At 41.6% G+C, this 144,179-nt stretch overlaps 7 protein-coding genes across 8 annotated transcripts; 3 read left to right on the top strand and 4 right to left on the bottom strand.

The window, feature by feature from the left end:
* The first annotated feature begins 50,383 nt into the window (after positions 1-50,383).
* On the top strand, positions 50,384-53,784 carry znf703 (zinc finger protein 703). Its single transcript, XM_018669753.2, has 2 exons — positions 50,384-51,066; positions 51,798-53,784. Exons 1-2 carry the CDS (start codon positions 50,800-50,802, stop codon positions 53,304-53,306), a joined length of 1,776 nt encoding a protein of 591 aa, XP_018525269.1. The 5' UTR covers positions 50,384-50,799; the 3' UTR covers positions 53,307-53,784.
* Positions 53,785-71,770: 17,986 nt separating this feature from the next.
* Positions 71,771-87,169, top strand: erlin2 (ER lipid raft associated 2). Of its 2 annotated transcripts, XM_018669055.2 has the most exons (12): positions 71,771-71,883; positions 73,282-73,389; positions 74,077-74,158; positions 74,723-74,769; positions 75,031-75,092; positions 75,338-75,463; positions 77,719-77,792; positions 80,512-80,570; positions 83,160-83,251; positions 83,353-83,442; positions 83,835-83,914; positions 84,009-87,169. In XM_018669055.2, the coding sequence occupies exons 2-12, from the start codon at positions 73,283-73,285 to the stop codon at positions 84,186-84,188; spliced, it is 999 nt and encodes a 332-aa protein (XP_018524571.1). In that variant the 5' UTR covers positions 71,771-71,883; position 73,282; the 3' UTR covers positions 84,189-87,169. The 2 variants fall into 2 exon arrangements, with proteins under 2 accessions (XP_018524571.1, XP_050931290.1); XM_051075333.1 differs by lacking the exons at positions 80,512-80,570; positions 83,160-83,251; positions 83,353-83,442; positions 83,835-83,914; positions 84,009-87,169 and adding an exon at positions 79,164-80,378.
* A 1,157-nt stretch (positions 87,170-88,326) lies between these two features.
* On the top strand, positions 88,327-97,948 carry ch25hl3 (cholesterol 25-hydroxylase like 3). The gene is made up of 3 exons (XM_018669056.2): positions 88,327-89,115; positions 90,023-90,370; positions 97,814-97,948. Exons 1-3 carry the CDS (start codon positions 88,637-88,639, stop codon positions 97,836-97,838), a joined length of 852 nt encoding a protein of 283 aa, XP_018524572.1. The 5' UTR covers positions 88,327-88,636; the 3' UTR covers positions 97,839-97,948.
* bmp10 (bone morphogenetic protein 10) lies at positions 90,487-100,564 on the bottom strand. The gene is made up of 2 exons (XM_018669054.2): positions 97,700-100,564; positions 90,487-97,231 (listed from the first exon to the last, which is right to left on the bottom strand). Exons 1-2 carry the CDS (start codon positions 98,103-98,105, stop codon positions 96,162-96,164), a joined length of 1,476 nt encoding a protein of 491 aa, XP_018524570.1. The 5' UTR covers positions 98,106-100,564; the 3' UTR covers positions 90,487-96,161.
* A 134-nt stretch (positions 100,565-100,698) lies between these two features.
* arhgap25 (Rho GTPase activating protein 25) lies at positions 100,699-112,110 on the bottom strand. Its single transcript, XM_018669052.2, has 11 exons — positions 111,719-112,110; positions 108,871-109,073; positions 107,128-107,215; positions 106,767-106,880; positions 105,507-105,711; positions 104,365-104,497; positions 104,149-104,222; positions 103,799-103,920; positions 103,024-103,178; positions 101,920-102,464; positions 100,699-101,467 (listed from the first exon to the last, which is right to left on the bottom strand). The coding sequence occupies exons 1-11, from the start codon at positions 111,780-111,782 to the stop codon at positions 101,266-101,268; spliced, it is 1,905 nt and encodes a 634-aa protein (XP_018524568.1). The 5' UTR covers positions 111,783-112,110; the 3' UTR covers positions 100,699-101,265.
* Positions 112,111-115,379: 3,269 nt separating this feature from the next.
* cds2 (CDP-diacylglycerol synthase (phosphatidate cytidylyltransferase) 2) lies at positions 115,380-129,226 on the bottom strand. Its single transcript, XM_018669471.2, has 13 exons — positions 128,995-129,226; positions 124,263-124,405; positions 123,459-123,555; positions 122,880-122,977; positions 121,604-121,743; positions 120,282-120,340; positions 119,480-119,562; positions 119,133-119,220; positions 118,741-118,809; positions 118,056-118,208; positions 117,479-117,598; positions 116,649-116,752; positions 115,380-116,289 (listed from the first exon to the last, which is right to left on the bottom strand). The coding sequence occupies exons 1-13, from the start codon at positions 129,064-129,066 to the stop codon at positions 116,154-116,156; spliced, it is 1,362 nt and encodes a 453-aa protein (XP_018524987.1). The 5' UTR covers positions 129,067-129,226; the 3' UTR covers positions 115,380-116,153.
* A 7,559-nt stretch (positions 129,227-136,785) lies between these two features.
* On the bottom strand, positions 136,786-143,714 carry zgc:65851 (uncharacterized protein LOC321113 homolog). The gene is made up of 4 exons (XM_018669624.2): positions 142,818-143,714; positions 140,646-140,963; positions 139,603-139,727; positions 136,786-138,947 (listed from the first exon to the last, which is right to left on the bottom strand). The coding sequence occupies exons 1-4, from the start codon at positions 143,562-143,564 to the stop codon at positions 138,563-138,565; spliced, it is 1,575 nt and encodes a 524-aa protein (XP_018525140.1). The 5' UTR covers positions 143,565-143,714; the 3' UTR covers positions 136,786-138,562.
* Between the last annotated feature and the right edge of the window lie 465 nt (positions 143,715-144,179).

The following is a 144,179-nucleotide window of genomic DNA, read 5'->3' as shown; positions in this document are numbered from 1 at the left end:
TCAGTGGCATTAAATATATGTGCTTCTGTCCTTCCAGTTGTACCTTTCCTCATAAAAATAAACCCCATACATATACATTTACATAGTTGTACATGCTGCAACGGTTCAGTGGTTATGATCTTCTGTATATCTCAATAAAATCACTGTGCTCCTTAACTGTTGATGAACCTTAAATGCCCCCACAGGAAACACACTCTGAGAGCCAGACAACTTAATTGGTTTGGCTGCATGTAATTTTAATAGCTCTTGTAATTAGGTTGCTTATTATAAAGAATCTAGTCATAAATCATATGAAACAGAGTTACATATACATTTCCTGTCATTACAAAATATTCTTCCAGTGCTGCAAGTGTGCCACTAAGAGTCACATAAAGGAAATCCGATCTGAGCGTCCTGTTGTTCAAGACTGGTCTGAAAAGAGACAAAAGAAAACAGGGAGGGAGAAAACAGAAGTAAAGACTCTGATGTTAATGATGTCTGACATTTTTATTATCATTATTAATTAGTGCTTTTCGAGCAACACACTTAAATCAATATGAAGGAGTGAAACAAATTTCAGCGACTATTCGGATCAATCTGGGGGAGTTTTTTTAATCTACATTAATGTCAGTAAATTCAACTCATTACCACGGACCTGGCAGCCTGGAAGATTGGTGGGATTTCTAATTAGAAGGACATGAACTGACTAACCATTAGTCTTCTCTCATCTGCAGTCCAAACACATCTGTGATTAATGTTTTTTCCTCTTAAGTTTCTTTTTACTCTTTGTTGATGAGACTCTATCTTGCAAGCATTCCCTCCTCAACACTATGCAGCACATATCAGTCATGCTTCACATCTGTGCACATAAAAAAATTACTGTTATGAGACCTCAAAACATGCAGTTAACCACAAGCAAAACCCATGTGCTTACATGGACATATATACACATAAAAATATGCACACACCCCTGCTGTGTGTGCCCTTTTCTCCACAGTTGTCACCCTTGGTGCAGCGTTGCCATCTCCCCACAACCACCAGTCAGTTTGGAATCTCCGTGCAACCCTCATCTCTGTCCCCCCAAATTAACTGCTGTGACAACTGTTCCACCCAGCACCCCATAGGAGCAGAAAGAGAAAGTATATGTGTGTGCGATTGTGTGGAGGTTGGGGGTGGGGATCTAGCCAGCAGCGATGAACGCCTGCTTTGTCCTTTAGAATAATAGGCCAGGGCTATATTTTTTTAAAGCATAGCATGGCCCTCATTAATTTTAATATCTGATGATGAGTTAATTTATCAAAGACTTTTCAGCAGGGCACGTGGAGCAAGTGCAGTGGAACTCCTGTTTGGTCACTTACCACCTCAGTGGGGTAGAAGAACATAGAGTGGAGCACGCAGATATAAAGGTACTGTATATATACTGCAGTGAGGGTAATAATCTACAAACTTTGAGCTGTAGGTGAAGCTGTGCACACATTTATAATGTGAATTGTTCAAATAAAAAAAGAAAGAGAAAAAAAGAAAAAGTACATTTCTACTTTATAGAAACATCTTGTTGCCTTAATTAATTCTTCCATCAATCAATCCCTTTATGGTCGTCTGTCTGGGTAAAAAGGACTGCACTTACATAGCACTTCTCAACCTGGGCATAGGGCAGCAAACTTCACAATGGGCTTCAGTGTCTTGCAAAAGAACACAGGAAGAGATCAAAAGAGAGGTGTCCCGGAGGCTTGATCAGATCCTATCACCAAACAGTGTGTTGACATTGGACTAATGTCCAAAACCCCAGATTGCATCAGTGTTATTCACTGAATAGTGTCATTCAGATTTCTTTCTACAAAGCCTGCATATGGTCAATGTTAGGCAAATTAAAACATTTGGTTAAGGTTAGGGAAAGATCATGGTTAGGATTTAACAAATAGAGTCAGGAGGTTAGCATTGGGTTACAGTAGACTTAGACTTAGACTTAGACTTGACTTTATTGATCCCTTTGGGATGACTCCCTCAGAGAAATTAAATTTCCAGCAGCACACAGGACAGTTTGCAAACAACTGCTTGCAAACAGGTATAAAAAATAGGATAAAAAAATAAACAATAAACAGTAAACTCTTAATAGGATAAATAATAAACAGTAAACTCTTAGCTAAATATGCAAAATATAGATAGAATAAAATAAGGATGAAATAAGATAAATAATGAGAACTGAAATGGCCCTGTGGTTAAATTGAATTATTGCACTGTGGCGGTGGATGAGGTTATTGCACACAAAAGAAGAGTGTCCAGGTCTGTGTGTGAATGAATGAGTTATTGCACATGTAAGAGGCTACCACTCCTTCCCTTCTGTCCTCTGTACCCTATCTCCTTCTCCCCCCAAGTGAGGAGTTGTAGAGCATGATGGCATGATGGACAAAGGAGTTCTTAAGCCTGTTGGTCCTACACTAGGGAAGGATCAGTCTTTCACTGAACAGGCTCCTCCGGTTGCTGATGACGGTGTGCAGAGGCTGGCATTGTCTATAATGTCCAGCAGTTTTTCCAATGTCCTCATCTCTGCCACCGTCACCAGAGAGTCCAGCTTCATGAGCCGGCCCGCCCGATCAGTTTATCCAGTCTGATAGTAGGAGTCACCACCAGCAGGATATTTAGAGTCACCAATTAACTAGCATGCATGTCTTTGGACTGTGAGAGGAAGTTGGAGTACCTGGAGGGAACGGATGCATGTACAGAGAGAGCATGCAAACTCCACACAGAAAAGCCCCAGGTAAACCACAGTTCAAACCTGGAACCTTCTTGCTTTTGAGGCGACAGTGCTAACCACTGCACCACTGTTCCACCCAATCAATTATACCTTAAACTGGAAATTTCTTTAGGTTCATAAGTTAAACCAAATAAAACCCAAATAAATCATTATTTTAAATAATTAGTTATCTTTAAATTATTTGCATAAAAACGTCAACCCTTCAGCTTGAATTTCATTAGCCAAATCTGCTGAATAGGGTGGTTGGGGAGCAATGGCTGCGTTGCTATGGTGTGATGTTGGTCTCTGAGTCGTGGCCGTAGACCAAATTCTCGTCACTGGTGATAATCCTCAATATGAAGGTTGGGTCACGTTGACAGAGATCCTCACTGCTTTTTGCTCCATAGTGAAATCATAGTCACGTACCTGCAAATGGTCACAAAAACACATGTAATGCAGGTTCAGATTTAACCCAACGAAACACGGGACTCACAAAAGTTATTGCTTGCACCTGCTGCATGCACATTATCATGCTGAGCTCAGTTTGTTAGCAACAAGAACAGTCTCTGAACTTTTTGATCGCACCTTGTAGGATTGTGGGTGAAAAGAAAAACCCTTCTATTTCCCCTTATGTCAGCTAGCCAACTACACTTATCTTCTGGTCTAGTTCTTTCTGTGTTTTATAAATGTTGTAAGTTATTTTTTCCTGCATTATTACTTACCCTCAGGTACAATAACAAAGTTGACTGAATTTTACCTTAACCTGTATTTTAAGTATTCAACCATGTCTTCATCAGTGAGCAGGAAGATTAATGTTTTTCACTACACCTGCAAAACTCAACTTATTCAAGGTGATGTAAACATGGCCAATAGTTACTTCATACATGTAAACATAGCCTCCACATTCTGCAGGTGTTTGAATGTTGACTGTGCATGAATCTGTGTATGTGTGTAAAGACTGATCTTTCTGCCATAGCAAGCCACAGTATGATTAGTGTATGTGTATGTATACAGAGCAGTTGTGTTTCCCTTGCCGTTGGTGGTGGGGTTTATTTTGCTTACTGTGTAGATTTTTTATGCTATCAGAGGGATGCTGCACAATTTTATGGGAGAGACGGATACGTCAGACGTGTGTTGGAAAAGCAGCATGTCTCTGTCCCTGTCTGTGTGTCTGAACAGGCGGAGAATGAGAATGAGAGCAAACAGCAGTGTGCAGTCAAGAGTAGCACAGCCACTCCATCACTGTGATAGGCCTTGTCATCTCTCCCTCTCTCCTTCCCCCTCTCTCCTACTCCTGCACTCTCTGTCTCCCTCCCTTCTACTCCCAGTGGTAAGGATGGGGTGTAAAGTTCACTCCTGCCTAATTTATCAACCACCCTCCCTCCACAGGGCTGTACAGTCATTAGCTACACACACTGACACAGCACCCCGGCCCACACCCTACCCTCATTTATTGTCTTTTTACAGCAAGGGAGCAGCATCAATTAATTAAAGGCTAAATTGCTCTGTGTCCCCAAGAGTGGAGGGGGGCTGGGTTGATCTGGGTGGGGTTATGAGGTTAGGTGTCTAGGTACTTGAAAGAAGTTGTATGACATTTTGCAGTTGGATTGTCAGACTGTTTTGAAGGTAGTCTGGCTCCGCATTTTTAAAGACTTACTTAAGATCAGCTGAAATTTTTGCTGACCTCCAGTGGTTTAATTTCTTACCATGCTGCAGAGATGAAGAAGGGTTCTCTGGGGTGTGTCAGTACACCATTCAATTCAATTCAATTTTGTTTATATAGCAACAATTTAAGTAGTAATTACAATAATACTAGCAGTAATACTAGAAGCAGTACCAGTAATTTCTAAATATAGCAGCAGGTGTTGAGCAGGGTTGTAGGAGCAGCAGGAGACTTGTCATCACAGATCAGACTCTACAGCTCCAGAGGCAGAAATACCTGCAGAAAGAGACAGAAGAGGAGAGAGAGATGGAAGAGCACAAAACATCGGAAAAGGGAAGATATCAAGTTAGTAACATGTATTTATGGGATATGAATCCGTACTGAACGAGAGAGAGACAGAGACAGACAGAGAGAGAGAGAGAGAGAGAGAGAGAAGCTCAGTGCATCATAGAAAATCCTAGGCCTATAGCAGCATAACTAAGGGATGGTTCAAGCCTCAGCCAACCCTAACTATAAGCTTTATCAAAAAGCAAAGTTTTAAGCCTACTCTTAAAGGTACAGAGGGTGTCTGCCTCCCGAACTGAAACTGGGAGAAGGTTCCACAGTAGAGGAGCCTGATAACTGAAAGCTCTACCTCCCATTCTACTCCTGGAAACTCTGGGAACCACCAGTAAACCAGCATTCTGGGAAGGTAATGTTCTAATAGGATTGTAGGGAACTATAAGATCTTTAAGACAGAATGGTATCTGACCATTAAAGGTTTTGTAGGTGAGGAGGAGAACTTTAAATTCTATTCTGGATTTCACCAGGAGCAGGTGTAAAGAAGCTAACACAGGAGAAATATGATTTCTTTTTCTAGCTACTGTCAGTAAATGTGCTGCAGCATTTTGGATCAGCTGCAGAATCTTTAGAGACTTGTTCAGGCAGTCATCAACTGCTTAAAGTGGTTACTGACAGAGCACACTTCTCATCACATCCAAATACACAGCAGCGATGCCGTGGTAGGGTGCAACAGACAAACTTTCAACCAGGGAGAGGAGTGAAATACAACTTTTTTGGTGTTAATTTACACCATATCTACACAGGAGGCATAGCAGAGCAGCAGCAGCAGCAGCTCTGGTGCTCTGCGCGTGACTACGCAGAATGTGTTCAAAAACAGTATTGAGTTGTGGGTCATCCATGTTTTACCAACACTCAGAGCCCAATACACAGTTGCTGTGGCTATGTGCGTAATTGGAGGAAAATAGACCTGGAGTGTAAAAATACACCTCTGGTCATGTTGTATGTAGCACAAGTAAACTGCTGTCTGTGTAGATAGTATAGACAGCTGGATTGATTAAAATAAGAACTTATCTGCTCTGTCAGATGTGCTTGAGAAAGGATGACTGAAAAACATTGTTGAAACACTACACTACATCCTTCTACTTCTTCTTTAAAATGACATCACCCAAAAGACTGCAGTATAATGTACTGATACACATATGTTCATATTCAACTAATTTTCATGGTATTATCAGTCCATGAACGTTGTGCATAGTGCTAGTACAACCTGTAGAACAAAAGGTGACAAAAGGTTAATGGAACACTTGTCTTTTAACATGAATTGATGATGATGCTTTTAAACTGTAAAAACTGTATGTAAAAAAAAAAGTAACTATTATCAGGATGATTTTTATCTTAGTTCCTGAAAAGTTGTTGTTTTGGAGAAGCAAGTTTTTTTTTTTTTTTTTTACAATGATGGGATATCAAGATGGGAGTCTAAAAGTTGCTTGTCAAAAATTCTACCTGCATGACAAATGCAGAAAAAAAGAGCAGAAGACAATAGGAAGAGTTAATAAAAAGCCAGTATATTTTTGACCTAAATGTTAACTAATTATTTCTGAGCTCATGTTTTAATGTTACATCGCAGGCCAGGTGACCAATACACCCTCAGCGTGTCCTAACAGGTGCTTCAGGCTCAGTGCCCTTGTAAGGGCACACTCTGCAGTGCACTGCTCTGCTGTTTACTCTCTCAGTCAACCAGCTGCACTGCACGTTTATAATACTCTCATAAGTACGCTACAGATGGATATGGGTCCCCTCGCCGCCGCTCCCTGGCTTATGATTAATGAGTAGCACTTGGAGCCGCATGTGTTGCTGCCTCGCAGCTCCGACATGTCTTTCCGGACCCGACATTTTGTATCCTCTGTGAAAAATGAGCTCCTTGGTGTTGTTCATTACACTGTTTCACTGCCAGAAGTCTCCAATGCATATTCCTGTTCACTAAGCCTTGTGCCATGCTTGTTCTGTGTGTGGGTGTCCATGTCACTTTGCATCTAACTCACTTATCGAGACAGCTATCCAGTGAAATGCGCGCCAGGGGAATGACTTGACTGTAATTTGGGACTGTTACAAAGGAAGACAAGTCAAGACCTGACAGCCAAAGAAGGAAGGATTTCAGGGCTCTTGTAGAGGACACGGTGCGCAAGAAGTCCTGGCACAGCAGGAAAGAAGCCACTTTTCTGCTGTGCAGGCACCCTGATATGACAATGGCCTAGTAATCATTGTTCCTCCTCTGAAGTTATAGCTGTAATTTGGTCTGTCGGAGAATGGAGTCCATTTGTCTGATAGTGCTATCCACAGTCAGTCAACAGACACACTCATGCAGTAGCACACACATATGAAGAAGTACCACAACCTACACAGATACACAACAAACTCCCATACGCCTTCATAGAAACACACACAGCCCTGTCACACACTGTCGCACACACAGATAAACACACTCCCTACTACTCAGCACTCTCTCAAGGGCACGTTCCAATAAAGCAGCATTGGAAAACAGCCATCTGATGGATTGGGCTTGGAGACGGCAGCACAGGCAAATCCCCTAATGTGGCATAAATAAGGCTGCCGTGCTCCGATCGCTCTCTACAGACAATGTAAATTATATTGTCAGGCGCAGTCACTTCCCCACTCGCTGTGCAACTAACAAGAGTCACCCGCCAAATCTCGACAAGGAGAGGTGGAGTTACCGGTGGGAAGGGATAGGGGAATTAATTAAAGTGGCAACCCACCGACACCACACACACAAGCAGATACAAGCATGCACACACATATAAACAGATGTATTCACACACAGAGCCACACATATAGGTAGTGTATATAGTTTGATTTATTTCCCTTGCTCCAGTGTGCTCCCCTCCCTCTCCTGTGGCTCTCAGTGAAGGTCGATGCGACAGCTTTGCTGAGGCACAGAGGTGATGCTGCTCAGCCATTTTGGAGCTAAGCTCCCTGCATGTCTGCCTGAGGCCTGCAGATTCTCAGGGGGCTGACAAACTCAACACAGAGGTCTGTGAATAATGTCAAGTGTGATTCACTGACTTCCATCAGTTCAGAATTCCTAACAGCCGCCTCAGACTGATTAAATGCAGAGCCGAGGATGAGAGATTTAGCGTCAGTATTAACCTTCGTGGGATGCTCCTTGTCTTCCTCCTCTCTTCTCTTCACACGGTCTTTTACCAAAATTGTCCTTCCTGTCTCTTGCTCTCCATGCAGCTGTTTTTTGTCAGGTTGGATCCAAGACTGTCAGACCACAGCTGTTTTATCCTCACTAAATTTGTGTCTTCACAACAAGGCTTTGTTTCTATGGAAGAAATCAATAAGACTTGTCAAATACTTCTGCTTGGATATTCTGCCACTCTTTGTAAAATGTAGTGAAGATGCCATGATATACTATTGACAAGCTTCTTGTCAATGGCACATCACAGGCATTACAGACATTATAGCCTTCATTGACAAAAAGTTAAGTAGAGCATGCAGCACATGTAAATGTTTCTCAAAAACTGGGAGCCTAAAGCTACAGTAGACTGTGCAGCCCTCGCAATTATGGCGCCATAAGTGGGCACATTCATAAGATGAGAAATGCTTAAAACAAACAGCATCTTTCACACTCTCATATTCCCACAAACACTGAAACCCACAAGTGCTCCTTCCTTGCAAGCTACCATGCATAGAAACAGCTTTGCCCTCTCTCTGTCAAACATTTCCTCCCATAGCCAGCTAAAAAAGTGTTTCCCAACGCTGACAGGGAGAATGGATGGCCTCCATTACGCCTGGCTACAAACACATTCCGCCAGGATGAAGGGGCCGTAAATTATCCTGCGAGTGAGCAGCCCAGGCCACAGCCGAGCCAACCCACCCCCCCAACACACACACACACACACATACACACACACACACACACACACCCTTGCTTCTAATGGGGTCGGCCCATCCACAGCCTGCACCGCACTGAATCACATACCCTATACCCAAACATACACTGTCACCTGTGTGTATATACAGTATGTTTATGCGTGTTGCTAAAATGGAGGGGCTTGTTGAATCAAATCACACCGGGGAAGAAATTCTTGAACCCATCATCTGAATAAGTTTTATCCAACAAAGACATGGTCTGTAATAAAGAGCAGCATGGTTGGAATCTCACTCATGATGGAGTACAACAGACTTGTGCTAAATTACAGCCTGATAACTGTGCGATGTGCTGCACACTGACAGGTCTAATGCTGTAAAGCTGGAGGGCGTCACTGTAGAAACATCAGCAGTATGTCAGGTCAAATTCAGTTCACATGACACAAGTGTTGCTGGCAGCTGGAAAGCCATCAAATAGGCCGAGACATTGCCCCATGGCATGGTTAAATGCTAAGTGTGTGTGTGTAAATCATTACATGCAAATAGTAAAATGTCAGGCAACATTGTGTTCCCACTAGGTAAAGCTTGTTCTTCTCATGTGACTGTCCCCTCCCATTCTCACCCTGCAGAACTGATAGGAATCTAGGTCCTCCTTTTTGGCAGTTGACAACAAAAGCACCAGAGGAGACATCTTCCCACTGTAACTACCTCTCTGTCTAGAACGAGTGTGTTTGTCCTTTTAAGTTTCTTTTATCTGCAGATTTTACACAATTTACACAAAATTCCATTCACCTGAATTTTAGAGTAAAGACACAAATAAAAAAAAAAACTGCATCAGCACAATGAACTCTTACCTGAACCACACAACCTGGCAGAATGAGCCCCCTCCTCTCTGCTTAGGACCTCACCACGGGGAGGCCAGCTGCAGGGTCCTGCCTGAGGTGGAATGGGCCTTGGTGACAGGTCACATTATACCTGGGTGCTGACAGGGGGAAAGGGGTCAGCCCTGCTGTCAGGGCCGAGAGGGAGCAGAGGAGGTGACGGGAGTGGGAGGAGGAGTAGTGAGGAGGAATGGAGCTCCATTCATCGGGCCCTTTCTTGAGTGACAGGCAGCACAGCTGTGACAGTGATGGTGCATACCAGCACACGTGGGCTTGAGTCCACACAGACAGAGGCGGAAAGAGTACCACAGGAATGTGGTGGAGGGGAGACCCAGCACCCAGAACTCTGTTTACCCATCATTTAAATTGCAGAATAGGTTTTACCACCTTGTAAAACTGACATAAATCTTAATGACACAAAATTCTAGCTATGCATAATCATGAGGTTAAAAGTGTTCAGTCATGAAAATAGGATCTTTCACAAGAAAAAGCATAAATTAAATTATGTTTAATTCCATGGTACACACTGTATGACTTGTATTAAGTAGTCTAATTACAATGACTGACTGTTGAAATATTAAATTAATGTAAAAATGAGTTTTGTAGCTTATAAAAACCAAACCAAACCATGTAACTGAGAACAGTTAAACTTGCTAGGAAAAGTACAGTATATTTACATTATACTATATACTACTTTTTTGCTAGGCTGTTAGCCACCCAACTAGCTAGCAAGAAATGTAGCAGAGCAACAACTGTGCGAAACTCAAGTTGGTAGCTTTCTCACTATCTCTAAACACATTTAACAATTAATAAATAGATCCTAAGATGCTTTGTTAAGTTGTAAACTGGCATTTTGAACTGTTTTGTGGTGAACTACAACAGTTATCTGATATTGTCAACAGTTGAGCCTATGTTGCTGGACTATGTTTTTTCCCCACTAATAAACACTACATCCTGCAAATAAAACTTAATGATCAAGGCCTGAAAGTCATAGATGACACTAGAGGAAGTTTGAAAAAGTCAGCTCACGCTCTTAGCAATTCCTCTCAACCACATGCATCTACTGGGTCATGTGGATAGGAAGTCAAACAAGTTCTTGTCTCTCAGTGAGTCAGGAACGCAGGAAACTGAGATGGGCCTCTACCAGTAATATTTCCAGCAATGTGCTTCTCGTGGCCATCCTTAAATCTACATCCTATTCCCTTTGGGAAAACAGGAGGAGGTTTGGGGACATTTGAGTGAACACAGTTTGGCCATCTGGGCAGTTTTTGTTTCAGTCAACTGGTCAACATGTCACCTACGTGCAGATAGGCCTTGTGTGTGAGATAAGTTCCCATCTGACTCAACTCAACAACTGTTATTAATAACATTTCTGAATTATAACTTAATAACTTGGATATATGTAAAGAACTAAAGAAAATAATCTTGAGGATCAGATATGATCTTCTTCAAAATGTTCTTGAGAATAGTTATAGCAATGGTACAGCGATGCTTAACCTCTACTTGACCTCACTCCCCAGATACTCTATAGAATGGTGACAAATGAAGGGAAAAACCAGAGAGAAAGAAAAAGAAGTGATAGAAGCAAAGCAAGAGTTAACATTGGCTTTACTTCCAACTACTGGAGAAAGCTTTTGGCAAGTAAAGGAAGGATGTTTGATGCTGGCAACGTTTCTCATAAACTGCTTAGTAAACAGGCACGGTGCAGTGATTAGCGCTGTCGCCTCACAGCAAGAAGGTTCCGGGTTTGAGCCCTGGTTTGAGCCTGGGTCTTTTCTTTGTCCTCCCTGTGCCTCCGTGGGTTCTCTCCAGCTGCCAAAGACATGCACATTAGGTTAATTGGTGACTCTAAATTGGTGTGAATGGCGTGTGAGGTGAGTGTGTCGTTTGTCTGTATATGTTGGCCCTGCCATGCACTGATGATCCATACAGGGTGTACCCTGCCTCTCGCCCAATGACAGCTGTGATAGGCTCCAGCCACCCCGCGACCCTTAACAGATAAGTGGTATAGATAATGGATGGAAGGATGGATGGATGGTTAGTAAACAACTGTTAATGCTAATGTTGGCTATGTGGTGATAGCAAAAACTTATATATAGCACCTTTAATGAGTCTAAACTACTCTTGAGTAATTGATTCAATTTGCCAGCATTTCATTTTCATATTTCCATCAGGTCAAATGGGATTATTTTTTTTATTTCCACATGAATTCAAATGACAAAATCAAAAGAGATCTGACTCTGAAGATTTTGTAATTTATTATTTTAGTAGTAGTATTTTGCAAGAATGAATATGTAAATTCTCAAATTGTTATTGTTATTTCATGTCTAATTTTAATACTCATATGCGTGTGTGTGTGTGTGTGTGTGTTTGTGTGTATCAGGCTGTCTGCCTCAGTGTTCTCTGTGTCCTCTCCTTACCTCCCTTGGCTATGGAGTAGAGACTGGCCACCACAGTCATCCCTTTCCTGTCAGCACCGTCGGCCCGTTTACCCTGCACCCATTCATCAGCCTGTAAATGAAGTAGCAGGTTTATTAGGCTGCGGTAAAACAATCCACCCTCCCACTGTCCAAAGCCAGCATGCAGAGACAGCCAGCTCCCTGCTGGTTGCTGACAAAGCTAGTGTGCCTCTTTGTATGAGACTGCACCAGGTGAGCAAACCATGATGACCAGTTGGCAATCATCCTAAAGCAAACAAGCTCCAGTACAAGCAAAAATCAGTTAATTTATTCTTGATCCTCTCTTATGATGTGTATTATGAACAGTGCACATAATATTTCATATAAAATGACATCTGATTCTCTGTTGTTACACACGTACATATGCCATTTTTGTATTAGATTGTGGACTGTGTATATAAATACACACCAAATCATCTGAGAGGGTGTGTGTGTTACTGTGTGTGGGAGGTGTCCTGTAGCAGGGTGTCAAGCAGTGAGGTGTTGATGGTGATTCTTGGTGACCAGCCCGTCTCCACTGGAGCCGCTCTGCTGCCTCTGCACAGACCTCAGTATGATCTGAGCCATGCCTGCTGGATAGATGCTTGTGATAAACAAATGATTCTGACAGCAGAAATGATAACCAGGGCGCAGGTCTCTGCTGCCTCTGCTGACCTCTTCTAGTCTTTTAATTTCTTTCTTTCTCTCCCTCTCTCTCTCATTCTTTCTCAACACACTACCACCATTTGACATGTTCACCAGGATGACAGGCTAGTCAACATCCCCCTGCTCATATGACATTTGCACAGTCTCATCTTGCTGGTCTTGTTGTGCCATCACTAATGACCACACATACACACACACACATAAACACACACACACTAAGAGGGATAGAAATCGCTGAGCTATTTGGGTACGTCAGTCCGATGTGCAGAGCAGTTTGTTGGCTTGCCAGGCAGGATTACATCAAACAGACAGGCCTCTTCTATGGAGGTCTGGCCCCTCTCTCTCTCACACACACACATACACATACACACTCTGTCCTGCAGGTAATTAGAAGCTGGAGGTCTTCCATCAAACACAAACTCACCCTCTTGACTCCACAAATATTGATAAAGAGTCTGTCCACAGTGATTCAAGAGCAACCACGCAGAAAAAACTGTCTCCATCAAGGTGTCGTTAGCCTGTTTTCATACAGTACACACACAGCCATGAATACACAGTCCCAATTGTGTGTGTTCATAGGTAGATAAAGGCCTGAAGGTACAGTACATCTGTGAATGAGGACAGATTCGTACACAAACGTACGTGTGACACACAAATGCACACACACCAAGTGGGTTCAAAACACAGGCAGCCAAGTATTAGGGTGAAGCCAAGCGTGAGGCATGAGTGTCAGTCAGGGCAGATCACCCTATCTTCTTTGTCTGCCTGTCTGTCTGTCTCTCTGTCTGTTCACCTGTGTATGTGTGTGTGTGTGTGTGTGTGTGTGAGAGAGAGAGAGAGAGAGAGAGAGTCTGGCTGGCTGTCTGTAGCTCAGCCTGGAGTCTATCCAGGCCATCACTCACACTTTACCCAAGGAGAGGGCGTCGGACAGGTTTTATTAAAACTCTGTCAGAGGGTGTGTGTGTGTGTGTGTGTGTGTGTGTGTGTGTGCGTGTGTGTGTGTGTGTGTGTGCGTGCATGCATCTGCCTCAGGCTCAGAAGAGATATCATCTCTCCTTTGACATGTTCTTTCATCTTGCCTTTTTTCTTCTTGACAGACACCATTTTGGTTGCCAGTCATTTTTTTTAACTCAGGCCTTTCCACAAGGCTGATTTAATCCATTGTATTGTGTGCGGCAGCGCCTGGATTACTCTCTGTGTAATGCCATCTCAGTCACATCATCAGCAAAACGAATATTCAAACACAATGCTGGTGAATCAGAAAATCAGGATGTTAAAGAATAAGTTCCGTTTTTTTTTTTAGTAGCTTAATATAATACCCACATGTACTGAATACTGAAAAAAATATTAGGCACTGTAATAATCCCTCCTGTCCATACTAGCCTTGAAATGATCCCTGCCAATCACCGTGTTGTAAAAGATGTGAGACAAAATCTTGTAATTCTGTGCAAAAATACATTCTGAAGTTCAGCTTAAGCTAAAATGATTCTTTCACAGTCTTAGTCAAATCAGGTTGGTATTTTGTTTCTTTAGAACAAAATTCCTTGTACTATGCACATAGAGTTTGTTAGCATTAACTGTACTGTGAGCTGTACAGCCTACAAACAGTCAAATCTGACAGGATGGAAATTTACATTTCAACAATGTTAATTTTGAGCACACCTGGACTATTAAGTCAGCTCCTTCATCTGAAAACACCTAGCTAGCTAGTTGGCTAGCTTAGTTCAGGTAAACTCAACAAGAGACACTGTTCAGAGAATCACAGGGGACCTACCTTACTCGAAAGCTTGCTTAATTCTAGCTAGTAAATAACAAACTTTGACTGTGTTTTGGGGGGACAAATGAATAAACTGTAACTTTTTACCTGAGTCTGCTCATATTAGCTTTGACCTTCAGAATGGATTTTTGCACAGTAGAACTGTTTATTTTGTAGCTGCACTAGAAGCCATGTCCATTATTGATGGGGGAAAATATTATAAAAACCAATAACTCTCTCAATGTACGCATATATGGACAAGTGAGTAATGTATCAAGATAGACCTGAAAAAAATCAAACACATCCTTAAAATGGCGAAAACAGCACAGAAAGACAAAGTAGTGTGATAAAGGTACATCCAGTGATGGTTTTTGTTTTCACCTGGATGTAGGGAGCTATGAGATACAAAGTTGTAGTGCTGAACATCATAAAAATAACACAGCAGTTGTAAGAGGTGTCACAGATGTTCTTTCTCAACAAATGAATTACTTCTTATTGCTACATGAAGATGAGGAGAGAAAGCCACACACGCAGCAGGCACAGTAATTAAAATGCTGAGAAAAGGGCTTTGCCTGTACGATAGTCTCTCTCCCCCAACTCCCACCCTCCCTCTTGAGCTGCTCGCTCCCATCAACAGGCCGTAAGTTTTTAATCATGTTGAAATGATTTATTTAAACGTCAGGCAATGTGTCACCTCTCTTCCTTTCATTTTTCAAAATGTTTGTGTTCTTTGCTGGATGATAAATTTATCTTCAGACAACCTCAATATGACTAATTAACTCTGAAATATCAGAACCAGATGTCGAGCTGAAGGAAGTTCTTAACAGGCAGCCAAGAGAGTCGGCTCACCTCCTGCCTTCCTCCTCCAGAAACAACCCTCCTCCCCTTTTGCTTCCCCCTTCCTCCTCTCCTTAAACAACACCAGCCTCCTCCAACCTGTTCCTGCCCTCCGCCATGGTCTTGGCCACATTTTTTTTTTTTTTTTTACACACACCTTCCTTAGAAGTCAGAGCTGTCCTGTTGAGAACCAACAAGTTGCAGAAGGTCATAAATCTGGCAGTGTGAAGTTAACCTGCACATGCCCTGTGTTTACCTCCTCCTCCTCTTTCCCTCTGTGTCACTCAGCACCTCCACTTAATTTATTCTCCTCCCTCCCTATTGGCTCACTTTTCTCACTCAAGCTCCAAACATTCAGGTTTTAGTGAAATATTGAGCTTGTGCCCAGAAAGTGTAACCAGACCCCAAGTTGGTAAATTTATGCTCTCAGACCCTCAAAAAAGTCCAGATACTACTTTTAAACTTATTCTCCCCTTTTTTTCCCCTTTTTTTTGCAGCTAATCTCAGACGAATGTACTTTTTCATGATTTATGTCACTCTTTATTTCCGCCTAATGTCAAAAATGTTTGGATCAGGAGACTTAAGTGGGATATGAATTCTGTTCTTCCGTATTCTGGCTCACACAGCGATAATGTTTTGAGTTGGAGCAGTGGTGAAAAATCTTCTGTCCCTGCAGAAATGCCTAGAAAAAGCAAAGGGCCCCTGCAGGAACATTGCAGCACTGACACTTTGACAGTTTGCCATGAGTGACGTCTGATCTGTACAAATTTCAGGACTAATAAATCTACCTGTCAGAGCTTGGGACTTGAAAGGGCCGCAGCCCTGCGGCACAGCTTTAACACAACTTGTGTTGATGAAATTCTGTAGGCTGGAGAATTATAGCTGTCAGAAAAACGCCCACATCAAACCTGAAGCCTTGGCGTTCTTTCTTTTTTTCCCCTCCGCTCTCTCAACACTCATATATTGCTCATTCACCTCCCTCCCTCCCTCCCTCCCTCCCTGCTGCCTCTCCCTTCCAGACATCTCTCTTTTCCTTCCTCCTGTTCTTTCTCACTGCTTGGAAAATGAAACATAGGCGTCCTTTCATGGCTTAGTGACCATCATTACATCATTTTGACACCCCGAGGACCCCCCACCCCCACTCCACCTCCAACACACACATACTTCATCTTAGTTTTTTTAATCACTTGCTCTACCAATACAAAAAGTTTGCTTACAGACAATAAATTGTCAGGGGTGACGGGCGTGTCTTGTCGGCTATCATGCTCTCAGTTCTCTCCTGGCATCTGGCCATAATGGAGAACAAGAAGGCGAGGCAGTTCCACTGGCCGGCTTGAGTTAAAAATGTGGCTCCGACATTGCAGTATCAGAGTCACCAGCCGGGGGTTAAACGGGTTGAAAGGTGGGAACGCGGCACATGATTTCACAAGAAGGGGTGTTGTATGTGGGTGATTTAAACACCAAAAGGCCCATAAATCAACTAGCCACCACTCCCCTCTTGCCACCTCCTCCCATTTCCACATCCTTCCAGGCCCTTTGCCCACTCCTCTCCCTCCCTTTTTCACTGGATTTATTCCTGTTTATCTTTGATCCCGGACCGGTTTGCTCCTCGTGTCCTTTCAACCTGAGCCGATGTATCCTGTGGGTGATTAATCATCTGCGAATGTTTAGATACTTTGCTGCCGCTGCTGATTTTCCTGTAAACGCTTTGAGAGGGGTGGATCATATTTGCATTCTACAAAGCGCCGTTGTCAGTGTTAAAAGTTCACTGAAGTCCTGGGGACGAATAGCAGCCTGAGCTTATTGATTTAAATGTCAAAAGGTGTGCCTTTTGCATAAGGTTGGGACCCTCCTGGTGCAGTGTGATCATTCATCGACAGTTGGGTCAAAGAGCCTGTGAAGGTGCTCGGCTTTATCATTGAAATGATTCAGTCAACTGTGTGAGCTAGGTAGCATTTTACCTATGGCCATGCACTGTGGAATGAATATGAAATCACATTTCTTAAGGCTGTCACATAGCCAAAAGTTCACACACTGAGTCCCCGCAACAGCCACTTTGTGCCTGTCATGCATGAGTCACTCTTTTCACAGTGTCATTTTAAATACCTAAATTGCAAATCAGATTCCATTCCACAACTTTAATTCACTTTGATCACCTAAGCTATTTTTCATCAGTCATATCACATAAAAGAGTGACAATAAAAATATCTTTGTTCATTAGCCCCATGCTGAAACAGCAGCAGTCATTTACACTACACACAAAGCCACCGCAGCAATCTGTCAGTCCATGTGCTTGTCAATCACTCTGTGTCTCTGTGGGAAGCCGGCTCAGACTGACAGCCCGTGTGATCTCTCCCAAGGGCTGGCAGGAAGGCAACAAAAGGCCCGGTTACAGTAATTGGCAAGATAAAGACGTCCCACCAAAGCAGCACTGTCACTCATTTGGTTCCAGAGCGATGAATCAACACGAAACACGCCACACCAGTTAACCAAGGGGAAAGTATGCTTGTTGCCTAACTGGTAACCAATCAGGAGGCCAGCTCGGGGTCAATTCCCCTGGCGACTGGCTGAGAGGTGACCTGTTTAAACTAACACACCACAGCCCCCCATACCCCCCCACCCCCCCAGATTCACCTCTCTAACCTTCTCACCTCCACTCTCCCCTCCTGTGTACACCCTGACCTCTGACTGACCTGCCGGCCCTTTGCTTAGGTCAGTTTACAACATAAACGCCCTCCCTCCCCTCTGTCTGCTCGATCTTACCTCTATCCCTCACACACCTGGTTCTCATTTCTCACATTTCACTTTCCATCAGTGCTGCGGGAGGGATGCCATCTGTCTGTCTGTCTGTCGGTGTGGAGGGTGGAGAGCGTTTAGCTGCCAACGTGAAATAAACAATTACTGACTGAGAACATTTAGTGTAAGAATGAGTCAGATTTAAAATGTAGATAAGGTATTCTTTGACAGGGAAAGCTCTTTGTGTAAGAGATAGTCTGGCCTAGATAAGGGCTAAAATGTCACGAGTCAGATCAAACATGGCAAATTACCCTGTGGAGGTATTTTAGCTCAAACTGAGTTTTGCAGACTCCCAGAATTAAGTAAGAAAAACAGCCCTTTGCTGATGTCACAGTCCACTCAGAAAGGTCATATGGGTATCTGTGACTTCTAAAGAGGTCCTGTCACAGAGTGTGTGGGTTACTGAGTGTGTCTCCTGATGCCCTGTGTCTGACCTCCCTCTCTGTCCTCTCTCAATCACCCCTGTCTCCTCAGACACCTCTCCTCCTCCTCCTCCTCTTCTTCTTCTGCTGCAACAGGAGAGCAGACCAAGCAGGGGGGCCCCCTCTCATTGAGAGCCTCCAAAGAGGGACCCCCTGCGCAGCATGTAAAAGCCCTTTCTCATACATATACACACACACATACATGGGGATCCCGTGTCGGCCTGCCTGACTCTTCACAGGGTAGTCATTAGTCATCAGGCAGATCAAAGGACAACCACAGGAAGTGAAAGGACCCTGACAAGGAGGAGTCCATCTGGCTGGCAGGCCATCGCTCATCCTCAGCTGACAGGGAGCTACACTCTCCATCTGACTGCTGTTTCTGAAACGTGGCTCATTTCTAATATAGCTAATACAGCTGATTTAACTTCACTGTGAGAAGATGTGGACTTCTGTCCACTTCTCTGGGCAACTGCTTCTACAAAGGTATCACCATGATATGGAATAATTCATAATCCTCCCCAGTGTATCGTAATATATAGTAATTCAATAGATAGTTATACTAGGATGTGAGAAAAGATGATAGACACAGAACCTGTCTTTTAAAGGAATAGTTCAATCTCAGTTTGAGTTTCATGATATAACTATTTCATGATGAACTTGATCAGCTTCTCAGAGTCTCAAAATGCCTTTTAGAGGTGTTAGTAAGCGTGTTTTTTTTTTTCAAACTTTGTACAGAGCCAGGCTAGCTGTTCCCCCTGCTTTAGTCTTTATGCTAAGATAAGTTAATCACATCTTACTCTAGCTCCCTTCTTAACACACAGACATGAGGGTGGTGTCAGTCTTCTCATCTAATTTGTATTGTGAATAAGTGTATATTCCAAAAATGCTGAGCTGTTCCTTTTGTGGTTTTAGTACAGAGGCAAGATCCATAACAGGTCAGAGAGCTGATGTTATCCCTCTCTGTTTTTTCATGCACTTAAAAGGAAATGTTTCAACAGGTGTTCTACCACTGAAGAGCTTAGTGAGGCTAAAAAAATCAACATAAGCAACAACCTGTGTGTTCCATCATCAGTCAGCAGTAATGTGGTTACTGGATTTGTCACAGAAAAACTGAACTGACCAGCCAGTTGCAAATGATGCACATTACACATTACTTACCCAAAAAACTGCTCCCAACCACCACCCTGTTCAGTTTCTCCACCTCAAACATCTTGACTCAAACATAATCATCTGTCCAAATCAGAATGCCACAGCTGCCTCCACGCTGTCTGATTTATTTTCACTTTAACACACAAAAACTCTGCAACACGCCATAAAAATAATATTATAGGTATATAACATCTAAATCCATAAAAAAATCAATAATATGTTAATTTTAATAATAAGATACACTGTATTTTGGCTATAACAACAGTTATTAGTTATTAGTCAATGCAGCATAAATCAAGCTATTTTCATCATCATCAAGCTAAGTCAGTGACCTTTTAAATTTGTACAAAGCTAATTTGGAGCACATCAGGCAGGTTCCTATTGGCTGTTTCCAAAGACTAGATTACATACTACTCAAATCTGCTCTATCACAGCCTCAGACTTTGGAATGAATCATATTGAAAGTTTTTTAGAAGCATATTTTTAAAAAAGTAAGAGTGTATATAAGAGTGTTATTACTACATGATAAGATTTATACAACAGGTTTAAGCATCAGCAACAAAAAGTTACCATGGTGGTTTTACAATAAGTGACCAATATAAGAGCTGATGCCCCATTTACCTCCACCGTCATTCCTCTCAAGCTCCCACCCACCACCACCCACCCTGGCCTGTCTGCAGGGTGACCCTATCCTTTCGCTGCGTGACTGAGTGCCTCTCCTGCCGCACAGGAGGCATCAATTACAGGCCCCGGCCGTCCTGGTGTCACTGCTCTGTAATTAATGGGCTCTCCCGGCGCTGCGCCATGGGGCCTGGCCTCACCGTGAACTCCACAGGAATTCAGAGACAAACACACACGCACACACACTCAAAGTTGTACACACACACAACAACAAAGCATGCACACACGTTGTGAGCAAGTAACATGTTACTTGTGAATCACTGGCTACCACCTTTTTATGTGATTTTTAAATGTGCACTTAAACATGTTCAAAAATGCTGGTTAAACATGTACATAAGCATTAACACATACATAGGTGCATACATATGTACTTAAGAACTCACACGTAATAATTCAGAAATACCTGAGCCTGTTCCATAGAAATACCTTCCTGTTCATACAGACAAAAGCAACTGAGAAAAAGTCATACACACACTCACACACACACACACACATGCTCATACACACACATACAGAGGCCCAGCCCCCCTGCTGCCTGCCCCTTCATTTGTCAATCAGCCAGACAAACAGAAGCACAAGGTCCCCCAGGTCATAGGGTCATGGGATCCTGTGATTCCACTGCTACCCTAGATCTCAACACACACACACACACACACACACACACACACAAACAACTCCTCAACTCCTTTTTTCAACACCTTGACTCCTGCTGAATCAGTTTCTCCATTTTTGTTGTTGAGTGGGAGATTCTTCCTGTGGCAGACATGCTTGCAATACTTCCCTGAATTTTCCCTCTCCCCTTCAGTTCCTGCTTTCATTCCCCCTCCCTCCCTTCCTCTTTCTTTCTTTCTTTCTTTCTTTCTTCCTCCTCGCTCTCTCCTTTAAACATCACGCCTGGAGCTGACACTGAGTGTGACCCTGCCTTTATTGTTGCAGCAGGGCAGAGGCGCAAACACAGGGCAGAGACTGTCACCCCAGTGATTAAAGAGTGCATGTTTTCAGTCAAACGCCTCAGAGGGGAGTGATCCCAGAGAGAGAGGGAAGGAGGGGAGAGGGTGGGGGTGGGTTTGGGGCTCAGAGTTGAGCGGGGAGATAAAGGGCTTCTAAGATTTTCACAGATGGAGAATAAAAGCATGTTAGAAACTCAAACAGCACAAAAAAGTGACATTTACAAAGAGATTTGGCTACATTGTGATGATAGTAGCATTTTATTAATAAGAGTTTTATATGATAAAGGGGTCTGTTTAACAGCTTTCAGAGGTGACAGCTTGAAAAACATGCCCTGAACTTTGTGTCACCATGCCTTAAGGAGCTGTTAACCCAATGAAAAGATTCAATTAGTATGGAATTTTAACATCACATGATGGTCTTAGAGCTGTTCCAGAAGGCTCGTTTGCTCTAAGCCTGTGATATTTATGGATGTCAATAGGCAAAAATATATAATGGCATTGTCATCTAACCTCCATAAACCCTAATTTGGACCACCACATGTGTCTAGGCAGGACCAACAAAGTGCAGCAATAGGGAGATTTGTCCTTGGCGACTCAGAATGAAGCAAATAAAAGAGCGGCTTGTTGAGTTATGGCTGTGGGTAGGAAAAAGAGAGAGTCATAGATGTGACATTTTGACCATTAGACCTCGCTCTGCAAAATATTATTTTTATTAATGTGAACAGGAATCGGTTTCTCCTACAACACTCGCGAGGATTAAAACAAATAGGGCCATGAAAGCGCCAGGCAAGGAAAGAAATAAATAAATAGCACAGCTGCCTCCATATTTCATATAACAGTCACCTCCAAGAGCTGTGGGCCTCTGTGTTAGGCGTCCAAGCTAAACACTTGGAAGTTTGCTCAGTCATAAATTAACGACTTGACAGTCAAAAGTGTTCAAACTAATTTGTCAAATCTCGCTTGCTTTTTTTCCACCATTTAAATTCATTACAGCAGTTTTTCTTTCTTTCCACAAGGCTTCCAGAAATATGTTTCCCAGTACCTTGCAGCACTCTGAAAAGATAATTCTGGAAACTAAAATCCTTCGACTGTACATCACATGTGCTCAGACCAAAATACATCAATTTCCCTGCACAGAAATAGGCTTGAATTAATTCCCACACAAGTACAATTTATCTCCACGGGTTGCTGTCAAGGGATTGGGCTCTGAGGAACCTCCAGGCATCAGATCAACATTCATGGCTCATCAGCTCAACAACTTGTATTTTTGTTAATTCAGCAGTCGTGTTCTGCTAAAGTGGGATAATTGCTATTGACAAGTTTTTGCCAAACATGCCAGCACAGAGTAAACACAGATGATGCCTTTGGCTCAGAGTGTCAGACAAACAAATGTCATGCAGGCCAGACAGAGAGAACACTGCAGCATGAAGGCTGTGCAGTAGAGTACCCATTGTGCACTATAACTTTTCCTGCAACTGATTCCCTTTGACAGCATGCACAGTGTAAACAGAGACCCTCTTTCTTTGCTCTCGTCCTCACACACGTCCTAATGCAATGATTCCCAACCAGGAGCATGCACAGCCCAGGTGGTTATGAGGCGGGCTAACTGTTTCCCTCTGCTTCCAGGCTTTATGCTAAGCTATGCTATCTGTCTCCTGGCTGTAGCTTCATTTTTTATGGACAGATATAAGAGTGGTATTGATTTTCTCATTTAACTCTCAGTAAGAAAGCAAATAAGCCTATTTCCCAAAACCCTGAACTATTCCTTTAACTATGCTTGATTAGTCACTTTAACAAACAAATACTTTTTAATTGAAAAACAAGTTTTCAACTGCTTCAAGATAAAACAGAAACACATTATTACTATGAAGCCAATGGCAAGTCTTCATTATCTCCACAGCCTATAGGCACAGCCCCTGCCATGGTCCTTGTTCAAACCTCCCCTCCCTGTGCTCTCATCCAGTGACACATGTCAGCTCTCATCTCTCATCATCACTTTTAGAGTCACATACAGATCCATTTTCCCTCCCCACTCCCTTATGTGTGTGTGTGTGTGTGGTCTGTGTGATCGTGAATGCATACGTGCGTGTGTGTGTGTGTGTGCGTTGTACCAAAAGAGACAGACAGGCACACGAGCATGAAATCCACCAAACCTCCTCTAATTCCCCCTGTAATTTATGGCTCTCAGATACATGTCATGCTTAGGCTAAACAAACGGTCCTTTGTCACTGACAGCAGCCTTTGATCAGGATGAATCGGATTCGCTGTCTTGCTGCTGCACCGGATCTGCCCCACACTGCTGCTGCTGCCACGGCCGCCACAAGGATTTCCATTCGCACACACATGTACAAGCCTAATGGTGCTGAAAGTTTTCCACTCACACCTCTGCACACACACGTTCTTCCTAAACTCAAAGCACGACTCCCCTCATCAGTTTGCTCTGAACTTGTGACCCTGGCTAACACCCCCCTTCCTCCTCCCACATACCCAGTCACTCTGCAGGCTGTCTTTACAGCAGGCCCCACTGTGTGATTGACAGTCGTGGGGGAATTATTGAGCCATGGGAGGAGAGAGAAGAAGGTGAGGTTCTGGGGTCAAGCAACAGCAAGCAGAAGAGAGTTCAACATCTGTAAAGTCACACAGGCTGACATGACCCTGTGCAAACTGCCAGGGCTTCTACCAGGCCAGCTCACACACACACAGACGCACACCGATATACACACTCTCACCTGTCGGCAGCCATGTTGGAAGCCACTCGCTGCGGATTCCATCCAAATGAAAACATAAGGTTTTGGCTGGGATGTTTTGAAATGTGTGGCGTGGTGGGATTCTATTTAAGCTGTCAGCTGGAGGGACATGCGAATTTGTGTGTGTGTGTGGAGTAGCGGTGTAGAGTGATTAAGAACGTCAGTGCTGGCCTGTGGGATTGACAGTAACGCCGGCTGACTTGGGCACACAAGGGGGAGAAAGACTGGGGGCACTTGTGTAACAGAGACACACAGGCAGGTACTGTTCTCCCGCCGAGCTCGAAACAAACCGCTGTTGACATCCCTGTCACCAACACTCATTTCTAGCGCTCAACGAGATTAGACTCAACTGGCGGCGGTAGAGACAGAGGCATCAAATTAAGCGAAAGCGGCTGACAGCAAGCATGTTCAGCGCGCTGGCTTTCTGCAGGCTGTTTTCTTCCGCTTTGCTTCGCATGAAATGTTATCTTTCAGCCTGCATTCCAAGAGGAGGGATCAAAGATTAAATTCGGGGTAGATTTGGGGAGTCGTTTGAAGAGCGAGCACACGAAAAGGAAAAGTGTGGGTTCAAAAAAGGTGAACTTTGAGGCAGAGATGCATTCAAGACATGCCTGGTAGACAGATTTCATCATTTGGCTTCAACTTTTGCACTTTGTTGTCATGACATGGGCATAAATCATTGCTCTGTCTCACATGCAGATATCATGTTCCCCACCCATTCACTCACCCACCCACATACACTTTGAGACATTTTATCCCTCACACACACACACTCACAAACAAACACACTATCCCCACCCGCCTACCTACCCATATGCTCACACGTAGGCTTTTTGACAGAGTGAAGTTGTCAGGGAAATGGAGAGGAAATGACACAGGGCATATTTTCACAAATCTCCCCTGTTGGCATACTCCGCTCTGGCACAGGGCCTGTCAGCGGCCTGTCTCCTCAGTTTAGCCATCAGACACAGTCAGAGTGCCAAACACAGTGGGACACGCTTGTCCTTAGACAGGAGGGAAGACAGAGAGAAATGTCAACGGAGAGAAACAGAGAGGTGTGTGTGTGTGTGTGTGTAGAGGTTTGAGAAAAAGACATTGATGAGGAGACAGAAGCTGAGCTGGAGAAGGAAAATGTAAACTGAGAGAGGCAGAGAAAAAGAGATGCACAGTTAAAGGAAAAAGTCAAAAGAGAACGTTTGCAGCAGTGAAGAAATTTCACATCCTCAGGAAAATGTTAAGTCCAGCACACTACCCCTGCCCCTCCAACCGCTCCTCCCCCTGTAACAGAAATGTCAAATGCCAGGCCATTATCCCTTTTACCGGTACTGTAACATAAACCGAGGGGCTCGGGGCGGCGTGCGTCACCGCGACTTTGGGAAAGTGACTTTGACAAGGTGGCGGCCGGCCAAGGCAGGCGGTCCGCACATCTACCTGCTTCACTGGAGGCACTGCATTGGCCCTGATGGCTGTCTCCCACAACCCCCTGCTCTGCTGTCTGCTGCTGCTTCCCTAAACACACGCAATCCCCAGCTACGTACGCCATCCAACGGCTGCAACAGACACTCCGCTGTTCTGCTGCGTACCTCAGGGCTAACACAGCCTCCTGTCACATAGCCCAACTAATTATCTTGGCATTTAGAGGAAAAACACCAACAGGAGATGTTGCACATATTTTAAACAAATGTTGAGACCATGTATCCTGGATGACAGGCATAGCACAGGCCACGGTTCAGGCTATTGCACCAGTTACATTAAAGCAGGTGTCTCAAACTACAGACCCAGGGGCAAGATTTGGGCTGTTAAGCAATTTCATAAGGCTCCACACTAAACCGATAACCGGTAAATCTGTATTTTTTCTATTCTGATTTTCCCCAATCCCACAGTTTATTTTAGAATAGTCATTTATTCTTTCACTGTAGCAATGCTGCTAGCAAATCAGCAAATAAATTGGCAAGCTGCACAATTTATCAACATGAACACTCAACAGCACACTGATTTAAGATGGTGGTCCTGACACCTGAAACCAAAATGTGTTTTTCTAAGCTAAAAGGAAGTTTGACCTGAAGCACAGGAAGTAAAAGTCTGGTTCAACCTCTGCATAGACAATATTAGGGGACTTGTAGTTGGAGTCAAAGCTTAAATGGGCATGAAAATCTGTGAGTGCAAAAACTTCTGCACATTTTGGAATTAATTCATCTGCAGTATGAATTTATTTTGAGTTCTGGGTTAGTTTTAGATGAGTTCAGTAACTATGGGAAGGTATTTTGCTTCCAACTGCAATGACAAATTTGATAGGACTTTGATTTCCACCTCCAACTAGCCTCATCTCACAGTCTGAAGTGTCAGTATATTGTGTCCAAGATTTGTTTCTATAAAGGAATGCAGCAATAGGAATTTATGGTTCAGTGTCGCAAGCAGTGGTTCCTTCCATGTTGTAACTCTACACTGTAACTGAGTGATTCCGTCATCAGTCATGTTTCAAGCATGTCAGAGTTTTCAAAAGGTAGGAGCTCCACAGTAGTTGGTGACATTCATGTTGAAGGGTAAACAGCTGAAGGAGAGTGGAGGTCAGCGTGCTGCTGTCGGGCTGTGTGGAAGCCTCGTGGGAAAGTCCTGGGGCCAGAGCCACCTTTCACCACCACCATGTCTGCAACAGGGACAGCACCAGGAGTACAAACAAGGACACGTATGTCCGCTGCTGATTCCTCTGTGTGTGTGCGTATGTGTGTTTGTTTACATCATTCTGTTGGTTTCCGCCAAGGGACTTTTGATTATCCTGTCCTGAGGGAGCTGTCTCCCTGGGGAGTGTGGGTGATTAGCTCGTGGCTATAGCCTGTCACCGTTTCCCCCGACATCACTGCACACACACTCACACTCACACACACATACACACACACACACACACATATTGTGCACACTGGGAGGGAGAGATACGGTTAACATGTACTCCCTAGGCACTGTGAGGTCACCCAGTTCTCTATTTCAAAGGAGACAGGGTCGCCGCCGAGCCAGCCGAGGCCCTGTGGAAGCAACCAGTCATGTGTGATTTTCCAGTCCAGTGCTCCGTGATGAGCAGGTCTGGCCATGGCTCAGCCCCCAGGGCCCTGCCTGCAGAGAGACTGGCGGGATTGGAGCTTGTCCACCTTGTGCTCCGGCCTTGTCGTATCATTGGGAATGAAGGCTCATCATCGCCTGCCAACCGGCGCTGCAGTCATCATTCTCCTCCGCTCTCTCTGCTTCACTGGGGCCCCAGCCCTGGTAAATTATGCTTACCCACACCATTATTAGACTCATTATAGACCCATCTGAGTGGCTTTCAGCCTGTCACAGGCGCTCAACTATGTCTTCAGCTTGACTTGATTTCCTCTGACAGGCTTTTCTTAAACTAAAAGGCTGGGGAGGGGAGTTGGTGAGATGGGAGACTGGAGAAAAAGAGGAAAATGCATCTTGAAGGAGTCAAGCAAGGGGTTTGGAGGCTGATGTAGAACATTCATTTGCTTTTATGATGAGGCACATATTGCAGGTTTTGGCATGGCCCACCATATCTAAAAAAAATTTTTACATTTCATTTGGAGGCACACAGATATTAATGGTTTGAGGGGCAAGAAAACTGGCAGGTTGAGTCCATCTTGCCGGTTGTTGACACATTTTTAAACACAGTTGAGAAATGACCTTCATTTCTGGAAACCTAAGGCCTTTCAATTTTACTGTGCTTGGCAAACTGATGCAGCTCACTTGGATTCCCAATTGCCTGTCAACTGCTGGGTCTGCCATCCATTCATTTCCCAAGTTGTGTCCCCACTAAGCCCTTCGCTACATCTTTCATTCTGTCATCGCTAACATGATAGGGAATTCCCCGGGAGAAAGGGAAACTTCATTGGGAAAGGCTTGGAGAAGTGTGCACCAGCTCCCCTCCATGCTGAACTTGAACAGAGCCAAGATCTCTCAATCTGTGATGGCTCATTTGGAAATGTGGCCCTGGGCTCTTGTTCCCTTGCGCCCTTGCCAAACACAATAATTCTTTTTCATTTCTCCAGCTCAATTTTAGAATTTTGTGATTTTTCACTGTCAGCTACGGTCTTTTGAAGTACTTTATTGAATTTCCTGCTGGACTCAGCTCCAAAGTCCTTTTTACGTTTTGTCCCAGCATAGCTCCCTACTGCTGTTTCACTTTTCTCTCTCTGACAGTCTTTTGCAACATGGTCAATCTCTAAAGCCTTTCCAGTTCACTTTCCAGTCTTAAACCCACTTAAAAAAAACTCCTACTGCATCAGTTGCAATCATTATTTCTTCATCTGGATTTCACATTATTTTCACTGATATTTCTTTGCATTTCACCTCTCGACTCTGTCAAGAGTAGCTGTGGGTGATATCACTGTCATGTCACTGCTCATTTACATCACTTGGATTGACAGGAGGGCCCAGGCCAGCTCTGCTTCTGATAATGGCTGATCTAATCCATACCACTGTGTACTTTCTCCCACTCAGCTCCTCTGTTCTTGGCATCGATGCTTTTAAACCCAAAAAGCCTCTCTCTCCCCCCCCCTACATGTGTTTGCAATTCCCCTCCAGGGGGTTATGATTCAACAGCGGCATCATCTCAATTCGTCTCAAAGCATGAAGCATTGCAAGAGAAACTAAAGTGGGAGACAAGACGGCCCTCTCTGCCCCCCTTTTAGAGGCAAGAGCCTGAGTGTGTTTGGCGGAGTTGGACGTGAGGCTCGCTCTTTGGGATGTGGGAGTTTAAGAAGAGAGTGCCACGCTGGCCTAATCACATTACGGGTGCCATATTATGTGTCAAGCTGTCACTTTCAATTTGAGCCACCGCACTGCAGCAGCGGGCCCTGGCTTTTCTTCATATTTCTGTTTTGATTGGGGCTTGATAGTGACTAGGCTGGAACTGGGTGTACACAGCAAGCAGGGGAGATGCCACGCCGAAGAGCGCAGATCATATGTTTACAATTAGTGTTGGTTGGGGTGTGGATGGAGGTTATGTGTGTGTCTATGGGGGCTGGGGCAATCGCTTCCACTGACCTCTTCACACTGAATCACATGTCTAATCTTATTCTTGTCTCCTGTTTGAACTGATGTCATGTGTCTCATCGTCCAATCTGTCACACTGGTTGACGTGGAGACCGTGTCAAAAGGCTAGGGGTGGGGGTGAGGGGTTTGTGCAGGAAAAGTCTGTGTAGTCGCTCAACTCCATGAGCAGGGTAAATTGAGGAGATACAGACTGACAAGAGGGAAAGAGGGGGTAGAAGGGCTTATGGGATGGGGGGAGCAGGGCGTGAGTTCAGTCAAAGCCAATTGTCCTCCAATTGAGTGGAATGACTCAGAGGAATTGGTAGAAGTTGGGTCTTTTGTGTGCAGGCGGCTGAAACATTTGAGCGATCGAGTTGAAATCCCCCCAGTTTTTCTTCTCCGGAGAGTCTGTTTTTACAGCTATTCAGATCCAGCCTCCCCTGAGCAATCACTGTCCTCCCTTTCTCTCTCCCTCTTTACCTCCCTCCAGATCTCTTGCTTCATCTCTCCATCTGTCTCTGTCCGATAGATCATCGGCTTGGAGATAAAGCCCAGCAACCTGTCAAGGCTGAGGGCTTCGAGCTGCTCTTTCAGACAAATCTTCAGTATCAGTCGACAGAAGAAACAAAAATAAGAGGAGATGAGAGACAGAGGGAGAGGAGGAGGGGTAGGGAGAGGGAAAGTGAAGGGAGAAGTTGGGCCTTGGTGGCCATGCTGACATCCTGAGATATTCAACTGGGTATCTGTCATTTCTAATGGGTTTTCATCTCAATCTTCTCTGTAAATGCTAAATATTCCCTGCTATTAGATTGAGTTTTGTAGCAATAGATGACCCACAGACAAAATCTCATTCTTGTCATAGCCACGTTTTTTTTGAGTAGTTGATGACCTTTGAGGCAAAGTATCACTAATATCATTATAGTTCAGGATTGTAATATGGCTGTAGCCAGAGAGATGCAGTGTTCAAGGAATGGAGATATCTGTGTTAGCTGGAAGTTGGAGTTGATGAAAATGCAAATGTACTTATATAGTAACTAGGACAAAGTGGAATGATAAGGATTTTGTTATCTTTTGGTGAGTCTTGACAATATGAGTCAACTTACCATAAATACAATAGTGTTGCTTTATTGGCTGTGTAAGTAGCTAAATGCTGCTGTTAGCTGTGACACTGCCTCAAGAGAGATACACTCCAGATTGTTTAGCTCAACACTGTACACACATGTAGCAAGTTGTGACTTAATGAAATGCTTCTAAGACATGTTAATGTAATGCGTTTTATGGTACTAGATTGGTCATATTAAATAGAATAATGCATAATGCATGCCTTGGCAAGCTAGCTAGCTCACTAGTCATTATGCAAAAATCATTTTTTGCAGTGTGTTTGGTCTTAGCTGACCTAGGGAAGTTCACATGTATGACTATCCAGTGCACACAGTTGTTAACTAAACAATACATACTTAAAGAAAGCCTCCTGTCCATTACTCTTTTACACAACTCAACACCATGCAGAGACAAGGGGTTGCTTAACTAACCAGCTACAAAGGTGTCTGACAGGCAGCCTTAATTACCAGCGAAACTTAAAATGATGAGGTGTAGCTGTAACTTGCAGTTATGAAAAATCAGGACATGCACGTACCTAACATGTCAAAGCAAAGCTGCCAGGTAAGTGCATAACAATGTGACAGTTCAGTCTTAAATTACTCATTATATACTCATTAAAGACTTAAGATCCTGTAGAGTAATGTAGCTCTCTGTGTCAGCACATAGGTAAAAGACACCATAATGCCAGAGGCAGGGTTTCCATTTCTTATATAGCTGAGTGTTATGGATGAAGCACAGCAGTCACATTGACAAGCTACGTGTTTTCGTCCTCATCTTCAACAAATCCTGTATGTCTCATGCTTCTGTAAGGCACTTTGAACAATTTATTTCTGTCACTTTGTTGTTAATGCAAGACTAATCCTTTGAAGGGCAATACATCCATCGGTCGTCAACATTATTCATGCTTATTTCCAATACGATGCTGGCCAAATTACAAAGGACAAATGATACAGCACAAGGACCTGATTATCCAAATGCAGTTACCAAGGCATCCATATAAGTGCAAGTAACTTGTCATGCTCTGAGTGTTTCATCTGACTTGATTTATTATGCCTCATTTACATTCCAGTTTCTCATGGAGCTAATGGTCCATAAATCCTGTGTAGATAATGTCCATAGATTAAAGAGAAATAACAGGCATTATCAATCAATCCTAGAACAGAGGGATCTGTTGTTTCAATAATGTGCCCCATTAGTTTGAAAAGCAGACCTCTGACACACACGCATTCACAACACTTTATTCCTCTCTCTCAGGCTCTTTTTCTCTCTATAAATCCTTTCACACATGAAAGATGGTACATTTCTGGTTAAATGAAATGTAAATCTCAGTTTTTTGGTATTCACACTTCAGCCTCTTATATGAACAATTTAATTTGGAGCCTATTCATCCATGACATGACTGATCTGGATAAATTATCGATTTTACTTTCTTATAATCATGGCTGAACAGTTGTATAACAGTGAGTTGAAAAATAATGGTACCAAGGAGAAGGTATTCCCATTTCATAGACTACCTCAAAGATCGATGTTAAAATAAATGTATTTTTCAGTTACATGAATGTTTACCCCCTTGCTTGACTACTAAACCCACTTTGGTCATTCCTCTGGTTTTTGTCAAAAAGACTATCGTTCACAGTCATTTACAGTTTTATTTAGAACTGAGCTGTAGAAGAAAAGGTTCACACATTTTACTAGGAGCTGAGTAGGAAGATTGGCAGAGCTGATTATACAGAAATCAGTCATTTGCAAACATATGGTGTAAATTTCAGCCTCAAAAATTTGGGTTAGATTAGAGGAGTGAAAAGGGTTATCTGCCTTTTGACCCTTTTCAAAATAATTCAGGATGTAATGATGTAAGTGGCAACCACTTCTTGCTTACTGTGTGAATGTTGAGCACAAGTTATAGCCGTGTGAAGTTGGTGTTCACAAGTTAGCAACTTTCATTACTACTTTTTTAGTACTTCTAGAGCACAAATGTTTGATCTGTTTTCAATCAAATTGATTAAGGTATTATCATCATGTTGTAGATGTAAAGAACCAATGCAAAAAGCAGACTGAAAACTGTTCTGCCCCACTCAGATAGTTCTTGAAGCTTTGGAAAGTACTACTCACAGAACAGGGACCTTTTTTGACACCAGGAACTATTACAGAGGTTTGTTTTGGTTTCTCCTGTTGAAATGCAGGTTTAGTGTTTGAGTTCCTCCAGAGGTTCTTGACGCATTGGAAAGTTACATTAACTACTGATACTAGGGTCATTAATTGTGTCCTTCATGTGTAAATGAATGTTAAGCACAAGTTTTAGAAGCCTGAGGTATATGTTTCCCAACTCAGTGGTGTTCAGCATCTCAAATCTTCAGAAAACTTAAACGCTCTGTCTTCAAGTCAGAACAGGTCAAGTTCTTAGGTTCCTGTCAGAAAACTCATATATGCACTCATGGTCATGATATTTGTCATACATATTTGCCTGAACACTCCTGACCCATAGAAACAGAACAGTTACGCTCACATAATCACAAACGCACGTACACACAAACAAGCCTACTGACAAACATATTTACTCTAGTATCTAAGAGGGGACTGAAAAAACAGCGTGCTTGCTGGTTTATGAACATACTCAGCAATTCCCAGCACAAGTAGAGGTTTAATTTTTTACGAGGGAGCAAAGTTATGGACTCTAATAAATATGCACACATGTGCTGCTTGTGCAGAGTTATTGGCACTGGCAGGCCACATTAATATGTCACATTAAAGTAGACCGCCTGTTGACAAGCCCTGTTTGACCCTGTCAGTGTGCACGCACCACACACACTCACACATATGTGTTATTACATCCATGGTGCCATTGCCTGCCTTCAGTGATCTGTATTTTAAAGCATTGTTATGCAGTTGTATCCTAAAACTTGTGGCAGAATACATTTTTCTCCCAAGGTTCAAACTGAATAATGCAATGCAGATCTTGATATGTGTCAACCACCAATGAGAGGAAGTAGCAGCACTGAGAGACTGAGAGAAATAAGAGTAAGAAAGAAATTTAGAGAGACAGAGGGAGAGAGACATCAAAGGCCAAGTGTTTTCCATACAAGAGGGCGAGCAGGGCTTTAGATCAGACAAGCTCTTCTGTAAACAGCCTCCTCAGATCCTGCCAGCAGGAGGTTCCCCTTCAGCATGCTGCTTTGTCTATCAAAGTGCTCCCATGGTATTGAGGGGGCACTGGAGCATTGCTCCTCTCCACTTCCCTCCCTCCCTGCTCATATAAGAAAGCCGGGCTGCTACACCCCCCGAACACTGAATCACAAAATCAAGGTGATTTTCTCCTCCCACCCCCACCGGCACTTCCACCTCCTCTCCCCTTTTCCTACCTTCAGCTCCTCATTCTCTGTGTTCTCCTTCATGTGCTTCAAAGGTTCCTCTTTTAAAACTTCCTGTTTCACCCCATCTCCTCCTGCTTCTCCTCCTCCTCTTGCCTACTCTGCCACCTTTCAAAGAGTTGTTTTGTTCTTGGTTAAAAACACTTTTCGCTAAAGGTATACTTTCACTAAATGTTGTCTGTTGGTCTTAGTGTGTTTTCATGTGAATAGGGCAACTACAGAGACAAAAAAGAGGGCACCCAGCAAGAAAAGTGCAACCATGAAGGCCAAAAAAGAACAATGTCCATGCCATACTTATTAACAAGAATACTGTTTCTCCTCTGAGCCTGAGTGGAAAGTAATTGTGGGGCTGATTTTCTTCTTCTTCTTCTCTCCACTCTTTTCAATGGGCTTCAGGAGCCAGCTTTACAAGCTCTTCCCTGCTCTCATCCTCCACTGATCAAAGCCCGCTCACACAGATATATTTCCCTTCACAGACAATGCCTCTTCTCAAGGTGCTGTCAGGTTCCCTTCTTTGCTTTAATTTCATCTCTTAAACTTTTTTTTAATCCCCGTACCCCCTGCCTCCCTTCCCTCTCCTTCTTTTGTGAGGGCTGTCAGCCGTGACAGTTTGTTGCCAGGAGGGACTTGTGGGATGAGAAGGTAGGTGCACTTTTACAAAGAGCCGCCGCCTGGCTGCACCTCACTCACACTGTCACTCAAAACAGCCTGACTCGCACTCACTCACACACACACACACGTGCGCACACACAGGCAAGGTGACACACTTGGCTTTCACACACGAGCACCAGCAACAATGCGACTCTTGCACATTTACACTCAAACCCAGGCGGTGAAACATGACAGACACCTTGACCTTGTGTTTGTTGTGTCACGTAAGGTATCGCCACTGAGGAGAAGGGGCCGGGGAGGTGGTGAGTCGGGGCTGTGAAGCCAGTTGTTCTGTCTGGGTGTCTCAGATCATGAGCCAGAAGGAAACTCAGAGCGACAGAGCCGTGATGGAGCACTGGCAGAGCCGGCGCTGACAGGGCTTAGATGACAGACAGAGGCTGACAGACGCTGACATCTTCCTGTCGCCTCAGGGAGACACGCGGCCCTGAGTGAAACCTGAGGAGTTCTCCCCGCGGCCATAACTAGCAGCTAGCTCTCGCAAGACTAATCCCTAAAGTTCACACAAAGACGCTACGGTGACAGAAGGGCAGGAGCAAAAAGGAAGACAAGAGGAGTATCATTTAATTTTCTGAAAGAGAGAGATGATGAGGGGAGACTTTGCCTTAAGGGAAAGAACTGAGTTTGTGAAACATTAATTACACCTTTTCCCACCCCCACCCCCACCCATCACCACTCCCTGCCTATCTGTCTTCATTTTGGCAGTGCTGGGGCAGCTCAGAGCAGGTGAATAGCTTCATCTGTTCTTGTAAAGGCAGTTATAGGCAAGCTGAGGAATTATTCTGATGTTTTGTCAAGACTCTTTCGTCTAAGCTTCAGCCAGTATAATGTTAACAGAAGATGCCAAAAGCGAATGTTTTGTGGTAGTACCCAGCATTGCAGCTCTGTCTGTAGCAAAATATTCCAGTGAACCACCTCTTTGATATTAAATATCTCCCTCCTCCCACTCCAGGTACATGAAGCTAAATCTGAAATCTTTCTTTTAGGCCCTCCTCGCGCTATTAACAGTCTCATCTCGAATCTGGGATGCCTTTCTGCTGATGTTAAGTCTGCTGCCCATGGTTTAGCTGTCACTTGTGATTTTGACCTTTCCTTTGATGGTCATGTAACAAAGGTTGTGCAATCATGTTTTGTTCACTACAGCAGAAGAATTCCCTTTACAGAAGAAAAAAGCTTGTGTTTCCAGGTTGATTTGGAAGGAACTCAGTTAAACATCTTCCTCTCTCAGAAAGACAGACCACTAATAAATGTGTTACAACCATTATCAGGGAAAAATGGACACACACACAGCCCAGTTATTGGTTTAACTTATGTTCTCTATTCTCTATTCTTAAACAGACAGTTGTCTGTCTCTGTTGTCAGACACCTAGAGGAGTATCAAAAAGTGATTTAATTGTAGTTCATACTGTAAATACTACCTTTCAATCAAGGTGTACAATAACTCATTCATGCCTAAACTAAGATGTCAATCAAATCTGTCTAACCTGTCTGATAGTATAAACCAGTGTTTTCCTGACAGAGACACAGCTTTACCACGCCCGCCACAGAATCCTCAATAATAAAACATCTGTCATCAAGTGTTAAATTGATGATGAAGTTAAATGTAGGCTGGATCTCCTTAAGACCTTTTGGTTTTTTCCTTTGTATGTACATGTACTTTCAGTTAGGACTATGGTTCAGTCAGTCAGTCAGCAGCATTTGGGTAGTTAAAGGCCTTTGAAATGCCAAGAAAAATATATTAGAATGGCTATTATTAGGCCATTCTCAGCACCATGTCACGAAATGGAGCCTGCTCATTAATTTCAGTGAGGCAATTGCATTGGCACAGTGGGGATCTGAATATTTGTTATTTTTTTGTGCCACAACAGAAGTCAGTATCATCCAGCAAGGCACTGCACTGGCCAGTAACATCTATTCAAGTGCCCATTTCTCGTAGATTATGAGGTTCAACGTTTGGGGACAATTTTGCAGACAGTCTCATCAGTCAGCTTTTGGAAAAAAAATCTGAAAGCATGCATATGGCTAGAGAAAACACAAGGTGTCTACACATTTTGGTATCTGCAGATTTATTTGCAGATATTGCTTCTAGAGAGTTTCCTCACCTCCTGGACCCCCTCTGTCAGTCCTCCTGAAAAGGCAGCCAGCTGTGTACTATAAAATCACCTCAAGCACTCAGTAACCTTCAGTGCTGAGTGTCATGACTTAAGAGATGATTGTGCTGTCTTTGATGAGCGAAAGTGCCTCATCTCACACCTCCCTTTAAAACTTCAAGAGACGACCACTCAGCTCCCAGGAATGAGGATATTAGCTTGTCAGCAGGGTGACAAGTTTAGCACAATAGGGGCGTTTGGCTGGAGTGGATATATTGGGCGAGTCAAAGGGTTGGGGAGAACCAGTCACATGCTATTAGGCTCATGCTGGTTAATTTTACAAAGGAAACAGAGGACAACCTGTTTTTGTGGGTTCAAAGCATGTTAGTGTCTTCACTTCAGCCTTACTATCTGAAACGAAACAATTTGGATGCGAAACGGAACGCTGTGTCTGCACATCCAATTGGTTGTTTACAGTTCCAGTTTGGTTTTTTCAAAGGCCTTGGCTTGCACACAGACAAAACTTTGACAAAAAAATGAACTGTCTCCACATGCTTATGGAAAGTTGGCATCAAGGGCTTTTTTTTAATTATTTATTATCTTTTATTTCTCCCAAAGGCAAGCAACACAGGTTAAAATGGAGCTGCAGTGTTTCAGATCATATGTGTGACATTTGAGACTGGAAGACTTGTACACTTGTGCATCTATTTTGCCACCTACAGAGTTATCACTTGTGATCTCAGGTGTGAATGTTGAGTGAGTATTTATAAGACATAATGTATTCTTCACACTTAAAACTCTCTCTTCTTTTCCCTGCCTCCGTCTCGCTCCCAGTTCCTCCAGTGGCAAACAACACATTACTTTGACTGACAGCTCCAATCATTCTACTGTGTTTGCTTGGCAAGTTCAAAATGTGACTGACACTCAGCTCATTGGATAGAGGGGGTGTCAGGAAGAGAGGGAAGGGGGCAAGAAATTAAACAGAAAACAAAATCCTCCCTGCATGACAACTCCCCCCTCCCTCTGCCATCTTCAATCCCCCCCGCCTCCACTCCTTCTCTTCCTCTTCTCCATCCTTTTCCATCATCTTTCCATTCCTGTCATTCCTTTTTTCCGCAAAATCCGTTTTGATAGCAAATCACCACGGGCCTGCCAAATGACAGATAATCCTTCACAGTTTTATCACTAAACCCTCTTCTTCTTATTTTGTCTCGCAGCATGTACAGTACGTACAGCTGCCGTGTTTGCTGATACAATCTGCCAGCTAACGCCAGCCCTGGCAGATCACACAGAAGAATAGAGGAAGCTTGCCTCCACAGCCGCAGATAAATCATAGTAATATTCCCTATTTTTTTTTATTTAAAATGGAAGAGGCATTTACATGAGTTTAAGAACTGGTGTTCACAGGCTTCCAGTTTTCTTTATGTATCCAACCTCCCACCTCATCCATCCTGACTCCCACTTAAATTTAACAGATACATAAATAGGTTGATACAGGACATATTACCTTTGTATAACCATAAATTATTAAAGATTATATAATGTTGTATTGTTATGTAAATTGTAATTTGCTCCTGCAGTCATGAAATAATTTCCCTCATATTCTGTCATAAAATCTTACACAGAGTAAGTAAAAAGCTATTTTTTCAAAGTAAGGTAGAGCTTTACATTACATGTTCAAATTGAACTGAATTTGGAGTCTTCCGCACTTTTTGTGTAAGGAACTGTAGACTATGATGACACACTGTATGGTCACTGCTATCACTTGTTGCCAGCGAAATTAACTGTCTTAAGAACATTCAGCACGTAGGAGGACCCATCATGGTTTTGTTTTCCACTTGAGAAGTGAAAACTAGCAAACTACACTAATTACAACAATTAGACAATTACACTCAGAAAATCAAATTCAGTTAGCCTAGCTTGCTAATGTTAATGCTAACTCCCACCAGATTTTACTTTTTCTTCAAATTGTTTCAACATCTGCTGAAGTCCAGGTGCTGCACTCTATGTTGTGTTTGTTGTTATTGTTGAAGGAGGTCTATCTAGCCTTAGCCGTTTAGTTGTGGTAATGACAAATGAAAAGAGTCACAGCTGCAGGTAGTCATGTAATCTCAGTACTTGTCAACACTTCTGAGTTACTATGATTTGAATCACAACACAGACTAATGTCAGAGTAATAAAGGTTGTAAGGTGGCAGTAAGTAATGCCTAGAGGCCAATTCCTGTGTGGCCATGAGCATATGCATGATGTAAACTGCATCATCTGCGTACAGCCCAAAATTTTGTGAACGTACAGACTGTCTGCACTACAAGTACACTGTGCATTTGCTAGAAAAGTAAATTGAACTCTTGTTTTGTGTACAGTCTGTTTGTACTGTATTCCACAGCCTTGACCCTGACAGCACATATACTTTTATTTTATCATTTTTCATGTTACTCAGTAAAAAATATAGCAAATGAAGGAGTTCTTCTTCCTGCTGTCTGGAGGTCTTCATTATGTTTTTTAATGCGCGTGTGTGGAGCATGCCTGCTCATGCATACCCCTGATTTGTAGTATGTATAGGGGCGTGTGCAAGTCCATGTGCAACTCTACAACTGTCACATCCATCCTGGGGTATTATCAAGGCTTAACAATGACAAAACCCAGCCGGTTAACTGCCTGTACTGTGGTCTGTATTCTCATTGGAATTAAAGTGATACAACTATTTGTTTGCTACCTGCCTTTTTGTGCCTGCTCACATAGGTATTGTACCAATAAAATTAGCAGTACTAACATTGTCACTCTGAACCAAAAACTTCCATCTCCAGAGAACACAAAAACATTGGAGATTTGAATTCATTTATTTACGTATTTTTACAAAAAAAGTACACAGGGCAGACACTTAGGATATATTAATTTATTTCTGAGCAAAAATGATCTGAACTGAATCCAGTAGGACTTTAATATTCCTCAAATGAATGTAACTACTTTCAAACAAGTGAATCTTTTTCCAACCCACTGGCAGTTTTCTTTCATGTTAAGGAAGTAAGATTAATGTATGTCTAAATAAAAGATTTAGTGACTTGTTAAAAGAGGGTGCTGAAATGACTCACAACAAAAACACAATAGAAGCTACTGTGAAAACTGCCAACGACCTCAAACAGGCATTGACAGTAATGACAGCATGTGAACTGCCCCTATAATTTACCTGCTACAAGTCAATTATCTCTATTAAAAATGTGGAACATGTTTTGTACCATATCTACATAACAACTGATCATGAGCAACTATAATTTATTGTTGTCAGTCTCACAACAAGTCGGCCTGGCTGCCTCATCAAAGGGAGCAACGCCTCAAAGCGACGGTGATGACAAATACGGGCGGTGAGAAAGTAAGGCGAGGAATTAAGCAGATGATTTACACCGGAAAGCTCTGCCTCCAATAATGGGTTGGCCCGAGGGATGACTCTGATCCAGCAGAAAGACAGAAAGAATGAGAATAAAGACAGTTGAGAGCCTCGATTCCTCTTCATTGTTTAGAACATTTACCCTCCAATGTTAAAATCCTCATCTGATGAAGAGGTAAATCCTGCCAGTCTTTTATTCAGAGCTCAGTATAAAGGGTGAGCCTGAGAAATCATTCATACACCTGCACAGGGCGTAATATCACCGTCCTCCTTTCTCCCTTAGGGTCAAACAGGCAGTAAATCTCTTTACAAAATAACTTCCTTTCAGCAGCCTTATAGCAGATGTGCTACTATACTTCTCACACAGATACAGATGGCGTCCTCAGAGACAATGTCAAAAAGCACTAAACAATAAAGGAGGAGGCAAAGTAGGAGCACAGAGAGGATCGATGTAGAGAAATGTAAAAGCAGAGGAGGCTGGAAGCAAAGTTGAGAACATGAAAGGAGGATTTTAGATGTGGTTTCATGTTGGTATTACTGAGAGCAAAGTGAAAGGTTGTGTAATATGTAAGATGTGATGAAAAGGATCCACCTTTGGAAAAAATGCTGTTAAAAAAACAATTGTAGAACTGAATTCTCACAGCATCAGAGAGGTATTAAATAATGAGCTTAAGGCCTTTTTCCCCAAACACAGATAGAGGGATATTTGTGCGCACGTTTGTTTGATCTGTGTGGCACAGTGAGTGTAAGTACAGTATACTCTGTGAGAGTAGAGAGTGAGTGTTGTGTTGGATTTGCAGGGAAACGTAATTTATGTTGTGGAACTTTGATCTTCTAAAAGGCTTTGGGATTTTATACAACAATAATTCTTCTTGGCCTCAGCTTAAATAAATGATGTGCCTATGGCGAGTGTCCAGAATAGGTTTTAATAGACTGATCGGTGTTGGACACAGACACAGAGGTGGGGGAGAGAAAGGCTGTGGCTACACTTGACATTCCTGCAGGTTTTTGGAGACCTCATTTCAAAGATGGGATGTTATGAGATTGTGTTACTTCATGTCAAAACAAGGTCTATAAAAGGTGGATGCACTTCTTCTGAGGCTTCATTTATTGGAAGTAATAATGCATTTTTAAATAAATACATCTGCTACTGTCTACTAGGACAAACTAATACAACGCTCATGATGGTTCTCAAATTTACAAAGTTTACATTCACAGCAGCAGCAGCACCAATGACCACACAACACCAAAAACCTGTCTGCACAACTGCTCTTCTTCACACAGCAGTCTATAAAAGCAGCCTATATCCTTTATACTAAAGGATAAACTGACTGTTCACCAAGTCCCAAGCCCCTTAGTTACTGTTGCTATACCTGTTGTACTTTGCATCCTCACATACATTTGGATACATTTCTAGTCTACAACCATCAGTTTGTTAGCATATTATCATCATCACTGGTTCTGTGAGTTGACTGAAAACTTGGTGTCCGGGCAACTCATTTTGAAACAAGTGTGTGATGAAAGAGTCTTCCACCTGATGGCTACATATCCTGCCCCCAAATGGGCTTGTGTTTATCCTGGTCACAAGAGGAAGTCCATTTGAGCCCTCTTGTGACATTCACAACCTCTGAGTTTTCAGAATTTTCAGAAGTGGTGGAGACCACAGACGTTCACTTTTCGTTGGATGGTAATATATTGTTATTTTAGTTTAGAGTTTTTTCTCTGTGGCACCAACAGTAAAGTTAATATTAGCATCAGCTGATCCACGTAGAAGAAATGAACAGGATTGTTTTTGTACTATAGGTTAGAGCCAGTTATAGTATTCCATACAGTACAGTATGATAAGGGAACATTTTATGATCAGAGGTCTTTTTTTTCTCACTGACTTAACCCTGTTTGGAATTCAACAAGTAATACAGAGGTTATGATGGTTACATTATGAGTTACTGCTCTTACTACAGCACCCACACATCTTTAATATGCAGTATGAAGAAATCACAAGAAAGAGGCCAGAAAATCTGAAAAATCTAAAACTACGTCAGAACACACACATACAGCTGGCTAACAGCTGAACTGTGCTTCTTTTCTATTTGCTTGCCCCCAGTGCTGAGAAGGTCAGAGGTCATTCAGTCACAGAGCAGCAGCCCTGAAGCTGGGAGGGACTCTGTGCCTTTGCTCTGGGGCACTTCAACAAGAGCGTATGTTTGCTGACTCCAGGGGCCTTGACCTTGGGTCCTCCTGTTGAAGGGCAGATTCTCCCTACTCACTATGGATAAACAGATACAATACACCAACTCACCACCACAAAATAAGAAACACAATGTTAAGCCTCATCTCTGTTGGAAAAGAGTGTGTTTACAGAAAAATGCCTTAAATGATTTCCAGAGAAGTGGGATTTCTGCTTGTGTGTGAGAGAATGAGGTCTGTGTTTCTCATTATGTTTTGTGTAATAAGCAGTGATTAAATTACTGCTGCCTGCTGACTGCTCTCCAGGTGTGTGCATGTACACACACTCACCAATACACACTTTTACAGCTGTGTTATAGGATGAGGTCACCGTAAAATGAGCATGCACTCTCATAATATACCTTATAAGGTCAACACTGCTGACAGAAATTAAAGTCAGATTACTTAAATGGAACGTTGATGAGACATGAAATATGGGCTAAAACACCGAAACAAGCATGGTCCTGTCCAGTTCATACACAAACACACACACACACACACACACACACACACACACACATACACTGTATATTCTGTAGTACATACATACATATATGAACACATGCTTGGGGTCTGAGGTACCCACCATAACACCTTGTTTTCTGTCAAACTACTGTTTGAGCACCATCAATTCTTCCTCCTGTTTCACTCAATTTGTAGGTTATCATGTAAAATTACACTACATTACTTTCTGGAAGCATAACTATAAATCTGATGCAAAGACAGGTTGATATATACACATGTACACACTTTAATTTTCTCCTGTCTCCTGTCATTTTCCTCTTTTCTTAAGGAACAGGCAGTTTGTCAGGAGAAGAATTCCTCCCTGCAGGACATCTGAAATGAAAGACCTTGGCCAGGCCATGGATTTGGTTTTAATAGCAGCTCGCACAAACACTGTAAATTTACAGCTGGGAACCGCTCACTGAAAAGAACTTCAAATTTGCCAAAGCCATAAGTCCAGTCAGCAGTCTCTTACTCTAACCGTGTCTCCGTCCTGTTCTTTCACACTCCTTAGTAGATCAGTGACTTTCTTTCTTTCTGGCTTACAAAAGCATTCAACCTGCATATGACCATTCATACTAGACTGGTCTGACTGAGGCTGCTTAACAGGGCTAAACGTGATTACTAGAAAGCAGTTTGCAGCCACACCTGGTTTTAGTCCAGACTGAATGATTGTAATCCACTGGAAAGGGTTGCCATGTAATTTTTTTAGATATTCACGGTCCCCATAAGATGAATCCTACTGCCTGCTGACTGATCCCCTGAGGATGCATTAATTCTTGAAGCACTAATGAGTAAATAGTACACTAAGATACTGACCATGGTAAAATTATACTCGCTAAACATTGTGTTAGCTGTCAGTTAACATTGTCCTTGTGTCCCTGTTAGCATGCTGTCATTAGCACTTAGCTCAAACCACTGCTGAGCATAACTACTGCCCAGCGGAGCTGCTAGCTTGGCAGTAGCCTTGTTACACTCGAAATGGCAGATGATGTATATGATCTTGTGTTACTTATCTTTATCTAGTGTTTGTATGAAAGTTTAGAGCAAAACAGTTTATGACGAACAGAAAATAAAATGGTGGAAGTAGCTTCTAGTATCTATGATAGGAGTGTTTTTGTATTTATAGCGTCCTCAAATGTAGTATCCCATGCACAAACTTACACCAACCGTTCCCACGACAAGAGAGCTCTTTGTATTGCCCCTAACTAGCTAACTGGCAACAGATGGAATAAAAGTAATCCAACTGCAAAATAAATTTTAAATTCCTCATCATTTGAACAGCCTCTTAGAGTTCACAATGCTTCTTCTTGACAATTTCTTGTAGCTGTTCTCCTAAATTATAACCACCAATGAATATCATATTTTATGATTAAAAAAAACAAACAAACAAACCAAAAAAAAAAAAAAAAAACTTAAAGCAAGATTTTTTTCCATATAGAGAACCTATGTGTGAACCGCAAAACCCATGACTTTACTCAACAAGACCAGGCTACATTTTGGGCTCCATGTGTTAAAGGAGTTTCTCTGTCTTTCCTCATTGCTGGCAGCTGGAGGTACTCAGCACTGACTCTAACATAGAGCTTTGAAATAGCAATCAATGCCTTTATACTGCAGGGAGGGCTCGTAAAAGTGTCGTTGGGAGGAATATATGATGTCGTATTTCACCCTCCCCTCCCTATTTTTAAACACTGAGTTATGGCTGCAGAAATGTGTACCCATTAAAGGTGATATGATGTATTTTCTGCCTTGTTCAGAAACTCATTCATCACCATGGACCAAAAAGAAAACTGCACTTACTCTTTCAACCCCTCTCTTTCCTCTCCCATCTTTCCTCCCCCTCTCACCCCGACACTCCCCCACCCCGTTCTTGTACGCTGCTTCGAGTAATTTACAGTACACCGGTAGTGCAACCTTCTGGCAGGAGCTCCTAGAGCAGCTTGCTCTCTCTCCTGGCAACTAAATAACCTTTTATAAAAGACCAAACTTGGCCAAGTCATCTGCTGCTGCACATTAAGACAGAGCAAAGCTGGACACACTGCAGCAACATGCAGGAAGAAGAAGAAGGGTGAAGAGGTGGCACTGTGATGACTGATGTGGATCTTTAACACTGTTCTTCATTGTTAGGGCACTGTATAATGGTAGCAAACAAGGGCAATAATATTTTGACTTTGATGAAATTTCACATTAATGTTTTCAGTTGTTGTACAACTGTACTACTTGTTTTGCCCTCATTTGAACTCTGACTGAAAATTCAAGTGTGTAGGGTTTTCAGTCTTTTACCTGAACTTCTTATTCTTGGATCACATGACTGAATGTGTAACCTGACAGAACAGAGGTCTGATCACTTCCATGCAGGCTCGACTGATTGCCCTTGATAGCCCAAAGGTTAAAGTTTGAACTTTCATCTTGAATTTGGTGTCTGAATTTCACACTCTGTGTGTGTGTGTGTGTGTGTGTGTGTGCGCGCACCCTAAAAACTCATTACTTTATTGTAGCATTGTTCACTTAAAGACCTGTGGTGACGCAGTAATATTGGTGATTACTATACTTACTTTGTTCATTGGCAAAAAATCATATTCAAGCATGGCAACGGAAAGATATTTATTTGATGATTAAATGTTATACTTTTTTTTTCAACAACCATGTCCTGCACTGTGTATTCTAAAGGTTTAATGATTTACTATCACTTTGAATTCACTTTGAAGAATTCACATAGGCACACAGCAGAGAGACAGGAGAGGCAGGCAAAGGGCTACTGCAGTAAGTATTTTATGAAAATCCAGCACCATCAAATTTGTTACAAGTTTCTAAAATTACATTAAAGAAACACATCAGCATATTAGCAGACTTCCGAGCTTGCATTTGTGCAGTGTGAGTAAAATATTCAAAATGGAAGATGAAACAACTTAATTTTTTGGTGCAATCAACTTAAAATTCTGTGTTGTTATTGATACTCAATAGTATTCCTGAATGCAGAGGAAAAGCTTATTTGCCTTACTTAAAGGTGCAGTAAGTTTTTGCTACATAGCCAATGTTAGCATTAACAGCTGTTTACTTACCAAGAGCTTCAGGCATTGTTGTGTTTACAAAACGAGATGTTAGAATACACCCTCTAGACAGCAAGACTTCTTACCACACTACCACTATAGTGGTATTACAAGATGGGATGGGATGGAGCTAGCTGGTTAGCATACTAACTTCAGTAGAAGAAGTGATATAAATAGAAGCAAAACAAAACATTGTGTTGGCATTGCATTACGTTTCCTCTAGTCTCATAAGTAAAGCTAACACTGGCTATGTAGCAAACACTTACATACAGCTCCAGTTGGTTCAACATAATTTCACCAGTAGTTGTCTCAGAACTCAGAAAGCTTAATGCAAACTGTTAAGATTTGTTTTATTCGTGCACGCGCGTGTGTGTGTGCGCTGATGCAGTCTGCTCCCAGAGTCTGCCGACAGAGGATTAATCTTCCCAGCTGAGGCAGTAGCTAAGGTCAGCAAGGGAAATATTTCATAAGTGTCAGCTTGGCCCGTAGCCCTCAGCACAGAGTTCGAAATGAGAATGCACAGTCGCATAACAAACAGCCGTGTGACTTTGCGCAGCTCACATGGAGCACATGGGGGTGAAGGTGTGTGTGCGTGTGTGTATGTGTGTGCGTGGGGGGTGGGGTGGTGGGCACATGAAATATGGCAGTGCTTCACTTTCATGTATTCATCTGAGTTGGTGAATTACTGCCAGGGACAAGCACAGTGCTTTGTCACCACAAGGACCCAGTTGAGACAAATATTTTGGCCACACCAGGTCTGTGTCTGGAATGCCTTTTCCATTACTGCCTGTTCTTTTTTTTTTTTTTCTTTTTTTTTATTTAAGGAGAATTCATAAAAGTAAATACCAACTTCCTTTAGTTCAACTCAATAAAGCAGCATAGTTTAAAAAAAATCCACTCCATGTGTTGTTTTCCATCAGGCCTAAAAATGGTTTTATAAATTGACTTTGTCATATTCCTTGTATTTAATACTCTCTCACTGTTGCAGGTTTTTCTGATCCTGTGGTGACCAAGGGCTGGCAAGCACATCCAGAAAGATTAATGACATGGGCGGGCCGCTTCAATAACCGTTTGTTTGATGTGTCAAGCCTGAAAGACGCTGATTTACTTACACATTGATAGGCTTTTAATTGAGCGATGCCATCCCCTGTCACATCAAAGCCGTGGCAGCTGACGTGACTGGCTCACTGCGGGTTGTGATGATTGACATGTACTGCTGAGCCCCGCCCGTCCCGCCCCTCATCATCATTTCCAGTTATGTTTGGCTGGAACTTTGCAGCTACTGTAACCTCCAAAAATTTCTGTTGTTTATCAGGTCATGAATGCAATCTTCATTCCCTTAAATAGACTAGTGGCGATAAGTCTGAGAAGCTAGATTGTGAAACTTCCTTGTCCAAAACGTATTTGTCCGGATGAGAAAATGTGTTGTGGTTTTCATTTAATGACAAAATATGAGTGGTTTCGAAGAGAGAAAGACACAATCTCTGTTCCCAGCAGCGTCCTCCTAACAAAGGTTGGATGATGAAGACACAGAGGCGGTGACAGTGAGTGGAGGAAGCAGCACTGACTTTAACAAGCGTGAGGAATGTGCTGGGGAGATTTCCTTTGCACGGCCTGTTGTTGTTCCTTCAACCAGACCTGTCACGGGTCCAGCTTGTGAATACCTTGATTGTGCTTCTATCAAAATGACCCCCCTCCGTTTTCAGACCAATGGAAAATAAAACATCTTTTGATGTCATCTGAAATTTCACACAACAATGCAGGACGATCTGATTTGAGTCAGACGCTGTCTGGCAGTGCAAGCCCGTCCTTCCCTCATCTCCTCCGCCTCTCTCCGTGCTCTTGATAACTTCTCCGTGTGGAGGACAATAGCAGCTTTTGTTTCCCAGCGTAGAGAGGACTTGAGGTTGCACGGGCGTGGGCGGCGTGCATCCTACATGCCTGTCTGTGAATGCGTTTCAGGTGTAGCGAGTATGACAAGGCGGAACTCTGCACGGTGTAGGATTCAGAAATAAAAGTGCCAATCTGCGAACACAGAGGGAAACCTATTATCCCGGTGTGATTATAATGCAGACAGATAGACGACAGGTAGGCAGAGTGGATAAGAGCGTTAGCTTGTGAAACGCGATGAGCTGACAAGAGAGACAATCTCCCTCCTAAACTGGAGAGATAAGGTTGTCAGCCACAGCTCTGACTATGTCACACACACAGAGATAGTATGTAGGCAGTCAGATAGATGATACTGTATAAGAACTACAAAAACACACTTTTAAGATGGTATCATGTACAGTGTGGCCTGTCTGTTTGTGTTTGTGTGCACCGGCTACATTTTCACGTGCGAGCACATTTAACTGTGAAAGGATTAGTACGTGTATGTCAAAGACAGAGGGAGAGGCAACCACAGAAAGATAAACGAGGAAGTGTGAATACATTAAGTACACTGTGTAGATATTGTTTGTGGACCTTTCAGCTCAAGGAAATCCTTGTTTCAACATTCTGTCCTGGCTGGAATGTTGCCTGTGAGGCTCTTTTTAAGTGTTTGGGTCTAAATGCCATGTCTGCTACACCCCATGAAACTGTCTTAATCCACTTTTTTTTTTCTTGTGGTTTTATTACTGCTGGAGAACACACTAGGGGTAGAGCAGAGCCCCAGCCTCAGGCCTCTATTCCCATTCCACACACCCCATAAGTCAGTCACAGATAATTAAATAGGAGTTATTTACACTCGTTTTCCCTCCTCTGCCTCTCTGGCGTTTTTATCATTTCTCTCTCCTTCTCTTTGTACAGTACTACACGCAGCCAGACCTTGTCAAAGTCTGGCTGACACCAGCAAAGGCCTGTAGAAGTATAATAACTTGAAAAGGGGAAAAAAAACGAGACAGTTATGAGCTCACATCAATGTCAGACCCTCATTAAACAATCACACAGAGCATCTACACAGCACTAATCCCCGTGTGCGCCACAAAATGCCTCAGCACTTCCAAACACAGAGCAAAAGACAAACGAGCAGATGAGGATTTGCCTGAGCCAGGTTTGAAGAATTCAGCTGCCTAATGTCAGCATTATATATTTACTCTGGAGTCAGGCAAACAGCAGCTTTTCAACACGGGGATGAATTAGACCCCGCCGCAGAGCTATGGCGTCTATTACAGGCCTCAGAGGCTCTATAAATCACAGGATCACAGGGGCATGTGGGGTCCGCTCCTCCTCACTCCTCCTCAGCCCCTATCAACCCCATCCTGGAGGTTTTGTTTGGCTGCTGTTCCAGCCAAACCCACTGCTTTGATACAGCCATGGAGAGGCATGGAAATGCCCCCAGGGCCAGTGGGACCTGGACATGCTGAGAAGCCTCTTTAACGGGAAAGCTGTCCCCTTAAAATATCCACAACAGGAAACAGCCATCAGTCATCGACACGCCAAAACAGCTGTTACCAGCCTACATCAAGGGGACACATGAAAGGAGCTGCTCCCTGTTGTTTGAGCCCTCCCTTGTTTCATTCTCTCGCTGCCTTTGTCTGGCTTTTCCCAGTGCCCTCCTCTTTGGTCTCCTTTTAAACGCCCCCCTTCCTTATGCAACCCCACCCACACTGCAGCAACTTACCCACTCACCCTTTTAACAAGTGGATGACTGTGTGATAAACAAGAGCACAATCGGAAACCTCACAACTTAACTGGCAGTCTGCACTGTTAAAAATGTCTGCGATCCCCTTTAAGCTCTCAGCGTTATACCTTTAAATCTCCCAGTGAGAAAGCAGTTGTTATGCGTCACCTGTTTATGTGTCTCGTCCCGAGGTGGCGACAGACAGTTTTAAACAAGCAGACGGATTCAAAAGAAGATTGTACAGCACTTAGCCCGGCGGCGCGCACGTTTGTGTTCACATATTCTTGGATCTCTGCAGGTCATTGAAGCGTGAGTGGCAGTGTGTGGGTGATGAGTGACGACTAAGCCTAATGATGACAGATCAAACAGTGACTGTGTTGAGTGAGGCTGAAGTGACTTCATCCTCATCATGCTGCCTTTCCTCTCAGCTGCAGATAAATGGGAGCAGCCATTATAATCAAGAAGCAGGCTGATGGCAGTACAGTTTGATAAGGCCAGCCTGTGTTGGGAAATGTCAAACAAGTTTACCTATTAAATCTCAGAAAAAAGGCTTACTCTGGTTTTCTTTAGCCACTAATCAATGATCTGTGACGCTTATTTAAACAGATTAAATACAACCGTTCTGTAATATCTTGGATTATGGATCAGATAGTTCAAACCAAGCGACCAGATTCGTTGAAGAGGCGTTCCAAGGATGGAAATCCCCATAAAGCATAGCCTGTTTTTTTTTTTGTTTTTTTTTAAATGGAAAATGAAATTAAGTTACTGGGCTTATGCTAATGTGGCAACCAAGGAGAAATGCCATTGTTTTTTTCTTCTTCTCTGTTTTACGCTAATGTAGCCTATGCTCTGAGAGAAAACTTTTAAAGTAGTGTGGTTGGAAATGTTAAAAAATACGAAAAATAAAACATATCATTGGAGTTGTCTTGGAGTGTGTGACAGTAAATGTAAAAACTGAAGATATCATTTACAGCAAAATACATAATGACTGAATCATGTGAATTTACTTTATGCTGGAAAAATTTAATTAAGACTAGCGGCAGTGCTATTTTGGTCGCTATTAATACAATAAAGCCATTAACATACCAGCAATGCCCACAGACAATCAGTTATTATTTTAAATTAAATGCATGTTTACAAGATCAAGTAGATACATAGTAGAAAACTATGCAGTCACATTGACCATTGCTAGGAATATTAGTGTTTTGTCTCATAGTGTATAAAACTTACCCTTAATTTCCCTGTTTAAACTGTTGTCAAATCTGTGTTACAGAGTTTATATCTTTTATGTGTAGTTTGCATGTGCTTTATGGAGGTCACTGACACAGATTTCCACGCATAGGGCCTACATTACAGCCCGGGTATGAGGGTGAGGCCAGGAGATAGACCGCGCCCCCTCCCCTTGTCCCGCCTCTCCTTATGAGTGCGGGCACTTGTGATTGGATAGCGGCTCATCGCTTTGAAATCCCTCCCCTCACGTCGCTTGTATGTGGAGGAAGTGAGGTAGTGTGAGGCTGCTGCAGAGGGAGAGCGATACACACACCGGAGGACCATCACACACATCATCTTCTGCGGGGATATTCCTTCACTTGCCCCGTATTTTTGATGAGCAGTGACTGCTAATGGTGCTTTGGTTTTTGACTTCTCTTTTTTCAACTCTGGCTAAAGGAATATTTAGGAGTAATTAGCGGGTGATATTGAAGAGCCCGATAAAGGATGACATTTCGGCGATTTGTTCTTCTTTAGAGACAGTTTGGGTCGGACACGGAGGACGCGCACTGCGCTCATGCTCCTTTTGGATTACGGCACTCTCTACTGTTGAATCTAACATCATGAAACGTGCTGGTAAATGAATCTCAATTCTGCGTCCACTCGTTACACGCCGTCGTCCCTTCTCGCGTCCCGATCCAGATGAGAGATCCCCCCGGTGGACCTGAACCGCTTTTACGCAGCCAGTCCCCGGAGCGCAGCGCCGCCGACGCTAGCGGCTACCCACACCGTTCAGGAGCGGAGAGACCGTCCGTTTCCACACCCACGTCTTGTCCCTCTCCCTCGGATCCCTCGCGTCAGGCTAAAAGGCTTCCCATCCGGATCGTAAAGATGTTGACGGCGCACAGCGGCCACTTGCTGCACCCGGAGTATCTCCAGCCCCTCACATCCGCGCCAGTCAGCATTGAAGTAAGTGAAAACAACAAAAATTACATTTTATCCAACATCTGTTGGAATCACCATATGACATTATCTTTCCTCTGTTAACCAGGTAATATATAGCACATCGCGATGGTTGCTGTTGGTGTTATTCTGACAAAAATGTCAGCACATGCGCCATTTTACGCACAGCGATTTATTGGGAAGTTTGCAAGATACCAGAGTTGCAAGAAACCAGAAATGTAAAATTATTGTAGCGAACGTACTGCTTTAGGAGTAATATAATCAGTTTATTTTTGGGTATATAATTAAATGTTCGCTGTATTAAATCTTTAAATTGGCTCTTTATTTCTTCAATTTAATTCAGTTCAGTTTTATTTATTTAGCGCCAAATCACAACAAAAGTCATCTCAAGGCACTTTTCATAAAGAGCAGGTCTAGACCATACTCTTTGAAATATAGTATTTATGGAGAGAGACCCAACAGTTCCCATCATCCTTCTTTTCTTTCTTTTTGTTTCTCTTAAAATTTTCACTTTTCATCCTCTGACTTTCCATAGTCATGTCAAATATAAAGAAACAAAGTAGGGTTGATGTGGACATGACTAGATTAAGTGTATTATTTGCTCATGTAATTGTCGCACATTGTAATTATATATAACTGTGTGTTTGATAGTTTCAGTATGTCCTCTAATGCCATTATTGAATTACCTTAAAAAACAAACAGTTTGTTCACCTTCTTGCTCTCTTTTTCCTGCTCAGCTGGATGCCAAGAAGAGTCCTTTGGCTCTGCTGGCTCAGACCTGCTCTCAAATTGGCAAACCAGACCCCCCCTCTTCTTCCAAGTTGGCCTCCCTCTCCTCTGGCAGTCTGGGAGACAAGGAGTCCTCCAGCCGGTCATCCAAGCCTGGAGAGCAGCACCAGTCGTTGGAGGACAAATCCAGTTTCAAGCCTTACTCCAAGTCATCAGGTGACTGTCGTAAGGACGTTCTAGTGACAAAGGGGCCTTCAGATAAAGCAGCTTTCAGGGTGCCAAATGGAAGCTCCAGCGGTGGCAGTGCTTCGTGTCCATCCTTTCCTCCTCATTCCCAGTCTCCCAGCTCCAGCTCTCCTCCACTGCACACTCCAAGCCAGCCCCACAGACAAAGCCATTCCCCCTCCACGCAGCCCCCCCCACACTCTCAGGCCCCGCACATGGACAACAAACCTGGGAGCTCAGAGCAGGCCAGCTCGGACACTAACAGCAACAGTGCTGGCAAGAAAGACTCCGACGCAGCTAAATCAGGGATGGATGGGGCTCAGTTAGCCAATTCCAGCCACATACGGGCCAGCGCCAACTCCAGCAATGCCAGCTCCGCCAGCAGCCCGCGGCCGGAGAGCAAGGCTGACCCACAGGCCTCTTCACAGCCTGGCTTGGGCTCTGGGCACATCGCCCCCGTCTCCCCTTTTAAGCCAGGACATTCTGTCTTCCCCTTGCCTCCTGCTACCATGGGCTACCATGGCTCCATTGTGGGGGCCTACGCTGGCTATCCCTCCCAGTTTGTTCATGGTTTGGATCCTACCAAGTCTAGTTTGGGGTTGGGAATTCCAGGGAAGCACCCCAGCTCCAGCCCACTCACTGGAGCCTCTCCTCCATCTCTGATGCAGGGCTTATGTCGGGACCCGTACTGTCTGACTTACCCCAATTCACCTCACCTGGGAGGCAGTAACTGCTCCACCTGTGTCCATGACCCCTCAAGCCTCAAGTCTGGTTTCCCCCTGGTTTATCCCTCACATCATCTCCACTCCTTGCACTCCAGCTCCTTGTCCTCCAGCACCACCCCGTCCTTGTCTCACCCTCTCTACACTTATGGTTTCATGCTTCCCAATGAACCACTGCCCCACGCCTGTAACTGGGTGTCTGTTGGAGGTCCCTGTGACAAGCGTTTTGCCACATCAGAGGAGCTCTTAGCCCACTTGCGTACCCACACAGCCCTGCCTGGGATGGTTGACAGTAAGCTGTTGTCAGCCTACCCATCATCAGTTTCATCAACAGCCTCCTGCCACCTCCACCTTCCCCCACCCAGCAGCCCAGGCACTCTGCCCAGCTCCTTCTCCCTCCGAGGCTCCCCTGGGTTGGGCCTAGCCCGCTACCATCCCTACAGCAAATCCCACCTGCCTGGAGCCCCAGGACTTCCCATGCCATCCATCCCGTCCTCTTCAGCCTATTACTCCCCCTATGCCCTCTACAGTCAGAGACTGGGCTCAGCCTCAGCCCTTGGATACCAGTGATACCAGAAATAGCGTTGACGCCCACAGATTGTAGGCACCAGCTTGGACTCTTCAGAGCAGCCCTGAAGATGGATTCTTGAGACTGGGGTCATCACCAGTACAGGGCTTCACGCCTGCCAGGACTAGCACCTGTTAGCCTCAGGATTGTGACTGGTGCTGTGATGGATTGTCAGCAGCACAGAACCAACAGACTTTAGTGATTAAAGATGGTGGAAAGCAGAGCTTGAAAATTATGAACTTGTGGGATTATTTCAGCAGTTTTGATTTTGGTTTTTCGATTTGTTCTTCTCTATATCTGTCTCCCAGAACTGAACATCTGTATTTATTTTTCACTCAAGCGCTTGGTATTCAACTCTGGGGGGGGGGGTTTTGCTGTCAAAATAAATTGTTCTTAAGTATTCTAACTGAAAAAGAATGATTTAAGTATAGTACCATTATGCCTATCATACACTCTAAAAATAAAAATCTTGCACCACGATGAAGATGGACTTTGAGGCTTTATTCTGGGGACCTCTTTTTATCTCCTTTCCTCTCTGCTGATGTTTTTTTCCCCTCTTATTCTACCGCATATTCAAATTCTGGAGAGTTGCATGTCCATGAGAATTATCTTGAACAATGCCATTATTTTTATTTGTAAATAGGCTAAGATGTAATATTTTTTCAAGCTTACTTGGGATCAGCAGGTTGGGGCCATGGATGCAAATGGTACAAAGATAACGTAAATAAAAACAATTACTGATGGCTGTGCTGTCCAACCAACAGGAAAAGGTCTTATTTTGTTAAATAAATGATTCGTGATTTTGACTTGTTTTTTCCTCGTTGATTACTATATATAGTACCATCCTTTGTCACAAATGATGCAGTAAATCTTGCCTGGCTGCTGCACTCCACTTATCTTGGCCTATCTATCATTACGGCTGTTACAACCACGCTATATGTGGCTTTGTGTAATATTTCATGGCTCATATCAGTTGACAGGGCTGTCCCGAGGAGGGCAGGCTGGGTCACATTAGCCCTGTTAGCTAGTCTCTGAGGATTTTCATCCCTCCTCTCTCCATCACCCACATTGCTTTTGTTGTTGCGAGTGCAGCTTTTAATTGCTGATTCTTGTTTGCAAGACCTGAAAATAGCCTCCTCAGCAGAGTGGATGGCTGTGTGGAGGGGTTGCTGGGTCACTGGGACTTCAATAATGACCTAAGGGAGATGTCGACCCAGGATCTCCTCACGGTCTGACGGATTGGCCTGCAACACAAAGGCCAGAGCTGACAATGGGAGGCGGTTAATAGAGAAATATTCATCACAGTCCTGACACCTCCCCTGAGGAGAGCGGGCTCTCTTACAGGAACTACAAACACAGAGGCCTACGTCCTGATGTGAAGAGCCATTTTCTTGCTGCTCTCTGCTGCCCTGTGGTTTACTGAAGTCAGCATTCTCGACTCAGAGCTGTTAGAAACTAATTCGAAGAGAAGGAGTTGGTCTATCTTAAAGCCGCACCAGTGCCATTAGAGTGTTTCGGCCCTGATAATGTGTCTGTGTCTCCACTCTATTTGGCTGACAGGGTGTAGGTGGCACAGAGCGAAGAGGCTGTAGTCTCGGAGGCGGCTATTGACCCCGACTCCCAGACTCCTCTACTCTCGCGGTTCATTAGCACTCCAGACAGGGGAAAGGCGAGCACAGGTGTCACTTGACAGGACCATTAACAAAATGGATGACCCTCCCAAACCACATCCAGCCCCTGCCACACCAGCAAGGTCACGGCGCCCTGATCACCGCTCTGGGTAGCTCTCTGGGACACAGCACTTATTTTTCTTACTTAGAAACTGGAGCTATGCATGCACCTCTCTGGAACAGGACAGATTTACTTTCATGTTGCTACTTTTTCAATAGAGTTTATAAAATAGTTGAAACAAAATGGGTCAAGGATTTTCTGGTTTTAATGCTCCATTGTACATATGTATTTGGTGCAGCATATTTCTTTGTAGCTTGCAGCTGTGCTACAAGACATACACTGGATTGTGTTGCCCCCTAAAGTTGTGTTGATGAAGTACAGGTGAAATCTGTAGGAGGGCAGGTACGTCCCTCACACAAGAAATATACATCTACAGCGTTATCTTGCTTTTGATATGTATGAATGTGGATTTTGGGATGCTGTTTGACAGACTGTAGAAAGAGAATTGGGTACATTGGCTTGAATCTGAAAATGATTCACATTGGAGGTCACACAGAGGGGAGAACTTTCAATCTTGTCGGGGAGGTGGAATTAATTCCACTGCTGCCAGTTTACACTCGTTCATCAAATGCCTCACTATTCTCCCTATCCCTGCGCTCATCAATCTCCTCCATCTATCTTTTCCCCACCCCCCCACACTCTCGCAGCTGAGTCAACACCCACACACTCCATTTATGTCGCCTGTGTGTGTGTGTGTGTGTGTGTGTGTAAGTATGTGTATTCAGCCCCAATCCTTTGTCCACAGAGGGTGACACATGTGAGGCCTCTGTGGGGACACATGTTATTTTGTCTAAAAATGCTGATGTTATGTTGGAGCAGTGTGCAGAATCTTCTAGTTTTAACTTTTAAGTCTAGTCACACTAAAAAACAAAGTTTAACTCTGGGCCAAACCATAGCCACATTTTTGGAGACTTAGAGACTAAAGTTGTCATCAGTTTGTTAAGAAGAAGGAGATAACATTACCATTCCTCAACATTTTTAAGCCACTACTTCACTCTGGTTTGGGTTTATATTGGTAGTGATATCCCACTGCAAAAATACCAAACTTCCCAAGTAATTTAATATTATATTATGCTGTTTTTTAAACAATTAGAAATATATTCCAGTAACACAAAATCACTCTGTTTTGCAGTGCTGTTTAGTTTTTTTTTTTTTTTTTTTTGGAAGGGTTTCACTGAAACACATGACAATATCTAGAAACAGAGCAGGATCTTATCGCCATTAAAGAAGATTGATACCTCCTTCCATATATGTTTGATAAACGTGAAGCTACAGCCTGTTAGCTTAGCTTAGCATCATGATTGGAAACAGGAGTCAACAGCTTACAGCTTATCCAAAGGTAACAAAATCCACCCAGCAGCACCTCTTAAAATCACCAATTAACATGTAATATCTAATTTAACTGAAAAACCTGAATATAAAAAAAACAGTGGTTCCAATAGTAACAGTAGCAGTACTAGAATGATAGCAGCAATCAAAGAAGTAGTATCAGCAGAGGTGGTGATGGTGACGAAGGGGACTAATATTTTCCTCTCTGTGCGTCAGTGTGGAGACGGTGCAGAGTGCCACTGTGAGGTCCTGAGCAGCGGCTGACAGGCCTGGTGATTAATGACGACAGGGTGTGGAGCTGCTCTTCAATTAGACGCCAGCTCTACCCTGGCTCACCATCGCTGCTGACAGCTAGGACAGAGGGAGAGAGAAAGAAAGAGAGAGAGGGTAAGAGAGAGTGGAGGGTAATATCTCTCTCTCTCTCTGTCTCCAGAACAAAACATTAACCTCAACTCCATGACTACCACCTCTGTGTTTAACATCAGGACACAATACAGAGCCCTCGGCATCCAACAGTGACCGCAGTGTTAAAGCAACCCAGATGGCGTGAACACATCCCTCATCAGGGCTTGTCATACAATCTCTGCTTTATTTCTCCACATAAACCCTGTGACTGACTCTTTAACATTCCTGTTTCAACTCCCCTCTCATTCACGTCTGCAGTCAGGCATGCTGTAATGCTTGCTGTGAAACAATAACAGCCACATTTAAGTCTTCCAGGTTGTTGAGCAGGTTGTGCGCTGGTTGGAGCAACTTCCTCCCACAATTCCAAGTACAGTAATGTTTGCTTGGTCAGAGTAATAAGAAGGTCATGGAAATGTAACTTCCCTGTCAGAGTGTTCCAGACATGTTCCATTTGGTTTTTGAAACTTGTAAATGTTACTACAAAGTGTTAGTTACTGAGGTGGAATTAAATGACTGTGGATAACATTACCCTGGGCTGGTAGAATGAAATCATTGGTGACTCGGTCTATAAATACAGCATATATTCAGATAGATATGAAGATAATTCTAAAGATTAAGGCATATTAGTTTGCATTTTTTCTCAAAAAGTAATGTTAACACTTTAACAAAGCAAACTAAAAGACACTAGAGTTGATGAACAATTTTCTAAATGGGCAATTCTGCATCATAATGGTTTGTTATATTGTTGCCCAATAGCATGCTAATGACAGTTAGATGTCCTGGGTTACAGATTTTCCCACTGACACCTGAAAGCATTATAATACTATAGGTCTAAAAGTGACAGAAACTACCTTTGAACTTCCCACATCAACTGTCTTTTTGTAATTTGTACCAATCTCACTCTCAGCAAGATACTTGATATTAGAATAAGCTGATGATAGTGAAGTTGAGTTAATGTGTTACTAAGTTTTACAGTCAGCAAATGAGCCAGTGCTGCCTTTTCTTTCGTCTCAAAACTCTTTGCTTTGGGCAAGTGGGCAAGTTAAATTTCCTTACATGAAAAATCTCTGTGACTTTATCTCATCTAAATATGTTTATCTAAAAAAAAAGACTGAACTCACCTTTAGTCATCAGACATACAGTCTGCTCTCTGTAATATTAATGGTGCAATATTTTGCTTATTTTCACATGTGCAATATCTTGTGAATTGGACAGACGTTATAGGAAAACTAGGTTTAACATTGACAGGCCATTTGATTTATAGAGGGGCCTTTGTTCAGGTTTGGGAATCAAAAGCAACCTTATTGGACAGGTGAGCTAACATTACTGCAAAGTGAAATCTATTATGATAGTTCTCTAACATTAGCTTGCATATTAATGAGGACAAATTTGTATCAAACTACTGTGTTGAGTAGATAAGGTGTGCTTATTCATTCAAACTCCCAGGCTCATCTTGCTGGTAAATTGACAGGCTTGCCGTCTGATTATTACTTCGCTGGCTTACAAACCAGTGCTGGATCCCAGCAGTTTATCTAAGCCACGCCACCTGGCTAACCTTTGTTTGTTTGCTCTGTAATGTTTTTGCCATGGTCGGATGATGTGCACCCAGCAAGCACACAGTGAGGGCTGGTAAAGACACTGACAGGGTTGGTAAGAACTTTGCACAACTTTGAACTTTGAACTTTGAACCTGGCACATCTTCATGTCCGCCTATTTATGGAGTGCAAGCGTGCATGATGTGAACGCAAGCTACAGGACGCCAACTACAGTTCATCTAACGGCCACAGGTGTCAGCAATAACAAGGATTTTTCCACACAGAACCTTTCACTTCATTTTTACTGTTAGCACGTCCTTCAGAACTAATTTCTGTGGTTATTTTAGCACTCATTTCAACCAGAAAGAGTTCCAGGTCCAGGTTCCAGTACCTGCAGTAAGCCTCAAAAAGAGGCTTTTTAAACATACAATCCTCAAAGCTAAGTTAGCATCCCTCCTTTTTAATTGGGCCTTGAATGAGTTTATAAAAACAATTCATTAGTACTGACTCCTAAAATCCTATAGATATTTTATAAATATCAGTCAGTAAAAGTCATACTTACATGCATGTCTAAATAAGTCTAACAAATTATAGTGCGACTAAAAATGTACTTAAAATCTGCTCGTATAATTCCTTTTGAGGTTGATTAATTTATAGATTAGTGACAAAGGGGGGCTGTCAGCTGAGTTGTAGTTTCAGATAGAGAAATAGTGCTTTTAATTTAATTTTCAGCCAGCCCTGACCTTGGCAAACCTCACTTGGCCTCGACATGGAAAGCTGCCCAGAGCTGCTGCGGTCTCTCCAAAGTTCCAGTGGTGTGAGCGAGCACCGTTAATAGACATACCCTCCCTAACCACCAGTGGAGAAATGAACGTTTCAATTACAGTACGGTGCACTGCTAATAGCACTTGGACCGTGTGCCCAGCTGGATTCCATTTGTTGCCGTGCTGGGAGATCGCGGCAAAGATGTCACGAGCGTTCGGAGATGTACGTGCCTTGGCGAAGAACAAGCGGCAGTGCTGACGGTCGTGATTCATGCTCTGATTGACAACATGTTTTTTTCTTTCACTTTGGGACAGCCTGTGGTCATAATGTACTCACTTTAAGTATCATAGGCCTTATGTCTGTTTTATGTCTCCTCTGGATGGACATCCAGACTCAGAGACTGTCATTATGATGATTGCACTCATCTTATCCACTGCACTGCAGGCCAGGATACACAGTTTATACCCACTTTATATTAGCTGCCTAACTTTCTTTGCTAGATTATTGCTGCCACGTTTACAGCAGATTGCCTCTTTCTTACTATATTTATATATATATCTAAAGTATATACAGGATAATAAACGACATAGAGTGACAGGAAAGATGACTGACAGGGAGGATGAAATGTAACAAGGGCCCCAACTTGTGAATGAACATGTTGAAACAGGGATGAACATGCTGATTAGATGAACTAATTAGATGAATAAATTACCCTTAAAATGTTTACAACTGCAAATGTGAGTGTGATGTAATATAAATTTCTTTATACCCTTCTTTATAAAATCATAGACCTGACACTACCTCTCACTTTACACACCCAAGATGTTTGGTTGCTAACTGACTGTTGAGTGTGACTTCAGCTGCCAAGACCAGAGTTCAGTGTGTCTTTGTGCCACCATCACTCAGCTGTGTGGTATTCAGACATAAGTGTCTCACAACTGTTCAAACAGATACATCATTCCACATGTCAACATTGTGTGAGAGCCCAGCCAATACACATCTGTATACATTACACATTGACTCAATAATACATGTGCACTGTGTTCTCAGCATATGTAACGGTGCATTAAAGCTATGAAAAACTGGGTATATTGACACTTCCATTAAATGTCTCCGTAAGCCACGCCAGTGAACTAGCATGTGTAATACCAGGACCTGACACTGGCTCCCCTAAATGGAACACATCTGCAACATTGACATTCTTGATCAGTAATAGCTATGTGCCTACCTGTGTTTTTCCTGCTATGATAAGCCATCGTGTCTTCCACGACACAGGTATATTTCCTGGCAAATTAGTTTGAAATCCAGTAGTTCCCTGTAGCTCAGTGGAGCATTTTAACATCTTTCAGCTCATTGTTTTTGATTAACAGCCCACAACTTTACTGTTTTTAGGTTCAGGTGGTTCAGTCATACTGCTGTCATGGCACTGTTTTCAGCACAAAAGTATTGATATCCCCAGCACCAACTAACTGACAACTAAACAACCAGCAACTAGCTCATGAACATAGTGGAGCATTTAGCAGCTGAAGGGCCAGCTATTTCTCAGGAGACAGGGGTTGGTGGAGACCAAAAACTGAGTTGAAAGAAGAGTGCATATCGAATTTTCATTTGCCAGGTTAACTGACACACAACTTTAAATAAATGCTAATGTGCTTGTATAAAGAATGTATAAAAGACTGACAAATGTTTGTTTCACAAGTTCACATCTTGTTTCTCTTGCCCCCTAGTGGCCAAAACAAGCAGCAGCTCCTTCTATAATGCCAGTTCAAGGTGAAAATGTTGTGTTGTTATTCTGCGTCGTCGTTCTGTATATAAGATACAAAGGCAGAAGCATTGTTACCCCATTTTTAAGCCAGTGGAGTGGAGGTAGTCACAGAGCTGGATTGATGCCCAGACACCAACTAATGCAGAGGCCGCTGTGTTACACATCACACCTCTGATTCTGCAGGCATGCTATCTAAATGACACACACCTGGGCAGTATTACGCCATCCTTGTTTGGTTTACTACATAAATTGTTTTCTAATCCTTCCCATTTGCTAATCTGTAACTCAGAGAAGGGGCTGTTTAAACTGAGGAGATTTTCAATACCTTTCTCTCTCTTTCAGCTCTACTTCCCATGTCTCCCTAAGGCGCTGCACTGACAGCTCCAGATTCCCCAGACACTGCTGGTCTAGAGCGACACAGTGGCCTGATTCCTTCACCATGAACGTAAAAGCTGTACTGTCCTGCAGATGCTCACACAGACAGATGGCAAATTGGAAAGAAGTCATTTTATCCATCATGTTAAAAGTGCATTATGATGTTGAATACCTCTTTCAATAACCATTTCACAAGTTGGAGTTCACAGTAAAGCACAACAAGTTTTATAATGTCACCTTTTCAAAGTCTATTTTAGAAAATTAAAAATAAACTCACATTTTTTTGTTTTAAATAAACTTGTGGCTTTGCAAAGTCAGATCTGCTGATTGCAACATAGTCAGATCCACTATTATCCTCATCACACATTTTGCATCAAATTTTCACATTACAAGGTCAATTTATGTGTCTGTTCCTGACAAGATTTACACATGAAGGCATTTATGGTTCATGGTACTACACCATCCATGAGTTTTCTGTGTTTGATTTAGCAGGGCTGTGTCAGTGTGAGAGAGCGTGCTCACATACATAATTTTATATTAGCAGAGGCCTTGTGGTTTGTTGAATGAGGGTAAAAAAAATACTTTTTTCCACAAGCAGCGTGAATATTTTTGCTTTTTCGAAGAACCCTTTTAGACATTGACAAACCCCTCCGTCACCTCTACAGTCCCTCCTCCACCCTCTCCTCCCCTAATGGTGAGTTACCAACATGCCTATAATGGCGCTTGGGGCAAAAAAAAAAAAAAAAAGAGAAGAAAATGAGTAGGGGATAGGAGGGGGAGCCACGGAGAGCCAGGGAGAGGGCGGGAAGGGAAACAGAGCTGATTATCCAAATACAGTCATTAAAGGGGAAATGTGTTTTTCAAGCTGTCAAGATGATTAATGGGCGAGAGCAAATCCTCACAAATGCTCTTGTTTAGTCTAACTGGCAGACACGATCCTGCCCATTGATTTATGGCAGGCCTGCTGTGTGAGACCATAGTGAGGTTAGAGGGTGTGTGTGTGTGTGTGTTTGTGTGCGTTAAGTTAAAGGTATGTGTTCATGTCAAACTGTGTGGGTTTGTGTGCACACGCATGTATGCATGTGTGTCATGGCGTAGAGGGAGAGAGCAGTGTGTTGGTCCACATGAGCACAGAGGAGAGCAGTGAGTAAATTCTCCTCATCAGTTTTCACCCTCTGCTCTGACAAATCAGCAACACAAACCAGAGGTTAGCTGAGCTCTTTTTTTATTTTATGGCTCCGTGATTGAACATCAACAACAGGATCGATGTTACATCCACAATGAATCAAACAGCTGTCCAGAAGTACTTAGGCTTTCATCTGTCACTTGCCAATATCCCTCCTCACAGATGAGATTGGAACAGAATAAACCATATTTCTCTCATTGCTCAGCTGTAACTGATGTTTATCTGGCCTGTATCGTGGATAACATTACCTAACAATACCGCTTTATGGGGCAAGGCAATACTCAGTCAGAAGCTAATAAACAGCACAGTGTCATGACATGTTTTTAAATGTCCTAGAGGAATTGTTTGGTATTTTAGCAAATACATGTTTTATTCCCGAGAGGTAGATTGATTAAATTGATACAATATCTGTGAGATAAACATGAAGCTGGAGCCAGCACCCAGCTAGCTTAGTTTAACTCAGTCACATGAACAGGGTTAGCTAACAGGTTTTGACAAGTGAGGGGACTTTTGTTAAGGTTAGAGTGAATGTTGGAATTATTATTAAAGGAACTATTTGTAAGTTTTGCTGTTGCTACATAGCCAATTTTTAAAGCATTAACAGCTGTTTACTTAACAATCTGGAGGAAATGTGAGTTCAGCATCAGACTTTATTCCTTTATTTGCCAAGAGCTGTCTCCAGAAGTGGAAAGCAATGCCAGTGTTTTGCTTAGAGTTCTATTACTTCTTTTTTCCTCTGAAGTTAGCATGCTAACCAGCTAGCCCTGGCCTGGCCAGTCCATCTTGTCGCTTATCCATCACATCTCACTGAAACATCCAGACTGCCATGAAGAGGTAGTGCTGCTCAGAAGGTGTATTCTAAACTCTTGCATTGTAAACGAAATGATAGCTGAAGCTGTTCACACCATCACCACCACCACCACCCAGGAGAAAATTTAAAGTAGCCCCTTTAAAGAACAGGAGTTTCCACAGAAATGAAAATTCTGCTCAGTCTAAAGTATATACTGGAAACTATGTCCATAAAGCTGTAATCCTGTTTCTATGTCAAACTACTGCCTGTGACTTTCAAGGTAGGAAACATTTGCATGTATTGAGAAAGTTATTTAAAAATGAAAGGAGTAGGTAACATTTTGTTAACTGAGCTTACATCTATGCTGTAAATATGAGGCTACTGCCAGGAGACAATTAGCTTAGTTTAAAGATTGGAAATGGGAGGAAACAGCTAGCCTATCCAAAGTCAGTAAATCCTCCTACCAGCACCTCTTAATATTTATTGTGCAGAACTTAGATTTTGTCATCCAACTCTCAGCAAAAGAACAAATGAGCATATTTTCAAAAATGTCATACAATGAATTCAAATTGCAAATAACTTGCTCTGTATGTACAAAATGAGAGGAACATTTTCATCATCTGTGAGTAATTTCCTCTACTTTGACGACAACCAAAAACATTCCCTCTAAACGAAAAAAAGTTCCTTCACTTCCTCTGAAACCTGTTGGCTAATTTTTTTAACGTGACAAACAAGTGAAAATGACATGTCTAACTGCTTCTGCAAAATCAGTTTGCTGGTGGAGGTACATAATGTATAATATAGCATATATTCTGTGTTTCAGAGTGAATATTTCTTTCACAAACATTTGAGAGACTATGTGGCAGTATGTTGGTACATTTTCTTGCCCTTAATCTTGTGCTGTCCTGGAAGATCTCTACGGTTTCTGCTCAGTTTAGATGAAACTGTATTCTGCACAAGGCTTATAGTACTTAAAAAAAACATTTTGACATATAGTACATGCGTTTTCACCCTCTGTATCAGACACATCCGTGTGCATTTGCTGTTGGGTAAAAATCTACAGCATATTACTGATTCATTTTTGACAGCGAAATCTCTTTTCTAGGAATCATTTAAATGAATTTCTGGGAACAATTATGTGACTGAGAGAGCCACAGACAAAGAAATGAGCACCACCTCCTGAAACAGACAGAGACATCATCAACCAAAAAAAAAAAATAAATAAATAAATCTGGGAAATACACACCACTGGATCTCTCACAGTTGTTTGTCTGACAGGTGATCTCTGTGAAAATGAAAAACAATGAGCAACAGAGATTACACAACTACAAAAAAATATCACTGTGAATTCACTTTCCTAGATGCTGAACGGAGCCAGCCTTTTACTGCCAACTGATAATCTGTGGAGAAATTGTGTGATGAAAAATACATTTCATCAAACATGGTACATAGATAGATAAAATGATATGATATGAAATCCATACTTTTATCTTGTTTGTTATTCTCTTACTAGTTGATGCTGAAGCAATCCAGATTCTCCTGTCGTAACTGAAGTTTCATCTTATTGTATCTGAATAAACTGGGCCTTCAAGGGATTTTAAAATAAACTCCATGAATTTATTGTAAATATTTACTGACCCTGCTCTGACAGAAAGTCTCAGTGCACTCATCCCCTGGAGGTGGATACGTCACTGCTAGGCGGTCCAGTCCAGCTCTCTAGGCTGGTCCAGATGGATGACTAGCAGCTGTTGGCCCTACAACCTCTTCCCTCAGCACGACCATTAGGCCTATCTGTCTGCAATTTCCTCATTCTTCGTCAGCTCCCTCTGAAGTCCACTGTGATCGCTTTCCCACACCCCCACAGCCGAGCGCAGCACCACACTGTATGTACACTGCAGCATCGTTTGGCCTGAGCAGACCCAAGCACATTCACTGGACCAATTACCCTGTCCACCCACACATGCATACACACGCAGGCACGCATACACATAATCTCTCTCTCACACACACATACACGTCCTCTGATAAATCTTACCATGAAGCAAAAGCAGGCAGACACCCATGAGGAAGACGTTAAAGGGAGATTTCTGCAGCCAGGGGAAGATTAATGTAGCTCTGCAGAGAGAGGCTAGTTGTGTAACTTTGTGCCTGGACCTCCTCTGGGACTCTGCAGCACTGTGAAAAGCAGGACATCCTAAACCCTCAAATACTAATATTAACAGATGATACTGAGAAAGGAGGAGAAGCGGAGAGGAGGGTTAGGGTTAGGATGAGAGGGGACATCCAAACCTCTAAAGTTAAACTGTGATTTATTGGTGCCATGACATTCATGTTGGTCTCTAAGTAGAGCCAACAGGATGCAACAGACTAGATGAATTTCTCACTTTATTTTAAAGCTACTTTGAGCAATATTTCTATGTGAACAATACAAACATATAGAAATTATAAACTGACTCTGTAGCTCCCCTCAGCTCTGAGGAGTCTTTTTGTGTCTTTCAACTAATTGTTTTGGTTTCCTGGCAACAACTTAAGAGTTGCTGGAGACAAAAACAGAGGAATATTTAACTAACATTTGTCAGGTGGCCAAAAACATGACTCAGAATTAATGCTTATGTTTGTCTGTGTCTGTTGAATGTGTACCTAATCCTGCTTTAAAAAACTTTTTGCTAGAATTTAGAGTCAAGCTTCGTGCAGCATTTAGCTAGCTGAAACATATACAATAATCACACTGAATAAATCATTAATAACTGCCATCAACATTTCTCCAACATAAGCCGACCCTGAATCTGTTAGATCAGCTGAGTCTTGTTGGGTTTGGGTACAAATATGAAGCCCTACAATGAAGGAAGAGCATGGGAGCTTGGAAGGGGAGTTTAAAGGGGAGTCTACAAATACTGTATATACTCACTTACTCTGTGTATACATGTTCAGTTTATTCCAGCTGCTAGCTCTCTGCACCAATATTCCCAACCAAGCTTCACAGCTACATCTGTGTGTGGAGAAATATATAGGCATGTGTGTCCATGTGTCAACGACTAATGATTAATGACCCACAGCCTTGCTTTCTTCTACTTCCTTCCTCTCCGGTCATGTCACACACATCATCACGCATCACTGTAATGGCTGCCGGCAGACAGCTATAGCAGCTCCTGCTTGGCCTCATGGATACAAGCAGACCAAAACATCCTCCACATGCAAATACACTCCTACATTTACATTGAAAGCTGCACTGGGACACTTTGCATGTCAGTAGCTCCACAATGTGACATCAGTAAACTATGTCCTCCTCTGACCTCAAGTGGAGGTCAGCTTTATGATGCTCCAGGTTTTTTTTATGGAGTCACTGGCTGCTATTTTAAGAGGCCTTTTTATGTTCCACTTCAAAGTTATGAATTTGGCAAGTCTCTTGTTAAAGTGCTCAGGTGTTCAGTCTTATCCATACCTGAGGCAAACGAGTTTCATAAAGATAAATTAAGTGGAGCTACACCAGCATCTGAAAGGAATAGCTTGACATTTTGGGAAATAATGAAAATGTCTTAGTTCTTTTTTCATCTGTCAGACAACTTAACACCATGGGAGCTAAAGATGAGTTTTTATTCAATTTTTTATTCAATTTTTTCAATTCCTCAACTATGGCAAGCAACACGACAGAAAACAGGGGGAAACAGCTAACCTGGCTCTGTTTAATGTGCTAAAGCTCACTAATGAACACATTAAACACATTTTTGTTTCTAGTTTGTATAAAAACAGAAGTGTAAAAATGGCAAGTTGCAGTTTTATGATTGTTTTGTGTTGGACTTTTTTCTTGGTCAGGATCAAGCTTCTGGTATTTATGCTAAGCTAGGCTAGTCAGCTGCTGAAATCTCCCTATTGACATATTTGGCAATATGAGAGAGGAATAGGTTTTCTGGCCTTTTGGCAAAAGCGCGGTTGCATCTTATTTCCCAGAAGGTCAAATATTTCTTTAAAAAGAGAACAAGGCTTGCCAATTTGTAATTTGAGCTGATGTGAAAACAATATGTACATATCTTGTAAAATCTTAACTAGTCCAGCTTTAACAACAAAGTATTTTATTAGGCTCTTACAATGCTGTTACCCACTGATAGTTACCCATTGATAATTTAACAGAAGTGTACATTTAAATATGTCCAACTGTTATCACACAGCAAGGGTCAAACCTACTTTATCTACTAGATAATCATAAATGGAACAATATATCCGCACAATGGCCATGTGTGCTTGAGAAATGTCAAAACCAAGAGCACACATGCACACACAGACACATCTCATCCATCAAAGAATCATAGATTTTTCCAAACTCGTTCTGTCAAAAACACTTAACCACAGGATGCAAAAAAAAGTGCTGCAAGTGTGTTCTTGTGAGCACATGTGTCCCAAGCTGTCTGCTGATATGCTGCAATCTGCTGCAAGTGTGTGTGACAGACAGGGAGAAAGGGAGATAAAAGAGTAAAAGAGAAAGAAAGGGAGTGGTACTGACAGAGAAGAAACAGAGAGAATGGAAGATAATGAAGGAAAGAGAATGAGCAGTGGAAAAAGAGGCAGAGAAGAGAAAGAAAAGGGAACAGCAGAGAGACAGAAAGCAAGCAAGTCTTGCATGTGTGTTGGTTCCCAGCCCTGTCAGGGCCCTGTCAGACTGTGATTTATGGCACCGAGACTGGGAGCAGTCTTCGCTGCCAGCTCAGTATTGTTACAACTGACAGCTAATGAGGCCGGACGGGCTTTCAAGAACAGCACTTAACAGAGGCCTCCATCTTCACAAGTCACGAGCTCTCCTCTCTCTTTTCTCCCCTCTCTTTCTCTCTCCCATTTATTTCTTCTTCCAGGGTGGCAGCAGTGTGGCGAGCTAACACAAGATTTCTGGGGGTGCAGAGAGAAAATAAGGCAGGCCGACAGAGATATATGGGCGACACTCTGTTACTGCTGCACTACCACTCTCTTCTTCCTGCATGCTATTAAGCCAGAGGCTCAGCTCATATAAATGTGGGAGAGAGGATGAGATACACAAACAGAGAGATCTAGCCTCTACACTGCACTATACTTCTCTTAAACCAAAATATTCCACTCTTTCTGCAATTACCCTGTCATGTTTTCAAAGCCTGGAGTTACATGTCTGTCTTCTCAGTGTGATGTGTGTGAGAGTACCTGAACTTTATAGCCTTAGCTGTGGTGTCTTTTACCTTCAACACCCCTGGCCCGGGCTGCTTGGACCCCATTCTATAATCACTACCAGAGTCTTTGGCAGAGCTGCCCTCCCTCCCCTCCACCTCCTCCCTCGGCCCCTGGTTTCTTGTCAGTCGTGATTAATGGCACTAGGGCCCCGGTGCGGCTTACGCTGCCAGTTCCAGCGATGTTCCCTTGATACTTAATGAACTCTGACAAACTTCTTTTCCCTTGCTCTGTTGTTCCCTTTCCCCTCCACCACCCCGCCCCTCCCTGTTTAAAATGCACGGCACAGAGCTGCCACTGCAGCACCTAGGGGTTAGCTCTGGTCCTTTGTAAATTTCTCAAGAGGCCAGTGTCTAAAAATAAAGTGCACAGCCATTTTAGTGTCAAGACCCTTAGTTGTGTATCAGCTAGAGGCTTGTTGCTGATTGAAGATGAAATAAATCAACTCTTTGAGTTTTGCACTTCTTAATTGGTAGATTATAGCATCATTTTCTCTGATAAATGCAAAACTGTCTGTTAGTTTCTTGTGCTGGCAGCTAACCTTATCCAGTGCAAAAATGATAAATGATGGTTAAAAACGATTAAAAGAAATACCTGCTGCAATCTAACAGTGAAAACCTGTTAAATTTTAAATGTTGAAATAACGGCAGACTGGAGTAGTGTGGTCCTCTGAGCCTCACAATACATTTCTCATGGAGACTAGGCACCATGTGTTATCTGGTCTCTAGTGCCATCTGCTGTTCACATTAGTTGAAAGTTGATGAAATAACTTTCCTCATCAAAATTAATGACATTTAGATCAAGGACATGCAGAAGAAATACATACATACATATACATGTAAACGGTCTAATTATTGCTAGTTTTAACAACTAAAACTTCTTCAGTGTATAAGTAGTGGGCACGTTGCCTACACAGTATAGATACAGTTTATATACAGTATTATACAATAATAATAACACTTTATCCTCAACAGTTTCGGTACTGTATTCCTTAATATATCAGTAAGGGCATTCCCAGTAATTCCTCTCCATTCCTACTGTCAGAAAAACAATAGCGAAGAGAGCATTTATGTTTAAGCCTCCCTCAGACTGGAACTTACCTTCAGAAGTATGAACCTTGTCATCATTTCACATATTTAAAAATGGTTTGTCTCTTATTTTGAGATAAATTGCATATGTTTCCTGTGATGCCACACCTATATACAATATACAATACACTATGTATTCTATATACTTCCCTCTCTATTAGATTACTACTTTGTTCACTGCCTCCATGTGGCCACCTAGTGGTTATGCTCACTGATGCACTCATCTCTCTGATGTTTGTGTGTGGATTGTTATAGTTGTTGTGTTTATTGAATTGTTGATTTTTGTTTCATTTTTGCCTTTCCTATTACTTTGATGTCTTTCCTTTATTTTTTCTTTGCTTTGTTTGAACTGTGTCTTAGGACCCTCACAAAAACAAGATGGTTCACCTCAAGAGGTTTAACATAATGAATAATAATGCAGTGGTCTCCAACCGAGGAGTCTCACCCCTCCAGACATTAACAGTAATGAGTACAATACCTCAAAACCTCAGTACTGTATGTGGTTACTGTCCTCCACTGAACAGAAGAAGCTATATAAAGTCATGGAGCACTTTAGGAACACCATACTAATACTGATACTGGGCAGGGCCTCCATTTGCTTTCAAAACACATCTTTGCTGATGGATTCAAGATATTGGAAACACTCCTCTGAGATCCTGGTCCATGTTGACATGATCACATCACTTTATTCCTGCATCATTTGTGAGCTGCACGTTCATGCTGCCAAGCTGACGTTCTACCACGTCCCAGATGTGTCCTATTAGGTTCAGATCTGGTGACTGGGGAGGTCACTAAAGTTCACTGAACTCATTGTCACATTCATGAAACCATCCATCCATACTTATCCATTAAGGGTCACGGGGGGGGGGCTGGAGCCTATCCCTAACCCTGACACTGGGCGAGAGGCGGGGTACAGTCCATCGCAGGGCCAAGACAAACAACCATTCACACTCACATTCACACCAATTAACCTAAGTTACATGTCTTTGGACTGTGGGAGGAAGCTGTAGTACCCGTAGAGAACCCACACAGACACAGGGAGAACATGCAAACTCCACACTTGGAACCTTCTTGCTGTGAGGCGACAGTGCTAACCACTGTACCACCGTGCCCTCATGAAACCAGTCAGAGACTTTTGCTTTGTAACATGGTGCATTATCATGCTGGAATTAACCATTAGAAGATGGTGAATCGTGCCAATAAAGGAATGCATATGGGTCAGCAACAATACTAACAGGCTGTGGCAGTCAAACAATGATTGCTTGGTATTAAGCAGCCCAAAGTGTGCCAAGAAAACATTTCCCACACCATTACACCACAACGCCTAGACTGTTGACAGGCAGATTGGATCCATGAATTCATGCTGTTAATGCGATCTGCATGCCTCAGCAGAAATCAATATTCATCAGATCAGACTATGTTATCCCAGTCTTCACCTGTCCACTTTTAGTGAGCCTGTGCCCACTGCAGCCTCAGATTTCTGTTCATGGCTGACAGGAGTGCAGCCTCACCACAGTTGTTAAAAGTGCTTATCTGAGTTACTGTGGCCTTTATGTCAGCTCCAACCAGTGTGTTTCCCACTGACCTCTCTTGCACAATTTTCTTCTTATTTGAAATGCAAAAACAGTAAAAAAAAAAAAAAAAAAAACATATTGATTAAATTATGAAAGAAGATTAGAGGGAAACATTTGTAATATTCCTTTCTGCTGACTTGTGGCCTTAACCAGCTGCTTAGTTTGCTTATGCCTTGGGCCAGCACTATTATGTCTCTTAGTTTCTTTATATTTGTTTTTAGCCTATTCACTGTTGAATCAAGCTTCCTTTCTCTCTATCTGCAGCAGGCAGTACAGTACTGTCACAGTGAAATGGCTCAGAGCAATTAGCTCTCCTTATGTTGCTGTAGGTTCTCCTGTGCACTTTGGGTCCCTCTCATATTCCAGACATATTGGTTAAGTGAATTGTTCCTTTTATTTTTCAAGTGTTGTAATAAACAAGTGTATCATATCTGCATCTGTCTGTTTTCTTTCATAAAAATATAGTAAAATTATACGCACCCCATGGCTGTCTTAATAGTGTCACTCATCTTGCTGGCAGGCACAGACTAGAATACTTGCACTTAAAATGATGAAACGAGAGAATGAGATAAGAAGTCATACAGCAATCCAGCTCAAGGTGCTGCTTGGATTCCCAGGACCACCAGGGGCCCCAAACGAGCAAATTTAGAAAAACCTGGCGCATACAGCAACCACCACCACAATTCTTGTGAAAGACAGAAGCTGTTTGCTGGCTGCCCGCCAGAGGGTGCTAACACGACGATCTGGATGCTGAACAGTAAAGATTCAAACGTAGAAGAAGAAGGTAGCTGGGTCCCTCAGGTACCTGCTTCTTATCTGTTGTCGGTGTCATCTCGGTCCAAATTACAGGTAAGACCTGTCGACCCACAAGAACACGTGTTACTGGTTATTTAACCTAAGTATTTTGCACCACCGGTATAGTTTGATATGACAGTAGCACGTCAAAAGGGAGATGAGACGTGCTAGGATTATTTTGCTAACTTGTAATTAAGGTTAATCAATATCTGGCCTTGTGTTGTGCTTTAACAGTGACACTAAAGTAAACGTTGAGACACCTAAGTAACGTAAATTCTATCTACACGGACCTGCCATAGGAAGAGGCTCCTGTATTTCAGGCAACAGTAACATAGTAACTTGTGTTCTGCTAATGCTTTTAGCCCCGAAGCCATCGAGACCAAATTCCCTTCAAATGTTTGGATGTTTTAAGTTGACGTCCTAATAACTATTAAATACGTGTCATAATTTAATTACTTAAGACTGTATACATATTTTTTAGATTCAACCCCTCTATTCGGCATATACGTATTATCTAAGATTTCGTTTGTTTTGATAGTGTTACTACTACTGTTTTGCTGTAAGCTGTAGTCGTTTCCATGAAGCAGGGGAAACTGTCCGTCACTTTTCGGAGGCTTAAGATTTTATCAGACAGGTTCATTAATATGTTGAAATTGCCAGAAGACCTTTCTATTGGTGCAAGATGTTAAACATTGAACCGCTAATAAACCTCTGTTAAGACACCGTTACTAGCTATCTAAATGCTTCCTTCCGCTCTGCCCATACCGGATGTCAGTAAGTGCATGCTAAACAGTTGTTGCTGTGTTTTCAGTTTCCCACAAACTTTCAAATCAAATGCACATTGAAGAAAGGTGTATATTCAATACATGTATATTTAGAAGGATTCAACACATAAACAGAAGATGAAAAATCTTCAGTATAAACATTTGGAGTTGGAGACATGTCTTGTGTTGAGCCAGCAGGGTCACCAGATTGTAGCTCTGCAAATCCTCTCTATCCAGGGCTGAGACAACTCCTCATCCAACCCCTTTAGCTCAAATTAGCTACATGAAAATGTGATTTATGAAGGAATGAATATATTGTTTCAAGATTGCAGATAGAGATTTATTGCACGCATGACGAGGGAGGTTACAATGTTTTCGCACTTTAGCCTCAATCTTCTTAAAGTGTGACAAGGTCACTGAGTCCCAGCTGATGCGTGGCTTTAAGCCTGAGCTGAGAGGAGATAAACCAGTGAGCAAGAAGCCAGCTCCAAGTGTTACTACTGCTCTAAACAAGCTGCAGAGTGAGTGCAGGTCATGTTGACTGGATGGATAGGCAGTTTAGCAGTCACTTCTATTTGAGAGAGAGTGCCTGAACATTTGATTTTGCTTGAGACAGAGCATTGTGAAAAGGGAAACTCTGCTCGCATCTGTTCATTTTCACATGCTGTCTCCCCTGTTTCCTTGCCAGGATGGCACAGTGGGGTGCCATATTCTCAATAATTGTGGCGCTTGGAGGAGCAGCACTTTTAGCCTCAGTACACAAGATTGATGAAGGACACATTGGAGTTTACTACAGGTGAGGCTGCAGCACACATTGTTTTTGTTGTTGTTTTTTGTGCTTAAGACGTTAGACTATAAAGTAGAGAGCATCTGCTTCAGATGTGTTTGCCTTTAACAACTTAACAGTTAAACAGCGGGTTTGGTAAATACCTGAGCGTGAAGGTTGCCAAAAATGTCAGCTGTGATCCTGTGCCTCTGTACCCTCTAAGGTGCAGGGTAGTTTGAGTCGTGTTACTTGCACAGACATGCTTTGTTTGAGTGGGGCTCCTAAAACAAAACACAGTGTTGATAATGACTGATACTGATACTGATGACTCATGGTAGTGTAGCTCAAGAGCAAAGTTTTATTCTTTTTCATGGAAACATTCATCTGGGAAAATTCTTAAACTGGTTAACCAGTAACGTGGGATTGTAAGTGTTAAATATGTGTGCTTGCTTTCAGCAGCAGAATAAAGGACAATGGAAGCATTGTCCTGCTGCTAACATTGGCTGCAAAAATGAAACCATACCTGAATATGCCGACCTCAATATCATCATTTGAACTTAGACCCACATCTTTAATTGTTCGTACCACAAATAAGCAGAATGTTTTCTTTTTCTTTTTCATGAAAACTCAGATTCCCTCAGGAGATAGTTTTACTCTGTTCTGAAGCCTATCCAAAGATATAATGATCAGCTGTATTTCTGTCTGTGTGTAACACAGGGGAGGGGCTCTCCTGACCACCACCAGTGGCCCTGGTTTCCATCTTATGCTTCCATTCATCACCACCTATAAGTCTGTTCAGGTGAGTCAAATCAAGTCAGTTTTATTTACGTAGCCCAAATCTCTCATATTCTGTACAGTATATAACACCCTCTGACCTTACATCCTCAGCTCATACACAGACACAATCTAGTTATAGATAATAATAATAATAATAGAATTAAAGTGATGGGCCGCATCATGACTCTAGATGGTCTTATTTGTACCTTAGATATGTTAGCCTAAATGCATTCTGTTAATTCCAAAATGTAAAATATCTTTTAATTAATGGACAGATCAAGCAGAGAAGTGTCACAAAGTAGAAAAAAATGCAACACAACAACCCAGTCCTGTAATATGAACTACCTTTGTGAAAATAATCATTTTCAGGATGTGCAGACACATTGTCACAGACATGTATACTCTGTATGCACAACTGAAATCCAGCTTTCTTCAGTTTAAGATGTTGACTGATCTGATTTCATACATATGTGTTGATAGATTTACTCTCAGCCCCGGTGTTGTTCATCTGGTATTTTTATAATGATCTCAGAGAAATCTGGAATGTCAGAAAGTGATAAGTTAATAAATCTATTTTGCGTTGCAGACAACGCTGCAGACAGATGAGGTGAAGAATGTTCCGTGTGGCACAAGGTGGGTTTGCTGTTTTGACCGGCTTAAGTTGTATTAGGAGTTGTCGTGATGTATTACACACAATTTATCTTGTACCCCACACACGCCCACGCAGTCCACTGGGTATTAAACCTCTGACTATGACAGTGTTTATCAGTACATGTCTGAACCACTGGTATCATCCAGACTGAAAATACAATCCCTGTTATCGCATAGCAGTGATTTAGATAAACATGTCCGTGAAATAGTGAGTGTTATGTTACTATTTTCTATGTTTTTCAGTGGAGGAGTGATGATTTATTTTGATCGCATAGAAGTGGTGAACTATCTCATTCCATCAGCAGGTAAACTCACCAGTCTACAACAAGCCAAAAACATGTAAAACAATATATTTATCCTGAACTCCCATGGTATTTCTTTACGATTCTGAAACACATCTGAAGATCACTTCTTTGGCACTGACAAACACATTATATTTTATTTTGTTGCAGCTGTTTGTAGCTGGTCTCAGTAGAACATAATATATCTCTTGTGCTCTGTGTTTGCTGTCATCTCTGGCTTGATTGAGCACTTGTTTTCCTCTCTGCAGTGTACGACATAGTGAGGAACTTCACAGCGGACTACGATAAAGCTTTAATATTCAACAAGGTTCACCATGAGCTAAACCAGTTCTGCAGTGTTCACTCGCTGCAAGAGGTTTACATCGGCTTGTTTGGTAAGTGTGGTGGGTGTAAACTCACTCAGTAATTTGAAACACCTCCTCTTCGATTTTAATGGTACATAAAAAGGATTCTTCATAAACAGCATGTAGTCAGCCTACAGCGTAGGGTTCAAAAGACCATGAATTTATGATTTGTCTTTGACACACAACAGCTGCTATACACATGGACTCTGTGTTTGTTGTATTTTCATCCACTTGTGAGCCCACTCACCAACAAACCTACCCACCTAACCACAGTCCACAGAATGTAGACTCAACAATTTGTGTAATTACACAAAACTTACTTATGGATCATTTATCAGATGAGTGAACATGTAGGGAACAATTTTACTTACTTGATCTCAAGACTAATGACATATTTTTCCTGCCTTACAATGACGAAGGCTGAATAAGCAACCAAGCCACTTTCCTGTTGTCAGGATGTCAGTCTTACTTGAACATACTTAGTAACATTTCTTAAACATTTTAAACATGCCACAAGTCTGAATTAACTGCTGTCAGATTGATGTAAAGACCATAGCAATAAAAAGCTAAATAAACAGAGAGAGATTAAAAATTAATTGAACTCAACCTTCATTTGATCTCAACTATACACCTGTAAAGTTTTGTGAATGTATCTTGCACAAATGGGATGCTACTATGGCAGTACTGTTGACAGTGTCAAGAAAAAGTAAATGAACCCTTTGGAATTACCTGCATTTATGTATAAATTAGTCTTATGATATGGTCAGATCTTCATCTAACTTGCAATAATGAACAAAATAAAAAAAGATCACTGTTAACCTGAAGTTTTCCAGTAGGTATCTTGACACTGCTTGACACTGCTCACGAAAATGTTGCAGAAGTGATGAAACTAAGGTTGAATTGTTAGGGAAGAAGACACAGCACTGCATATGGTGTGAAAGAGAACTACATAACAACATGAAAATATCATCCCAAAGATGAAGTTCAGTGGACTGGGAGATCAGTGAGAATCATGATTTTGGGCTGATCTGCTGCCTCTGGGCCTGAACAGCATCATACATCATAAAAAGGAAAATGAATTCCTAAGTTTATCAGGATAATTTCAGGGTTGTTGTTCATCAGCTCTCATTTGCTCCAGCTTCTGCTAAGCTGAAGCTGAAGCTTAGTAGAAGCTGGGTGATGAGGCAAAACAATTACCCTAAACATCAAAGTAAATTTACTACAGAATGACAGAGTCAGAGCCCAGACCTTAACCCAACAGAGATGCTGTGGACTGAGCTCACTGAGCCGTTCACACCAGACATCCTCAGGATACAGCTGAGCTGACTCAGTTCTGTGTGGAAGAATGGTCCAGAATTCCTCCTGAACATTGAGCAGGTCTGAGCTGCAGTTATTAAATCCAAGGGTTCAGCTACTTTTTCCACTATGATCTTAAGCACATTTTGTTTGTTTATACTTGTGACTTACATGAGGATCAGATCACACTTAATGAGCAAGTAATTCAGAAAGACGGGTATTTACAAAGGGTTCACATTGTTTTTCTTGCCACTGTATGAACACCTGCCAAATTACATTTTACCATGATGACACACACACATACTCACAGACTCACACTGTCACAGCTGGTAATCATTCTAATAAACTGCAAATGAAAGAGTCATTCTTAAGTTTCTGAGGAGCCTCCTCTCATGTCAGACGTCGTTTTTTCTTTTCCTTCTTCATCATCTTGCAGTTTGGGCCAAAATAGGTTACAAAAGAAAAAAAAGTCCTCTTACAGCCAACAATAACAATAACTGATGAATAACAAACTAAATTAACTAATAAATAATAACTAATATCAAGTAAAATCCTTTAGATACAGTTTGTAAGCAAATATGAATTGATGTGAATCCCAACTTATCATCTGAAATCAATGAGACTGTGTATCAGGGGATTCACTGTGAGAAGTGGTGGTGAGTGTCCCTTCTCAATGGTCATTAAGATTTTTAGAGAAAGATATGAGGCAAGTTCTGTGCAAGAACAGAGAACTTCTGTCTTCCTTCACACCACTCACTTTTGTGCAGCACATACCAAACACAGTGTGAGCATCGCGGCTCTTTCTGTCAGGGTTCTGTCATGTCTGAATGAAGCTGTAAGGAACGTTTAAAATTACAGACACTTGTGTCCGTGTTACAAAGAAAAACAGCACACCATCCCATTTTGAGTTTTAAATCAAAGAGACAGTTTCTACTGAAGTTATACACTCATCAGCTCGACCACCCTCCTCTTGTACTTTTCCCCTACAGACCAAATTGATGAAAACCTGAAGCTGACACTACAGGAGGACCTGACATCCATGGCACCTGGACTTATCATACAGGTACAGTGAGACTACCAGATGGGCTGCATTAAAGACAAAGTCAGACAGCTTGTTATCAAAACTGTCTTAAGCCCAGTTTGGATAACACCATAGTCACCAAGGTTTTGTTGATAAGATCATGTGATTAGTGCATTTTACTTAATAATAATTAATAATAATAATTTCAGCAGGGATCAGCCCTAAATCTGTCAGCTTTATCAAAGGAGCTATTGGTCGTGTACTTTGTATTAGTCAGACTGTTTTGAACTTTGTATGTGTTTTGGAGTGTATTTATGCTTTTACTACAGTGTTGACATTAGAGAGATCACAGGAAATGAGGGAAGAGCAAGACTGGGAATAACATGAAACATAGTTGGCTGGCCAGACTGCTATCTTTGTGTTCTGTAGCAACATTTGACTTATGTACTACATATACTAACAGCACGCTGATTGAAAGCAATAGGTGTACGCACATTCTCTGTGCATTGTTGTATTCTGGGAAATGTAGTTAATCACAAACTAAAGGAGGCAACTCAATGAAAAAGGGGGGAACTATTTCAAGAATGCACAGAACATGTACTGTCTCTGTTTAGAAGGATACATTAAAAACCAATAAAAGGCATCTGAACTCACACAGGACTGCAGAACAGAACCACAGTATTGAAGTTATAAATGGAAATGCCAGCCTAATGAAGCACTGTCCACTGAGTCCTTTGCAGTAAAAGTCTTCTCACAGTCTGTAGCATTCAATCAAGTTTCACAGCCTCTATAAAACCCCTTTACTGGGACCTTTATCATAATAACGCAGTACATTGTTTTTGTTTGAGGAAGGTTTAGTAAAGAACAAGTGACTGAATGAGAGCCTGAATGGTTTTCCCCCCTAATGAACCTGCCCCCGACAGAGATATATACAGTCATGGAAAAAATTATTAGACCACCCTTGTTTTCTTCAATTTCTTGTTCATTTTAATGCCTGGTACCATTAAAGGTATATTTGTTTGGACAAATATAATGATAACAACAAAAATAGCTCATAAGAGTTTCATTTAAGAGCTGATATCTAGCCATTTTCCATGGTTTTCTTGATAATAACCAAAATCACTTAAGTTCTTACATCAATAGCTATGGCATTGTACTGCCAAAAACAGTGCTTTTAGGCATTCCATGTTTTCTTTTCTGTGTCTTTTAGTCACATGATACACACAGGAGTTAGTACTTGATTGCATAACCATTGTTTTTGATGACTGCAGCCATGCGTCTTGGCATGCTCTCCACCAGCTTCTGACATTGTTCTGCTGTCACAGCAGCCCATTCCTGTTGCACAAATTCAAACAAATTTGCTTTGTTTTTGGGCTTGTGGTTCTCCATTTTGAGTTTGGTGATTTTCCACAGGTTTTCCATTGGATCTAGATCTGGTGATTGAGCAGGCCAAGGCATGGTTTGAATGTTCTGGTTCTCCGTCCAGGCTTTAACTGACCTTGCCGTGTGGCAAGGGGCATTGTCTTGTTGGAAAATCCAGTCATTCGAGGCAGGAAAGAGTTTTCCAGCTGATGGAAGAAGACTGTTTTCAAGAGTAGCCCTGTACATGACCTGGTTCATTCGCCCTTCACACAATTGCATTTGCTCTGTTCCACCCATACTGAAACAACCCCAGATCATCACTGATCCACCCCCATGTTTTACTGTAGGGGCAAGACAGTCTGGTTTGTAGGCTTATCCAGGCTTCCTCCTAACCAGTAAGTTGGCTGGAGTGGGCATCAACTCAAAATTGGATTCATCACTGAAGAGAACCTTAGCCCAATCATCAACAGTCCAATCCTTGTGATCCCTAGCAAAGAGTAACCGGGCCTTCCGCTGCCTTTCGTTGATGAAGGGCTTCTTCCGTGCCCTGTGTGACTTCAGATCAGCTTCAAGAAGTCGGTTTTGAACTGTCCTTGCCAAACAAGTCACATTTCTCGACAGTGCCCACTCATTTTTAAGGTCCCTGGAGGTCTGACGGTGATTCCTGACACAGGAACGGATGAGTGCATGGTCATCTCGTGGGGTAGAAAGACGTTTCCTGCCTCGACCAGCTAGCAATTTGGTAGTACCATGTTCGGCTTGTTTTTTCTTGGTGTAATGAACAGCTGTCTTGGAGATCTTCAGTTTTTTGGCTACCTGTCTCTCACGCATGCCACTTTCCAGCAGTGCCAAGATGGCTGCCTTTGTGGCTTCACATAATTCTTTTGTTTTAGGCATTATGTGAGAGCTGACAACTTCTGAGTTGTGCTACGGCTTGAATGTAAGCAGGAAACCACTCCAGGCCTTGCATGTGCAGTGCTGCTTATGACATGAAATGGCCTCTTGTATACCCTGGGAATACAATTCAGCTTAAGCATGTCAAATAGGACATAAAGTATTATGTACTCAGCTGCATTTTTTGTTGTGTTCATTGTATTCTTCAGGTAATATACCTTTAGTGGTACCAGGCATTAAAATGAACAAGAAATTGAAGAAAACAAGGATGGTCTAATAATTTTTTCCATGACTGTATATATGTCTGTTGTGAGTATGAATTCTCCACTGGGCTTTAATCCTCTAGCCTCATGTTTCCTGTAAATTTCCAGAAACAACTGACAATCAAGTTTCTTCTTGGTCTTGGAACAAGGACTCTTTGTTTCAGCGCTCCTTTCCAACTGTGTTTATTTATCTACTTCACAGAGGTTCTCTGTCTTTATTTGTCTGTCTCACTGGTCAACAGGCAGTCCGTGTGACAAAACCCAACATCCCAGAGAGCATTCGCCGGAACTACGAGCTCATGTGAGTTTTATGTTTTTGTGTACTAACAGGGAATGTTCCCTGACTCCTGCACTGTATATTTATTTTCCCTCCCAAATGGATGGACCTGATGTTCATCCAGCTCCCACTGCCTAGTCCTGTAGACAAGGAAGACTCTGCTTGTTCATGTCAGCTTGTGATCATCTTACTTTGGTATCATGAATCAACAGTTAGTCACAGTTATTGTGATCAGAGGAAGAAACTGGGGACTTACAGTAAGCTATAGTCAGACCACTGTCAGGCATCAGGCTTGTGGTGAGTGGAAGACTTCAAGTCAGACACATTTAATATAAATGTGTCTGACTTGAAGTACTGGACAAAATTTTAATCTTTGTTAACATAACATACATGTCCCAGCTGGTCTACTTTGTTACCAGCAGGCCTATTTATTTTATGCTTATCCTCGTAGTGTTGTACACAGTTCCCAGGAATGTCTTTCAGCTCTTTATTGTGAAACCTCAGCATAAAGTCTGCTTAACTGTGGAGAAACAAAGCTTTCATAGAGTCCGTCTTACATAATGACTCCCTGTGCCTTACCAGGGAAATGTCCAGAATGAAAGTGAAAGTGTACAAATTCTATATTAAAACCTGTTCTCTTGTAAAAATATATTTGCTACACTTTAAGAGGCACAAGAAAAATAGGAAATGTAACACTGCAAATGTTAAGGTGCTATTTTTCAAAATTAGATTCTCATAGGATTTTGGATACTTTAGTGCAACAATAGATACAACTACATAATTCAAATAGACACCAATACCAGCTGAGGGTCGCAAGTTGCCATGGTAGCAAAGTCTGATGTTTGCCCAGTCATTTACTGTCACCCATTTCACAGTAAAAGGTGAATGCAAATGTCTAGAAATGCACTCACCTTCTCCCAGCACATTCTGTCCTCATGTTGAGATGCTGTCAGTGTTACTGTTGAATCAGACAGAGGTCAAGGTTGAGTGATGAACTGAGAAAAAAGGATATATAAATAACCTGCAGCAGTCTTGAGTTTACTTTTCCTCAATCATCACTTCCTGTAAATGTGTCCGTAATCACTTATTTTCCCAAAATATTTTTCTTTTTTTTGCCACTGTACTGTAGGTAATGAATCAGTGCACTCAAACCCAGTTAGTACAGTTATACAGATCAAAAGCACACCATTTAAATAGTTATTATATGAATGTTTGTGGCAGCTGCCCTTCCTACGTGTGCAACAGTGTTGCAACAAAACACAGATGAGCTAAAACCAAGATTGGTGAGTGTTTAAGTTTGTTGGAAGTTTTATCAGACAAGAATTTGCCAGGACCACATGCCTTAAAACATCCACACAAATGTTTGGGATAAAAGACTCATGTGTTTCAAATGTCTGTTTCATTCTGACTCACTGACTGTGAGGTAAACTTCTTTTAAAAACTGCAGGATGATAACTCAACTTCTGCAGTAGTTATCAAATGCAATTTTGATATGCAGTAAAGTAAAAGTAGACTTTGGATGAGCATACTTTTACTTTCACATCCACATTCAGATTGAGTTGAAGCTCAGTTTTGTTTTTACAGCCTGTGTCACATTCCAGGCACAGTGTTATTTTACCCTGGACTATTCTAGACTGAAAATGAAACTCGCATTGTAAAAGAGATGTGGTTTTCCTTTAAATTAGCAGATTGTGTTAATTCAGGGGGTCAGACAGATTAACAGCCCAGAGACCCCAATTGAAATTGTTCAGTTAATAACAGAATGCCATTCAATGAGGCAGAGGCTTGTATAAATAAATAAAATCACAGATTTATTTGGTAAGCAATCCATGTGTCCATTATGGCATGGTTTCCGATGGTGGACGGGGAGTTTAGAGCTGGAAGTTTTGAGGTTTTAGGCTCAGTCCCAGTGTCTGCCCCTTACAGACTTGGATGTGCATTCCCAAAGGTCTGACAGAGCTCAGGACTCTCTGAATGTGAAACTGGCCAGTGCAAGAGTTGGTGCTGGGAATTTCCCACAATTCATTACTTTAGTACTGAAAATAATGACAAAAACCAAAAATGGTGAAAAAATAAAAGAGCTGCCATGAACAAGTTTACATATTATATGAAATTCTGATCATTGTCAAAGAAATACCTCTGTCTAAATCATCCCTGTGATGTTATTTAGGTCTGTGAGGGAGCAGTGCTCATGGCTTATTCTGAATTCATTTCATATAGTACTTACTGTAATTACTAGTTTCTGACCACACCATAGATAAGCATCATTCATGTAGAAAACCCAAATCATAATTGCTCTGAAAATTCCAGTATATTCAGCTTGGTGTTTAATTTTAACAAGTGCCTGAAAAGGCAAACAGACATGGATGCCTCATGTCAGTCAAAATCCACTGTCGGAGGTAATTAAACCTAAAATGAAGGTTTGGGATATACTGTCTAATTACACCTCCGCACATGTTAAAGTTGGGAGGCATTCTTTTTGGAATAATGTCACAAAATTCAGCACACCGAATAAGAAACATAAAGGTGAACATTGTCCTGTCCTGTGATGGTGGAAAACTCCGTGTGGATGTGTAGGGCCTGTAATGGTAAAGTGTGCATTAATATTTTCAGGGAGAGTGAGAAGACGAAGCTGCTGATCTCTCAACAGACACAGAAGGTTGTGGAGAAGGAGGCAGAGACAGAGAGGATCAAAGCTGTGATCGGTGAGAAAGAAGAAGGAAAGCAATGATGGTTACAGTTTGTTCAGGGAAAAGGTGCATTAAATTGTGGGATTACAGTTTAATTACGATTCTTTGTTTTGTAGAGGCTGAGAAAGTGGCACAAGTGGCAGAGATCAAGTTTGGACAGAAAGTCATGGAGAAGGAAACAGAAAAAAAGATATCTGAAATTGAAGGTTTGTATGTAGTGGTGGAGGAAGTATCCAGATCCTTTGATTAAAGAGCAGCTTCACTGACATTACACCTGAGTCCTGTGTGAGCCTTTTGTGGCTCCGTGAGTAGCTGTGTTAAATCTGATAAATGTCCTCAAGGGATGTCACTGGAGTCAGCATCAGTTGGGTCTGAAATGGAGTAAAATAGAGGTTTAAAGTGGTGTAAATTGGAAAGTAAGTGCAGATACCTCAAAATTGTACAGTTCTTAAGTAAAGAACCTTGTTCCTCTATCAGTGTTTGTATCCTGCACTTTGATTTAGATTTAGATTTCTATATATATACATATCTATGTGTGTGTGTGTATGTGTATAAACCACCCTCCTGCTGTTGACTCTTGACTGTTTGTGGTTTATAGACAGTGCTTTCCTGGCCCGGCAGAGAGCCAAGGCAGATGCAGAGTTCTATACAGCACAGAGAGCTGCTGAGGCCAACAAGGTAAAGAGATGACCCAAACACACATCCTGGCTTAGCTGGGACAAAATTGTCAGACTGTGTTTTTGTAATCTGAATTCTGTTGCCCCTCTTGCAGCTGAAATTAACACCAGAGTACCTGCAGCTAATGAAGTACAAGGCCATCGCAGCCAACAGTAAAATCTACTTTGGGAACGATATACCCCAGATGTTTGTGGACTCTGGCTCTGCAGGGAGCTCCATCAAGGCATCTGCAGCCATGGACATTGTGGGTGAGCACATCCTGGACCTGGATTAAGTAGTGGGACCCACAGAACCTCCCAGGGGTGGAGGACTATCTGCTGAAGGGCAGTAGTCTGGACCACAGGCAGGTAGGCTGCAGGTTCTCCCTCAGGCCCAGAGAGACTCTGCTGACCAGGGCCTGTATTTCTCAAACATCTCAGAATCACTGCTAGAAATCACACTGAAAGTTTGACTAGGAAGTAAAATTCTTCTACCTCAGAGCAGAGGGCCTTCATTTTTGAAACTTCCTATGCTTCTGCTTGTCCTGACAGAGAATGCCATCGTCTAGACTCAGAACCATAAATTAGCTGGAGCAAAAACTAGATTAACCTGTGGGTATATGATAAGCTCCTTTAAAACTGACATTTAGCCCAAACAGTAATTTAAAGGACCTGGTCCTGCAGCTGCTCAGCTTTTACAGTCTGTGTGACAAGTGTTCCCAGTCACAACATCACAAATCACAAATCCATCACTACCCATGTTTATTCTGTGTAATCCCTTTGTGTGACATGTGTTTCAATTTAGCATTTGAAGCTGTGATATTTGAATGAAATCCAAAAATATTAATAAAGTTCAGTGACAGGGTAAATAATCAATATTAATTAATTAAGCTCTTGCAATGAATTTGGTCACAATCCAAATCACAGTTGTTTTAGTTGCATTGTCCTTGTTAAATGAATTGACTTCGCTAGGCCTCATGCCTCGAAGTTACAGCTGCTATAAGCTTTCAGTTGTTGCACAACTCAGCAGTTTACAGTCACTGAAATTCTGAAAGTAATTTTCTAAACAGTGACTCCTCGATTTCAGACAGATGAAGATAAAAGCAGGCTTCTCATTTCCAGCCTGCAGCCAGTGATTTAGCTGGCTGAAATGGCCACTTTGACATATTTCTGTAGCTGTAGCTAGCAGATTAAGCTAACGTTAGCTGTCTGAGTTGGTTGAAACATTGTCTATGGTTAACTTTTTAAGTTCATATTCAAATGAGAATGGAGCATGATGGCTGCATACATTATTTCATGCTAACAGACTGAGGCTAATTTTTGCAGCAGAACATTGCTATCAGTTGAATATTCCTGTTCAAAACATGACAATAAAAAACACCATTGTTCTTGTATCGCAGTTTAGAGCTTGTTAGTGTTATTAGCACTATGTGAAAAAATATGAGATCATTCTTTTTTAGTCTTTCATCTGAACCCTGTTTTGCTACTTAACTTAAATACTCATATTTTCAGACATGTTTTCACTCAAATGTTAAAAAGAAAAAAAATGGATGAGAGATGATTATTAACCAGGGCAAATGCAACACTAATGAGTTTAACTTACAAGTTTTTTTAATTGTAACTTGTAACCTTATACAGTAATGTATTTAGTTAATAATTCACTAACTCTTTACTCTGTAGGTAAAGTGAAGTTACCACCATAGTTACAGAGCTTGTTAGCCACACATGCTAACAATTGCATTTTACTGTCGAGCAGATGAACACAGTTAGGTTAGATTCAAATCACTGTTTACCAGAGGGGTTTAGTGAACAATTACTTGCAGCTCCTTAAAGCTTCGTAAATGGAGGAGAAAACTTTTATTCCACTAAATCTCTTTGTGGAAACTATGTTATTTTCAATGATACAGTTGGTTCTACATTCTCACACAAGGTCAAGGACAAAGCAGCTCTGCAGCTCCTAAACCCTTGAGGACACAGAATGACTTAACAAGATCAATAATGAAATGCTGATACTCTGCCAAAAAGAGGGACCAAATATATGTGTGGTGGGCTGTGATTTCTTACTCTGAGCAGCTTGAAAAATACTGGCCCTGACCAGATATATCACTGTAAGCAAATCACAGAGATGATGAATGTACTGTGTGTATGTCAGATATAACGTCACCACTCCATTTGTGTGTTTCTGTATGTTTTTGTAAAATTTCTTTTCAGCACAGAGGACTTGTTGAATATTGTGCAGCTGCATGAAGTTGTACTACATTTGGCTGTATATGTATGAAGGACTTTGTTTCTCACACTGTACATGTAGTAGAGGCTTTATTTGTGCAACTGTTTGTTTTTTCTGTTTTGCATTAGGATTTTTATTCAAACTTGAAAATATCATGTTGTGATGAAAAGCAGCTATTGTACACCGGTTTAATAACCAAACTACAGACACATGACATCAGCTACATTCAGCCATTTTTAAAATTCATTTAATAAAACCTTTTCATGTACTTTCTGTCCTGTAAGAACCTTCACAGGATACGTACAGTAGTGAATTGCCTTTGAGCCTTTGGTAATATGACCCATCGCCCCAGAGGAGGAAGACATGTACTAACGGACTGAATCACTGCAGCTTTGCCTGCGTCAGTCATCCGTAGGAGTCGGTTTTTCACTGTGGACACCTCAAAACCTGTTTTATAGAAATCTTGACAAGAGCAGGACCAAAATATGTAGTCCATTTTAGCAGGACATTTGTCCAAGTGAACTATTTGGTTTGTTTTTCAGCGCTTGACAAAGTTTGTGCAGTTGTTGTGGCACTGAACAGAATGAATTAGAATGAGTTGGTGACCATATGATGTGTTTTCCAAAGAACCACTCTGCAATACTCTGACTCACTTCACAGCTCATGGTGTAGAGGAAAGGTAGCTCCAAATTTGGTGTGGGGCATGCTTAGGCATTGATTCAGGGAACAGCGTATGTTTTTGTTTTTTGTTGTTTTTTTCCCACAGTGAGAAAATATTTTCTGAGTTAAATGGCATTTGGCTTGAATTCACTGTAATCTTATACAACTTTCATTTATCTTGTACTAACAGTTAACCCTGAGCTAGTCACGCCACTCTCTGTTGTTTTAAGAAGTTGGTCCTCAAAGTTGTCATTTTAATTCTAATTTCTCTGGTTAATTGAGATTTGCAGTGACTTGAAAGGCACTTTTTTTGCACTGATTTCAATTGTGAATGTGCAATTAAGATTTTGTCATTTGACAATAAAGTCCTATGGGTTTGTCTTTAAGAAATCATTGGCAATATTAAGATTTTTTTCAATTTACAATGAAATTGCAGTGTGATTATAGGATGTTTCTAATTAATAAAACTGTATAAAAGTGTGTTTCAAACACAAAAAACTTACAGTATCTAAACAGCTGTTATAATCTTATACTTACTGGATTATTTGAAATGTTGAAAAAGTACTTTTGAGTAATAATTCATTACAGATCCATTTAAAAGACTTTAAAAGCATTACAGTATAATTACAAAACACGGCACAGTGTGTAGTGTAATATTTCAGCTGTTTGACTAAGGAGCTGAACATGTTGACTCATCTTTCACTCACGTTGACATCATGGCTGCATTAACTTGTCAGGGTGACTCGCTTTGTTATAAAGGTCTGTTTTGTCATTAGAGATTTCTTTTTTATGTTCCCAAGAAAAAAATGTGTGTGTGTTTCATAGGGAAAATCTAAAACCAAGTTTGGAGACAGTGAATTTGATTAGTTTAATTACCTGAGTTTAGTTGCTAATTTCCAGAGGGAAACATTTTACAGTAAGATACATAAAATCCTGAGCAGTTATTAAGAACTGAGTAATGAACAAATCACAACTGACTTGACCATTGATAAAATGCTGGCTCTTGTCCAGGGGCATTGCCCGGCATAAATCTCTACTGCCAAGACAATGGTAGGTAACACTGCTGGAGTTGTGTCATGATCCTTCATTCACCAGATTTTTATGCCCCCCACCTTATTGTTTTACTCTGGACATTGTATTCCTCATAGGCTATATGTCAAACTATGTTTGCCTACACAAACATGGAATTTGTCTACAGGTATTGTAGTCAGTCTTCTTTTCTTTCTCTCTTTTTTTAATCAAGACAAGTACAAAGAAAAGAAAATTCAATGAGAAGTAAAAGGTTTCAGTTTATATTTTCCCTGAATCATTCATCATATGTTTTGGCTCATATTCTGCCAGTCTTTAACTGACCTCGCTCTGTCATAACTGAAGATGTCCCCGAACTGATAAAACAGTATCAAACTCTTAGCTGGCTCTACCTGCATCAGTATCAGACCATATCGGCTCTCAGAAACTTGTTTTCTTAATTACAGGCTCATTTCCTAGAAATCCCCTATACTTCCAGCGACATGAGTAGGTGGTACCTTTCGTACAACTAAAAGGTGGCATGGACCCCCCTGTACAGTCACTCAGTGCCCGAGTGAAAAGAAATAGGAGGGAAAGAGACTTTTAATTGGCTTTATATTCATAATATCGGTCCAGAGCCCCTCCTACCACAGAGTGGAGAGAAAAATTATCCAGGGTTTGGACTCTCCTGCAGGAAGGAGTGGAGCAGCAGCCGGGGAAAGTTTTGGATGAGTGTAAGAAAAATGTAACATATGACGTATAGTTTATGTGACGATATTATCTTTGAAGGGAAATAAGAACCGAAAAAGTCATTATTTGTAAGAAGCGGAGATTGAACAGGAGGTTCACATGAGAGAAGATGTCCTCGATGAAGATGTGAAAGTCGTCATGAATGTACAGTCAGCAGATTATGGAGAGACATGCGTGCTCATCCTACAGGAGCTGTGGGAGCACGTGAGAGCAGGGCAGGAGGAGATCCTGCTCTCTCCTTACCTGCCTGCGTCCTACGCCTTCCTGGCGCACGTCTTGTTCTGTGCGCCCTTCCTCGCGCTGGACGCGCTGGGCAGCGTCTGTCAGAAGGTACGATCGTGGAGGATCGCCGCAGGCTCCGGTCCGCCGCCCTCTCTCCGGCAATGGTTGGGGTGTTTTTGGAGGGTGTGGTACAGATACGTGACCGTCGTCCTTCCCGTCACCGCTATGTATCAGACCCTGCGGCGGCCCACGTTACCCGTGCTGGCTCCGTCCTGCTGGAAGCTCTTTGTGGAGGTCTTCGCATGTTTTCTGCTTTTTGACATGCTCTTCTTTATATGGCATTGCTCTATGCACAGGTGAGCAGTATATACCTGTTTTTGTATGCACGTGAGCGAAATATCAGCTGTTGGCAACTTTGATCCTGAAGTATTAATACTCCCTTCATTGTCCCCATCAATCCACAGGCCTTACTGAGCAATAGAGGAAAGTAATGAAGTACATTTACTCAAGTACTGCACTTCGTCATTTCCAATTCTGAGGAAAATGTACTTTACTGAAGTATTTACATTTTCTGCTGCTCTGCATCCAAGAGGGACATGTTGCGTTTTTTTCCTCCTCTACTTTTATCTGACGGTGATCTTAGAGAACACAGAGCAGCATCATACAGAAAATAAAAGCACCTTGTTCCACCAGCCACACTATTAAAATCATGCCTCCACATTATTGCATCAGTAATAATAATACACACTAATACTCATAGTGGACACGTTTACTTTTATTAAATTTATAGAATGCAGGATTTTGCAAGAAAAGAATCTATAAAGAAAACAAATACGGTATTTAATATGCACATTTATTTTCAAAGGCTACATTTCCCACAATAGATTCATAAACATTTTTTCTTTAGACGTTCACTGAGTGGTAAATGATTGCATTTTAAATAACACAGGCTATTTAAAATGTCTCGTCTCAAGTCCAGTCTGACATTAAACTGTTGACATCACCATGACATCATCAAGGAAGAGTTAGCCAGTGTTCATGTGTAAAATTAGTGGAGTGCCCCTTTAATTTGAACTTGTGTGTTTTGAAAGTTGTCTTCTGTTTGTTTTACTGCTGACAAGTACAAGTAGAGGCAGCGAAACTGAATTTCCTTTCAGTTAATGACTACAGACAGTGACTGTGCACCATTCTGGGAATATTCCAGTGATTTTCCATTATGGTAACTGTATAAATAGAGACAGCTGTTTCTGTGTTCATCATCAGGGTTCCATGGCTCTATCGAAACATCCACCAGCTGCACCACCAGCACCACTCGCCCTTCGCTCTGGCAGCCCAGGATGCCAGCTCAGCTGAGCTGCTGTCTCTGCTGCTGCTGGCTCTGAGCTGCGGCTGGGTGGTGGGTTGCCACCCTCTGAGTGAAATCGTTTTTCACCTTCTCAACAGCTGGATGGCAGTGGAAGACCACTGTGGCTACAATCTGCCCTGGGCTCTGCACAGACTGCTGCCCTGTCTGGGAGGAGCTCCCTTTCACCAAGCCCACCACAGCCTACACAGTGGCAACTACGCCCCCTACTTTACCCACTGGGACCACTTCTTTGGCACATACAATGCGTGAGTGCTGTATTCACATCCAGAGTGATGATTCGCACATGTAGCAATCCGGGAGTGTTTACACATTCAGCTTGCATAACTGAAGGATGTTTCTGCAGATTTTTGCTTACACCTGATCAGCTTTTCATATGCACATTTAGTAAGGGATAGGTAAGCTTACAAGTTTGACATTTCAGTATCATGAGTTAGTACCATATGATAAAACTACTATCAAAACTAAAAAAGTGATAAAACTGTCTGTGTTTGAAACAAATATTATGAATCATTGCCTAAACAAGATCACATACAGTATGTTTCCTTTCAGTTTCACCAGGTTTGTGGACAAATCTCAAGTAGCATTTGGTGCTTTGTACAATGTGAATTTAGACAGTTGTATTTGGAAGATCATGTCTGTGGCTTGTTATATTGCAACTTGAGATGAGATGAGCACATGGATAACATAATAAAAAAAACACATTGAAGCAGTGAAAAAAAAAATCTAGAGCTAATGTGCAACTGGAAAACTAAACTAAGAGGATTTCAGAGTCTAGATATATGTTTATTTGCTTTCTTGTCAAGAGTTAGATGAGAGGACCGATACCACTGTCATGTCTGTGCGGTAAATTAGAAGCTACAGCCAGCAGCTAACTAGCTTAGCTTAGCACAATGACTGGAAACAGGGGAAAACAGGTAGCTTGAGTCAGTGGACACCACCACACCTGGCCAGGAAACAGTGTTAACATGAAACAAGCTGTAAAGCCACACAGTTTTGTACAGATTAAACAAAGATAATTGTTATATATGTTATATGTATAGAGTATGTTATATAATAAGATTGATTATCACCATTTTCGCCTATATTACGATTATTACATTATTGTTTATTACAGACTTTTTTTTTCTAATGCTGACTGCTGCACTTTAACTTTAACTTTGTTACTTTACTATGTTACTTTGTACTTCTGTGCCTTCTTATATTATATTTTTTATTTTTATTTTTTTTCTATCTTGGTCACCCTTGTTTCTTGCTGCTGTAACATGTGAATTTCACAGCAGTGGGATAAATAAAGCTCCAAGCTCTATGTTCTGGTTGGCAGATCTAAACTGACTATCGGTTGTAGCTTCATATTTAGTGTACAGACATGAGAGTGGTATCAATCTTCTCATCTAACTCTTGGTAAGTAAGCAAATAAGCATATTTCCCAAAATGCTATTCTTGCAATGTCATTAAATGATTGGATGTCAGTCCTTCATTTATTATGAGTAAAGTCTTATTTGCTGCCATGTAATTTACAACAGGCATCTTTGTGTCAAAGCTGTATAATGTGTAATTTGTGCCATTGTTTTCTTGGGAAGTTTTTGTAAAGATTCTGTAATTCAGTGGAATATTTGGTCATTTGATCTTGATTGTAATTTTTTTTTTCATGACACACCTTTTCTTAACAAAAGGCCTTACAATTACTGTGCTTGATAAGTGTGAGGAAATATATGGAAGCAGGGCGCAGTGTGGTATTTTGTTGTTCATCTCAGGTCCAGACTTGTGCTTCTGCAGTTAGTGATCTGTATGTCCTGGGCCCCCCAGCTGTCTACATTTGTGATTCCACAGGGATTAGATTAAGTAATCAGAACCATGTGTGTTTTTTAAGAAATGCAAAGCCTTGTAGCAACTTTTTGGAATTCTTATATTTTTTATTTTTACAGTAGAGGCACTGTTATCAACACTCTTTAAATCAAGTAATAACACCATCCCAAGTGTATTTTCTACAGAATTCAGCCAGGATCATGCCAGAGGATTTATTGCAACCTTTTCATAAAAGAAGCAGAGCAAAAAACTTGAGATTGCTCAATCCTCCTGCACTTCATCACAGTGAGATGAAGTGTATACGACTCTCAATGGCCAAATGCAATCCTTGTAGAGTGATAATTAGTTTTTACATCAGTCCCTCACTTAAAAAATTGTCTTTCTGAGCATGATTTTGCAACAGATTAAACTTTTTGTACTTTCGTATTTAATAGCTAGTGATTTATTTTTTGAGCATCTGGTGAGTTAAAGTCATTACTGTTAATGAAAAATGACAGTTTAAAGCTCATTTGGTCCTGACTTAACTTGTTTTGCTGAGAAATCACTTTGGGGGTAATATTACTTGGCCTGCACGAGCATGTGAACTATACTGAACATCTGCTTTTCATTACCGACTCTGAATGGGTTTTTTGAAGTTACGCAACATCAGAGTTGAATGTAAATTGTTAAAAGGTGTTTGTACATTTGGAGATTCTTTTGCATACGAGCACCAAGTAATGGTTGTGCAAACTGCTTTTCCTGGGAAATGAGGAGACTCGAGGAGAGAACAAGAGATGAGAACTGGGTGGTGGTATTGCAAAGAGATGGAATGATAAACATGTGACCCAAAACGGAAACAATCAGGCCTTATTACAGACCCCACGTCAGAGTCAGGGCGAGTCATGCAGCTCTGCATGACACACCAAAACACACGTTCACAGCAAGATGCACGTCGACGTCCTGCAGCCGACGTCATGATGTCAGTCAGTGGAGCATTACAGGATTTTGAAGATCTTTGAACTGTCTGTACATTGGGAACTGTCCAGTTTGTTTACTAATCGTTAGGTGTGCTCCTGAATTAATCACGTAGGCTGAAACCTTCACAAACTGCAGCATAACAACCAGCAGTGAGATTAAAAGTGTTTTGACAGATGAAGCTATGTCAAAACAAGAGAGAGGAAAAAGCACAGAACACTCTGCAGCAGTGCTTATCAACTGAGCCAATACTAAAGACTTCCCATTTCATCATATTTCCTGAATGTTTGCCATTCAGTGACAAAGGCCAGATTCATATTTCTTCCACCATTCTGTAAATATTCAATTAGTGAGCTTTACATAGCAGAGGCCGCCTGTTGTCACAGTATTTGGCTGAGGTTCTTGCCCTCTGGTCTGTGACCATTTTTAGACGACCTCTGCTCTCATCTTACATGGGAGGTCAGTCAGTGTCCGGCTTGTTTGCTTTCTGAAAGTGCACTTGTCATTAGTGAGCTGCAGCCAAAGACTTTTTTGGGTTTTGAGGAAGCTTTAGGCAGAAAACATTATTGCAATAGGATCCTAGAACTGCAACATCAGTTGTGACACACATTGTTTGGCTGCTTAAAGATGAGAAATCAGCATTTGTACAGCACATTCAGTGGCATGTAAGAATTTTACTGTATGGTGATACCCAAAGCTAAAATAAGAGGAGGTAGCAGAGACATCACACATTATTCTGTAACAGTGTGGCAATGGTATTACTATTGCATAAGTTATATTCATCTGAGACATACCAGTCACTGGTGTTCTTGTAAGCTGTTACTGTTGCAAAAAATCTGAAATGCTTATAGTATTAGCTGTCTTGCCAAGAGTCATATGAGAAAATTGATACCACACTCATGTTTGTCAGCAAAGTCTGAAGCTACAGCTAGGGAACAGTAGCTTAACTTAACATAAAGACATCTAATGAGCTAGAGTCTAGAAATGTATACAGTTTATAAAGTAGTGTGGCAGGAGTCAGTGTTAGCTCACTGCAGACATTCAATAACATTTGTATCTCCAGTATACACACCATGCTTTCTTCTAGATCTGCTTTCTTCTACTTGAGCACTTCAGCATTATACTCAGTCCTCCTACAATCTAAATCAAAGACAAACACACAGGCAGACTTATGAAAACACACAAAGACATATGAAAACATGCATAGGTGTGTTTTCATACGTGTGTCTGTGTCTTAGAGTCTGATTTTCATCCTTGACCTCGACTCTTAACTCTGCTGCTGTAACACAGGAATTTGCTGAAACAGAGCCCAGACGTCTCACCTTTCATAAAACAATAGTCTGACACACCTTCCCAACAACAAATAAACAATAGAAGGTGTCACATCTCAGAGCATGAATCTGATCTGTATCCTTTATTTACATCTTCAGTGTGCGCTGGTACATGGATAGAACAACATAATGCTCTTGCGATCTGGTTTAACATTCATAGAAAATGTAGAGACAACAGAAAAAGAGCTACACATCCAAATCTTTGTCTTTTGCTAACATTTTCTCTTCACTAACAGGTTTTCCATCATAGCTGCCTGTATCTGCTCGCTGTCAGTGTGAGCACAGGGCCATCCATTTTCTTCATTAGCAGACCATCCACTCAGTTTCCCATGGTTCTTTGTTTGTGTGACATGTATGAACTATGACCTGCGGGCTGATACTGTCAGACTGAATGATCAGAATGTGAGAAGTGCATTTATATCACTAGTTTAGCAGCTTCTTCCTAAAACATGGAGAAGAAAGCTGACAGACCAAGATACTTTGATTGATAATTGTAATGTGGAAAATAGATCATGTACAATTAACTGTTAAAAACACTGTCAGTATGGTATTTAAGCTCAAAATATTTACATTCATCTTGATATGAGATAATCTTAATGACATTTTGAAGAACATGGTGTGTAAACTTTCTGAAAAAGTAAGGATCCGTTATTAAGTCATAGTTAAGGCAACTTTTCATTTGCGATTTATAAGTAATCATTCTTTATTGTTTCAGAAATTGTTACCATTTATCTTCCCAACAAAATTCATTTTGTGCTGCAAATGCATTGTCATGGTTACAGAACCTGCTCTACACTAACAAATGTACATATATATCTACTCTGTTTTAAAAATTAATAAATTAGAACAATAAATAGTCTTTTAATTGACACAAGCAGCAGAGGTATCAAAAGGCTTATAACAAAAGAAAATAAATGTATTTCCTTTGTGGATCCATAAAGGGAATGTGACAAGGTGCCCCCTTTTCCACTTTTGATTTTAGCTTACAGTTCCAAAAAGGCCATTTTTAACATAAAAATGATGGATGACTCAACTGAGGAGTTGGAGATATGTTGAGGGTACATGGTGCTGGGTCAGTGAGTTGAACCAGTTAAGATTGTTTGTTGCCTGGGAATGTGGGAACCTCTGCACCCTTGTCCTGTCCCACTCCCCCCGTTCCACCACCTCAAAAGATGCCTAGAATGGCGTCCAGTTCTCCAAGCCTGACTGGTGGCATACATGTTTCTCAACCTCCAACACCTTGCTATCGCTGTAGCTTGGGGGAGTGGAAAAGAGGCATGTGAAGTGGGAAACAGGGTTGGAATAGATAACCCTGCCGTCAGGATCCCTGCATAGCACCTACGTATCAGGAGGTTGCAGGAGGCAGGAGGTGGGCCTACAGAGTTCATGTCTTGTCAGGTTGCCTGAGGGAGGTCATTTCACTGCACCAGGACACAAGAAGTGCTGATTAGTGTTTGCAACGAGTGAGGGGGGGGAGATAAGTGGAAAGGAAGACTGATGTCAAGGGGAAGTAGAGGGAGGGGGGGCATCTGGCCCACTAGTTCCCACCAGGCCTCACACACCGTTGGATGTGCTTGGTTTGGTCCTTTAGAAAATCTTGTGACTTTTTATTCTTGTTGGTATCATGCTGACTGAAAATCTGCAGCACATCATCTCTCCACTATCTAAATGATAGCGACTGATAATCATGTCTTTGGCTGTGTAAGATGAAGTACTTGTTGCTTTTTGCCATTTGAAACTTGTTCAATTGGAGCTCACATAGTTTCATGAATAGTGAATGTCACTTCCAGTCTCACTGAATAACCCTTACAGAGATTCCAACGGTTGTCCTTTTGTTGAAGACATTCTTGGCTTATCTCATTTTCCATCTCATAGTTAGTTCAGTGCTTTTCCTCATCTCCTACCGTAAGACTTTACACAGAGTTGAACTCTCTCAAAGCATGGACTATCTGCAGCCACACTCAGCCACCACCATGCCTTCAAACTTGTACTTGTAGGTGACCACGCCTGTATCGTCCAGATACAGCAGGGAAATGGGGTCCAGCTTGGTGGGGACGCAACAAGCTCTTGCCGCCTTCTGAGGACTGTTGATGTTGACCAATGTCTGGACAATGGCATGCTTGGTGGGTGTGACATGTTTTGTCAGTGGGAATGAGCAAATGCCAGTGCACTCAAAGGCATCATAACCAGTGGGTGCGAGAATCCAACTGTCCCATCCAATATCTTTGAACTCTACATAGAGAGATTGTTTCTTGCAGTGATTGCCTTTGGCATTGCGACGAATGCGTGATGCTGTGTCATAGATCAGATTGGAGCGCATTTGGATGAGGTCCTCTTCATCTGGCTCAGCTTCTTCATCTCCATCTTCCCTGTCCCTCCCCAGCTCACCCCACAGGCCCGTCCCTAAATCATTCTGCAGAACCATGTTAGAGGTTTCATGGTCAATCATTTCATTCAGCTCACGCTTGTCATCACGATGATCACTGCTTTGGTCATCGGAGAAAACAATCAACAGAGGTTTGTGTTTTTCCTCAGGACTGGTGTCAATCTTCATGTCTCCTTCAGGTGGATTCCTGTCTTTGTTGTCTTCTGTCATACCTTGAATATTATCATCAGCCATACTGGCAATGTGCACTTCCAACCGATGTGTGGTGCCATGGTCAGATTTGCGCCAGCGTTGAACAGCAGCAGTGAGGTCAAAGGCCTCCCAGCCATTATCAGTGCCATAGACCTGGCGTGAAGCCAACTCCACCAGCTCTATCCGCTCTCCTCCCCCTCTGAATGCATCTCCTCTCGCAGTGTTCTCATCAGTCGTGTTGTCATAAGAGTCATGTGATTCCAGTTCATAGACTGTGACCTTGCGGTTGACACCAGCGTAGAGGTGGCGGTCAGTCTCAATAAGGGTGTAGAGGCGAAGCTCAGCTGCTGTGATACGTTCATGATGGGGGACTGACACGTTGAAGAGGAGAGGGTGACGTCTCACTCCTCCAACACCCACAACACTGGGAGATGAATCTGGAGAAGATAAATAAGTAGTCAAAGTTAAACTTCTGTACATTCGTCTTTTTAATAATGTCTTAAAATGAGTTCTGCAATGTATCCTAACCCTATTCAAACTTAACCCTATTAAGGATTTCATCCTAATTTCATTCTTAGTTGGGAAACAATTAGCTATTATCATAATTTAATTGCAAGCTGTACTATTTAAGAATAGAATACCATATGATCATTACTTTGCAAAGAGAAGTAACATGATCATGATTAAAGCATGGATTTTATCAACTAAAATTTGGTTTGAATATGCTTGAAGTTAGTCTACTTACAAAGTGTATATATATATATATATATATATAAATACAAATAATATTTAAAAATGAAAACATAATGAAATTAACAAGGCAGCAAACATGAAGTAAAAAGTAGCTCTCATTTTTTATCTTTATTATTAAGAAGGTTATCATCATAAAAGCAGAGAAGTTATACCTTCATTTTTGAAGCTGCGGATGATGTTGGCAGAGGGCATGGCAGAGTGGTCATTAGCAAAGCGGTTGTAGAGCTCCATCATGTACTCAGGCGGCTCTTCTCGTGTGCTTCCAGGAGGCAGTGGAGGACCCCAGCCTGACAAGTTGAAAGTCCGCAGAAACTGTTCTTTCAGGCTCTCCAGCAGGCTCTGCATATCCATGTTGCTGTCCTGCTCCAACAGTGATGGATCCACCACCCCTCCATGCCCGTCTCCCAGCCCTGGAGAGGGGCGATGCCTCTGATGGGTGCTGGAGATGGGGCTGCTCTCACCACAGAGAGGCCCCTGAAGCAGCAAAATTGAAAACAGCAAGAGCGAAGTCTTGGAGCTGCAGATAGTTCCCAGTTGACAGACCCAAACGCTCGCCATGGGAAAAACAATCTGCAGCTTTCTATTTTATGCCCTCTGTTGTCTATGGATGAGCTGATACAATAGTAAGACAAAATGATAGCAGTCTCTAGAGCCCTTAATCCACAGGTAAATTGAAATTATGCTCAGTTCATCTGTAGCCTATGAAAGTTCTGGTTCCTTGGCAGTAGTCAGTAGTGTTGTTGACCCTTGCACTGATCAGTGTGAGCCTCGCTGCAGGAGTGTGTATTCCTGATGCTCTCTTCCAGATCTCACAGCATTTATTCTCAGGCACAACTTTTGATGTCCTTTGTGACAGGGCTGCAGTTCCGGTGACAGGGTGGCCGAGGCTTGTCTTTGTCTGCCCGACTCATCTCTGTTGTGCCCTCTCCTCTGTCAGTCTCTCTCTGTGCTCTGCTCTCTTCTTCCCAGCTCTTTCTTTCTGTCCCTTATCTATGATATGGTGGACTCTGCATTGCTCAGTGCTTATGGTCTCTTTGCTGGTGTGTGTGTGTGTGTGTGTGTGTGTGTGTGTGTGTGTGTGTGTGTGCGTGCATGCCTTCAACTTTGTGTGATGGACATGAGCATGTGTTATCTCACAACTTCCTTAATGAGGATTTTGTAAACACTGTCCTGTAGCCTCTTCCTTGTGGAAGCGCTATTTTGTTTGGGTGGGTGCTCCAGAGTTGATATTCTTCATTTGTTTATTTGCTTTGTAAATGGTGGAGTTCTGTGAGCTGCTGTCTAGGCTCCATTGACCATTTCTTTTTGACAAAATACTCCAAGGGTCTGTTGATGCTGTTGAATGTAACAGGATATATCTATTAGACAAAGCTTGTCCCAATGAAATTGAAATGCAATGAGGTGTGAGGCCTTAATGTTGGAGAATGACAGATAATGGGCTCACAGTGAGTCTAGAGAATATTTCAAGTAGCTTGTGAGGATGACAGAGTTGTACAAAATAATCATTCATGTTCATTCAACAAAGTAACAATGATATGTAATGTCTACTGAAATGTTCTGTGTGTACTTCCTCCTCTGGTAAGTGGACACACTGTCTGAAATGGGTTCTCTATGCACAAGAGGCTGCTTGGGGAATGCTAGAGCAAGTATGATGAGGGACATTCATAAGATTTCATGAGGGGGCGACAGCAACATGTAAAATGTGATGTTTATGGAAACTGGGTGAATCGTGGAGAAAAACTTAAACCATTCAACAAGTCATTACTGCATGTATGGATATACTGCACATGGTGCACCAGACTAACACTGCCAATGACTTTGAGTCAATAGGTCGCTCAGCTGTTTTCTGATGAGAATATCAACAGCTCACACTGCTTCCTTGATAGATTTGAATAACTGACCGATTTGTCATCTGAACCCTCGTCCCACTCGGCAACTGTCCGTCATTCCTGAGCTTCTTTGCGTGACCTGCAGATACACTCCTGATTGTGGCGTTTCGCAGAGATGGGAAGGAATGAACTTTTTCCTGCCTCTGCCACTCATCTGCCAGGATGAGAGTTGACAGACATGCTGTTATCTGTTCTCTGTTAAACTGCTGCCACAACAGACTATCACATCTTCCTGGTGGCTGTAAGAAGGCTTGATAGTGGCAATGTCCTATTGCACACACACTCAGGCCCCTCCATATGGTCTCAATTAGGGACCTCAGGATGTAACAAATGTGGATTTATGATGGCAGGGGTTGCTATTTTTGGACTGAACCTTCCAACAGACAATAGTTTCTTATGGTATCCAATATCCAGATTTTCATCTGCATTTCTTTCATAAGCTTAAGTTTTTTTTGTTTTTGTTTTTTTGGGGGGGTGAAAAGAGTGTTGAAAACAAACACATTCCCAGATTATATGCTAATACAATACTAATAAGATTGAGACAGATTAAGATCTTTTTAGGAAACCAATGTTTTACTGCTCAGTTTTAAAAAACTGGGTGTACTTAAAATAGTATTTGACTGCAGTGGAACAACACTGATATCTTAGCATCATTTAAAGTCATTATTATGAATATGTCCAGCAGACATGGAACATTGTTAGCATTCATTTGGAGAAGATTGTGGTTGTCCAAAAAAATGTACCCTCCTTTAAACTCTGATTTGGTCACCAAGTCCCGAGGGAAAAATCTAATATACTCCTGAATATAGTGAAGCTAAATGCTAGCAGCCAGCTAGCTGCTGATTTTGTCAGTCTGCTGATTTGGTGAGCAAGTAGCACACAGTTTTGTTTTCTTGTTTTTTTCCTGAAATAGCTGCTTGCTGTGTCTGGAAACGAGTTCACTGGGAGTGAATCCAAACAGTAAGGCTGTAAAACTAATAGTGAGCTGCAGTACCTCATAGCTCCAAGCTGAGGGGAACTGCAGCGCAAGGTGATAGCTGCTGTGGGTCCATCACTGCAAGCCATACCTTTATTCATGTCCCTGACAGAACAGTGTTTCATTGTTTCCCTTTTTTCTCCTATTATCTTGTTTTTTTTTCTTGAGTAAGGCAGTTGTCAGTGATTGCAATGATGTTAAAAAAGTAACACTAAGGTATGCTGATTTGTTGGTATAGAAAATAATGTATGTGGCGTAAGATTATTTTATGCATCAACAAAAACACTTAAATTTGTGCAGCTTTATTAATTTACCATAAAATGACACAAGAAATGATGAACTTTTCACTCTGTATGACACATGATATTTGTAATGTTCACCATTAATATTATACAGTTCAGACGTCCTCTGATCAAAGAGTGTAATCTAAACTGATGTTGTCCAGCCTTGCATTTCCATGGAAACTCATTTCTTCCTTTTCCGAGTTGCCAAATGACATTAAATCTATAGAAATAATCTTCCAAGTGTGCTGCTGCCTTTTCTGTCACCATCTGGTGTAAGTTCATAATCAGTGACATCACCTCTCCAGTGGGGAGAACAAACTTGTGTTGCATTTGAAGTCTGTGAATAGTGATATTAAAACCTATTCAAATTTCTTCTTAACAGACTTTCCTCACAGACAAGTGAGGAGCTAATAATTTATCTTCAGGACCAAACAGAGCTCAAATGGAAACAATCCAGTGTCAACCCACTAGAGGATGATGATATTTTCCATAATCAGCCCCTGTGAAATTAGTTCTGTTGAGGTTAATGGGGTGATAAATCCTTATACTAGTGAATCTGAAAATGACTGTTAGGTGGGAGCTTGTGGTTCTCTCGTGAGGAATTGCTGAATGTCTCTTCGCAGCTCTTCGTTACGTTTCTGGGCCTCGTCTCGGCTGCGCTCAGCATTTCTCAGGCATATCTCCAGAGCGGCCACACGGCGGCGCTCTGCCTCCAAAGCAGACTGGAGCTCTGCCACTGTGGCCTTCAGCTCCTTGTTCTCCTGTTGAAGACTGAAAGACACAAGATAGATAGTAAAAAGGCCAAGAGGAAACTCAGTATGTTCTGGACACAGTTTATGTCCTGGTATTCATCACTGAAAAGCAAATGAATCCATTCCAAAAGCATGTCAAAACTTGTCATGATACATGCCACATTTGTTTTTTCCACATAAGTGGATGTTGAAGGCTGAGTATGAAACCACGTGACTCATTTACACACACCTTATGTTATGTAAGACTGACCCGAAGTTCCTGAAGATTAACTTTTCAATTGTTTCACTCCAGTTTTGGTGATTTCCATGTTTGTTCCTTAAGTTATCATTTAGAAGTTACGTTTTGTTAAAATGTTGATTTTATAGTTTCGTATTAGCTTATAGCTTAGCTTAAGTTATATTGGGTTGGTGAGGGTCTGTCTGATGTGTAGTGAGTTAATGTTAAGGTCATGACTCCTCAGCTGAACTCACCTGTCTACAAGCTGCTGATTGTCTTTCTTCAGCTCAGACTTGCTGTTGACCTCCTGACTCAAACCACCCACTGTCAGGGTTTCTGCACTCTTCTGATGGGACAGAATCCGGGCAGGCCGGGGCTCACTGTCAGGTTTTTGGGAGCCAGCTGTTGAGGAACCTGTGTTATCACTTCCTCTTCGGGACGTGAGCCTGTGCTCTCCCTCCTTGTTACTCGTCGAAGACCCCCCGAATAATGATCCTGAACTCCGCATGTCCAGGATCTTAAAAATGTCCTCTGACAATGTCCCACCCTTCTCCTCTGTGCTCTCCTGGATGCGACTCCACCGGTTGAGAGCGTCAGCCTTAGCTGCCATGCCGGTGAGGGGGCAGTTGAAGGTGGGCAGGGTCTGGGTGCGTTTGCGGGGACTTCCAAACCAGTCATCTGCGGAAGGTGTGAGAGGCTCTGGAGGGAGGGTTTGTGGGCTGCTGTTTCCTCTATCTGGACCTAGACTGTCTGTGTCCTCTTCTTCTTCTGGAGACTCAGACAGAGATGCATCACCCATCTGAGATAAACACATAATGGAAGATCACAGATCACAGATAAACATACTAGAGATGTATTTGTGTGCAAAGGTAGTGTAAAGGTAGTTTCTCTGTTAGCTGCATGTCTTTTAACTGTAGTTAGTGAGCTGCACTGCACAGAAAACAAACAAAACTCCTGGATTAAAGTGTCAGTATGAGGAAAGTTATGTATTTCTGAGAAGTTGAGACTGAGGTCAAATAGTGAAAAAACACCAAAACATTAGGATGTGATGATGGTATATTCACACAAATTTGTATTTTATGTGGTACCCAGATTACCCAGGTACTACTACTACTTATGTCAGAGGGAAGTAATAGTGCAGCAGACTCTATATGGACCCATGATGGACTTTCATACTGAATACATAGCAACTTCTTTCTACCAACACAAATTCTTTTGGATATTCTGGTATGTGTCCTTCTTTTCACTGGCCACTGCCTGAACCTGTTTTTTTTTGACATGCTCTAATGTTATGCTTGTGTAACACCAGAACAAGCCCTAAAAACACTGATGCTTTTCATTAGAGAGGCTTAATATACCTCTGCAGACTCCCAACCCACAAAACTTCGGGGCGTGTTCTTCTGGCTCTCTGCCTTTTTTGAGGGAGGGGAGGGAAGTACGTCTTTGGAGAGAGGAAACAGAGTCTCATGCTGTCTGATCATCACTGTCATCAGCTTTTGGATCTGAGGAGTCGCTGTGAAAAAAACAAAACAAACACAAATATGAAAAGATTATGATCAAAATGGCTTAACTTTAGCTTCTTATGCTAATTCCTGATTCATTTTTCTTCAATACTTAATTTCCATATATATATCATTTATCAGTAATAGTCTAAAAGGATTAGCAGCAGCATTACTGAGATAGTAGGTGAAGTTTGTGGAATTGATAAAGTAGTTAGTACATGTTTTTATCTACTTAGTATCACAAATTACCAGGGTATCTAAATGAGCTCTTGTTTGTTAAAACTGTTTTGTTTTGTTTTTTCGCTAAACATAGTCTCTAAAAAAGAGAAGGATGTAGTCATGGTGCAGTATTGCTACATGTCATTGCTTAATAAAATTGTGGTCACATCTCATTTGGATTCAGGTTGTTTCCCAGATGCTGAGCAATTCCGTTTTCACAGAAAGAAGAAATACAGTCTCTAATTAGGCTGTTTAGCACCAACATATCAGACTCGTCTTAATAATGTCAAGGTCATAAGTTAACACGTTTCATCACTTTGATATCTTCTCAGCTCCCCGTAGTGCTCTGTAGGGATCAGCATGTTTGCTACATGTTTGTTGTGTTTGTTCAGAATACATGATGTGTTCTCACCTTTCATCACAGTGATGGGGTCTTCTATCTGAGGTTTGAGCAAGTTGATCCCCATCACTGTAGCCAAGTTCTCCACATTCATCTTATTCACCTTGGAGTGCTGCTGCACCTCAAACAAAAACCTGAAAACAAGAAGACACGAAAATAAGAATTAATTAACAGATACAGCAGAGTATGTGTCAGGACTAGAAACTGATCTCAGAACAGTATTTGGTCAATGTTTTTAACCAGAAGGACTCTGTGAGATTTGGTGCATGTACAGTAAAGTGTCTTGCTCAAAGGCATCTTAGTGAACAATAAGTGAGATGCTCCCTATAATCAGGGTGACGTCTTCAGAAGCTTCCACTCACCGGCACACATAACTGAGAAGGTTATAGTTGATTCTAGGGAGAAGAGCTATTTGCTTCTCCAATTTTTCCCAACCCTGAAAGGACACAGGAGCAACAGATTAAAGGACACACACACTCTAAATATCACAGGTCCTCAGCTTTGTGTACACACTCAGACATGTTTGCACACATATTGTTTGTTTGTACATATTGTAGTCTTTTTGTGAATAAGCATACCTCTGTTGTGAAGCTATCCATCAGGTTGGTGCAGTCTAGGAAATCTTGGTACTGAGTCCAGGGCACAACGGGCTCTGGCAGCTCCCGCAGGTAGAGCTTAAGCAGCGACGCCACTGTGTGGACATCTGTGTCACTGCAGGCAATGACACATATCCACTGAAAACTCACTTAAAATATAACTAACATTTATACCTTAAATACCCCCAGTGACCTGGCTTAAATCTATTATAGTTAAGTTAACTCAACCCTACACACACACACACACACACACGTGTGTGTGTGTGTGTGTGTATTTGCCAATGTGAGCTTGGAGTTTAATCAAGGTTTTTTTTCCATCATAACAAACAAGACCTGTGTAAATATTTTACTGGATTCATAAAAAGTATTTACATGGTGGGCTGTAGGTGTAAACAAAGTTCTTTTTTTTTACATTCTCATATCCACAAAGTTGTCTTGGAATTCACTGTTTGGGCCTCTGGGCCTAGTTTTGTATATTCAGCCGAGCTCTTGTATTCTATCTTTTATTTTTGGCCTGGAATATGACATAGAAAATCTTTCAGTAGCCCCGCTGGCTGTAACCGTGTGCTCCTTGACTGATAGATTACAAACAATCTTGTTACATGAATGTTATAATCAACAGTGCTCTGTCAGAGGAGCTTGTGATGTTGAGTAATACAGACATCCTCCTGTGTGCCTGCCAGAACAGGATGTGGTGTCGCCCTCAGCTCTGAGCAGACAGAAATCTATCAGCCTCTCTGAATCTCTGTCATCTCTCCCTACTTTCTCAGAAAAAAAAGCTGATGCTGCTGATTGATTGAGGTTAGGACATTTCCACCTTATATAGCAGTGACCTTCTTAAGTTCATACATTTACCAACCAGTTTGTGACTCTGTTGGCATGAAAATAAACCACTTTATAGTATTTCAGTAATGAGAATAACCTACTTTAGATACAAGATATGCTCCATACCACTACCACTTCTATTCATGCATACATTCAAAATGTAGCCTTCGAATCAGTTCAAGTTAAAGGTTTCCAACAAAATACAGGTGTAATATTGAGGTAGACTGAAATCATGACTGTTTTTAATCAAATCATTCATATAGCTCTAGTCTGTGCAGAGAGAAGCATGAGTGTATTACCTGGGGAAGGAGGGCCTCTCTCCTGCATCAAAGGCGTCTCTGAACTGTTTGACAGCGTTGTCCTGGCCCGGCAGGCGGAAGATGCCCTCTTCATCCAGTCCATGTTCTTTAATGAACTCCACACACTTCTGCACCAAGATTGGTACCATGTGAGGCCCGAAACGTTGCTCATATGTTACGGTGTCCATGAGACTCTTTCCAAACACTACAGAGATGCAGAAAAGTTCTACATGACATTTTTGTATAGTATGATCAGAAAAAATACATATTCAAGACAACACAATTTTATTTCTTTAACGTGGTGTTTATGCCAGTTGTAGGGTTGTGCTCTGGTAAAGCAATGTACGACATTTATTTGCTTTCATGCTCAGAGTGAGATGAGAAGATACCATACCATAGATACAGAAACAGACATGATACCTATCATGTATGTATGTAAATATGAGCTGAGCTTAGCTTGAAGAGTGCATACAGGAGAAATCAACTAGTTTCTGACTATGTTTTAGACAAGAACAGAACTTTTGCTGTCAGCATTAGGTTGCTAGGCAACCAGCAAAGACTCCAGGAAGTTACTGCTCCAGACTGAGAGATAGTCTGTCACACAATCCTCTGGAAAAACAGAACAGTTTTTGTACTGATTAAACAAATAAGATACAGTATGTTAATCAGTGAGCTTTAGAGGTGCTGATAGGTGGATTTTGTTCTCTTTGGACAGAGTCAGGCTTGCTGATTCCCCCCATTTCCAGTCTTTATGCTAAGCTAAGCTAACCGTCTCATGATTGTGGCTTCATATTTAACAGATAAATATCAGAGCAGCATCAATCTTGGTATCTAACATTCTTGACAAAAAAGTGAATGAATTAATTTCCCAAAAAACTTTGAACAATTTCAACACTTGTCTTAAAGATAATTTGATATATTCTACCTGAAGGGATTTTCATGCTGAATCATCATGTAGCTGCCAATTACAGGTGATGGATGTACATAGACTATATGTATAATATCACTACGCTATATCAACTGACAAAGACATTTCTTATTTGTAAGCTAAGAATGAACAGTAATTCAGCATTCAGTATTACAGACAGGATAGCTATTGTCACATATAATCTCAGTTTCCATAATAAGTTTTTTGTGAAATTATTTCTGTTTTGGGAATTGACAGGCATGGAAACATATAACATGACACAACTGCACTAAAGAGAATGATGGGGGGAAAAGATAGAAACAGTTTTCATAACATTTTAAGATTTACTGAACCTCCACTTGTTGGCACTCCAATGACTCTGCGTAGAGTACGGACCCACTCCTCCATGTCACTCTGGGAGTTTGCCATGAACACATATGGACATCGCTCTCTGTCTCCAGTCGTACCTGTGAAACGTGTATTATTGAAAAATAGCATCTTAGTACAAGAAAACCTTGACATGCAGCTGTCAGAAAATGTCTGAAAAATCTACAAGATTTCCTGAGTAGGCCAGAGTAGATTGCTATCATTTCTTGGTAGTTTCTAATTTCCTACCATACAGATAAGTTCTGGCCCATACAGACAGATACCAGAGAGGGACATGCAACCCAACGAGAACAGGTATCACTTTTTAAAGGTCGATCATATGCTTACGTGGTATGATCTCGAAGAGGTACTTCCCAGGGTCATCTGAGTTTGGAGGGAGTTCATTAACTTTACTGAAACGTAGCTGGATAACTCCCTGGAGACACACACACACACACAGAGAGAGAGAGAGAGAGAGAGAGAGAGAGAGAGAAGAAATGTAATGTAATGCATAAACCAGAGGCCTTTCATGTCGAGAACCAACCACTGGTATTTTTCACCAATGTTTATATTCACACATAGACCACCATATGCTACTATTAATATCAGCAGTACATGTAGTCTGTGTCTTGTATGACGCAGGTGTTTTCACTGTAGGTGTAGCACAGATTCTTTCATCGAGGCAGAGCTGTGTCACAGGGGCTTTTACAGATAAACAACACACTGAAAAGGTCAAGAAAATACTCCCTGGTCATTATTATCATTTGTTTCAGGGTCTACTCATGTTCACTGTTTACTTTACAGCATGTACTGTACAGTCTACTTCCTACAACAGTGTGCAGCCCACTTCTTCTATCTCCAATATTCATCCACAGTCCCTCTCCTTTATTACAGTTTTACACCAAGGTCAAAAGTGACGATGACTCTTAGACTTTTGGAGAAATTCCTGATTATTCTGTGGCTTCTGGAGCTTATCCATCCAGCAGAGGATGTAGGGAGCATGTGTCTGCTCTTGTTCAATGCTGAATGAAATTATGGTTACTTGGTTGTTTTACATTTTCATGAACGCTCCTCTTCCTTCCTGTTTCACTACCTCTCATTTCTTAACAGGAAGTACATCAGAAAGAGGGCAGAAAAATGAAGACATATAAGGGAAGTGAATAGAAACTAAATTTGGCACCTTGAAGTGACCGTATCACATTTTATACTTAAAGAAAAAACACCAAAGTTTTTAGTCCACAGTCACTGCACCATTTCTCTATTTTTTATGGTCTGACCACACGCTCTACATAGATGGTGATAACACCATCACCATCTATGCACATACAGCCACCCCTGAAACTCTAGCTAGTAAAAACACCATGGGAGTGTTATAGTCTCATAGTCTCTACACTGCCTTTTTGGAAGTTTGCCCACACCTTGCACAACATGTAAAGAGAGGCTCAACGCCTTGTATTCATCCCACACAGACAGATCTATAGCCTGACAACAAAGAGCATAAGATCTTGTCTGGATAGTTGATGAATGTTACAGCAATGCGTGTAAACCAGCAGATTAGAACAGATGCAACAAAAAAGACTTTAAGTGACAGGAGACCTCTTTTGAGTGGCTTCAAGCATCATTTATATTGTTTACAGGAAGTGTGCAAAGTTAGCCACACAGCTAGCAAAGTGTTTGTGGTGTTGATTGGAAATGATAAATGACCCAATTCATAGTAAACTGATGATTATGTAGATATACCAGATATTCAATACTAAAAATACTGACCATTTATTACTGTGTTGTACTTCGTAGTAATAAAAGCAAACCAGCATTATCAGAATACCACTTTATGTTAAAAAAGTAAAATGTCAATATGTAATGGAGACATAGAAATGTATTGTATTGTAATGAATTTCCACACATGTAGGTAACTGCATGTGCTAAATTCAAAAGGTCATTGTAGCCTTTGAATTTTGGAATATGTGGCATTTGTATGAATTCCTTTGGAAAAAAATGTGCATGTGTTTTATTCAAACAAAGAAATAAAAACAATCAGAATAGAAATGACACCAATAAGGACTAAAATAAATCATATTCCCAGTGTCTCACCTGGACAGTGGTCTCCTTGTCATCTTTGTGGTAGGTCAGCGTGCTTCCTCTCAGCACAAAGTAACGCTGTTGCCAGTTCTTGACTAACGACCTCTGTTGTTTCTTGAGCCAGCCGGCCTTTAGCGGCCTCTCCATGGACCTGGAGGAGCGCGGCGAGCCCGGGCCAGGGCCTCCCTCTCCAGGTATCACACTCTTGGATCGTGCTGCCAAACACCAGAACAAAACAGTTGGAAACGTTTCAAGATCCCCAACGTGCTGTGTCACATTCAGAACAGTGAAACATTACCAAAACATCAGTGCTGTTCAACTGCTGCAAAGTACTTCCCCTTTTTGATATGAATATGCATCAGCCTATCAAGGTTGAGAGACCTGCTCAACACAGGCTATTTTTGTTCACCACATTCAGGCTGAAAGGAAACTGCTGGTCAGAGCTGACCAGTTTCCTGTGGAAGGTGCACTGAATGCAGCTGTGATTCTTCTATGCAAATAACACAGCAGTCTGCAACAGCTTGACCATCAAACAATAAACTCGAAAGGTCAGTGATTAAGTTCAGTGTAGACTGAACTTGAACTGAAACCAACACAAATAAATGTCATCCTCTTTTGAACTTCTTCTAAGAATGTCACCCCTGACTGATACTTGTCACCCTTGACAAGTGTCTATGACTGTGACAGGCCATGATGAGGAGGTTTAATGCTGTGATGAAAGGACAGAGGCAGAGGTGTACGTGGCCCAGAGAAAACACAGTCAGACAGAGACACTCTGAGTAACACGCAGGGTGGTAGGACTGCAGAGATAGCCTGATTGCTCAGATTGCTCAGTTGTTCTTAAATTCACTTTGTCTTCTTAAGCAAGATGATAGAGGAGAAGAGAAGAAAAAGGGCCACACTGGGATAAACAGGAAGCTGCAACATAATTGCCGGAGGGCCGGCGACACTTTGAAGGTCTCCACCTAGAAGCTAGAGAGTTCTTTGGTCTAATATCTAACATCGCCCTCCCTTGATTAGTGGAAAGTTAAAGTGCTGTTGAGGAACCTTGAGCCCACACACAGAGGCAGATGTCACACCACACCCTCAGCTGACAAACACAAATTTCCTTTATGGCCTCAATTCATGATGAGCCAAGAGTTCTTCAGCGTGTCAGAAATGTGTTCAATACCCACCATCAAAAGGAGTTTAATTTATAAGTGCAACACTTGTCAAGAGGCGTCCAGTGGAGAATGATATTCACAGTTTCCCACAGTGTGCTGTGGTTTTTATATAGATATTAGAACTACTAGTTGAAATATTTATCATTTCCATTAAATATTCCCCTAAAGAAAGATCAATTAGAGTCTCAATGATTCTGCACAGTATGTAATTGATGACAAGATGAAGATTTCTTTGTACTTCCTGTTGCATCATGATTAGACAGCATTCAGACATGACTGGATTAATGGTTTCATAAGAGAAGTTCAACATTTCTCATCCAATGATCGACGAAAAGTAAAATGAGAATATTTCCTAAAATATCAAACTATTCCTTCAATACAGCACAAAACACTGCAAGAGAGATGTTCACTGCATTAAGAAGAACTAGTGTCAGGTCTGTTACCTGTAAACTGACAGTTATTTCTGCACACTGACAGGTTTGTGGTCGTCCTCTTAAATCTTTATGAAAGGACAGATGCAGTATGATTGTGCTCGCACATGCGTTGCGCACACGTCATATACACACCCCACACACTGTATATGTAGACAGTTACATACAGGCAGCAACAAATCCGGAGCTCTGCAGAAACTAAGCTCTTGCATCAGTTTTCTGCCTGCGTCACTGCAATTCCAGGGTAAATAAAACCTGTGGTTTGTCATGGTCCACAAAACATCTCAAGGTAAAAGAATCACTGGGCGGGGGAAGTTATACTTTCATACTGAAGCAAGACCATGATAGTAATAGCAGCCGATATCCAGTCGACATGAAGCAGATAAAATAAATGCACTGCAGGCTGCTACTTCCTTCCACACTGCTGAACAACCACTGATAGTACAAAATGATTAGAGCAGAAGAAAACATGATGCACACTGTGAACAATAGCAGCACTGTGCTGTGGAGGATAAATCCAGTCACTGCTTGTGTGCAAACCTCTTTTTATCAGCCTGCTGCAACTGTTGTGCCATCTGAGCCTGAGAGGAAACATGGCATGTTACTGCACTGATTCCACCCTATATGCAAACACTGGTAAGCATAGTATTAGTAAGTCTAGACCATGGTGCAGTTACTTTAAAATACATGACTGCACATAGTTTTGCACGCAAACACAGAGGTTGCTTAACATCTTATTTCAAACACTGGGAGTTACTTTTAAGTGACTTAAGAAAAACATTTTTAGGTTTTGAATGTCAATTATGTCAGTTATTATGTAAATTATTAAATTAAACAGTGTATAGTTGATTCTGTATTGGATGACAGTGATTTGTGTCCAAAAAAGGGTCTTAAAACAAGTCTGGTTACAATCACCACATAAGCAACCACCTCAAAAGCCAATACTGAGAAAACAAGGTGTAGAGCATTCACCTATAATTATCAGACACGTTTTTATATATAAGTATATGCCAGTATAATGGTGCCTAAGTTATACATATATACAGTGAATTTATATGCCAGAAAATTACAATATTCTTGAGGAAAAGAAGAAACACAAACTTTGAAAAGTACACAGTCTGCTATGTAGCTTGTTTCACTTAGTTTACATCCCTTCACTTGCCAACATCAGCTAAATGTCCAAATTGTAAAGTGCCAGAAAATGTGAGGTGTGACAGCGCTATATCCACACTGCTGACATTGAACGCAGCACAGTCACTGACTTACCTATCCGACCTGTCTCAGCCTTGAAGGTGCTGAAGTCCCAGTTGCGAGGTAGTTTCAGAGACATTGTCCTTAACGCATAGCACAGGTCAGTGGTTCATTTCACACATACACCTCAACCAAGCACACACACACACACCGATACACACTCACACACACACACATACACAAAAAGTATAGATATCGCAGATCACACTTCCTACTTCCTGTGTGTTAATTTTTCTTCTTCTTTTTTTCAGCCCTACAAAACGCGTCCCCTCATGTTGCCTTTACTTCCATGTTCGTACTTGTTCTGATAAGAGTTCTGTATATATGGCTTCCAGGCTGATTCACTAAAGCGTCTCCAGGGCTTCATGTAGTGGGGAGTTTTCAAATGACTAATGTTCTCAGGGGTGTCTTCTTAAAGGAAATGGTTTTCACCTCTTGGTTTGACTCCTTCTGTAAGGATGTTGCTTCACAGCTGCATGAGACAGGAGGCTGCAGCAGTCAGTATTTACTGAGGTGAATTTTACTGCTAAGTAAGCCTGAGGTATCATGCACTGACCCTGGAATACACTGATTTCGATGTTTCTCCATCTTTAAAGAAATAAAAAATAATTCATTAAATGTGTCAGTATGGGTAAAGAAATCAACTGCATATCTATTTCAAAATGGGGAAGGAGAGCAAGAGGGAAGAAAACAGTGACACACAGCAAACCACATGATTTTTTTAAAATATCTTTAATTGTCTCTGAACCAAGGCAAAGCACATTTCAGCATCAAAGAGTACAACTTTGCTCTAGACAAATGTAAAACTCAACACAAACCATTGCACAGTTTAAGAATAATATACTGAAATCAAACAGCTTTGTAAGAGCATCTATAACCACAAAATAAATTGTCCACACAGAGGAGTCTACACAGTATGTGGGACAGTCACAATTCCCATACATTCCTTTTAGAGGGTCCTGGCTGGGCAGGATACACAACAGTAAAGTGGCACTGTGTTGAAAATGGCACAGGGGGTTTCCTGGGTGCCATAAGACAAAAAAGCACTGAGAGTGGTATGTTTATCCCTCATGTTCTGCCTTCATGTGGGCAAAATTCAACGTTAGGGGTACTGGAATGTATCAAACAGCAGTTACAAAGGATCAGACCTCTCTGCTCAGATGCAGCATCAGTGTTACACTCAAAACAGCAACCACATGAGCTTCAGCTCTCTCTAGTGGCCACCTGTGTAACACCAGGCAGAAAAATGGCAGTACAGAGCTGTGAGGGGGAAAAACCTCAAAGATCAAACCACTGCAGAGGCGGTGAAGCCTGAGCAGTGTAAGATACGTATGACTGCTGAGACACCAGCCCTCACAACACCTTCTTCCTGTCTACTCAAAAGGAGACAATGCAACACAGCGCTACAAGTATCCGCTTTGCTTCAACTTGCACTGCGACACAGAATTTGATTCACACGACAGCTACCAAGGAAGAGCCTAGAAAACACCCAACTGCACTAAAGTCACAGCAAGAAATGACAGAGAGAAAACACTTTTCTGCTATCTCAATACTCTTTCCTATGTGGCGATAATAATACTTCAGTTATTCCTCTAACCAAAAATACTAAAGAACACTCAACATATCTCTAAACATCTTCTTAAATGTACAATATAGTAACTTTGAAAAGGTTTGATTTTCTTACAGTAAATAAAATAAATATTTTAAGAAAGAGCAAGTTAAGACTGGGTGGATATCACACAAGACATGAGAGGAATGACATCAATAAAAATATGAATGGAGTGACATTCAGATGCAATAAAATAAAATATACAACACATAAAGCCATGCTTGGTTTATACAGTGGTTTGTACCATCTGAAAAAAACACTGAAGTCAACTCTTAGAAATCGATTGCCATAGTGAAGAAAAAGTAAATTCTGGGTTAGAAAAAAATTTAGTCCTTTTGCTTAAAAATATATTTTTGAGGACAAAATCTGATGAGAGGAAATTTAAGGTGGCAAACTATTTCCAAAATAACCCTGATAGGTGAAGCAGTCATTTATTGTACACAGATAACAGCATGTTTTAAGCTGTTTTATATAATTCTCATGTAGACTGACCCTCACATCCCTGCTACACTAACTACTGTGTTCAATTTGCTGTCGTGTCCTACAAGACTGTATACAGAGACAGTTCTGTCTGGGTTACATTAACACCTACAGTACTTCACTGCACCTCCACATAGTTCATTTGGCTTCACTGAAAAGGAAAAATCCATTCTTTTACCTGATCGGATGGAAACAAAACGATGAATATTTACAAATGTGATGAGGTGATTAGCTGATTAATGAATGGATGGTTACAGCTGAATCTTTGTCTCACATACACTGAACATACTCCAGTGTTTGCTGCTGCCCCTCTACAGCACCATCATTTCTCCATTAACAATCCAGAGACTTAATTCATGACCATTTCTCAGATTTACTTGGCCACATCAATATTAACAATCTAAACCTTGTGAAATCTATTTCAAATACACACTTAGTGAATTTGCTCTCCAACTGTTGCACATTGTGATCTATAAGTGGCTAAAGTTAAAATAATGAGCATACTTTCAATAAAAATATAAATATATAATCAGACTGAAATAACAAAGCAGACTGTTTTGGCAGTTTTAAAGCAATTTAGCATTGCACCTCCATAAAGTCGGGGGACAGATTAAGAGAACTGTCAAAACTGATGCAGCAGAGGCTGAGATAGCCTGACTTTCAGTGGATACTACATTTCCCATAATGCATCTCAATGGCATTTTACATTAAACCCTCGTCATAAATGCCAAAATTCCACACCCCAGATTCTAATGTAGTCTTTCAGGGTTATTTTCTCAGACTTTTGAGAATTAAAAAAGTTGCTGAGACATGATACAACTGATTTTGCAGTTTTAGTAGAACTGATGTTTATATGTAAGAATCAGTGCAGTGCCCCTTACGTAACTATAGACTGTAGGTGAAAGCTTAAAAAACAGAAATGGACCAAATAGTTTAAAAAAAAAAAAAAGCTTCAGCTTTTATATTTTACCACCAAATCAAACAAATATTTGCCAGTGGCAGAAATATCACAGGATCCCACTACAGAACCTCTGAGAACGAACACTGGTGTGTGTGTACAGTAGCTGACTGTATTTGCAAACTGCAACTTGAACATTATATGCATTAAAACAAAACTGACCACTTTATGGCAAAGGTTTCACTCAAATGGTGGTAGATCAGTGACAGTTACATATTCTGCTCTAAAGTAGATACTGGCAGTGTACAAACCATCACTGTGTCTTATTTGCACTGATACAAATAGTCTGATCCCAACAATGTCACAAAAAGAAGCCATAATGAAAAATCCCATCACCTCTCTGAACAAAAAACCCATAACAGCTCCTTGTTATAGATTAAAAGTATGAAAACTGGACTGTAATCAGTCTCTGACAACTTCTCTACTTTTGCCACAAAAAAGTAACCAGGTGAAGGGAGATTGTGTCTGGATTGTGCTGGCCTTTAGGCATTTCTTTTCTTCCTTAAAAAAGACTATTTTGCATGGAGCTTTGCTAAACTGCTCCTTAACGCACAAAACCACCAGCAGTCTGAAATCATCCAACTCAGAGACTGAATTCTGCGTTTGTCCAATTCAATCAAAAACTTCAGTGTAGTTTAGTCATTCATCTTATATTTCTGCATGATAACACGCGATAATACGATGATAATGATTTGGCCAAGCATGACAGGCTTTGAAATGATGAATGGCAGCCAACACAGGAAAAGACGCATACACATAAATGCACATGGCAGATGGCAAAAGTGAATTCAGTCTGAATAAAACAGACACAGAGACCTTAAGATATAATAGAACATACCAAATATAAAAACCATCTATGTATAAATAGAAACAATCACAACAAAGAAATTTAAAACTTAAATTGTGGGGTAGGGTGCAGCTGGAGGAACAATACAGTGAGTAACAGGGTTGAGAGCAGTGCATTAAAACAAAACAAAAAAAATTGTACAATAAAATATTAACACGCATTAATAGGTATATAGAGGATGTCCTGTATACAGGTAGAAATGTACAGCTGACCAACATTTTGTTCAACAGTGTGAATAGATACAAGTTAGCTATAATGGAAATGTGTAACAGTACAGTAATTCACTAACTCAACCTGAAAACACTGGTGTGAGAAACATGATTCATAGACCGTATGAGCACAAACACGACTCTCATACCCAAATGAAATGGAATGATCCAAGGCTGTAGTTTTTTGTGTTTTTCTTTGTTTTAGGGTTTTTTTTTTCTCAGATGTGTTCTGGCTCACACATAGCACTGCGAGTCTCCCAGATCTCCAGGGCTGCACAGAACCCACAGGTGCTGCCCTCCCTCTCTGTCTCCCCCTTCAGGGTGAGCCGGTGTGGATGCGGGTGGACCTAGGCGGCGGCCTCCTCCAGTGCTGGCAGCAGACCCTTCTCTGTCAGGTGAGCCTTCAGAGAGTTGAAGATGTGGAGCTGCTGATCGGCACGGAGGGCCAGGAGCTGCTGGATCACCTTGCTGGGATTGGGGCCCCTGAGATAAGGAAGAGAGATGATCAAACACACATTGTCTATTCAAAATCTTCCCAGCACAACTGACCTTTTACTAAATTCCTCCTCCAAACAGTGATTGTCCAGCCACAGTTTAGCAACCATAACTAAGCATGGCAGGAGTATCAAGCTCAGATGTCTCAACATGCTGAAGCAGTGTACACAGAGCTACAAGAAACAGGAGAGCAAACTTCCAAGGCTAAGAGTTGGCACAGAAAGTTGCAGCATTTAACTGATTACCAACAGTATTACCAGTGACAAAATCTGATAATAAGCAAAGGCCAAACACAATATGTTGAAGTGTCACTATTTCATACAAATGTTGTGTGTTTGTGTGTTTACCTGATGAAGCTAGCGATGTAGACATTGACAAATGTGGCCATGAGGTACTGACAGTCAAACCTGTCCATAATGCCACCATGACCTGGGATAGTGTTGGCAAAATCCTGCAAGGACAAAGGACAGTGCACATGCTTAACATATAATAACAGGGAGAAACATTAAAGTAACAGTAAGAGAAAATGAATAGGAATACATATTTTGTATGTGATCAAACACAATGCACATCATATTTTATGGGTGAATATGAGTATGAATCAGTATTCCACATTAAGTCATGCAATCAACATCGGAGCCTGTGTTACACATTGTTCTGACTGCTTGCAGGTGCAGAAGCAGCACCGTACTGAAGCCTGCGAGGAGAGCAGCCAAAAGCATGCCTATTGTTTCCTCTGACATTCATGGGGTTCTGCACGGTGAATTCACCCTCCAGGGTCAGACTGTCCACTTTTAGATAGATAACTTTGGCATGATGGCAATGGGGTGCACCTTCATAACAACACGCTCGCTCACAGCACGTTGAAAATACAGTCGTTGCTCCCCACCTGCCCTTCAGCGCTCCAAGCATGACAGCAGTGTTGGGAGCTAATTATTGCTGCACAAGGTGACTACTTTGAGCTCATGTGCGGTTTTTGCTTGTTATAGGTGCAGTTTCAGAACTTTTTGATCACACCTTGTAATAGAAAGCTGCCCTTTTCTGAGCAGGCCAATACCAAGGGGGGGATGCAAATACGAACAGGAAAATAGCAGCAGCAGACTGAAAGTGGAATGGCCCTGTATGTATGCTGATTGGTTACTAAGGGTGTATCCCAGGATGGTCTCTGCATCTCTACCTTGATCTTGAAGGCCCTCTTGAAGCCACTGGCAAAGAAGCCACCAAAGGGCCCCACAATGGAAGCAAAGGAGGAGAGAGCGATGCTGTGGATCTGGAACGGATAGAGGCGCACTGTGGTCTGTGGAGACAACAAGGAGGGGTTCAATGAAAACAGTCATACTCAACAAGGACAAGTAGATAACAACATTCAGCCACTGTTTTAAAGTGGGGCTGTCTGATACAGGGTTCTCTCTTCTTTCACTTTTTTAACACCTCTTTCTAAATTCTTTTTTCAGCTCTACATTTCTTAACTGGATATGGTAATTTTATTGTCTCTATGTGAGCCGACACTAAAAGATCCTGATATAAATACAAACAATTCCTTACAACACAAATATGTCAGTCAATACTGAGTTTCCATCTGTAACATAAAGTAACAGATGACAGTTTGACAGGATTCTACAAAAGCTCTAATCCTATTACTATATCTTGGACTGCTTTGATTTCATATTCACATCAGTTTGACTACGACTATAAAGCACCAATCAAAAGAGATAAAGCCAGACAGATGAGGAAGACTGCAGGTTGAGTCTTACCCATCCAGTGATAGACTCCAGGATACTGGGCAGGGCGTAGTCCTGGAGCTGGAAAAGGTCAGATGGCTCACAGTCCACCTGAAAACTGTTGGAGTCATTGTTGAACTCCACTGGACACACAAAGTAGCGGTAGCCGGCCATCACATAGGACAGCTGGAAGGAGAACACGTACATCAGCTACAGCACTAACCCCACCAGTTGTGGGAACATTTCACTGACTTTACATGTTAAAGTTAATTTACTTGTTATGGGGAGTACTACTCAGCCTTTGAAAACAGATGTATAATGTCTTATGTGGCCATGGAGGAGTTTTGTAATGAGATTTATTTACTATAACAATGATAAGTCCAGATATACATTAATGTGCATTAATTATGAATTTTCTTTTCCTCTCTTCTATTTGAATTGTTTGCTTTTAAAAGCTGCTGTGTAAAAGTACTTTACAGGGTAAACTGACTGACCAAGCCATACTTGCACATACCTCAATATGACAACATTACATGGCAACAAAGGGGTTATTATATATAAACACACAATTAGATGTCAGACCATAAGGCTTTGTTTCATGAATGTCTGAATATCTAAGGACTTTAAGAAGGACTTTTAAACACTTCAGAAACAGACCAGAGCACACAAAGGGTCAAATTCTCTCTAAAGACGTGATAAAATGGAAACCATATCTTACCATGATGCCAAACACAATGGTGGAGAAGAACCCACCAATGAATCCCTCCCATGTCTTCTTAGGTGACAGCTGCAGAGGACACAGTTGAGATGTGGACATAAGGTTATTATATCACCATGTACCAGGCAACACTTCAAATGTGTCTAAAACATCTGTCAATAGCCAGACCCCTAAACACTGGTTTTGTATGTCACACAGTACACACTGGAGAGAAGAATAATCTTCAGTAATAATTAGAATACACACATCAGATTATAACATGTTCCTTCTGTGCTTTGCACAGCAGAACATAAATATTGGTTAGTAATTTACTACAAATGTGTTCTGTTGGTGCAAAACAGCAGACATTTTGTGCTTCTGTCAGTGTTTTGCAAATCATGATGCAAACCGACCTTGATGAGAGGGGTGCGGCCAAAGAAGAATCCAAACATGTAGGCCATAATGTCATTACAGATCACACAGGAAATTGGCACTATAAACCTATCCAGACAAGAGAGAGTTCACATCAACTAAATGTAAATACATTTTATGAAAGAGATGTGTGGTGAGGCAACCTGGACAAGTAATGATTCAAGAGCTAATTATTTGTGCATGCTCAACACATTAACAATAACAACATTGGATTTCAGCATATTAGAATTTGCTTCTGCAGCAGGCATTGTTAGTGAGAAGGAGCTATATAACTGCTGATTTAGTTAAGCTGTACAGAATAAAAGCAGATAAAGGACTGTTGACTTACCAGATCATCCCCTCAAACAGGTTGTGAATGATAAGGTGAGACTGAGTCACCACAATCAGTAGAGTCACATGGGTCCAACCAAACTGAGAGACAAGATTAACAATATATGTTTACACTAGGATAAGTTTATATTTGCTTTCAATTCAAAATATACTTATCTGTATAATTCTTAACAGACTGGACAAAGTAACAGTGTCTGAGACAAATGTTTCCTGGTAATACATATTTGTGTGAAAATACTTAAAGATGTGTTCAAGATGTTAAACACATCTCAAAATTAAAGATGTGAACTGACTCCACCTTAAGTTTACAATAAACAGTGACTGCATGGTGAAGGGTTTTGCCAGGACACACTCTGTTACCAACATCCAAAATGTGACCAGATAATAGCTTTATTACATCCACAATATGAGTGGAAAATGTGGGCAGCGTTAAGTGTCTGCTCCTCGACAGTCAGAGCTAGCTGCACTCCTCATCTCCTCACTTAGAACCAGCAGAAGACTGTGAATAAATTCAACTGTCAGGTGGGAATAGTTGTGTATGTTAGGCTGTAAAACTGTGCACTAAAACACCTCCCCAAGATAAATACTTCTCTTTCTGTCTTGGGTCTGCTCTCTAATGACAGACTAGCTTTTTAGGCTACCCATGCTAACTGAAAACAGTTGGAATGAACTATATGCCAGACATTTCTCTAAGAGCACACTCTGTCCCACTTCTCCATTTACTCGGGGGCCTGTACTTTATCATCAATAACCCAGTAGCCTGGAGGCTGGTGGCCAGGAGGAGGCAGGGTGCTACTTACCATGTAGAACTGAAGGCGGTAGTGTTTCTTTACCAGACTCAGCACAAACATGCAGAAACCTGAAACAACAGGACGAGTCATATATGAAATACCTAATATGGACATGATCAGAATTGCACTGTCTGTGAGAAGGAGTAGATTAATTAATTCAGAATCCAGGTCATCTTTGGACAAACTCTGACTAAATTTAACCTGACCTATTTCAGATAAAGCCCAGTGTTAATGTGCAGAGAGGAGCTCAGGGTTGCTGAGGTGAGGTGAGGATGTAGCAAAGCAGGGAGTGTGTCAGACAAAAAGCACTTTTACTGGGAGAAAAGAAGTCAAACCAGACATACTGAAGAGCCTGGGGAACCGGCCCCTTAAAAAGGTTTCAGACTGACATTTACTCTTCCAAAATCAGAAAAATATGTCATGCTGAAACAGATTGCAGATTGGAGCATTTTTCTGGAACTTCAAGGTAATACCATTATCTTCACATCGAAGACATGTGAGAAAGCCAGGCCATTCAGTTTCACCTTGAAACTTGTACGTAAGACACACAAAGAGTAAGGGTGCTTCCTTCCTCACCACATCCTGTTTGACATCAGTTAGCGGCTGCAGTAGCACTGACTTACTAACAGACAATCTGCAGCACAGGAAGCAAGACTTCTCCAGTTAGCGTGGTGTCTGAAATAACCAACTTTGAAGTAATTAACTAACTATCAATTGATCAGCATGGTACACCAGTCAAGATAACAAAGTTACCAGATCCGATACTCACTGATTTTTAGATTTTATCTTTAACAGAAATATTTTAATAGGATATTTATTTATTCATATTTCTCCTGTGAAAGTCCTCATTAATCATCAAGCCTAGAAACTCCTGGAGCCATCTTGTCTTTTGTGATCAATTCAAATACCAGATTCAAATACCAGAACAGTCGACTCACTCATTAAATATGTTATCTTTGCTGCGGGGAACAGCACCTCTTCTCTTGTTTCCCTTGAGTTTAATGGTGTCATTTGATAAAATGCAAATGTATTCATTTCTTTGACCGTGAGGGCATTCACTAAATACTAGGTCACCCTGTGACACTTGATAAAGCAACAATAGAACATATAGAAAATACTCACTAGAAAACCTCTGTATGGCTGGTGTTAGGCAACTGTGTTCAACTGTTACAATTTTGTGATACCTGCACCTCAAGTGACATGACTCAGTACTGAATAATCTGAATGAATGTTGTTGATGTGACACATTTACAAAATGAAAAGATAACTGTGAAAACTCAGCAAACATTGCACATTGCAGGAAGTTAATGAGTCTCCTCTACTGTTTGTACCTGTGAGGTAGAGGGCAAAGGAGATGAAGCGGTGGTATTTGCTAAGGATACGAAGCGGCTCCTCCCTTTGCACTAGTGTGAAGAAGTAATCTGTCACGGTCTCACCATAGAAGAAGTAGTTCACACACAGCAGGAAGTACCTGGAAAAGGTTGAAGTGAATGCACAAATCAGACGGTTCTATGGCAGCAGCTAATCATACTCTGCATTCAGTATGCCTGCAGAAAAACCTGTAATAAGCTGCACTTTAGTGCAAAGATGCATCACATTTTTTTCAGGGATTTACCTGTGGAAAAGCTCTGATCTGAAATATTCCTGAAATGAATCTATTATGTGAGTAAACTGTGCAGACTCAGGCAGAGAGAAGCCCAAACAGTCTGCTGTTCCAAAGTACTAACTAACTAAACATTGTGTTTTGATTTTTCATCAGGTTTCAGGCACATGGCATAGTGAATGTCAGGACTCTGCTATCTATCACACTATATCAGAGGTTTTCAAACTGTGACGCGTGCCTCCCCTGGGTGTCATGAAGAGCGAGATACTGAGTGAGGCGACTGGGACGAGTGTGTGCCGGTGTTCAAACAATGGGATGTTAATGTGTTCGGCTTGCTGATTGGTCTGTCTCATTAAGACAGTCAGACGTTGTAGCTGCAGCAGTGACTGTAACACACAGCTCACAGAGAAAATTAAATCAAAATTAGCACCAACATTTGTACTTCTGTTGAGTCATAGCTCCATTAAATCTGAACAGACATGATAGCTAAATTTTTAGATTCAATGTGACTTACGCTTTCCAAGGATATCTTTATATTTGATGACTATCAAAAATTAATGTCCATAAATCCACCTAAAAATCACTGAAAAAACACACCTAAGAATAATCATGTTTTTAGGTTTTCTTCAGTAATCTATTGATAGTTATCTGTACATCCAGAACCTGCACATAGGTGATTCTGTGTACTTTTAGTGGTGCCCATTTTGTCATGGGGAGTGTGGATGGGGGGGTCACAGTGTCAAACCTTGAAAACCTCTCTTCTATACTGTACGCTGCTGCTGCTAAAATCATACAACATCAATGATTCACAGTATTTGTTGGATTGGGTTAATAGTCTTCAGTCTACTTAAGAAAAACAGGTCAGAAACAAACCTCAGGAAGTCTGCAACAAAATAAAACATGAGACAAAACAGTAAGAAAGAAGCAAACAAGGAAATTTGCTGCGTTCATGACACCTTTCTAAAATGTGTGATTGTTTGTGTACTGTATGTACATGTCCTCACCAGCTCAACGTCCTGAACCAGGGGAGGTGGTAGGAATGGTAAACGCTGTAGCCAATGGTGATGATTTCTTGGAAGCACTTGATCTGAACACAGAGGACCTGCACAGAGAGACACTGTGTCACCAAGGACAAAACAAGTGGAGCACCAGAACTGTGTGTATGTGTGTGTGTGTCCTATAGCCTGCTGTCCTAGTGACACAAAATGGCTGACAGACCCACTTCGAACTCCCAGATGACAGAAGCAGCAATCCTGCATGTTATTAACCAGGATCCCATTAATCCATGAGATTACATTTTTCATTTGTGTGCCAAAGTTCAACTGCATAGAACATGCTGCAGAGAGCAATTATGAACCTCAACATACTGTACAACTCATTGAGAAAATTAACCATGCCAGCACCTTAAACATAAATATATGAGACCATGGCTTACACCAAGTGTTTTGTTAACTTTTATCACTCTTTTTCCCCATTGAAGCTACGAAACCCCCCACAATTTTAACATTTTCTTTAAGGCAGAAAACTCAAGAGCTATCAAAGCTTTTGCACAGAACCATCAGTGTTGTTTGTAGCCTACTCACAATCATCATAAGCACCATGGGGCCCAGGTAGATGATGAAGAAGAAGAAGGAGATCATGGCTAGTGTGAGGATGCCTCGTACCCACCAGTTCTTCCATCTGAGGGAAGCACAAAAAAATCAATGTTCAGTGTCATAAAACACAGAGGCAGACAAACCAACCCAGCATTTGGTTTAATAATGGATTCATAAGAAGAGTAGAAAAAATAAAATAAAAATAAATAAAAAAAATATTTGTTTTGATTGGCTGGCAGCTGTACAACAGAAAACACATTTGTTATTTTCATATATCAGGACACCACCTCTGCATTATCCTTTACATGTGTTGTGCTGATTCATTAAGTGTGTTGTGTAGACATGTTTGTGTCACAGTGAATGTATTTCCATTACTGCAGCTTTAAAAACAACAGAGGAACTATGCCCATACACACACAACCCAAGTTTGACAATATTAATGTGTGCCAGGAATATAGATCATACACTTCAGTGACTCACATCAGCTGTTCAAAGAAAGCTATGAGTGAGGAGGGATTCCTCAGTGTGAATCGTGACACCTCTACATGTGTAGCAGTGGTGAGATGAGGTCCAGTAAACATGGGCCTCTCGTTTAGGTCTATATAGAACATGTAGTGACTAACACAACAACTGAGAATACCAAACTCCCTTAGATAATGAGTGTCTAACATTTACACATAGTATTTATATTTTTGCTGAGCAGGGCAAGTTTACTGAACATGCTCAAAACAACTGCTTTCATTACTGCACACAAAACTCAGCAATATGGTTCTGTGTTCAACAGTAACTTACCTTGAGGATAGTCCAGACAGGGCTTTGTTTAGGACCTCAGGGGTGTCATCTGCAGGAACTGGCACCTCTGGAACCCCTGAATCCACTTTAGACTCACTGTCTGACACCCCATCTTTTTCCACCTTCAGCTCACTGTCTGAGACCTGACAGACAGACAGGAGAAATAAGACACTGACATTTAGTGAAGATGACTTGTTGTAGCAAAAGATCCCAAGATGTAAAAACAGAAATAAACTCTTGTCCTTTCATATACATATACATTTTTGTTTATTCCATCCTAAAAATTTTTTTTCTCTTTCCTACTATCTAAACACATGGCATATAATTGTGTTTATTGTATTTATTTTTCAAGCAGCACAGGGCGTACACAGCTAAAAAGACTGTAAATTAAGCTCTTCTTCTCACAATGGAAACAGTCAAACTACATGACAACTGCCATGGGGATGGCCTCAAACTAAATCACATGATACTATATCTAGGTTAGATAGCTCTTGGTATTTTTTGCACTTTACAACATAAACATGCAACACATCTTGCATAATTTCCCCCCGGCACTTTGTTCCCCACAGAGAGAATGATCTGCTGCCTTGGCTGAGAAATTTTCTTAAAAGTACATTTTTTTATTGTTTTACCTGACTCAGAACAAACTGTCATCTAACTTCCTGAGCTGGATACAGTAACTGATCATAAAGGTTCTCTCACCTGTCAAGCTTTCCATTACAACACCGAGTGATGCAGTTTACAGTGTTAATGGTGGCAGATTTACCACTCCAAACCTGTAGGTTTTTTTTTTTTAAACAACTTAATCTCACACAAAGGTGAACACAAGCAGATTCTCTTATTTCTAACCGGGTTTTGTTGGCTGAAATGGTGAATTTGGCTTTTTAAATGATGCTAGGTCACTACTGTTTGCAGTAGGCTAGTTAGCAAGGCATGCTAGCATTTGTTGCTTATGTTACAGCAGACAAATAAACAGATTTGTCCAATTCTTATGCTTAATGCTTTCATGTTTTTGGTTGTGGAAAGTGATTAAAAAGAAACACCACAAACGAAAATGTTCAAATGCAACTATTGCTCATGCTACAGCCACAGACACAAGTTTGACAGGCCTAGTCAGTTTGCTTTGCTATGATTGGACAATTTTTTATTCTGTGGGGGGGTTCAAGTACCCACTCAGTCCTGAAGAAAAGAGCTGATCATCCAGAGTAAGTGAAAACACCTGTGTGAGTGAACAATGGATGTGTAACTGCCAGTGCAGGGTTGTGTGTTGGAGGCTGAACACTACGCCAAGTCATCATCTCCATCCATATTGTTGATTTCGCAGAACCATCTGTTCACTGATGAAGGCCTGCTTAAAACACACTGCTCTCTGCCTCTCCATGGTAACAATCGAAAGATGGGTGTCATCAGACGGTGGCAGTTACACACAGTTACAGCTCCTCTGACTGCTAAAAACAGAGAGGTTTCCTCAGGTCAGTCTGTCCTTTCACTTCTCACACCCCCCACTGACCTCTCTGCTGCTGGTGACCAAATTAGGCTCACAGCTCTCACCTCATATTCACAAAGCAGATGGTTTGCTTGCTGCTCTCTGACGCCCACTCAGTCTCACACATAAGCTTTAACACTTACAACACTGCTACATTACTGCAGCTGGAAAATTTCTATATTAATAATATACCTTTGTTATTTTTTGCAACAACCTGACCGTTATTTTCTCTGTGTTGTTTTATGTTGTTTTGTGCCCCTTTTCACACATTTATCTTTATAATGACAGAATAATGTTTTCTGCACACGTAAATCTAAGTTATGACAAATAAATAAATTGAGAACCTCAACAGCATATTACATCTACATTTAATGTAATAGCTCATTCAGGGGTCTCCCAACAATTCCAGGTTAAGGAAGTGCTTTGAAATGATACACCAATATACTTTTAACGGTGGACACTTACACTGAATTAAATATGCTCTTATTACTCAGTTTTAGAGTGAGAAGATCCAGTGTCAAATTCTTTATATCTGCATAATCTACATCAACAGGAGAACCAGTCAAATTCACAATGAAGAGAAAGCACTTCATATTTGTGCAAGACCTATTAAATAAGCTGTGAATTCTGTTTCACATTTTATACACAAGTTATTTTCATATTTTCTTTTTGTTACTAACAACTTTTTCTCCTTATATCATGAAACTTATTATTGTGCAAAATCAACATGTTCATGACAAAAAAACTATTATATTGAAATATTTTCTTATAATGAGAAAAGGAATTTCTCATTATAACAAAAGACACACAATACTCTGCTGTATGGATTCAGTTGGCTTCTTATAATATTGAAGTAGAGGATAACATTTTGTCATCTACAGCAGTCAGTGTGTGCACACTTTTGTGAGCGTCCCTGAGCAAAACACTGATTCCCTAACCTCTCTGGTTCAACTCAGGTTAAAAGAAAAAAAAATTACATCTTCCAAAATGTAGAACATTTCATTGACTATGCTTCAAATTATGTGAAATACTCTTACAAATAATGATGCACTGTCAATAACTGTCAAAACTCACCAACTGAATGCAGAAGCATGAACAAGGATACAGATACACACACACACACAGAAAGAGAGAGACTCATTCTCCGCCTGCTGGTTTCTATGGAGACAATATCCGTCATTCAGGATGCTTGAGTTAAAAATAGGGGCTTGTTTCACTCCTCCCCTTTCATATTCTCTGGTAGACCAGCAGCAACCCTGAGTGTCTTTGTTTTGTTTATCTCCAATTCATTACAAATGGCTAAATCTGCACACTGTGAAAGGATGAGCACAATTTATAATCTAAGGCCCATCTTCACAACATCTAAACCCAGAGGAGTGTGGGTCCTTCACAAATAAAGCAACAAAGGGAAAAGACAGGGTTTGTCATCCAGGTTCTCAGCTGTGTCACGCTGAGTTCATCAGACACAAATATTTTAGAGCAAATGTTTTGAAATGTTTTGAATCGCTTAGAACCACACGCACACACCATGTATTCAGATGGTCATTTAGAGAGAGACTTCCCAGCATTGCCTGACAGAACACTAAATATCTTTGAACAGATGTACACACAGTACACACAGCCAGATGATGCATCAAGCTGAGATCCAGTATGGTGATGCAATTGAATTTTCAGGTGTGTTTTATAGTTACGCAGTTAAATCAAAGTGTGACTCATTAATAAATGTGTGTCTCTCTACTCCAATTTATGCTAACCACCATAAAAATACCTCACCTGAACTAATGTCACCCTCACTTTATAAACCAAAGTCATTTTCTTTAGAGCTGTTCTTACAAAGCTCATCCAGATGAAAAGGTCACAGCAGAGCAGGGCAACAACAGATTCAATGATCACCTATTTTTTTCCACCTTTTACTTAGTATGACCACTATGTCACTGGAAGGGGACCCACTAGAACAACTTAATTTTATCTTGTGTGTATCTGTAAAATTGTCTGTGAACCTCACTCAAACCAAGCAACCACGAAATTTTGCTATTTCGAACTATTTCCCCTAAACTTATAGGACACTTACTGTAATTAACTGATTATATCACCTGACAACCACTCCATATTAGTACCGGGAAAGCAGCTTCATTAAGTAACTATGTATTACACTATCCTGAAACACATTGTGACCATGAAAAATGATATGAAAGCGGCACTATAAGAAAAAGCACCGACGTTAGTTCCACTATAATTGACCATTTCTCTAACATGCGCGGTGCGGTTTGTTATCGGGATGTGGCTAATGCCTCGACTACTTTCCCATCTGCTTAGCTGTTCTCCAATTGTCTGTAATTATGTCCTCTCGTCCTAGATAGATCACCACATCCATCACACTATCGCCACGCCCCTTTCCTGCCTCCGACTATTCTCTGGTAAACACCTTCGATATCCATGTTGGCAATACAGATAATGCATTTATTTCCCCAGTTTCAATATAAGGCGAGGTTAATTATAACACATTGCTGGACAGCGGTATGCCTGGGGCGGTTGTTATTACTGTAACAGTCGGACCAGCAAAGCTAATGTTTTTACAGTGCCAGGAACCATGTCTGTTTAGCAGTTCTACGGTAAACAAGTTCCAACAGTTGACTTTAGCTATCACCGAATAGCTATCGTGAATAGCTTGAGGCTTTTTAGACGCTTATGTAGCTCTGATGTGGTACCGTGTGTGGCTAGCTGCAAACATCTTACCAATCATCAGTCAAATACTTCACAATTTACTGTTGCTTTACTTGGCAGCAAATAAAGAAACAGATTCAAATATAGCTTACGACTCTTTCGTATAAACAAAGTGCCATTCTGTACGTCGGCATATACCTGTGAAAAATAGCAGGGCTAAATGCAGTACAATTTTAACTTTTGCATTTGGTTTGTCTGGTGTTTTCAGGACGAAAGCACACCCAGGAAGACCGTAAATAGCATCGACCAATCAAGTCTAAAATTTCAGTAGTTTGGCGGATGATTTGTATAGCGCGCCTCGGTGGTTCTAACAGTTCTTGAGTTATAACTATATTATTCAGCTAAGTAAGCGACCAAGCCTAAAGAAAACATGCGATTGACCCTGGTCTTATTTGATTCTGACATGTCTTTTTCTCTAGCTAACGTTACACTAGCCAATAACAGTGCATTAGAATAGCTGGTTGGCTAACTAGCATTAGCATTCGCTTCCAAATGGCAGGACTGAGCCCTGGCTAACGCTACCTTGTCCTCTGACGGCTGCTGTTGTAACGCTGGGTCGGTGTCTCTGGCTCCACGGTGCCTCAGCTCTGTCATCTTAGCAGATCGTAGCCTAACGACAATAGCGAAGGTCCTGTGGCTCCGACACACAAACTTAGCTTATGAACTGACAGATCTTCTCCTAAGATTCTCGTTAGATTTTGCACAGCAAAGCTCTCAGTCGATGAACTCAAGCTGTGTCGCTTAACCAGAAATAAAAGATAACGACTATTTCCGGTTTTCAAAATAAAGTCCACGTACTAATGAACTTTATATTGATTACATATTTAAATCTGTGTGCCATTAGTTAACACTGAAAAGATGGCTGCATGTAAAGTTAATTTTGACCGAAATAGAACATCACCATACACAGGTGTAGTCACCCCAGCTTTATTTTTAATACAACAATGGGTGAAATTAGTTAGTAACATACACTGCTGGGAGAAACTGGGGATTTGTATTTATCTCATACAAATGTAAACAACAACAACAATAATAATAATAATACAATTGGCCACAAAATGAAAAGAGAAGTTTTCATGTCATGCAAGTCTTAGGATGTAAACCGTTTCAAACTGAGAATGACATGAGAAATTTTATGATTTCATTTCCCCATTCGAATCTAAATTTGGAAATCTACTTTGCCACATGTTCACGGTCCAGCTGTGCAATTGCAGCAGTACTACTACTGAACTTAACTATTTGGATGAGCAGCAGAGGCACACATACCTCAACAGAGGTGGCAAAAAAGTCCATAGTTTTTAACCTGATCAGAAGTGAACTGTTCAAAACTCAAAGTCAAGTCAAGTCAAAAAGAAATGACAGGGCAGGGAGTGATGGAGGTCTGTTAATTACTGTCTTTTACAATCTGCTGTGCCCTCACAGAAAAGAATTTTCAACACAAAAGCCTTTCCATCAAACAATCTAGATAATGAAGCCTGGATTCTCATCTTTGTCTATAAATACCTGTTTTTCTGTTGGGTTTCTTTGTTTTAGCATTTCCAAAAACAATCATAACACAAATAATGTTATCATGTACTCATAGTTTGCAAGTGGTAAATGTGTGCTTTTATTTTTAAGGTATAGTTGTCTAATATTTAGTTGTATTCTGGCTAACTTGACATTGCTATTGGAGCACTCTGATGTCACGGGAGGTGTGTGCTATACTCACGACAAATATTGTGGAATTGTAGATTATCAGTCATAAATACGTGTAGCCTATTTCATTTATGTTCTGAAATATGTCAGTAACTCAGTCATTTTCATTTGCATTACTGTGGCTGGTGATGTCCAGGCTCTGAGTCAGATTCTTTATCAAAAAAAAATCTTGGTCACAGAGGTCCTTTAAAAGTTACATTTAACTTCTTCTCCTATACACTCACTCAAAGTGTTATACACTTACTGAATACACTCTCTCACCGTACTGACAGAGTGTATTCAGTAAGTGTATAACGCTTTTCCAATAATCTCACCAACTGCATCACAAGTTATGCTTTTTAAAAACAACAGAAATGCTCCCTCCTCTTCATGGATGGAGAATTCAGTTTAAAAGTTTAAAATATTGTATGTGTGCTTCTCATTTAAAAAGTGTTACATTATCAGTTTAGTATCCAGTCAAGTATCCATGAAGACTAGAGGGCTTGATGGTGGTAGTCTCATGTTTTTAAAATGATCTGCAATTTGCACCTTTAACACCAAGTGGCAGCAAAAGCTCACTATAATTGTTTGTGTGTGTGTGTGTGTGTGTGTGTGTGTGTGTGTGTGTGTGTGTGTGTGTGTGTGTGTGTGTGTGTGTGTCAGCTCTGTGGCCTGACAGAAGCCAGCAGTTATAAATACTTAATGGCCTACCACTGTTGCAGCAGTAGTGAAAAGAAGGTGAACATTGCAGCCCAAATACAACAGTTCAATAGGATCTGACACTGTACTGTAGACTGTTCACCTTCTCTATAGTCAGTGATGAATGGTGTTAACAGGACCGTGAAACAGAACAAGTTTGTTTAGGATCATCATTGTGATGCGGTGTACGTATTCATATACATCACCCAGAGAGCAATCTACTAAATCTGACAGACTAATCATTAGGTTACATAGACTAGTTTAAAAAAAACAAAACAAAACAAATGACTGTGTCTGATTTTTGCTGCATTTTTCTAAATTATGTCGCTACATTTGTAATGAGCACACCTGGTGCAAAATGAATTATGACTCACCAGTTTTTTTTTTCCTCAGCAGGGAGAAAAGATAAAATGAACCTCTGCAGGTGATGTTAAAAACAAACTAAACAGAGTAACTGAAGCTGTCAGTGTTCTCTGCTTCTGTTCCCTTACTTCATGTGTGTCGCACCTTGATGCATGCCTAACTTTATCTTATCTCCTAATTTAGTTTAATCCTTTTAAGTACTGTTTATGTCTTTTTATGTATTCTTGTATTAATGCACTTCATGTCTTATATAAATTCTTTGAACTGAATTGTTGCTGGACAAATAAACTTGCCTTAAAAACCAAGCAGATACACAGAATTTATTGTTTTTTGTTTTTTTTTTAATTTTCTAGCTTTAGTGGCAAGTTGACATGACTATTCATTATGACTATTACTTGTGTGTGCACTTGACACTTTTTTAACCTAAAATTTTCTTATGTTGTCATTGTAATTTGCCTGCTGTTGTAGAACAAGAAAGATTTTTTGTTGGTTTTGACATTAGTTTTTTTTAATAGATTTCTATGTTTGTTTGTTGTTTTTTTTTTTTAACAGATATTCTACAAATACTGTGTTCTTCAGTAACTGGCTTTGCCATAATTAGGCCAAGCCTCCAGAAATTATCTTCAAATCATTAAATCTGTTGCTGTTTTTTTTTTTTTTTAAAGTATTTGGTGAGGGTACATTTATTATACAGCTTTATTTGTATTTTATTGAACAACCATTTAGATATTTGTCACCAATTTACATCCAAATGATCAATTTTTTTTTTTAACTTTTTATGACTCACACAAGGAACAAATGTTTTTTGGAATAAAAACTGTGTGATTACTGCTGTCTTTGAAGGTGTGATCATTCACTGTCAGTCCTTGAAGTTTAAAACATTTCAGCCTTGTAAAAAGTTGAACCATAACCCAGCAGTTAAAAAAAAAACACAAGAATATAAGAACAGCATGACAACAAGAATTCTCTACCACTCACTCACGTACCCACCCACCCAAAGATTATGACTGCAGTGGTTTTGACTGTTCTGTGGGGGGCACTTCATCCTTGCTGCAGTGTGATGCCGTGGACGTTGCTCAGCCATGCTGCACAGCACATTGCACATGTACGATGCTACTGTATGAAGTCCTGTCACACTCTAACTGTCCCATCCTGTGGTGCACAGTCTGTTGTTTCTGTTCGCCTCAGCTCTGTGTGTGTGTGTCAGGCAGCCAAAATTTTGGCTGGGGCTCCTCAGCAGCTCCTCGAGAACTGCAGGGCTCTGGGACATCTGCAATGCAGAAGTCTATATATAGCAAAGGACTTGGAGGGAGAGAGGGGGAGAGAGACACGCACACACAGAAAGAGACATAAGGATGAAAGGAGACAGAGAGGAGAAGGACAAGACAGAGAAACAATGAATGAAAAAAAGATCCCTGAACTGAAACTGAGCTGGAGACTAATATAGAGCTGACAGAGAGCAGCTTTGTCAACTGGTCTCCTAACTTTCACCACAAGCTTTGTAAAACATCCACTCCTAGTTTGTGCAAACTACAAGCTATTATTATATTATTATTATACTATACAATATATACAATTTCACTTGTGAAGCCCTCAGAACCACTGCACCAGCCAAGTGTCCACTTGGGATGTCAGCACTTGCAATGACAAGGTCACAGATGATTGTGTTTGCCAGTATCTCTGTGTTTAACTCACTTAAAAGTGGAAATGTAATTATATGCTTGTGGACTCCCAGCAACAGGAACAGGGAGGGATGGTTGTTAAATTGCTGAGGTTGAGTATTTATTGCTTTATCTCGAAGGGTCTCAGGAGGGTAGTGGAGGAGGAGGAGGAGGAGAGCAGTTCAATTATGTATGCACCTCCACAACAACAGAATCTGCTGACAGCAGAGCTCAGCACGCACACAGCAGCAGCCTGGCCAAATCAAGGACGATTTCACAGTCCAGCCAGCGGCGGGCCACAGGCCTGCAGAGCTGTGGGATTGATCGGACTCTTGAATTTTCAATAAATCTGTCCTCTGACACACTCCCTGTCTGACACCACACCACAGAGGTCCATGCCGAGTCATAACTCTCCTTGTGTCACTGAGGAAAGACAGAACATCAGTCATACTGTCCAGCATGCAGAGACAGGGGTGGGGGTGGAGGAATAACTTAACATCAGGCTGCTCAGCAGTGATGGGTGTGGTCAGAAGTATGATCTGTAGCACCTGTAACTACACCCACCTGTGATGTCATGGGGACACAGAGTGCATCTGTCCATCACTACAGCAAGGTGAGAAGTTAAAGTAGCGTAGGTCTGCAAAAACAGGATTTTCAGGGAGTTAAGTTGTTATGTTACTCTTTAATTATATTGATTTACAATCATGGACAAAGTTGTGCGAAGCACAGTCTTTAAAATCTGCCCACCAGCAGCACCTCTAAAGTTCACTAATGAACACCTTATATCTTGTTTGTTTGATTGGTACAAAGTATAAAAACAATACTGTGTGTATTTTTCTGGATTTTGTCACCTCAGGACAGTTTATGCTAAGCTAAGTAGCTGCTGATTGTAGCTTCATATTTAACAGATAAATATGAGAATGGTATCAATCCTGAGTGAAAGACAAGACATATACTAAAAGATGCAGATGTGCAGTTAAACTCACTACACAGATCCATGTATCACTATCTCTACTGCAGTATTGTAGTGATCTGTCTCAAATAGTATCCAATATCTTATAGATTGTCCCAAACATATTCAGGGAAGATTTTGCAGCTCTTGTCCTTCACTGTGCTGTATCGCGTTGCGTTTTTTCCCCTGCAACTCGTGTGATCCTTTCCTTATAGTCAAAAACATTTGTCCTTCCTACTTTTCCTCCTGCTTTTCTGACACTCTTATTGATTCTCTGTTAGTTCTGATAATGTTCTGTCCTGATTCTCCCTCCCACACACACACACACACACACACACACACACACACACACACACACTCACACAAGGCTATAGTCTGTGAGTAAGGAAACAAGCAGTCTCAGGCGGTGATGAAGTTCTTGCTGGTGACAGCTGTGCTGGTGGGCCAGTGTTGGCAACTGTCATCCATCTTAGCCGGCCCTATCCTTCACCTCTGGGTGCAGGCAGACAAGGGATGAGATGAGCCGATAGTAACACCCAGCAGACATTACGTAGCTCCACCCATTAATGACAAAGGTATCAACTGCACCCTCAAGGCTGAGGAGGAATGCAGGCGTGTGACTGAATGAACACAGTTTGTGGGGGTGAAAGCGAGAAATGCTGTCAAAGTGCTTGAGAGCAAGGCATGTAACTGGAACGTCAGTAGGTCTTTTACACAGGCGCCTTTTTGTAACGTCACAGTAAGAAGAGCATAACTTTAAGTCATAAAATTTTCTGCAACCATTGCAGCTTCCACACAAAGCTGCTCCTTGTGGAAGCATAAGGCCTGAACCTCAGCAGCATTTCCAGCTCCTCCTCAAGGCAGCATGTATCATCCTGAGTGGCTGTGCAACTCTGGGATGCACTGGGCTCCATCCCAGCAGTGTTTTAAGCCCCAGGTTCCAGGTTACAAGCAGGTTCCGCTACTACCAGCGGTGTCCCAGCTGCACTCATTATGGTAGCATAAGGCTGTGTTTTTTGCTTAGGAGGGATCCTACTGACCTGGTAGTATATACTGTAAGTGGCAGCCATGATAAGAGCTAAGGAAAGGAGTGTCCTTTCTCATCTCCTTTAGCACTGGACCGTCCTTTAAGAAAGGAAAGGAGATAATGTCGTCCCACAGTTCTTTGCGATGATAACATTTAAAGCAACCCACATCAGTAACATCTATCATAGCCTGGTGTAAGTGCAGTCAGAATCCTGATGAATTCTGCCACACATCTTTCCTTGACCTCATGATGTTTTCCATCAAGCTCAAGGATTTTTTTGATGATTCAGCCACAGCCCTGGAGCTAATCCACAGTCAGACCAAGATTCATTCAAATTCAAGTTGTGTGTGAGGTGTGTGGCCAAATGGTGTGAGGAGGGTTGTTTATGTATAAACTGTGGGAGCTAGGATGGGTAGCGGGCTAATAGCACTGCATAAAGTGGTGAATTAAGTAGGTTTATATGAAACACTTTACAGTTGAATTCCTTAAGTCACTTAATACTTAAACAAACAAAGAGAATTCAGATCCACTTCCTCTCTCAAACTGCCTGGACACTGGAGAGCCTCATGATTTTAAATGTTCAAGTCTAATCGATTTGAACTCTGTGGGAAGCAAAGGAGGCAGGTCAGTATACGACTGGAAGCGATTGTAAGTGAATGTGTCTTGCCCCTCTCCACATAAAGATGAATGAAGTCTCAGCCTCAGACGCATATAGATGGTACAATCGTGTCTTGATGCACTGAAGTGCATCGCTGATGTGTAAATTCACAATAACGTGGAAACTAAACAGCTGAAGCACTTGAAAGAGTTTAAGTGTCAGTTCAAGTGTATGTGCACATAAGAGTCAGCTGAGGTTTAAACAGTGAAAACAGTTCATCAGTTGAAGAGTGATCAATGGAAGCAACTGACAGTGTCAGTGAAAATACACACACTGAAATAAGCTGAGGTTCCAGCTGAAGTGATTGTGTTGAAGGCAACGTAACAATCAGACACAATGTCATCACTGAACGCAGCTGCAGTGTCATTAAGGTTAAGTGATGTAAATAGAAATAATGGTGTGGTGGTGTGAGCGTTGACAGTAAAAGTGTAGGTGCTTTATGCAGTTGGGATGTCAGCTGAAGTGAATGAGATAGAAGCTTTTGAGATGAATAGTAAGAGATGTGCATATGATGAAAATAGCTGAACTGAAAGCTTTGAATTGCCAGAATGCAAAACTGTGTTTGTCTATGGTGATGATGGCCCTGCAGTTAATGCCTCTCACCCAAAAGCATGCTGGGATAGGCTGCCCTTGTGTACAAGTATATGACTTCAAAAAATGGATGGATGTTTTTGTTCATCATTAGTAATCAGTTTCATGTATGAACTTATATAAATATATGAAGATGTGAAGGAAGATGTCACACCATGAATCAATACCGGCATTAATATGTTATTTCCTTAATTATTATGTCATTCACCTTTTCTCTGTAAAGATCAACACCATATTCTTTTTCAGCAACTACTTAAACTACATTGTTTTGTCATAATTTTGATACAACACTGAATACAAATAGATTCTATTCCTATATACTCTTCACACTCTATACACTTCACTTCATGGTTATTCATTTTATATGCACACTCCACACTATTACACTCAACAGTCTACAACACTATATTTGATTAAATCAATGTAAATCCAAATCATGGTTATATGTAGTAAATTGTCATTATCATATCTGATTATCATTTTTAAAGTGTTAGGCCATTTCTTATTAAATACATTCATTTAGTTTTATGTAGTCTCATATCATTGAAAACTTGAGAGAATTTGAATACTTTGTGTTTTCCTATGATGATTACATCCATTGTAACAGTGGTCAAATATTATAATAATGTTAACATGACAAATTTCAGTCTTATTTGATGACACTGAAGACACAGAGATGTATTAAGTGTTTGGTTAATAAATGTTTTTATTTGGCTTTGAGAGGAATATCACTGCATGAGATAGCAGCACATACAGTCACAGTTGTATAGCAGAACGGTCTGGAAAATGTCAGCACTCCTCAGCCTCCCAACAAACAAGTGAGATGCAGGTGAAAACATGTTTTATTTTAACTTTCAGTCATGGTTAAGGCAAGTTTTTTTTATTTTTTTATTACTGATCACACAACAACAAGCAAAAATCTATCCCATCCAGTAGATATTCAAGCTCCAAGAGTCAGGCCATGCATTCATGCCTGTTGGTTGATTCATTTGTCGACAAAAAGAAAAGCAGAGGGGTGTGAAATGATAAACAGTGATGCAAACCAGTTCAGGGCAAAGTGATAGAAGGAGTTATGGTGAAAATAGCCCTTATATGTGACTCTGAACCATGTACCCATGACCCCCAGCAGTATCTGCCCCACCTGCCACTTGCAGTCTGAGCTGAGGGCTGTCAGTGTCACCAGCAGCTGCCTGACACTGGCAGCCACGCTCACCTTCACCTTTCCAGCTAAATTAAACAAAAGCACCACCACGTTTATGTGAGGAGAAATAAAAAAGGTCGGTTTTCTCTAAAGGTGAAGGGAAAGAACGTAAGGAGGAGGACTTAATTATAAATATTCAACTCTGACAGGTGAGATGGCTGATAAATTCCTTGACAAATGAATCAATCAAAGGGGGGATAATTCATATTCCCAAAAATATATATATAGCAGCAATTTGAACTCTATACTTTTCATTCCCAAAGATGCACTTCATCGTGGAGAAGCTGCAGCACTCCTCCTTCCCTGCGACTGAAAAGTACTACTAAAAGTACTACCCACCCCCCCAACACATTCATATATACAGTTTTTTCTGAGCTCCGAGTTGCCATTATTGCCGTGCTGCAGTGAATAAAAGACAATGGAAAAGGTTTTGAATGGTCAGTGGTACATTTCAGTTTGTCATGGTGGGATGAGATGTAGAACTAAGTGGAGAGGAGTGGAAGAAAGAGGGGAGTGAAAAGCACTCACCTGCTGTGTGAAATATGGGGTTTGACTTACACTTCAAATAGAAGCTTTTATTTCCGTTAAACTTCCCCTGTGTGACGAGCCGACGTTCAGGAATGAGCTGGTAGAGCTTTGTTCTGAGATAAAATCTTTACTCACAGAACTCCCCAACTTTTATATGTAAAAATCAAATAGCACCGTAAAAGTTGGACTGGCTGTTTCTCATGCTCTGAGATCTGTGCATTTATCTTAAAGTCTGTGTGCTGACAAAATTGTTACTTTCAAGGTTATTGATTGCTCTAATTTTGAATATTGATCATGAATGGCACATTTACTGTTGCTCACATGAGGACAAATCATTCAGTTTCAAACCTATGAAACTTTGCGGCATCATGCTCACTTTCTGTGCGTCTCTCTGCACTTGTGCATGTTATGTAAAATCATGATGACCTCTGCAGAGTGTGTGAATGATTTAAACTCATCTGCCATCATAATACATCTATTCTGCCTTCCCTCCTTCTTGGTCTAATAATGTTTGAGCTAATCACTTCTGAGCAAACAGAGACAGAGAAACACAGGTGTGAGGCATCTGGAGTGTGCAGAGTTCTGTGTGTCTTTGTGTGTGTGTGTATATGTGTGTGACAAAGATGATGTGAACAGTAACCAGATCCATACAAGTGATTGTTTGGATGTGGAATGTGTTACTGGTGATGATGATGATGATGATGATGATGATGATGAAGATGATGATACAAGCAGTTTAGCTCTTGCTGTTCTTGCCGGTGGGGCTCTCCTTCTTCTTCTCCTTCTCGTCTTTCTCCTTTGGCTTCTCCTTCTCCTCCTCCTCTTCCTCTTCCTCCTCCTCACCTTCCTCTCCTTCTCCCTCCTCTCCCTCCTCTCCCTCTTCTCCCTCCTCGGCCTCCTCCTCTCCCTCCTCTCCCTCCTCTCCCTCCTCTCCCTCCTCCTCCTCCTCCTTCTCCTCCTCCTCAGCCTCCTCTTCCTCCTCCTCAGGCTTGGCACCGGACTTCCTGTAGGCTCCCAGGGTGTAGGTTCGGGCTGACATGTAGGAGAAGCCAGGGTAGCCCGACTGGACCACGGCTCCACCAACAGAGCTGAGGCGGCACTCCTCGCCTTCCAGCAGCTTCCTGTACAGACAGAGAGACACACACACACGGGACAAGAGACAATGACCTTCTAGTCTGGTTTCGTTTCTATTATTATCTGAGTGTATCTCTCCTTAGGGATTGAATGTCACTGGGATATCAGTAGCAGCACCTCTGCTGTCTGTTTTGGTATCTTTGCCCTGAACATCATCACTGTTGCTGAGGTACTGTATATTATTATAAGATTTCACATGTATCAGTGACTTTCATCTGATTTTTACAGTGGGGAAATGGACTGTAGATATGGTCAGGAACTGTGTGGCATGAGAGAATTACATGATATGAAACAAAGATCACTGGACAGAATCAAACTGGTGACATTGCTGTCACATGTCATGTGTCTTGAAAACTAGGTCACTGCACTCCCCATAAGGGTTTAGTTTCAAAAAGGCTTGAAATAAATGCTGGAGTGGAAGTGAAGCTCATTGTAATGTTGACTGCATTCTCCAGGATGTGCATAAATAAAATATTAACTCAAAACTTTCCAGCTTCACTGCTGAGAAAAACAAGATGCAAAACAGAAGAATAACCATTACTCTTTCAGTATTCATCATTCATTAACTTATTATTTATCACTTTTAGGTTAGTTCAGTCTGCCAAACTGGTTACTGCTGTGTTTCTCTGTAATGTAGCTGACCTGTAGGCAGCGATCTCAATGTCCAGAGCCATCTTGACGTTCAGCAGGTCCTGGTACTCACGCAGGTGACGGGACATTTCTCCCTTGGTGCTGCGCAGTGCAGCCTCCAGCTGCTGGATGGTGTCCTACACACAGAGACATACATACAGAATCACATTACTTCACATTCACTTCATGGTTATTTATTTTATATACACACTCCACACTATTACACTCAACAGTCTACAACACTATATTTGATGAAATCAATGTAAATCCAAATCATGGTTATATGTAGTAAATTGTCATTATCATATCTGATTATCATTTTTAAAGTGTCAGGCCATTTCTTATTAAATACATTCATTTAGTTTTATGTATTAAGTCTGAAAACTGATGATATTACATCCATCATAACAGTGGTCAAATATTATAATAATTATTATGTTAACACCACAAATTTTAGTCTTACTTGATGACACTGAAGACACAGAGATGTATTAAGTGTTTGGTTAATAAATGTTTTTATTTGGCTTTGAGAGGAATATCACTGCATGAGATAGCAGCACATACAGTCACAGTTGTATAGCAGAACGGTCTGAATATGAAATACCATTTTCACAAATAGAGATAGATTGAAAATGTGACGATAAACATCTAAGAATAGATTTGTGCTGTCACACTGAAGAAGAGCTGCATTCATTTATGAGAGTGATTTCTAAAAGATACGTTTATAATTAGATATCCCTGTCTTTCATCAGTGTCCACTGTGCAGAGTCCTCCTTTAGAGTTCAGCTGATGAATGTGATGTCTCTGGCCAAAGTCAGACTTGTGTAACTTCTATGGTAAATGACCTCTAACTGTCTCTGTGATTTGCCTTATCAGGCTTGTATTCTTACCTGGTTTGAATTTTGTCTCATCTGTTGTCTGATTTTTGTTTGTTTTGTCAGCAATATTTTATTCAGCTGTCTTGATCAGGTCTCCCTTGCAAATGAGGTTTCCAACCTCAGCTGGGCCTACCCATTTAGAGAAAGGTTAAATATATCACATCCACACTTACATACCTGCATCTCTCCAATTTCATTGTTATGGCGATCCTCCATCTCAGCAATCTGCCTCTCCAGGGCCTCGTTGTGGCCCCTGAGGGCCTCGATCTCCAGGGTGCGGGCCTGCACCTGCCTGCGGTACTCACTCAGCTCCTCCTTTGAGTGCTTGATGGCATCCTGGTTGCGGGCAGCTGCCTCGGTCACACTGGCGAACTTGGAGCGGTACCACTCCTCTGCCTGGACCTGGTTCCTGGCTGACAGGTTCTCGTACTGAGCCCGGATATCCTTCAGGGCGGCAGCCAGGTCCGGTTTGCTCATGTCCATCTCCACTGACACCTGAACACAGGAGAGGGAACGAGGGATACCAAGTCTTGGCTTATAGGTTTATATATGTTTGTTTCTGTGAAAATGCAGCAAGATATGAAACTGATTCTGTTTAAATGTGTGGCTATATGTGTTTTTTGTTGTTGTAGTTTCACTTACTTGTATTCTGTTTGAATTAATTATACTTTTACTTAAAATTGTATTTTTCTAATCATTCAACAATATAATTTGCCAACAGGGGTTAGTGAAAGTTGATGTCTTGAATTTCTGGTTAAGGTGCTCTGGTGACATATACATATGTAAAAGGTGAGCAGTGTGTTGATGAGCTGAGTTGCAATCTAGTGAGGTGGAATGCCGCAGGACTGATTAATCGACTGCTGACTCAGGCCTGTCTCTGCCGGAGAAAGCTGTGCTGTCAGTAGCTTACATGGCAGTTATATTCCCTGCAGAGAAGATGAGAAACCCTGGAGAAATCTAGCCAGCAACCATCACTCAAACACATCACTTACTTAATACTACTGCACATTCAATGAATTGATTTCTGCTCAAAGTTGCAGTGAAAGCTACCTGCTGCCTTTTATCACTTCAGAGTTTTTTTTTCTTTTTCATTTGCTGCTATACAACAAGCTCTAATACTGTTATAAAAATAACAGCTCCATATAAAGTCTGAGTAACTCCAAGAGCTTTTATATTTGAACAGGAGTCAGTGTTATTGATGGTCTCGTTAATGAAAACAACTCCATGTACACTCAGGGCAAGTCAGACCAAAACTTTTTTGGTCAGACTGTGACAGTATTTCAACTGTGCTAATATTGTTGAAATAGTTTAGCTTGAAATGTAGCCCACACTAAAAACAAAAAACAAAAACAAAAAAACAAAACAAATGCTCCTTCCTCACAGGGTATGTCCCACCTGCTGCCCCTTGGGAGGACCACACCCTTTGATTATGCGCTATTTCTCCGCACCCCCCACCCCTCACTGCACCCTCTCCTCACCTCCTCAACTCCTTTAATGAAAACATCACCATTATTGCCACACTATAAGCCACATAATGCCTGAACTCAGCCTACAGTATGTCACCTTAGGTTTAAAATGACCTTGTTTCACTACGCGTATTTGTATTTGAAGAGGTACCTATGTAATATGATACATAATACTCTCACAGAGAATTCAGTTTTAGGACGTACTTTATCCATGATGACATCGAAGACATGTGCCCATTAGCGGAAAAGGACACACTCGCTCAACCCCAACATGTAATGCCTGAGACAAACTCCATCTTTAAGTTTGCACGGGGGCGTGACGGAGCGTGCGGGACTCTGCAGGGGCGCTCGAGACCCTCGATTTCTGAGAGCAGGAGGGGGGAGGGACAGCGCGCGGTGCTGAAACGGAACTGCAGTGCCATTAATTATCGAGTGCGCAGTGTTCAGTTTGAAGCGGAGACAGCATGTCGGACATAGAGAAAAACTCTCTGACAGGACTGTTGTAGCGGCTCACTGAACCCACCTACTACCTACACAGTAGCCCATATAAACAGTCGCTGTGGACCTGTGTATTATTACCAGTGTATTACCTAGGTAGTTTGTAACAAATCATTTTATCCGGTGATCATATTACACTATTTACAGTTTTACCGCCATGCTATATGGAAGCTATTAGGAAACATAGGGAATAACCTATAATCAAGTTTTTACGTTGTCACTGAAAACTCACAAGCCTTAGTCCCTGACAAATATCATGTGATATGTTGGCTTATAAAACATGGATGGATATGAAGGCCACGAGGATTTAAGAATATCATTGAGATCATTGAAAACTAGTGGTTGATAATCTGAGTGTCAGACTATGGAACCCGGTGGGCTGTACCTGTGTGGCCTGCAGAGACGCCTGCAGCTCCTGCAGCTCCTCCTCATGAACTTTCCTGAGGAAGGCGATCTCGTCCAGCAGTGACTCAACTTTTTTCTCCAGCTCCAGGCGCGCCAGGGTCGCGTCGTCCACGTCCTTCCGGTAGCCCTTCAGGGTGTTCTCCGCTTCCTCGCGCAGCCTGGTCTCCTCCTCCAGCTTCTCCCTCACGCGCTCCAGCGTCTCGTTCATCTGCACGCAGTCCAGGTGCATCTGGCTCTTCTCGTGCGTCAGCTCCTCCACGCGCGCCCGCAACTCGCGGATCTCTTGCTCGTACAGCTCGTGCAGGCGCGAGGGCTCGCTGTTGCGCTGCCGCAGCAGCGTGACCTCCGCCTCCAGGACTTTGTTCTGCTGCTCCAAGTTATGCACTTTCTCAATGAAGGACACGAAGCGGTCGTTGAGGCCCTGCAGCTGCTCCTTCTCGTTGGTGCGGATGATCTTGAGCTCGTTGGTGACCGCGGTGGACTGGGTCAGGTCCATCGCGGACTCCGGCATGGAGGAGAAGACGCGGCCGGGCGCCGCTGTCCTGCGGAAGGTGGCGGAGGACATCACGGAAGGGGAACCATAGGTGCGGTGGCTGCTGCGGTATCCCGCAGAATGCAGCCGGGACGGGCTGCTGCTGCTCACCAGACCCACGCGGCCGGACCGGGGGGCATCTCCGAAGATCTTCCGATAGGAGCTGCTGCTGTAAATTTCGCTGGAGTAACTCATGTTTCCTTTACCTCGGTGGTGTCCGGTCCCACTGATCTGTACGGGAGAGAGACAGAGTGTGTGTGGAGTTCAGGAGTGTGTGAGGGTGGGTGTGTGTGAGAGAGAGAAAGTGAGATGCGAGTGATGTCTGGCCAGGACAGGTGCTTTTATAGTGAAGGCGCCGGCGCATCATTTGACGCAGAGACAACAGACGATGAGGGGAAACCTGCAAGCTTTTGCAGAAAGCCTCCACCCTCTGGGGAGACACGAATTCACTCATGCAGCTCCTCTTTTGTGCCTTGAAGCTCGGGCATCAACACAACAACTCTATATGAAGATCACGTTTTGCATAAGGGCTTTATTGTAGCCTGTTAGATTTCAGCTTCATTTCTCATTAAGTTATTAAGTCAAGATTTCCTTTAATGTGCTGACTTGAGCACACGCAAAATCACAGCATAATAAAATCACATGTGTAATCTCATTTCCCCAGTGCATTCAGTATCCCACCGGACTGTCTCATGTTACCCGAGTCCATACTGTCCACTGTCATTGCAGTTTTTTCTTTGCTGTCCCAGCAGAATGGCTAGTAGGATCGATGTGTGGAGATGTGCGCTAGAGTGTGTTTTGGTGCTGCAG

The sequence above is a fragment of the Lates calcarifer genome, linkage group LG13, assembly GCF_001640805.2.
Source record: "Lates calcarifer isolate ASB-BC8 linkage group LG13, TLL_Latcal_v3, whole genome shotgun sequence".
NCBI lineage: Eukaryota > Metazoa > Chordata > Actinopteri > Centropomidae > Lates > Lates calcarifer.
Note: the sequence above shows the minus strand (reverse complement) of the source record. Positions and strands in the feature narration are given on the sequence as shown.

Bases quoted from the DNA above. Each gene is read 5' to 3' on its own strand.
- znf703 (XM_018669753.2), top strand. From the start codon at position 50,800: ATGAGAGATCCCCCCGGTGGACCTGAACCGCTTTTACGCAGCCAGTCC. The intron at 51,067-51,797 runs GTAAGTGAAAAC...TTTCCTGCTCAG, and splicing joins CCGCGCCAGTCAGCATTGAA to CTGGATGCCAAGAAGAGTCC.
- erlin2 (XM_018669055.2), top strand. From the start codon at position 73,283: ATGGCACAGTGGGGTGCCATATTCTCAATAATTGTGGCGCTTGGAGGA. The intron at 75,093-75,337 runs GTAAACTCACCA...TCCTCTCTGCAG, and splicing joins CTATCTCATTCCATCAGCAG to TGTACGACATAGTGAGGAAC. The intron at 83,443-83,834 runs GTTTGTATGTAG...TGTGGTTTATAG, and splicing joins AAAGATATCTGAAATTGAAG to ACAGTGCTTTCCTGGCCCGG.
- ch25hl3 (XM_018669056.2), top strand. From the start codon at position 88,637: ATGAGAGAAGATGTCCTCGATGAAGATGTGAAAGTCGTCATGAATGTA. The intron at 89,116-90,022 runs GTGAGCAGTATA...GTTCATCATCAG, and splicing joins TGGCATTGCTCTATGCACAG to GGTTCCATGGCTCTATCGAA. The intron at 90,371-97,813 runs GTGAGTGCTGTA...GTGTGCTTCCAG, and splicing joins TTCTTTGGCACATACAATGC to GAGGCAGTGGAGGACCCCAG.
- bmp10 (XM_018669054.2), bottom strand. From the start codon at position 98,105: ATGGCGAGCGTTTGGGTCTGTCAACTGGGAACTATCTGCAGCTCCAAG. The intron at 97,232-97,699 runs GTATAACTTCTC...TATCTTCTCCAG, and splicing joins CCGCAGCTTCAAAAATGAAG to ATTCATCTCCCAGTGTTGTG.
- arhgap25 (XM_018669052.2), bottom strand. From the start codon at position 111,782: ATGTCTCTGAAACTACCTCGCAACTGGGACTTCAGCACCTTCAAGGCT. The intron at 106,881-107,127 runs GTAAGCATATGA...CACGTTTCACAG, and splicing joins CCTCTTCGAGATCATACCAC to GTACGACTGGAGACAGAGAG. The intron at 101,468-101,919 runs GTGAGTTCAGCT...TGTGTCTTTCAG, and splicing joins AATCAGCAGCTTGTAGACAG to TCTTCAACAGGAGAACAAGG.
- cds2 (XM_018669471.2), bottom strand. From the start codon at position 129,066: ATGACAGAGCTGAGGCACCGTGGAGCCAGAGACACCGACCCAGCGTTA. The intron at 116,753-117,478 runs GTAGAGATGCAG...TTGTCCTTGCAG, and splicing joins AGAGGGCCTTCAAGATCAAG to GATTTTGCCAACACTATCCC. The intron at 116,290-116,648 runs GTAAACACACAA...TCCTTATCTCAG, and splicing joins TACATCGCTAGCTTCATCAG to GGGCCCCAATCCCAGCAAGG.
- zgc:65851 (XM_018669624.2), bottom strand. From the start codon at position 143,564: ATGAGTTACTCCAGCGAAATTTACAGCAGCAGCTCCTATCGGAAGATC. The intron at 140,964-142,817 runs GTACAGCCCACC...TCCTGTGTTCAG, and splicing joins CGTCTCTGCAGGCCACACAG to GTGTCAGTGGAGATGGACAT. The intron at 139,728-140,645 runs GTATGTAAGTGT...CTCTGTGTGTAG, and splicing joins ATGAAATTGGAGAGATGCAG to GACACCATCCAGCAGCTGGA.